Source organism: Girardinichthys multiradiatus, chromosome 15 (genome assembly GCF_021462225.1).
Source record: "Girardinichthys multiradiatus isolate DD_20200921_A chromosome 15, DD_fGirMul_XY1, whole genome shotgun sequence".
Lineage (NCBI taxonomy): Eukaryota > Metazoa > Chordata > Actinopteri > Cyprinodontiformes > Goodeidae > Girardinichthys > Girardinichthys multiradiatus.
In genome coordinates this window covers 17,627,773-17,741,292 of record NC_061808.1, presented here as the reverse complement: position 1 = coordinate 17,741,292, position 113,520 = coordinate 17,627,773, and the positions used below count along the sequence as shown (strand labels likewise).

The 113,520-nt window shown below is 40.1% G+C and overlaps 2 protein-coding genes and 1 long non-coding RNA gene across 7 annotated transcripts; 1 reads left to right on the top strand and 2 right to left on the bottom strand.

Annotated features, from left to right (window-relative positions):
- The first annotated feature begins 32,214 nt into the window (after positions 1 to 32,214).
- On the top strand, positions 32,215 to 50,089 carry LOC124881819 (N-lysine methyltransferase SMYD2-B-like). Of its 5 annotated transcripts, none has more exons than XM_047387632.1 (12): positions 32,215 to 32,442; positions 33,283 to 33,346; positions 39,423 to 39,533; positions 39,635 to 39,695; positions 40,929 to 41,053; positions 41,154 to 41,221; positions 42,122 to 42,224; positions 42,694 to 42,804; positions 46,003 to 46,123; positions 46,348 to 46,522; positions 47,571 to 47,679; positions 48,442 to 50,089. In XM_047387632.1, the coding sequence occupies exons 1-12, from the start codon at positions 32,273 to 32,275 to the stop codon at positions 48,520 to 48,522; spliced, it is 1,299 nt and encodes a 432-aa protein (XP_047243588.1). In that variant the 5' UTR covers positions 32,215 to 32,272; the 3' UTR covers positions 48,523 to 50,089. The 5 variants fall into 5 exon arrangements, with proteins under 5 accessions (XP_047243588.1, XP_047243587.1, XP_047243586.1 ...); XM_047387631.1 differs by having other exon boundaries at positions 32,216 to 32,442; positions 39,632 to 39,695; XM_047387633.1 differs by lacking the exons at positions 32,215 to 32,442; positions 33,283 to 33,346 and adding exons at positions 35,967 to 36,139; positions 39,152 to 39,220 and having other exon boundaries at positions 39,632 to 39,695.
- Positions 50,090 to 50,277: 188 nt separating this feature from the next.
- On the bottom strand, positions 50,278 to 107,487 carry LOC124881817 (tyrosine-protein phosphatase non-receptor type 14-like). Its single transcript, XM_047387628.1, has 20 exons — positions 107,173 to 107,487; positions 90,767 to 91,177; positions 83,694 to 83,869; positions 68,577 to 68,674; positions 65,564 to 65,631; positions 65,128 to 65,198; positions 64,469 to 64,556; positions 64,289 to 64,377; positions 64,046 to 64,133; positions 63,733 to 63,815; positions 62,563 to 62,623; positions 62,152 to 62,218; positions 59,741 to 60,195; positions 58,430 to 59,650; positions 57,226 to 57,366; positions 54,652 to 54,870; positions 53,695 to 53,823; positions 52,282 to 52,516; positions 52,030 to 52,193; positions 50,278 to 51,839 (listed from the first exon to the last, which is right to left on the bottom strand). The coding sequence occupies exons 2-20, from the start codon at positions 90,938 to 90,940 to the stop codon at positions 51,711 to 51,713; spliced, it is 3,756 nt and encodes a 1,251-aa protein (XP_047243584.1). The 5' UTR covers positions 90,941 to 91,177; positions 107,173 to 107,487; the 3' UTR covers positions 50,278 to 51,710.
- LOC124881820 lies at positions 78,764 to 82,266 on the bottom strand. Its single transcript, XR_007041757.1, has 2 exons — positions 79,978 to 82,266; positions 78,764 to 79,494 (listed from the first exon to the last, which is right to left on the bottom strand). It is a non-coding gene; the product is annotated as an uncharacterized LOC124881820 (long non-coding RNA).
- Positions 107,488 to 113,520: the final 6,033 nt, after the last annotated feature.

Sequence of the window (113,520 nt, the reverse complement as noted above, 5' to 3'; positions counted from 1 at the left end):
ACAAACACACACATGGTATTTCCTGCCACAAGTGGAGGAGTTCAAGTATCTCGGGGTCTTGATCACAAGTGAGGGGAGAGTGGAGCGGGAGATAGACGGACGGATCGGTGCGGCTGCCGCAGTAAAGGGGACGCTGTGCCAGTTTGTTGTGATGAAGAGAGAGCTGAGCCGGAAAGTGAAGCTCTCGATTTACCAGTCGATCTACGTTGGGCTCCCCCCGGAGGAGCTGGAGGAGGTGTCTGGGGAGAGGGACGTCTGGGCGTCTCTGCTGAGTCTGCTGCCCCCGTGACCCAGTCCCAGAAAAAGCGGGGGCATATATATATATAACTGGTTTCTCTAAATTGCCCTTAGGTATGAATGAGTGTGTGTTTGGTTGTTTGTACTGTGTGCCTCTGTGTTGCCCTGCGATGGACTGACGATCTGTCCAGGGTGTACCCCGCCTCCTGCCCATAGACTGTCGGAGATATATATATATATATATATATCTCCGACAGTCTATATATATATATATATATATATATATATATATATATATACAGATGAGAACAACAAATGTTATGGCGCTCTGAAAACTCTGTTCTGTAAAGCCAGAGATGCACGTACGCACAGAGACAACATGCTCCGCACGTGCTGATTCTCCAAATTATTTTAGACAGTAAAGGTGAGAGGACAGCAGCTGTGAATCCCCAAAGCAAACCATCTCGTTGACTGCCAAGAAGAGTCAGAGGGGGGAAAAGTGAGACAAGAGGAGGACAACTTAAAAAAGAAACAAAGTGAAGTTTGGGGAATCTGTTCACCTGTGAGAATGACTGCTGAAGGTAGACAATTCAAAAGGTATTTATTCTATATCAGCGCATTTGTTGATGCCTTAAAGGTGAAGTTTGGACTTTGAGGGAAATCTACTTTTTTATGAACTAAACAGACTCTAAAAATACAATTCTACTATCTTTGGACACATTCTCCATGAACACAGAGTATTTATACCACTTCCGCTTTTTCACATTATGTCACAATGCAACTATAAACTACCATGTACTGTATTTTAGAGGGATGGTGTGGTTTCAATTTTTTACACAAAAAAGTCTAAAACCTGTGTTAAATTCAACCACTCTGAGTCAATACTTTCTAAAACCACATTTCACTGCAATGAGAGCTACAATTCTGTCGATTTGCCTTTACAGAATTGTTTCAACTCATTCAGATTAAATGGAGAGAATCTGTGAATGTCGATTATCAGGTCTTGCCACAGATGTATAATTGGATTGATATTCGAACTTTTTTGATTTGATTGATTTCTTTCACTTTTCGATCAATCAATCGATTGATTGATTGGTTGGTCGGTTGATTTTTCTTTTTTCCAGGATTACCCTGTATTTCCATTAGCTCTGATCAGCTTTCCTGTCCCTACTGAAGAAAAGCATCCCCACAGCATGATGCTACCACCACCATATTTCTCCATGGAGAGAGTGTGTTCAGGCTGATATGCAGAGACAGTGTCTGCCTGTCACATGCTTGTCAGGAGGACTAGTGGTATTGGAGGTGGGACCCAATAACGGTTGAAAAAAAGAGCAGGCTCAGAAAGAATTCAGCTGAAACTACTTTAATCTTTTTCATGCAGCAAAGTAACCAATCCACACCAACAACAACAACCCGGACAGTGACAAAACATACTACTTAAATAGAGTTGGAACTAAATTAGAGGAAACCATTACAAGGGACTACTACACTACTGCAAAAGGATAAACAAAACAAGAATATTTACATTAAATGAACAGCTAATAAAGCAATACATTACAGATCAAGACAAAACAGAAAATATTTTAATTTAATCCCAATAAGTACTCCAAACTTGACATAGAAAACATATGTTAAGCCAAACTCCCTTCCCATTCCCTGATAGTGCGTCCCAGAACCAATAAATGTGCACAAGCCCCCGGGGAATGTTTTGTCCGTGCACACCTGTTAGGAAAGGGAAATGGCAGGGGTAAGTACTCAAATTGAACTTTCATGTTTTCCTTTAATGCAATTAAAATTTAACAATCATTTATTATCTTGAAAAGATAATTCAATTTACCGTTACAGAAAAACCAAGATGAGGCCTGCTAAAGAAGCCACACCCCAAACAAATCTTTTGCACCCAAAACAACCGAAATAAACTGAATTGCAAACCAAGATGTTGTTTAACTGTGTTGTCTTTCACTAACAAATATAAATATACATGTAACAGTGGCTCATTGTTACACTGTCACACATTGTTTTGCATGAAGGTCATAACTTCTTAAACCTTCTCTGCTTCTCAGATTAATGCTTTCCTTGCCTAGCCTGTTAGTTTAGGTGGACTTGTAGGTAGGTTTGCAGCTCTCGTACTTTATTTAAATTTTTTGGATGATGGATTGAACAGTGTTGTGTGAAATATCAATAGCTTGGAATATGGTTTTATAACCTAAACCTGTTTCAGCTGGTCCACAACTTTCTCCCTGATCTGTCTGCTGTGTTCCTTGGCCTTCATAATGCTGTCTATTCACTAATGTTTTCTAAACTCTGAGGCCTTCACAGAACAGCTGCGTTTATATTGAGATTATGGAGTCTAGTATTTAGAGGTTATCTGAAGGCAGTTGGTTGTACTGTTTTTATTTAAAGGGGCCTAAAACCAACTGTAAGCCACATTTATTAATGAAAATGATGCATCGTCTTCCCTTCATTTCATAAATATGCCTTAACTTTGTGTTTGTCAATCACATAAAACCATAATAAAATACATTGAAGTTTGTGGTTGTAATGTGATAAATTAGAGGAGTGTGAATACTTCTGGAAGCACTGTAATTTGTTCTCCTAATCAAAAACAAACACTAAAAAAACACAACTTTAAACATAAAATTGAAACACCAAGAACAAACTTTTTTAATATTTCAAGTTTGAATGACACAACTACAGGCTCCTTTTATTCATTTAAATATGTTTTTTTCTTCCCTGCATAAAAGGAAGATTATTCGGAATCTGTGTGTGTTATCCTTTGTGTGTGTGTGCATAACTGTGCATTTGGGTAGAGATAAAAATCTGAACTAGTTTGGCTTCTACCAGTGTAAACTGGGTCTAGTGGGTCCAAGACAGATGGCTGTGAGGGCAGAGCCACTTTGGGCTCCACATCTTTTTTTCTTCTCTCTCTCCCTTTCACAAACACACACACACGCACACACGCACGCACACACACACATCTTTTAGCCATTATTGGCATCCGTTGCCTCTTCCAGATCCCTGTGTCAAAAATCACAGAGGCCCATTATATTTCCTTTTGACCCATTTGGCGAGATGATGGGAGCATTGAGTTCTGGATTAAACGAAAAGCAGTTTATAATCCAGTAATTCTAATGTTTTAATTACTTAGATGAACAGGAGGTGTTTGAGCAAAGGCTAATCTCTGAGACATAAGGGGGGAGAGAGAGAATGGGGAGGGTGAGATTTGTTTTCTTTGCAGCACACACACACACTAACACACACACTAACACAGGCTTGCTCGTGGAATATTAGCTGTGTGTTAAAATTTATCACCTCTTATCAGCACAGATTAAAAGATTCACAAACTATATTAAGGTGAGACACAGACTGGAGGTGCAAAATCATTACCAAGCTGACTGCCACTGTCTATTCATGTAATGAATTGTGCATTCCTACAAGATAGCGCACTCTACTTTAGAAAAACTGCACTTCCACAATAAAGTCAGAACATCTTGTTTTTTAAAATCAAGCTGTATTTGGAGTTGAATCCCAGCAACAGTTGTGGCTGATCCCATGATTGTCTTTAATAGCCACCCTTCCTGTCAATCAGGCAGCAGGACAAAGGTGGCTAAAGCAAGAACGATGACCTAATGCCTGGGGTCGCTTCCCACTGAAGAGGTCTTAACACCGTTTAACTTGCCTTTTGTTGTCTGGTGCCTTGTTTTGTTTTTTTCCATAGTACAGCCAACCTCATCACAGTATTGTTCTGTAGTTTGAGATGCACACACGTACAAACAAACCATGAAACGACACACATCCCCTTGATTCATGGGGCTGGAGTATTTAGCCAGGAGTGAGCCTTAAGACAAGGATTGACAACCGGGACAGCTGCAGGGTTTGGAAGGCTGTCTTAGGAACCTCCCAAACCACCCTTCACCGCACACACACAAAGTGCCTCCACCACATCCTCCAGTCAACCAAACAAGCCATTATCACTGGTTGAGGCCTGTGGTATTTCATTTGTCATGAAATGGAAAACAGCCATGGGTTGACCACGAGGCTTTTTTCTCACCAAAACACACAACTTCTGTAACTACTCTAATTGCAATATCTCTCCATCCTTAACCTACTTATGCAACAATCCGTAAGCTCCTTGTCCTGATTTATAAAATAGATCACCTAAAAAATGTTAGATGTAGCCAACTGCTCCTTGAATAGAGACTTACCTTAATAATTTAGGAAACGGCCCTTTAATTCCCATGCCATTAAAATTCTGAGGTTCTGCCACCAAAAATGTTTCCAATCAGCCAAATTTGTCTTTGTGGAATCCAAGGGAAAATATCAGTGTGTTCTTTTACTCAGCTGACTGGTAGTGCAGAGCAACAGGCTGGGGAGGGGAAGCACCACATTACCGGATGCTTCACAGAGTTGGAAAAAAGCTCTTATCACTCAGCACTTTCGATGACATCTTAAATAGAAAGATTTAAATTCTAGAAATCGTGTGATGGAGAATTTTAACGTATAATTTTAAGACCACGGTATACCTTGATACCTGTAACCGGCTCATACCTAGAGTGGTTATAAATCTTTGCCCACATTGAGCTTGGTTCTCTGTGTATTATAGCTGAGCCTCTAAGTAACTAGACAGCATTTACACAGGTACTTTGCTGCTTGATGATAAGTTTCTCACATGTACTATGTCTTCAAGTAACTAACAAGATGTCGTTCGCAGCCCTGTTTCTTAAGACACTAATAAAAACATTAAAGATGCTGAAATGTTCAAAGGTCCTTTACCAATAAGTCTCCATGTCCAAAAGAGTTCATGGGCATATAAACAATACCCCTCTATCTCCGTCAAGGGCATTCCTTGGCACAACAATAGGACCATATCCCCCCACCCCATCCCCATATTTTCCTTTCCTCCCCTCCCTCCTCATTCTCCAGCCCTTCCATCAAAAAGCATTCCAGCTCCAGAGCCCCCTAAGCCCTTCACTCTAGGCCTGTCCATGTGACTCGGCACGCAGACAGTCATCTTTAAGAATTGATTCACTCTGGTATCCAAAGCCTAGGGAGCCTGGCTGCCAAGATACCCAGCATAGGCGCCACTCATGGGGTCCAGGTATACAACAGCTGCTCCCCAACAATAAAGGCAAAAAATGGAAGGCACTCAGAGGAAGATACAGCCGTAACCTCTCTCTCAAGCTTGAACTGGTCACCTTGAGCCAGTTGTTGCCTTGCTTACTTTCCAAGACGACAAAGGATTGAGTCCAACTTTGAGATGAGAGCACTTAAAGCGGGGTGGGGGGTGGGGGTTGGGAGGGGGTAGCTCTGTTGAAAGACAAAAGGAGAGAGGCATAGGGCAAATAAGGGAAAGAGAAATATTTTTCCTTTCCTTGGAGGAAGCACGTAGTGACAGCTGTGCAACCAAGATTGTACAGTGACACGTTGAAGGCTGTAAATAAGACAATGGCACTTAGATTTTTTTCTGAGGCATATCTGCAAGCCTGGAGGTCAAGTAAAGGAGATGCAAGCTGGTTCTCTTACACACAAAAATGTACATGCAGGAGTAACCAAGGCAATGTGGTGATAGTGCAGATTGAGATCACAAATCACGCAGAAGGAGACAGGAGAGATATTACTTCACCTGAAGTGTTTCCATAAACTCCCCATATACTAAAGCCTTGGGAAGTGCCATCGCTCCTCAAGTAGGTCCTGACCCCCCCCAACATACAGTGATTTATGCTTATACAATCCAGTACATCATACATCATAAATAAAGAACATCAAATTAATGGAGGTGTTGTATACAGCAGCTCAGCCTCGGAGAATTTGCATGATGTTTCTTGGTGGTCTGAAAGCCAAGACACAAATTCCGGGGTCATATGGAACAGAGGAGACATCAGTCCCTCAATATTTCCTGTAAGGTAAGGCATAGAGCGAAGGCAAGGGAAGACAGCAAGGAAGTAAAAGACAACAAAAGGACGAGAGACAGACAAGGGCAGAGGGGAACTTGGCATAATCAGTCTTCCTGTTCGAGCGGAAAGACTAAAGAGGAAGAGCACTGGAGAGCCGCAGAGAGTGGGGAATTTACCAAAGCAGCTCAGGAGGGCCCTCATTACAATATTAAACAAGATTTAATAAGTGAGAGTGATTTGATGAGGTGATTATCCAGGCCCATTAATCAAGCAGGGTTCTAGCCTCTCTGTAATATGGCCCATCTTTCCATCTATACCAAAGCCTCTTTATATGCTGAGCTCCTTATTGCACTAACGCCGCTTCAGAAACAACACCAGCCAGAGAGCAAAAAAAAAGCGGTATATTACGTCTCGTCTCTGAAGCTGGAGGGTATTTCCGAGGCTCACTCATCCCTTTACCTCCCCATCAGCTCTTCTGGTGCATCTGATAAATTGAACTCCTTAACATCTAGGTCAGAAAGTAAAGTCTTATCAGAGGCAGCTAAGAGTGATAACTGGCAATGATAGAAAAAAAGCATGTGTTGGCTTAGGGCTTTTGGTTTGAGAACAGAAAGAAGTTGCTCAGACCGCACTGGATTGTCGGGCTTTGGGAGTTAGGGACTGTTGTGTGTGCATGTATGTGTGTGAGGAAGGGCTGATTCATCCAATGCTTTTGAGGAAAAACATAAAACTGAAACTTGCATTGTTGCATTTGAAAGTGAGTATACTCCACTATTTATTATTTATGCTTAAACAGATTAAAATAACTACTTTTCCACATCTTACCAACAACAACTTATATTTGCAGATCTGTGTTTTAAATTAATAAGCATTATAAATTAGAATATTATTTAAGGGTTAATGTATTTCATTAATTCAATTTAAATAGTGCAGCTCATTTTTTATATACTGTAGATTAATTACACACAACTTGATATATTTGGTGTAAAGCCAATGAAACTAAAAATTTTAGTAAAATATTACATAAGAACAATAAAAAAGTATTTTTAATACAGAAATGTTATGTTACGACCTTGTTAAAGTTTACACTGTAATTGGTAAGACTAATGGGGAAGATACCCTATAAAAGGAGGGTAAACCACAAAAGGTTATTTCTATGGAAGCTGGCTGTTCTGGTTGCTCACAGAGTTGTATCGAAACATGTTAAAGGGTTAGACATTTTAAAGTGCTGTTCTGCAAATTTATTATTATACCATGTTTAAGCCTGTCTCTGCTTTATCGGTCAAATTAGGATTTTCCTTCAATTGGGCAGCAGCATCATAGATGTATGTTTCATTCACCAAATCAGCTGATGAGGCAAATTCATAAGCTGTACATCTGTTTAACTAGTTAGCTTCCACCACCACAAAGATGTACTTAGTTTTCCAACAAGCTCACAGTGATATGACATGTTTGTACTACAGGTAAGGAAAGCATTACCGATTTTGAATTCACAGAACCTGACTTCAAATATCCACAGTAACCCTTGAACGGAAAGTTAAGTGAAAGGAGAAAGTGAGAAAGTGTCAATATCAACAGATATTGACTCAGCCCAGAGAGGACTCTGAAGCAAAGCATATACAGAATAGCACATTGACAGACTTTTGAATAGACTGACATATTTGCATTAAAAACCTTTTTATTTACTTATTTTTCTGAAAAACTGAATTTGGGGTTTTTAATTTTCTAAAAACCATAATCAGAATTAATAGAAATAAAATCTTAAATTGTATCACTTTATGTAATGAATCTTATATCTCTTTTGTTTCAGAGGAAGACACATTGCCATAAGAATATAGCACTCCCACATAGCCTTCCTCAGCATAAATACTGTTGCATACGGAGTTCATTCAACATATTACGAATTCTTCAGCCACATGAGCGTGGCAGCTCTCACACAACATGTTCTCACTACACTATCCTGATTCCTCACTCGCCTCAAGATGCTAGATGCTTGAAACTAAAAGTGCAACGTATGGCATGCTTTATTGTCTGATTATCCGACTACTCAGGGGCACTCGTAGAGCACTAAAATGTAACTTTTAGATGATCGGTTAATCCTTTACCATGAAAAAAATGAGACAAAGAACACTACGTCAGGGAAAAGAAACATACTCAGCCATGACAAAGCGGGACTATGTGAAGACCACACCACTGTCAGTATGCACACACTTTCAGAGACTTTATAGATCATGATGCTCCACAAAATCTCCCTAATTTTCTCATATTTAGACTCATGTTTTTCAATACACCAGCACATATGGCAAAATAGGAAACACTGTAAAAGCAGCTTATTACATGAGATTTGAATTGAATTACTGCAATTAATTACCTTTTCAGTCTGGCTGTTTGAATGTCTGCTTAATTTTTTCTTTGAGTTAGAAGCATGTTTTTCCAGTGCATGCTAGTTTTCACCAGGTTCCCCATTTCAAGGATGTACAGAAGGTAATTGAATGATAAAAATTTTTAAGTAAACGTATTAGGATTGTCAAAATAATCAATACTTTGATATGATCGATACAAACACTGAATTATTCAAAGATTCCTATTTGGATCAAAATCGACATAAACTGACCCCTTCTCATTTGCCTGATATTGATGCACTTCTTCATGCTGCAGCATTGCAATAACAGAGACACTCAGCCCGTTCCCCTCCCCTCCCTGCTGCAGCTCTCCTGATCAAAACAATGAGCTGCTGCTGGAAGTTTTTAACTCTGCTAACATGTCAAGTGCAGCCAGAAAAAAACATGTGCGACCCTCTTTAGTTGACAAGGCAAACACAAAAGCGAACAAAAGGAACTTTACCTATGAGGCAGACAGACAGGACAAAACAAAATGCTGAATAATGCCACATGCTAGCTGCCTAATACTATAAGCTAATTCTGCAATATTGATGGTTAAGGGAAACTTAAAAATCACAGTAATGCTCCTATATCTGCAACAGTGAGGTAATGAACCTCCTGGACAACATGAGCTAACGCTGTCTGTCTAAATATAGGCTTCACAGACAGCCCAATAACGGTGTTCTGTTGGTCTGAGCTCCCTGTTGAGATGTTCAGAAGTTCCAAACCATGCAACGCTTAATCACTTACTGCATATACAAATTAACACTAAATTACTATTAACACTAATTTAACAATAAATGATAATCAGCTGACAGCTCAGTCTTCTACTAAATAGTTAAGTAAAAAAACAAAGAGTGCCCTCTTCCATTACTCCTCCATATAGTTGTAAAAGCCCTGGAGACTAATGTAGCTAATAATAACACAGGTTATGGTGGTGCCAGGCTGAAGCTGACAATTAGAGCAGAAAAAAGTAGGAACCTGTAGAAACCTAACCTGGTGCTGTAATTGATCACTAAAGAAAATATTGTGCAAACTTACTGGGAAGACAGAAATCACACTGGGCTGTTTATTTGTATGAATCAGGTCCTCGTTTACTCTGTAAAAAGTGTTTTGTATGCTCCGGATCCATCTTTATTTTGAAACACAATTTATTTTAGCATAAATTATGTATTTGGGATTTATTTTATTTTTCTCTCAGTCGTAAAATTTATTTGGGAATTTTAGATTAGGTTATGCTACAAAGTAAAGTCCATCCATAAGCACATCTTGGCATCTGACTTCCATCGCTAACGTTTACAGTGAATGATCGTTCAAAATTTCTTCGGGATAAACTGCAATATTTAGGATCTTTTATATAATCTGAACTTGGTGACTGAATTATTGGTTTTGTAAAGCGATTGAAGACTGAAGAGTTCATACCCTTACACATTTCTTTCCAGTCATATTTAATACCAACACATATATAATTACCTTCTACAACTTGAGATCACATTAAAATCGGTGGGTAAAGACTTCTCATATAAATCTAAGACAAACATGGTTTTTAGCCATTCAAAACCAGTATGTACAGTTAAAAACAACAGACCCTTTAGGTTACTTGATCAGGTCTCAAAATTATTGTCACATGTTGAAGCTCTTTAACCTGCAAACAGAACAACGTTGTATGTATGTAACTACTTTCTTTGGTTAAACAAAGTGGTTGTATAAATGTGTTATACAAAGCAGACTCAGCTGTTTAAACATACAAATATTTTCTAGGGTGTCTCTAGGATCCATGTCACATTTCCAACCACCCTGTCTATTTCACATGAAAGTTTGGATTTTAAGCTCTCCCCCAGTTTCTGTTTTATGTTTCTCAACCATTTTAAAATCAGAGATTCAAATGTTTTAAACTCAGATTACTAAAATATTTATCTTAGTGTAACAGTCTAATGGGATAAGATGGACATATCCCTCAGTGGAATCAGGCTGATTCTACTAAGTGAATTTTTTTCTGCCAAGTTGCAGCCAGCACACAGGTGCATTACTGCCACCTACTGGACTGGAGTGTGGAACAGAAGATGAACAGCAGTTAAAACTAAAATGTAAATTGATGCAGTCACTTATTGTCCAATTAATTCAATTAATAATTATCTTATGACTTGAGGCAGTCACAGAGCACATGAAATTTAATGCCAAAATGATCAATTGAACCCTTATCATGAAAAATCTAAATATAACAGAAAGTGACATCAGGGAAACTTAACTTCATTTTGTGATGTTTAGTGCCATGCACATGGTTTTTAATATGCCAGATCGTGTCCCAAGATAAGAAACAGTTGCTTTAGCTTTGACATTGCCTACGTGACTACACCCGAATTAAACATTTTACTAACAATCGTGAAATCACCTTACTAATTTATTAGCGTAAAGGCTAATACCACAAAATTTTGACGTTTGAGATGTTGCTGCTCTTTTTATACATATATTTAGCCAAACAAGACATAAGTCACACAAAGTTTCCATACATACTGTATGTCTAAAGCTTTGGTGTTTTCCCAATAATAAAAGCAAAAGTAACACATGGACTCAATCAACATTTTTATTAAAAAGATATTTAATTTACAGCAAACAATGAGAAAGGACGAATATAACCTTAAGAGTGGAGAGAATAGGTATTACAAAGATACTAACCCTACCAAAACATTTCAAAAGCTCAAGTGGGAGAAGATTACCTTAGAGCAGACGTGGGACGGAGCTTTTTCTGGGAACTGCCTGAGAGTATTAATACAATAAGCACAGAAATATAATACAAGAATGTTTTTATCAACATAATCCAGGGAGATGAGGATGAACCAACCTGGAATATAATCCCAAGGAGAAGGCCCCCTGGTTATCTTTCATCAGGGATACACACCCGTACACATTAATGGAGACTCACTCACACACAGCCTCTTTTCACGTCTCAACATTGCTTCAAATAATCGACAGATAATCTTCAAGAGGATGTTGTCCTTTCAGCCTGATCTTTATTACAATGTCCTCCTCTACAGTAAGGATCAAGAGGCCAGCTACTCAGTTAAACTATGAATATGAATATTTTCATTCAGATAACATTTCAGACATGATACTGTATTATTTGGATACTTTATATGTTATTTGCTGGATTTGCCTATGTATTTAAGATAATTATATAAATCTGAGCTAAATTCATCCATCACCTGCCATTTTAAAGCACAGCATGACCCTCACATTTTTGTAAAAGCTTTGATTCCAGATAAACATTATAAAACCACATCAGAAACATTTGATATTTTGGGCTTTTTTGCTTCAGTTATTCATAAAAAGTTGATGAGTTACTTATTTGACACAGATGCTAGCCTAAAGACAGACGCTTGGTAGTTTTAACCAAATCTGGGGACAAAATTATGACCTAGTTTGTTCTTCTTCATGCAAATAAAAACTTAACTGAGCATCTTTAACAGAATGAAGTAAGAAATTATAAGGTAGTAAAGTTATTCTGATTGTTTAAGTCAGTGGCTTGTGTGATTGACTTCAGTTAGCAATAGAGAATTAATTTGTTAGTTGTTAGCTCAAGCTAATTCTAGCTAGTTTAAACATTCAAACTTTGAACAAAGATTTGGTCACAAGTTCAGATGGACACATTTTACATTGTAGTAAAAATTAATTATGCTTTGTCATGTCATCTAAATTAATTTGTTGAGTTTTTAATAATAATAATAATAATTCATTTTATTTGTCAAAACACCCAAGGACACTTTACAACATCAAAAACACAATTAAAAAACACAAAAACACAACACAATTAAAGCATTGGGGAAAAGAATAAAATAAAAACATAAAACCACAAAATAAAAACCTTTAAAGTGAGAAGGCTAACTTGAACAGATACGTTTTCAATTGTGTTTTGAAGAAGAGAAGAGAATCAATATTACGGATGTCAGGAGGAAGAGCGTTCCAGGGGGGAGCAGAGTGACAGAAGGCTCTTTTCCCCATGGTACTGAGACGGACAAAGGGCACACTGAGTTGGATGGAAGAGGATGAACTAAGGGAACGTGAATAGGTGGTGATGTGTAGAAGATCGGACAGATAAGGAGGGGCGAGGTTATGAGTTACCTTGAATGTGTACTGCAGGATTTTGAATTGAATTCTAAATTAAACAGGAAGCCAGTGAAGTTGGTGTAGAACTGGAATAATGTGATTAAATGAGGCCGTTTTAGTAACAATGCGTGCAGCAGAGTTTTGAACCAGTTGAAGTTTACGGATTGAGTTCAGAGGCAGACCAACGAGAAGAGAATTACAGTCATCAATTCTAGAAATGACCAGACTGTGAACCAGGATGGAAGCAGAGTGCAGGGAAAGAGATGGACGAAGTCGGTTAATGTTACGAAGGTGGAAATATACAGACCGGGTAATATTATTAATATGAGAATTAAAAGACAGAGTGCTGTCCAGAATGACACCCAGACTTTTGACCTGAGGGGTTTGAGAGACCATAGAACTGTCAACACTGAGAGAAATGTTATTGACTTTAGAGATAATTGATTTAGTGCCAATGTGTAGAAACTCAATTTTATCACTGTTTAATTTGAGAAAGTTGGATGTGAACCAGGATTTTATTTCTGCTAAGCAGGAAGTGAGGGAGGAAGGAGGGAGCAAAGAGTCAGATGCAGTGGATACGAAGAGCTGGGTGTCATCAGCAAAACAATGAAAGTGGATGTTAAATTTGCGGAAGAGACTACCAAGGGGGAGAAGGTAGATAATAAAAAGAAGGGGTCCCAGGACAGAACCCTGGGGCACACCAGAGACCATGGAGGATAAATGAGACTTGAGTGATTTAAGCTGGATGAACTGAGTATGGCCAGAAAAATAAGACTGAAACCAAGCGAGGGGTGTGTGTGTGATACCAATGGAAGAAAGTCTATGAAGCAGGAATGAATGAGAAATTGTGTCGAAGGCTGCACTGAGATCGAGGAGAATGAGAAGAGACAGTAAACCTGAGTCTGCTGCCATGAGAAGAGTGTTGGTGATTCTAAGGAGAGCAGATTCTGTGCTGTGACCAGAACGAAAACCAGACTGGAACTGTTCATACAAACTATTCTTGGTTAAATGGAGATGGAGTTGAGATGCCACTGATTTTTCTAGAATTTTGGAAATGAATGGAAGGTTAGAAATCAGGCGGAGATTATTGAAAGTTTGGATCCAGTCCAGGTTTTTTGAGGATAGGAGTAACAACTGCAATTTTGAAGGTAGTGCAGGTCCTTCTCAAAATATTAGCATATTGTGATAAAGTTCATTATTTTCCATAATGTCATGATGAAAATTTAACATTCATATATTTTAGATTCATTGCACACTAACTGAAATATTTTAGGTCTTTTATTGTCTTAATACGGATGATTTTGGCATACAGCTCATGAAAATCCAAAATTCCTATCTCACAAAATTAGCATATCATTAAAAGGGTCTCTAAACGAGCTATGAACCTAATCATCTGAATCAACGAGTTAACTCTAAACACCTGCAAAAGATTCCTGAGGCCTTTAAAACTCCCAGCCTGGTTCATCACTCAAAACCCCAATCATGGGTAAGACTGCCGACCTGACTGCTGTCCAGAAGGCCACTATTGACACCCTCAAGCAAAAGGGTAAGACACAGAAAGAAATTTCTGAACGAATAGGCTGTTCCCAGAGTGCTGTATCAAGGCACCTCAGTGGGAAGTCTGTGGGAAGGAAAAAGTGTGGCAGAAAACGCTGCACAACGAGAAGAGGTGACCGGAACCTGAGGAAGATTGTGGAGAAGGGCCGATTCCAGACCTTGGGGGACCTGCGGAAGCAGTGGACTGAGTCTGGAGTAGAAACATCCAGAGCCACCGTGCACAGGCGTGTGCAGGAAATGGGCTACAGGTGCTGCATTCCCCAGGTCAAGCCACTTTTGAACCAGAAACAGTGGCAGAAGCGCCTGACCTGGGCTACAGAGAAGCAGCACTGGACTGTTGCTCAGTGGTCCAAAGTACTTTTTTCGGATGAAAGCAAATTCTGCATGTCATTCGGAAATCAAGGTGCCAGAGTCTGGAGGAGGACTGGGGAGAAGGAAATGCCAAAATGCCAGAAGTCCAGTGACAAGTACCCACAGTCAGTGATGGTCTGGGGTGCCGTGTCAGCTGCTGGTGTTGGTCCACTGTGTTTTATCAAGGGCAGGGTCAATGCAGCTAGCTATCAGGAGATTTTGGAGCACTTCATGCTTCCATCTGCTGAAAGGCTTTATGGAGATGAAGATATCATTTTTCAGCACGACCTGGCACCTGCTCACAGTGCCAAAACCACTGGTAAATGGTTTACTGACCATGGTATCACTGTGCTCAATTGGCCTGCCAACTCTCCTGACCTGAACCCCATAGAGAATCTGTGGGATATTGTGAAGAGAACGTTGAGAGACTCAAGACCCAACACTCTGGATGAGCTAAAGGCCGCTATTGAAGCATCCTGGGCCTCCATAAGACCTCAGCAGTGCCACAGGCTGATTGCCTCCATGCCACGCCGCATTGAAGCAGTCATTTCTGCAAAAGGATTCCCGACCAAGTATTGAGTGCATAACTGTACATGATTATTTGAAGGTTGACGTTTTTTGTATTAAAAACACTTTTCTTTTATTGGTCGGATGAAATATGCTAATTTTGTGAGATAGGAATTTTGGGTTTTCATGAGCTGTATGCCAAAATCATCCGTATTAAGACAATAAAAGACCTGAAATATTTCAGTTAGTTTGCAAGGAATCTAAAATATATGAATGTTAAATTTTCATCATGACATTATGGAAAATAATGAACTTTATCACAATATGCTAATATTTTGAGAATCATCATAGTTCTTAGCATTTTTAAGGTGCTCATTATTTCTTTCAGTGGTAAACAGCAAACATCTACAACAGGAGTGTCCAATGTGTGGCCCATTTATGACCCTCGGAATGATTTGGTCCACCAGTCCAGGCGGCTGATGCAAATACGTTTTTTAAAAGAAATTGGGTGAGGCCAAACATTTAAAAAAAGATACTGACTAATTTAAATGAAAGTACTCCTGGATCAGTGCTTCTTTGTTCTCTTTGTGTCTCTGCTCTGTTCTCTCAAACCCCCAGTCGGTCGTGGCAGATGGCCGCTCACACTGAGCCTGATTCTGCTGGAGGTTTCTTCCTGTTAAAAGGGAGTTTTTCCTCTCCACTGTCGCTACATGCATGCTCAGTATGAGGGATTGCTGCAAAGTCAATGCCAGTGACTGTCCACTGTCTCTACATGCTCATCCAGAAGGAGTGAATGCTGCAAGTCACTGACTCGATGCAATCTGCTGGGTTTCCTTAGACAGAAAAACTTTTTATCCAATTTGAATAAATAACTAACTCTGACTGCACTGTTCAATGGTTAAGATTAATTGGAATGTATGTACCTGACTTTTGTGAAGTGCCTTGAGACGACGTGTTGTGAATTGGCGCTATATAAATAAAACTGAATTGAATTGAATTGAATATGTGCTCCACATTAATGTCTATCATAACACCAGAGAAAATAGCTAGATTTGTAACTAGGCCTTTTAAAAAAAAAGAATCACTGCTGGGGTGCAAAAACTCACTAAATAGGTAAATGATGCCAACACTTACTTATGCTACATAAACTCTTAATGCTATTACTTAGCTTGAAAAATTTCAACATGAGGACTTTTGCTTTCATGAACAGTTAGTTTCTAGTTATGTTAAACTGAAGGCTGTATATGCTGTAAGTCCAAACCCTCTAATCATGTGCACTTACGTTTACCCAACTTTCCCCTTTATGCCTATATCTATATTACAGAGGGTTATACAGAGGGCTTTGCTCATATTTCATTCACATCATGAGTTATTTAGAAAACATGCAGTCATTTATATAGTATTTTGTAAAAAAAATACATTTCAGAACACTTAAATTGCATAAAGGATTTTTAAAAATGTACTTATCTGTTGACACATATGAAGTATTTTTACTCCCCTTAAGTTGTTTTTTGTTAATTACTAAATTATTACAACAAATGTTGCTGAAACAGCTTTTGGTGACTTGTGTTTATTAAAGCTCTTGAAACTGTATTTGAATGGAATGTGTTTAAGTCAACTGTCTTCATTATACAACAATTAACAAGCAATTAGAGCTCTCTTAAAGGACTGTCTAAGGAGAGGAGTCAGGGGTTGTCCTAAAGGACGGCTGTGAAATGAGTTTTGTAGTAGATATTCTGAGGACTGCAAGACAATGTCGCCTTAGCGAGTAACTTTCTCTCCCTCCTGAATCCCCTCTCTCTCTCTCTCTGTCCTGTATCTAAGCGGTGTAATTTGAGCAAATGACAGGGGAACATCTGCTGTGCATAAGAGAGAGGCCAACACTTTAACATGCAGATGTCTCTCTCCATCTGCATTAATTCAATAATTACCGCAATGGAGGGAGGGTGGGGTAAAAATCTTTTTTTATAGCTTAAGACAATGTTATGTGTGCCAGTTAGTATGGTGAGGGCAAACAGGCAGGAGGAACAGGCAAATTCATATGTGCATGTGTGTGTGCTGGAGGATTGTGAGAGGAGGGGTAGATTATTACACCATTTAGCCAGAGCAAGCTGTCACATTGCAGAGAATCTCACTAATTCCATTGTGTCCTTGGTGAGTCACTGGCCAACTCCAAGTGACTGATGATGCCTCAACGCCACCACTTGGCCACCTGATGACCAGCTCTCCTCACCCAGCATGTCACTTAGTGTGTTTCACATTGAATGTGGCTGTGAATGTGTGTGTTGGATGACCTATCAGAGTATTTCAATGTCTTTATGATTGTGTGCTTGAATATGCATACAGTGCTTGGCAAAAGCATTCATCACGTTTGAGATTTTTCACATTTTGTCACATTACAACAGCAAACCTCAGACAGTTTTATTGGGATAATATGTGGTAAAACAACCGAAGCCAGTGCAAAACTATGAAGTGAAATTTAAAAATATGTGGTTTTCAATTTTTGTGCATTTTCATTTAGCAAGTGCTACTCTGCCACCCATAAATAAAACCGAATGAAAAGCAATTCAAAAGTCAGCCAATTTGTAAATAGATTCCACCTATATAGGTGGTGTATAATTTAATTTCAGTATGAATGCCTGCAAAAATAGCTGTTGTGTAAAGTCCTCAGATGTTTGTTAGAGACATTTGTGAACAAACAGCATCATGAAGACCAAGGAACAGCAGATAGATCAGAGATAATATTGTGGAGCAGATTAAAGCAGGGTTAGGTTATACAGGTCCTTCTCAAAATATTAGCATATTGTGATAAAGTTCATTATTTTCCATAATGTCATGATGAAAATTTAACATTCATATATTTTAGATTCATTGCACACTAACTGAAATATTTTAGGTCTTTTATTGTCTTAATACGGATGATTTTGGCATACAGCACATGAAAACCCAAAATTCCTATCTCACAAAATTAGCATATCATTAAAAGGGTCTCTAAACGAGCTATGAACCTAATCATCTGAATCAACGAGTTAACTCTAAACACCTGCAAAAGATTCCTGAGGCCTTTAAAACTCCCAGCCTGGTTCATCACTCAAAACCCCAATCATGGGTAAGACTGCCGACCTGACTGCTGTCCAGAAGGCCACTATTGACACCCTCAAGCAAGAGGGTAAGACACAGAAAGAAATTTCTGAATGAATAGGCTGTTCCCAGAGTGCTGTATCAAGGCACCTCAGTGGGAAGTCTGTGGGAAGGAAAAAGTGTGGCAGAAAACGCTGCACAACGAGAAGAGGTGACCGGACCCTGAGGAAGATTGTGGAGAAGGGCCGATTCCAGACCTTAATACGGATGATTTTGGCATACAGCTCATGAAAACCCAAAATTCCTATCTCACAAAATTAGCATATTTCATCCGACCAAAAAAAGAAACTGTTTTTAATACAAAAAACGTCAACCTTCAAATAATCATGTACAGTTATGCACTCAATAATACTTGGTCGGGAATCCTTTGGCAGAAATGACTGCTTCAATGCGGCGTGGCATGGAGGCAATCAGCCTGTGGCACTGCTGAGGTCTTATGGAGGCCCAGGATGCTTCGATAGCGGCCTTTAGCTCATCCAGAGTGTTGGGTCTTGAGTCTCTCAACGTTCTCTTCACAATATCCCACAGATTCTCTATGGGGTTCAGGTCAGGAGAGTTGGCAGGCCAATTGAGCACAGTGATACCATGGTCAGTAAACCATTTACCAGTGGTTTTGGCACTGTGAGCAGGTGCCAGGTCGTGCTGAAAAATGATATCTTCATCTCCATAAAGCCTTTCAGCAGATGGAAGCATGAAGTGCTCCAAAATCTCCTGATAGCTAGCTGCATTGACCCTGCCCTTGATAAAACACAGTGGACCAACACCAGCAGCTGACACGGCACCCCAGACCATCACTGACTGTGGGTACTTGACACTGGACTTCTGGCATTTTAGCATTTCCTTCTCCCCAGTCTTCCTCCAGACTCTGGCACCTTGATTTCCGAATGACATGCAGAATTTGTTTTCATCCGAAAAAAGTACTTTGGACCACTGAGCAACAGTCCAGTGCTGCTTCTCTGTAGCCCAGGTCAGGCGCTTCTGCCGCTGTTTCTGGTTCAAAAGTGGCTTGACCTGGGGAATGCGGCACCTGTAGCCCATTTCCTGCACATGCCTGTGCACGGTGGCTCTGGATGTTTCTACTCCCGACTCAGTCCACTGCTTCCGCAGGTCCCCCAAGGTCTGGAATCGGCCCTTCTCCACAATCTTCCTCAGGGTCCGGTCACCTCTTCTCGTTGTGCAGCGTTTTCTGCCACACTTTTTCCTTCCCACAGACTTCCCACTGAGGTGCCTTGATATAGCACTCTGGGAACAGCCTATTCGTTCAGAAATTTCTTTCTGTGTCTTACCCTCTTGCTTGAGGGTGTCAATAGTGGCCTTCTGGACAGCAGTCAGGTCGACAGTCTTACCCTTGATTGGGGTTTTGAGTGATGAACCAGGCTGGGTGTTTTAAAGGCCTCAGGAATCTTTTGCAGGTGTTTAGAGTTAACTTGTTGATTCAGATGATTAGGTTCATAGCTCGTTTAGAGACCCTTTTAATGATATGCTAATTTTGTGAGATAGGAATTTTGGGTTTTCATGAGCTGTATGCCAAAATCATCCATATTAAGACAATAAAAGACCTGAAATATTTCAGTTAGTGTGCAATGAATCTAAAATATATGAATGTTAAATTTTCATCATGATATTATGGAAAATAATGAACTTTATCACAATATGCAAATATTTTGAGAAGAGAAGGACCTGTAAATCAGTATCCCAAGTTTTAAAAATCTCACAGAGGACAACATTTTACAAAACTGACAGGCAGGATGAGGCGGGCATTACTCAGTGAATCAGTCAAGATGCCCACAATAGCTCTCAAAGAGCTGCAGAGATCCTCAGCTTAGTTGGGAGACTGTGAACTGGACAAGCTTTATCCATGCACTCTGCAAATCTGGACTTCACAGAAGAGTGGCAACAAGAAAACCAGAAGAAATCCTGTTGCAGTCTGCCCTAAGCAATGCTGGGCACACAATAAACATGTGAAAGAATTCCTTATTTCAGACGGGAGCAAAACAACATTTTCAGACCTACATGTATAACGTTGAATGTGGTTCAACATTAACACTGCGCATCCCTATAATCATACCATCCTCATGGTGAAACATGGTGATGGCAGCATCATCCTGTGATAATAGTTTTCTTAGGCAGCAAAACTTTAGCTGGATGCAGCTGAATACTGGAAAACCCTCAAAGAAAACAAAAATCACATTTAACATTGGCCTAGACAAAGTCCAGACCTAAATCTAATCAAGCATCTGTGGCCAGACTTGAAATTGATTTTTAAAATGAATATGATCAATGTGCAGAGATACTTTCCATCTAATCCGATGGAGCTAGTGCTATTTTGCAACAAAAAGAATGGTCAAAAGTTTGTATGTTGATGAATAGAGCTTGCAGATACTTACCCCCAAAAAAGTGGTTCTACAAATTATTAACTAGGAGCAGCTGAATACATAAATACATAAACATTCAGACTTTTGTTTGCAAAGGCATTCAATAACCATGTATCTTTTCCTGCCAATTATGCTCTACTTTGTGTTGTTCTGTCATGTAAAACCTTAATATAATACATCAACCTCTGTGACAGTAACATAAGTTCAGAGAGTGTGAATACTTCTGCAGACATTTATTGATATTCATCAGACATAAGGTATGCTGCTTTGCAAAAAGGTTAAACTTAATCTTTTTTGATAATATATATCCAACAACTTACTCCAGCTCTTCAAAGACTCCAAGGATACTTTTAGTACTGATTTTTAAGTTTCTTCCTCATTTGTCACCATGTAAATGTGGTTGTGAACATCTTCCATGTCAGAAGATTTTAATACTCTGAGCTCAATGAGTTTTAGGGTCTTTAACTGGGCAATCAATGAATTTATTGATTTTATCTGTTTGTTTACCCATTTCGTTTAGCTTAACTTTTTTTTCTTAAAGGATACACTTTGAAAATGATGACTGTATTACAGAATAAACACAGTTTACCTAAACTGTATGCAGTCATTCCAGTTTGATACATTTAAAAAGTATTTTTAAAGAGTAACTGAAGCGATAACTGATATTGATTGCTACCAACTCTGAAAAGTGAAGGTATCTAAATGCTTCAGCCCCCTGTCAGTCTCTAGGTTAAGGCTTTGACATATTTACAATCCAAATATTTACAAGCCTGTTATACTTTAAAAAATGGCTTGCGGTCATATTTTGCCAGGACACTCTGAAGAACAGTGAAATGACTCCTTTTTTAAACATTTAACTCACATCAAATGCATTAAGAAAACATTATTATAAATCTATTTGTAATTCGTATATGCAGTATGTGAAAAAAATATTTCAAATCAATATCCCTTACCCTAAAAACACAGATTTAGTGACATATGCAAACAATTCAAGGATGTATCACTGTACATATATGATAACAGGCATAAATAAACAGACATCCTGAGATAATCCCCGCCAGCCAACAGCATGCAAACACTTACTCATAAACCCCCAAAGTACCTTCATCCATGCAGTATCTCTCACACACATATCTGACTCTCACATGCCTGCTAAACATAGGGACAAAGGAAAATAACTGTATACTTGGCAGGCCAACTTCCTTTGATTGGAGGAGTGCTGCTGTAGGAAACAATGCACAGGCGCTATTAATACACCAAGGAGAAAGAGAATTCCTCTTAGAGGAAAGCTCAAAGGAGCCATCGGCTTGGCTATTTACAGACTTACTGACTGATTGGATGACTGACTGCACTTTATTTAACTGTCGTCTTTGCATCTTGTCTTAGTCAACGTATTCTCTGCAAGGGTTCTGCTGCTGATACATTTGTGATGAAGCTGTTGTCTTGCACATGTATGGATATCATAAAGGCCAGCCTTTAGGAAATTTACCAAATTTCTCTGTGCTTCCATTGCTGTGTCGCATCAACACACTTGTGACATTTGACTGGTGGCAAATAACTGCCTGGCCACACTTATGATCACCTCTCTCTTCTAAAAGTGCCCAGTTAAAGAGCATCAAATCCCATCTCGCTAAACCCACACAAGCCCAACCTTCATTAGCATAGCTAACAAACTCCCTGAAACAGCAACAGTGGAGGAAACAATGGCAGCCTATTAAAGGGGGAGGAGGAGAAAGAGGGAGCTATTGTTCTGATCGCATTTAGCCACTGCCATCACCCTGCAACTGTTGTCACTTCTAAGTTTAGCTGGACGCTGAAGAGCATGGGGAAGAGTTTAAAGGAGGAGGGAAACAGCTACAGGCCGAGGAGGAGAAAAAGATGCCAGTACAGCAAGAGGGTTTGAAAGAAAACAATCAAATGGATAAAAGAGGACTAAAACAAAAAGCAGGGAAAAGACCAGTGGAATAAAATAAAAAAACAGAGAAAAAAAATTACATTTTCTTTACAAACAAAAAATGCTATTTCAGTATTCAGTCAGCTTCAAGTCAGTTGACAGATTGTAATAAATATTGCATACTGTACCTTTTCAATCAAAAGGAAGTCTCATTTGTCCCCAAAGTGTACATTTACATTTCAATTCAATTTAGTTTTCTTTATATAGCGCCAATTCACATGTCGTCTCAAGGCACTTCACAAAGGGTTTGGAATGGTATAGGGTTGTCGGGGAGGTTACATTAAACTACTTAGTGTTAGAGTTTGGTCATTTTAGAATGGGCTATGTGTAGGGGTACTAAGTAAAATAATACACTGATAAAGTGTGTCCATGTAGAGCCCACTGGTGGGCATTGTTATACTAAAAACCACAAGGATTGGGGTACCTCTCTTTGTCAGACTGATTATAACCATTGGAAAAAAGAAGGGGTCATACAGGTAGCAGAAATGGAGGGTGTGTTTGCACCTGAACCATAACTGAGCCGGTTTAGGCTAAACCTGCCTCCCCCTTACTCCGTCCTACAGGGAGGGAGGAAGGCAGAGGTAAAAATAATTGGAGAGTGTTGTTTCCTGTTGCATTGTGTTTAAGGGGGGTAACTTTAAAATGGACTAAGTCAATTCAATCGAATTATATAGATTTCAAGTCAGGTACATGTGTTCCAATTAGTAACTAACCATTGAACAGTGCAGTCAGATTCAGTTGTTTATTCAAATTGGATAAAAAGTTTTTCTATCTAAGGAAACCCAGCAGATTGCATCCAGTCAGTGACTTGTAGCATTCCCTCCTCCCGGATGAGCATGTAGAGACAGTGGACAGTCACTGGCGTTGACTTTGCAGCAATCCCTCATACTAAGCATGCATGTAGCGACAGTGGAGAGGAAAAACTCCCTTTTAACAGGAAGGAACCTCTAGCAGAACCAGGCTCAGTGTGAGCGGCCATCTGCCACGACCGACTGGGGCTTTGAGAGAACAGAGCAGAGACACAAAAAGAACAAAGAAGTACTGAACTAGGAGTCCTTTCTATGGGAAGGAAAAGTAAATGTTAATGGATGTAGCTCCTTTAGTCGTTTCACCTAGAAAGAAAGAATGGTAAATGGACTGAATTTATATAGCGCCTTTCCAGTCATACAGACCACTCAAAGCGCTTTACACTAGAGCCACATTCACCCAATCGCACTCACGCTGACACATTCATACACCGATACACAGATCGGTAGGCAACTTGAGGTTAAGTGCTTTGCCCAGGGGCACATCGACATACAGCAGGAGGAAGCTGGAATCAAACCCACAACCTTCCGATTGCAAGACGACTACTCTTCCTACTGAGCCACAGTCAGATAAACTCTGAGCCAGTTTTCAAGGTTAAAGTCTGAAAGAGAGCACAGAGTTAGTCACAGTAGAGGTTCAGTCAGTAGGACGTTGCATATCTCCATTAAACAACTGGACATGACCCAAAGGTTAAATAACAGCTTTAAGCTTTAGGCATTTAGTGACTGCAGCTTTAAATTTCACCTCATCTGCAGATGCTTTTCAAGTTTTCAGAGGATTGTTAACACCAAAGCAATAATAGATGGCGACTAATGTTTAAATTAGGAGAGAACATGCTATAAAGACAAGAAAAGACAAGGTACAACTTGTTGGAAATTTAATAAAGCTGGTCTAAACTCTCTGTATAATGTAATGAAAAAGGTGGATGTTGGGTATTTCGGCCTTTTGCTATTTTCACACTTTTCCAGTTAAGGTCTTTTTTACCTTTTGAGTTTTTCAGAAACTAGTTTTTTACGCAACCTGCCTTGTGACGTTTCATACCGACTATGAGTCATTGTGTATACCTCCTTGCAGTTGTTTCATTCCTGCTTTGACAACAGATGGTTTAAAGTAAGTCTCTATAATCTACTTAAGAATCCACCATATGACTCCATAATAATATGTACCAGAAGGAGGTCACTCAGAGTAATTTTGGTTTGATCAAGGGTTCATTGTCTCTTATTTCATTACACTCAACTAGTCCAAATTCTTATCTTCACACTGTTATAAAATACTCAGCTACCAAGAGAGATAAACTGATATGCAATCTTTGAAGTGCATAGGTAGGAAATGGTTTGTTTAAATGTATGAAATAAAAACAGCTACGGGAACAGCAAAATGTGTAGCGTTTATTTAGAGAATACAAAAAAAAATTTTTATTTTTTTGCAGCAACAGATTAGAGTGTACAATATTCCCTCAATTGTAACGACTTATTATTGTTTCGAAATTAACATTCTGCAGACATGCAAATAATGTATTTAAGTTATGATTCTTGGACTCTAGCTGCAATAAGGTCTTTCAAGATTGTTAAAGGGGTATATAGTAAACATACATTTTTTTATACCTGCTAATCCTTGTAGGGTTGCTATTGCCAATGGGTGACAGGCAGGTCTACAGGTGAGCAGTCCATCAAAGAGCAAAGAACTGTGCATACAAAAACTGAAAGACTATTCAAATTGGACAATTAATGAAACATGCATATTTTAGAATTTCAGAGGAAGCCAGAGTATACTGGGGAGAACCCATGAACACATAGGGATATCTGCAAACTCCATGCAGAAAGGCCCTGGTTAGGATGCAAAACCTTCTTGCTGCAAGGCAACAATGCAAGCAGCTGTTCCATGTATGTAGATTTATTCAAGATTGAAGCAATATCTAAATTCCACAGGACAATTATTTGGAAAACAACATTGACTACATAAAACATCCTGCAATCATATTATCAATGGTCAGTAAACAACAGTTAGATCCGTAATGTGTATACTGTATGAATTGCAAACTCCAAAAAGATTATCTGAATTAGGCATCTATGTTTAAATGTTATTATATGTAGCCGTCTACAGAATGACTGCAAATGAAAACCATTACTAGAACCATTATTAATTATGCAGATTGTTCAAATACATGCTATATCAAAGTAAGACATTGACAAGACGTTACAAAGGACGAACAGACTTATATTTGAATATTTGAGATGCTAAAAGCTACATGAGATAAAGGCTTCAAAATGAAAATGACAGGGTCTATAAAGCAGTAATAAAAAATGAAATCCTTTCTGCTTTATTTCGCTTTTTGGATAATAAATTTTCAAGTTCAAGGTGTTCCAAGCCAAAAAACCAAGATGTTATAACTTGCAGCAAAGATCTCAGTTGAAGCTCTTTGATGTTTTCCCTTTTCACCTTTGGCCTCTCAACCCAGCAGATACACAGAAGACAAAAAAAAGGATACGTAGACATCAGCCTCAGTGTTCCAACGTCATTTTTGCAGGCATCTTAATTTATTCAAGTCATATCCGTGCAGGCATTTTGATTTACTGAAATCTATCAATCAGGGCAAATTATGACTCCATCAGTGCTAAAAAAATATATGAGACTAGACAAGACAAAAACAGAAAGGAGCTAAAAGAAGCAGCAAAGCAATACCCAAGAAAAAAGACAGGGGAAGACAGAAGAGGGAGACAGATTAGCCCAGCTGTCTGCTCATAAAACAGCCGAGGGGTAAGGCGCTAAGCCCTCCAGTGAAAGCAGAGCTTAGGTGGGTGACACAGGGCAAGGACCCCACTCAGTCCATGGTGGCCTACAGCGTAGGGCCAAAGCCAAAGCAAAGACACATGGATAAACAGTGGGTGGGAGATGAGATTCCGTGCCTGCAAAGCCCACGGGGCTGAGACGGCCGCGCGGCATTGCATTCCCCCCCAGCCAGAAGTGGAGACAGTGGGGTTAAGGCTTAAAACTTGGCTCCCTAACCGGCCAACAAGGGGCAAGCAGAAATGCTATACATTATCTCAGTCAAGTCAGTGAGTTCATCAAGAAGAATGTGGAATGTGTGCAATGCTTCGGTTCTTCTAAGGGTAATGTAGAGACTATTACATGCAGTCTTGGCATGTGTCCACTCATAAAAACAGCGCAGGGTTATCAGTTACTCTGTCTCTACTTTCTCCACTTAATGGAAACACACAGTACTGTCCATCTCTGCAGAGCTGGCCTGCTCCTGACCCCTGGTTAGCACTGCAGCCTGAGAACAGCTTGCGATGACAAGGGCAGGAGCATGGAGTGGAGAGGCCTCAGTTCACTGCAACTCCAAGTTCGAAAGCAGAGATCTTTAACCACAATGGACTTCACATACAACCCCGTCCGTGACCTAGTGGCAAAGAGGAATTAGCAGCAGCTGTTTTATGAGGTCCCTAATGTGGCAATGCTCTGCATTTATCCATCAACAGTTAAGTCATGATTTATACATTCATGTAGTGTTTCTTATTGATGTAAAAACTGCTCAGGCAGTAGAGAAAGAACTAAGATATAAAATCATGAGGTTTAAATTTGAGGAATGTCTTTATTTTTAGTTTGGTTTTCACCAAGAGGGGTATCAAGCATATCATCTAGATTTCTTATACAAAAAGATTGTTCCTGGAAATATAGACCAATAAAGTTCTGTCGTGGTTGATTTTCCGCTTTAATGTAGCATGGAGGACTGAGAAACATCAGTAGAGTGGCAGGATGCCTTCTGGTCACATACTTTTAGAGGTTAAGAACCTTGGGGCAGACCCAAAACCAGCTGGAGGCGCTATAAATTCCCCATGGGGACACTTTGGGATCTCCAAGAATAAACTAGAGAACGTTCCTGGGGAGAGGAATGTCTGGGTCTCCCTTCTGCATCAGTTACCCCTGTGACCCTATCTCAGTTATGTGGAAGACAATGGCTGGATGGCTGTTTTTCTACTTTTTTTTATTAAGATTGAAAAGCTCTAAAAGATTGCAGCACCAGTGAAATTATTTATTTCTATGCTATAAATATTGTTTAAAAAAAATCTTAAAAGCAGTACACAAAATAGTTTATTTGATGGACTGATAGTGGGTGAAAAACGGGATAGACTCAAAGCAACTGCTTTTTCATGCAATTATTCATTTGGCAGTATAAGACTTTTCAAATGTCATCAGCTATCAATGGCAGTATTAATAAATAAGATGTAATGATTATCTAATATATAATTACCAAGATATGAAGCTGGAAATATCCAGCACTATAATCAGAATTATATTAGATGGATCAGGTAATGTGTACCTACTAAAGAGGTACTATTTTATTTTTTACTGTCTATGAAGTCTTTTTTTCTTTGGCTGAGAAAAGGCTCAGTTGAAAGTCACCACATACATTTAACTGATCAGCCAAGCTAAGAAAACACATTCTGACCTTAAACTGCAAAAAAGTTTTGGGTTGAGCAGTTTAACAAGCAGAAATCAGCTTTTATATTGTCTCCATTTGAATATATGTTAATTTTAAAAGAACATCATTGCCCCTAATGCAATTATCTTTTCTAAATGTGGTTAGATTACTCTCTGCTGCTATTAGGTTACCAACTGCTTAGGCAAAAGCTGGCATGAAAACCTCACTGTAAGATAACTTGAGTTAAAATTTAATCATTTCACTGTCTCATGGGAATTAGACAAAAAATTCAAACAAAACCTCTTTTTGCTTAAGTTTAAAACTGAAAAGCAAAAAATATGACTACTTCTATTAAAAAATGTAATGTAATGTGTTATCAGTTATAGTTTTCATAATGTCATGTTAGCATTTCTTTATTGTCATTTTGATTTTGACAAACAGGAACAAACAGCTGCAAAATTTAGCAGTTGTTTTCAAGTGCTTATTGAAACAATATGCTTTCTAGTTGTTTTAAATCGGGTTTATAAAAACTTGGTATACCTTGATGCTCTGTGATGTACCGGCGACCTGTAAAGTGGCTGCTGGAGATAGGCACCAACCCCCGAGAACCCTGGATGGATGGATGGATGGATGGATGGATGGATGGATGGATGGATGGATGGATGGATGGATGGATGGATGGATGGATGGATGGATGGATGGATGGATGGATGGATGGATGGATGGATGGATGGATGGATGGAACTGCAATTTAGACCTCACATAAACATGAACATTTCACTCTTATCTTTTAATCACGGCACTGGCTTCAAGTTCAGTTCAGGATACAGTTTAATCTGCTGCTGTTTGTTTTTAAAGCACTGAATGGCCTTGCACTGCCCTAACTAGCTGAACTTTTGAAAATCCACCAGCCCAGCAGAGCCTTATGGTCTGCTGGTCAACATCTGCCGGAGGCGCCTCGCTCTAGGTGTAAGCAATGGGGGGAGCGGTGTTTTACAGTGGCTGGCCCAACATCCTGGAATAGTCCTCCCTATGAGTTGCGCGCCATCTCTGACTTATTTTTATCAAAAGCTAAACTTAAGGCCTATTTATTTAAAAAGGCTTTTGACATTTATTTTTTAGTGTTTATAATTTTAATATGTTTGTATTTCTAGATTTTACTTGACACAATTTTTTGTTTTATTGTGTTCTGTATTTATTAGTTTAATTTTTTAAAGCACCTTAGCCAATGCATGGCGTTGCTGCAAGATGCTAAATACAAATTGATTGATTGATTGATTGATTGGTTGATTGATTGATTGATTGATTGATTGATTGATTGATTGATTGATTGATTGATTGATTGATTGATTGATTGATTGATTGACAGAGAGCATTTGACAGATTTGTTTATTGTCTTCTGCTTATCCGAGATCGGGTCACAGGGGTAGCCGGTCCAGCATTTTCACTTTGACCAGCTGCACTCTTCAGGTCATGAAGTAAGTGAGGCTGCCTCCTCAGCCACATTCTTCAAACCTAACAAATATGGAGTCAAACGTTGGTGTTACATTAGTCCTGGTGTGTGCAGCAACGTTTTTGTTTGTGCTCCCACCTTTTTGAAGATATTGATAAAAGTTTCAAGTTTAAAAATTCAAGCAATACCCCCACATTACCCCAATCCCAAAAATCAATGTATCGAACGTTCTGAAACATCCTCCCAGTGTGATATGCCTGGTGAACCTTCAAGCAGGAGGGCAGCGGCTGTATACCAAGCTCTCCGATGGAGCTTCTAATTCTGTCCGTAAGGCTGAGTTCATCCGCCCTATGGAGGATTTCAGCCGCTTGTACCCAGGATCTCATTCTTTCTGTCATTATTTATTATCTGGCTGGAATGTAGACAGACGAGTAAATCAAGAACTTTGCTTTCAAGCTCAGCTCACCTGCCGATGAGGCCCCACTTTCTCTATCCATCTTGTGCTCCACTCATCATTAAAAAAAAACATCTAGTGAGCTGATATTATATATAATTATATATAATTTTCAAGTAAATTAATAAAATGTTTGAGTGGGAAATGCAGTGTAATTTGGCTTGCAGGACAAAAAGAGGGAGTGATCTTCTCCCAGACTACACTCAGGATCCATTTAATTTCTCTGTCCCTGTCTCTTATTCTTTTGATTTACCCTAACAGGGTTTTCTTGAGAACTAAATCTACTTAGGATTTATTGTTTTCTTATTATTTCTCATCACTGAAAATTATAATCCTTTTGCCTAATCCCTCTCTACCTCCCTCTAGTTCAGATCATATTCATAAAGATCATCCGCCAGTCTGTGAAAAAGCAAGAACCTGGCACAACACGGAGGTCTAAAGAGATCGGGCACTGAAACAAGGCGGTTTCTTCCAAATCAAATCCGGTTCCTCTGATGTAATCAAGACGAGACGCCAGAGACGACAGTATAATCTCCCTGGGACATTGCTTGCACGTTATTAAAAAACAGGGAGGAACAAATCTTTAGATTGAAAGACCAAAAAAATGGAATTATAATAAATCGCAGAAATCTGGGGCAAGGTTGGATAAAGCCTTCAGATACAGACGAGGGACAAATCTTCACTAGGGGCTTGTGTGTGTGAGAGCGAGAGAGTGCACAGGCATGTATTGTAATGTGTTTGCTTTGGTTGATTATAAAATATTTCAATTCACTCAAGATCCAGTCCCTGACCTAAGCCCCCCCTGTCTACATCTGTGAGAGGGTTGGAGGGTGGAACTCACTTTGTGCTGTCTGATAATAAAAGTAAGATCTTTCTGTTTGCTTTTGGACTTTGTGGCCCCATGAACTAAATTTAATTTTATCTGCACTTACAAACAATATCCACAAGATGGCACAATTTAACAAAAGTGGACACCTGCGGGTAACTTTATATATTTGTCTGATTTTCTTGCTTTCCTCTATAGTTAGGAAGAGTTTCAGTATTATGCATATGTGATGAAAACATATATTGTTGCGATATCCACTTAGATATTCTTTTAATTTTATATACGTAATTAGATGACTGCTGCACAAAAACCGCAGGTTTTGCTGTGAAATTGTGATTGCAGTATAGACATTCACCCCCAGATGAAGCTATAGGGTGAATTCAGACATATTTAAAATGTCTTTGCAAAGTTTAAAATCATTATTGTGAATCACACATTTGTGAATTCCTCAAAGTGTCGGCTCACTTTATATGACATATTGTTGTAGTCCATTACTTTTAGCTGTAAATATGAGGTCTGCTTTTTATTTTCTTTAAATTACTCCATAGCTCCCTTCACCCTGCCCACTCTCCACCTGTTCTTCTTCCACTGTAAATTTCCCTTTGAGCTTTCTTCCTCTGTTACGGTGTCTCTGTACATGGTGCCATTATGTTTACATGTAATAAAACATGTTTAAAGAACCAATTCAAAGAATAAAAACATTAGGCAACATTGATTTTTAGGAATGGTATTAATAACGTTCAGTATGACATTTTTTTTTTATTCAATTCAAAATAAAACATTTTTTTAGGCAAGATACTCCTATTTTTATATACATTTTTAGTTTTTGAGAAATGCTGGTCTCCTTCCCCTATTAGAAACCAACTTTTTCATTGAATAAAAATACAAATCAGTATACCTGGATTTACCGTAAGAGCAGCATTTTGGGATCCAAATGCATGTTATTACTAAATGTTATTTAACACATGAAATAGCCTGCTTTCTTCATTTTCAATTCATGAATATTTAATACAGTTCACGTATTTGAAAGAGTGCTGAAAATGCTGCAACCATCTTGAAGTTGCTGATTCAAGTTGCGGACTTATTACATGATCTGTTTTTATCAGTTTATAAGAACAATCTTTAACAAAAACTGGCCTTACCACAGCTCTACCTGTGGTAAGGCCAGTTTTTGCTGATATGTTACAAACCCAGTTTAGCTTTCAGATAAGCTGAACATAAACATGAAGACATGAATCTCAGATCCACTTTGACATCTTTGACAAACATTTGCAGAGTATTCACAGACAAAGGATGGAGAACGATGAGAATCTCATTAACTAAGAAATAAATACAAAATTACTGTTGTATTTTAGAGAGTATCTAAGACATAAAAGTAACCTAAAGTTAAGAACTAATAAAGCACCACCTGGAAAACATAAACGCTGACGATCAGTGGTAAGACCCAAAACAAAAGTCAAACATCTAGAAATCATGACACTTTCTTTGTGATTTACGTATCTTAATGGCATTGTTAAATACGTTTGACTATATTACAAACCCCTTGTATTATTGTTTTATAAAATACCAGCTGAAAAAGGCCCCAAACCATGATAAATTAACTTAGGTGGAATCCTCAAAGTAACTTTGGCTGCATAAACCTGGTCCCACAGAAGGGGCACATTCAGAGCTATTATTGAAGCTTGAAAATGCAACAGTGTAGGGTGACGCCCCAGCACTTAACACCAGACAGTCTGTCACACCCTACTCCTCCTCTACCAGTCCAGGCTCACACTGAGAGTAGTTAAACCCAGCTGGGTTACAGAGCAATGACTGGCCTCATCGAGGGAATTGAGAAGTTTGACAGTCCTAGAAGGGGACGAGGTCTCAGGGTTACCAGGCCCTTCAAAGTCGGAGAACTCCTGTTTTCCAGCCCCGCATACTCATATGTGTTATCGTTCAAAGAGAAAGGCAGCTACTGCGATTTCTGCTTCAGCAGGTAAAAAAAAGTGTAACAGTTAATGCGTTCAACTAATTTATTACCATCAAGGAACAAATATAGTTAGAAATGTCTTTTTGAACCTGATTCAGTAATTGTTTGATCTAATGGAGCCACAGAAAGTGTCACAGCACAAAATCTATTTTAGTTCTGCCTGTGCCTCCTCTTTCTGAGCCATGACTACATAAATTACTTATCTGTCTGATTACCTTCTCTTCAAATAATTTCAAATCCACCACCATTGTGTTATTTTTCACTATTTTAACATGCAGATGTGACCAACTGGTGATGTCAGTCAAAGAAATGATTATTTTCATTGTTTTGCATAAAAACGATGCCCTAGAAAAGTCAAACTGGTAGATTTAATCTATCAAAGCACGTTATACATTATTTGTATATCACCCTGTCCACTAAGCAGCTCATTCAGAATGTGTGAGACAGTTTCTCAGAAATCTGGACTGCTTTGCTGTTTCTGTGTCACAGAGGCAACTGGTCCGTTCTAAGGTCTATTAATACCACAGAATGTTTAAAAGCTCTTCTGCAGGCCAGCAGCAACTGCTCGCTCTTGTCCATGAGGCACAACATTTCAAAGTTTGTAGTACACAGACTTATTGAAGTCAAATACTGTGACACAACAAGATGCATCCAAACATATAACTGAGTAGAGATTCATTGGCTTTATTCAAGTGATTGTTGAACTGAAAACTGTGAACAAACAATATCTGATGTGTGATTTAGTAATAGATCAACAAATCATTTTGTTTGGCTGTATGACAGTGTTTAATCACTCTTTTTAAATGTTATATTGGATGTAAAGTCTGATAAAGCTTTCTGTCATAGGAAAGAAGGCTTGGCAAGATGTGGGAAGTGCAAGAAAGGTTTTTACTGCAATGCAAAGTGCCAGGTAGGAAACACTGGGACACAGTGGGTGATACAACAGATAAAATAAATACTAAATACACATCCAATTTTCTAAGTAAATGTATTTCTAAAAGTGCAACTGACATAAAATTGTCACCAGATGTTGGTAACAACCCACCCAGAATTCTACAAAAGCCTTTGTTTGGGCTTGATGATGCCGTCTGTATGGGATAACAAGTCACATGGATTGCTCAGGTGGGATTTTGGACCATCTTCCACAGAAACAATCATCAAATGGCATCCGTTGGCCTTTTATATGAACTCTCAGCTTCAATTCTTTCTATGATTTTCTATAGCACTTAGTTTATGTGATTGGCTTGGCTGATGTAGCAGCTTCATTTTTATCCTGGTATATGGCATCAGATTTTAATCAAGGATGTGTCGGTACATTGGTCCATTCATCCTTCCTACAATGATTTGAAGTCTGAAAAAGCAGTCCCAGACCATTACAGGTCCTTCTCAAAATATTAGCATATTGTGATAAAGTTCATTATTTTCCATAATGTCATGATGAAAATTTAACATTCATATATTTTAGATTCATTGCACACTAACTGAAATATTTCAGGTCTTTTATTGTCTTAATACGGATGATTTTGGCATACAGCTCATGAAAACCCAAAATTCCTATCTCACAAAATTAGCATATCATTAAAAGGGTCTCTAAACGAGCTATGAACCTAATCATCTGAATCAACGAGTTAACTCTAAACACCTGCAAAAGATTCCTGAGGCCTTTAAAACTCCCAGCCTGGTTCATCACTCAAAACCCCAATCATGGGTAAGACTGCCGACCTGACTGCTGTCCAGAAGGCCACTATTGACACCCTCAAGCAAGAGGGTAAGACACAGAAAGAAATTTCTGAACGAATAGGCTGTTCCCAGAGTTCTGTATCAAGGCACCTCAGTGGGAAGTCTGTTGGAAGGAAAAAGTGTGGCAGAAAACGCTGCACAACGAGAAGAGGTGACCGGACCCTGAGGAAGATTGTGGAGAAGGGCCGATTCCAGACCTTGGGGGACCTGCGGAAGCAGTGGACTGAGTCTGGAGTAGAAACATCCAGAGCCACCGTGCACAGGCGTGTGCAGGAAATGGGCTACAGGTGCCGCATTCCCCAGGTCAAGCCACTTTTGAACCAGAAACAGCAGCAGAAGCGCCTGACCTGGGCTACAGAGAAGCAGCACTGGACTGTTGCTCAGTGGTCCAAAGTACTTTTTTCGGATGAAAGCAAATTCTGCACGTCATTCGGAAATCAAGGTGCCAGAGTCTGGAGGAAGACTGGGGAGAAGGAAATGCCAAAATGCCAGAAGTCCAGTGTCAAGTACCCACAGTCAGTGATGGTCTGGGGTGCCGTGTCAGCTGCTGGTGTTGGTCCACTGTGATTTATCAAGGGCAGGGTCAATGCAGCTAGCTATCAGGAGATTTTGGAGCACTTCATGCTTCCATCTGCTGAAAAGCTTTATGGAGATGAAGATTTCATTTTTCAGCACGACCTGGCACCTGCTCACAGTGCCAAAACCACTGGTAAATGGTTTACTGACCATGGTATCACTGTGCTCAATTGGCCTGCCAACTCTCCTGACCTGAACCCCATAGAGAATCTGTGGGATATTGTGAAGAGAACGTTGAGAGACTCAAGACCCAACACTCTGGATGAGCTAAAGGCCGCTATCGAAACATCCTGGGCCTCCATAAGACCTCAGCAGTGCCACAGGCTGATTGCCTCCATGCCACGCCGCATTGAAGCAGTCATTTCTGCAAAAGGATTCCCGACCAAGTATTGAGTGCATAACTGTACATGATTATTTGAAGGTTGACGTTGTTTGTATTAAAAACACTTTTCTTTTATTGGTCGGATGAAATATGCTAATTTTGTGAGATATGAATTTTGGGTTTTCATGAGCTGTATGCCAAAATCATCCGTATTAAGACAATAAAAGACCTGAAATATTTCAGTTAGTGTGCAATGAATCTAAAATATATGAATGTTAAATTTTCATCATTACATTATAGAAAATAATTAACTTTATCACAATATGCTAATATTTTGAGAAGGACCTGTATGTTCCTAACATTGCTGTGGATATGGTGTTTCCAGTTTTGGTGTCATCTTACTAGACTGTATTCCACCAGTATTTCACTGGCTTCTCTACATGTTGTTCAGCAAACTTTAAACGCTATACAATATAGGAGGCAGTTGAGTCTTTCGTTGAATGTATTACTTCATGTTTTCTTTGAAACCATTGTACCTGCTAATTCCAGGGCTGTCTAGAGCTCCACATGTGGTCCTTGGCTTTCGAGCAACTCTTCCAATAATTCTTTGCACTCCTCTGTCGGAAATCTTGCAGGGAGCACCTGCTTGTGGCCGGATTATGGTGCAATGACTTTGACATCAACAGTGTTCGATTGAATCTTAAGAAATTCTTCTGTAATCAATGCCATCAATATGTTTCGCAACAATAAGGTTGTGAAGGCATTGTGGGAGCTCCTTGGTTTTTGCCCATCATGAGACGTTTCATGTGAGACACCTTGCTAATGAGATACCTTTTTACAGCCCATCATTTGGGACTGGACCAGCTCATATCAGTTTGCACTAAGTGGCAGGATTACTTTCAGCTGGTGTCAGGACTTCTCATAGGTTTTTCCACCTCCCTTTCTTCATGTATTCGATCCTTTTTCCAGGTGTCCTTCCATTTTACTACATGTAACTTAATTTATGGATATCTATGGTTTGATCTCTTTGCATTTCTGGACTGGATGGGCTGTTACCAATATCTGGTAAGAATGTAATTTAATTTCAGTTGCACAGTTGATGTGCTCAATACTATGGGGTGTGCCACTGAAATCTTTTTATTTTCTGGATCTGTGAAATGTCTTTGCAGTATGTTTTCATATGGAGTCATATTAGGACATTTAATTCTAATGATGCACAGAATCACTTTGGACAGTTGTTCAAATAGCATGTTATGTTTTGTATGTTGAGATTAGGACAGAAAACAGGTGATGGAAAACAACTCTTTGTCTGAAGTGAAATATTGTAGCACAGACATGTCCCAAAGCTGCATCAGCTCTCCACTACTTTTTATCCTGTACACTAATAAATGTGGAAGCAGGCAGCCCAATAATCTGTCATAAAATTTTCAGCTAACACTATTATTATAAGCCTGTTGCACATTGATGATTGTCCTTCTGTGTATCTCAGTGAGATTGCAACTTTCAAACCTTGGTGTGATCATCACCAACTTATGCTGAATACCAGTAAAACAAAAAATATGATCTTTGATCCTAGAGCTTTGAGAGCTAATGACCATGTGATAATTAACAAAAAATGTTATTGAACAAGTGCACACCTTTAAATACCTTGGTATCATCATGTGCAACACTTTTTGCTGGACTTAGGCTGTCTGGTTGCTTTAGGGTGTCTTATGTGTAATGTTTTTCTCAGTAAACATATGTCTAATATTTCTGTCGACATGAAATTCTTACCAGCGGTCAGTAACAACCCAAGAAATCAAAGCCAATTAGTCCCCAATATACTTATGAGTAAAACTTGCAATGACGCAGGTAATAATTATTGAAGACACACACATAAATATATTAAATATTCCTGCTCCAGGCTTCACTGTGGGTGTGGCATTTTTGAAGTCATGTGCAGATCCATTCTTCCTTCAATGATTTCCAAAGAGTTCAGCCTTGGTATCATTTGACCAGACTTCTCCCAGTACTTTGCTGCAAGCAGCCACTATCATATGGGTAGTCAGACCTCCAGCATCACCACCAGGAATAAGATGACTAACAAACATTGTCATATTTTGTAGCCTTAAAATTAAAGGTTTTTCTTTCAACTTATTTATTTTTCATTTCCCATTTACTTATATTTGTTAGCCTCTTCGAAAACCAGAATCAAATTTTTTAGAGGGACCTATTTCAGAATCAGAATCACAATCAGAATCAGAAAAGCTTTATTGCCAAGTACGTTTTTGGACATACAAGGAATTTGTTTTGGCGTAGTCGGTGCAATACAGTACAAATTAAACAGTATAAACATATCTACAATATAATATAAATATATGTGCACAGTTTTAAGTGAGTGAGAGTAAATATAGAGCAGTATAAGATGCAAGAGCAATACAACAGTGCAGGTGATCATTGTGCAAGTATGGCAGTGCAAGTAAAGCAGGGGTCCATGCTGAGCGTTAATGTAACGCATAGAGTTACAGGTTACAGGTGTCCTGTCAGCAAAAAAAAGGGGGGGGAAGGGAGAGTGTCAGGGTGGTTTCCGGGCTTTGTTAACCAGGCTGGTGGCAGATGGGAAAAAACTGTTCTTGTGGCGTGAGGTTTTGGTCCGGATGGACCGCAGCCTCCTGCCAGAGGGGAGAGTCTCAAAGAGTCTGTGACCGGGGTGGGAGGGATCAGCCAGAATCTTCCCTGCCCGCTTCAGGGTCCTGGAGGTGTACAGTTCCTGAAGCGACAGTAGACTGCAGCCAATCACCTTCTCAGCAGACCGAATGACACGCTGCAGCCTGCCCTTATTCTTGGCTGTAGCAGCGGCGTACCAGATGGTGATGGAGGAGGTGAGGATGGACTCAATGATGGCTGTGTAGAAGTGCACCATCATAGTCTTTGGCAGGTTGAATTTCTTCAGCTGCCGCTGATGAGGGAGCTGATGTTTGGCTCCCACTTGAGATCCTGGGAGATGATGGTTCCCAGGAAGCGGAAAGATTCCACAGTGTCAATTGTGGAGTCACAGAGGGTGATGGGGGCAGGTGGGGCTGGGTTCTGCCTGAAGTCCACAACCATCTCTACTGTCTTTAGAGCATTGAGCTCAAGGTTGTTCTGGCTGCACCAGTCCAACAGATGGTCCACCTCCCATCTGTACGCAGACTCGTCACCATCAGAGATGAGTCCGATCAGGGTGGTGTCGTCCGCAAACATCAGAAGCTTGACAGACTGGTGACTGGAGGTGCAGCTGTTGGTGTACAGGGAGAAGAGCAGAGGAGAGAGAACACAGCCTTGGGGGGAACCGGTGCTGATGGTCAGGGAGTCAGAGACGTGCTTCCCCAGCCTCACGCGCTGCTTCCTGTCAGACAGGAAGTCAGTGATCCACCTGCAGGTGGAGTCGGGCACACTCAGCTGGGAGAGCTTCTCCTGTAGCGGAACTGGAACGATGGTGTTGAAGGCAGAGCTGAAATCCACAAACAGGATCCTGGCGTAGGTTCCTGTGGAGTCCAGGTGCCGGAGGATGAAGTGAAGGGCTAGGTTGACTGCATCATCTACAGACCTGTTGGCTCTGTAGGCAAACTGCAGGGGGTCCAGGAGGGGGTCGGTGATGTCTTTTAGGTGTGAGAGCACAAGGCGCTCAAAGGACTTCATCACCACAGAGGTCAGGGCGACGGGTCTGAAGTCATTAAGCCCTGTGGTCCTTGGCTTCTTGGGAACAGGGACGATGGTGGAGGACTTGAAGCAGGCTGGCACATGACATGTCTCCAGTGAGGTGTTAAAAATATCTGTGAAGACTGGAGACAGCTGATCAGCAACGGCTTTAAAACACAGTTGAACACCAAGAAACAACTATTCCTCAAATAAACTTCCAAGTGTGTTTGAAAGCTGGAGAGTTTTAGGTGTTGCTGTTGAGGGGTCAGCATAGTAGAGGGACTTTCTACCCAGCTCTGATGGGATAGATGAAGCGTTGAGGGTTGAGACGTCCTGAGACCACAAGTTGTGGCTACACTGTTAACAAGATATAAAAGAAGACTGACAACAATCCAAGTATTAATTTATATTTTATAGTGCTCCAGTGATATATCTGCATTGGATGAGGATGTCCAGTTGCCCAAAGAATACAGTGTGCAGTAATTGGTGAGAGGTTTACTTTTTGTTATGAATATTAAAGCACTGTGAGACACTGTGCCTCAATTTCAGACACCTGGCAGATTAATAAAGTCGAAATTATTATTATTATTTATAATACCAAGACATGCACCAACCCTGGGTAACTAAAACATAGAAACTTCCTGAAACTTTTTCTGTATTGACTGATTTGGTGTGTTTTTATGTGAAGAAAGGAGACTGGTCTATGCACAAGCTGGAGTGTTCAGCTATGAATGCATTTGGAGAGAACTGGTGCCCGTCAGAGACAACCCGCCTGGTGGCTCGAATCCTGGCTAAGAAGGTTGGCCTCTACATAAACAAACATGTATTTCTAAAACCTTAAAAACTGCATACTTTGGTTCCTGAAGTAAATTTATGTTAAATGTGCTGATCCCAAAGCAGAAAATGGTGAAAGAACGATGTGTTTCAGAGAAGATGTTGCTGATTGAAGAGCTGCAGTCACGTGAGTAAATACTCTTTTTATTACATAATGACAAAGGGCTTAATTGTGGTTGATTGTAACAAGATCTTTACTTTTATGTGTGACTTTTATGAAAGACTATGTTCTTTAGATGTGTGCCTATAGTTGAAAAGTTTGCTAAAATAGTATTCTCTGTGTCAAACTGTGATACCTTTTGTATTTTGTATAGAACGCCTTTCTCATTTAATGGTTTTTTTTCATGTTTATGTCTATTTACGTTATACGTAGATTCTCACAGAAAGCATCAAAACTGTCAATGAACACATACGCATTATGTGGCAAACAAAAAATTGTAAAAGAACTTTAACTATGTTATATTTTAGATTCCTTAAAGTAGTCGCCCTTTGCTGTGATGACTGAAATATTAACCTTTGGCCACCTCTCAATCCTCTGGGAAGTTCTTCCAAGACTCTTTGGGAAACTATTTCAGGTGACCACCTCATGAAGCTCATGGAGAGAATACTAAGAGAGCAAAGCAGTAATCAAAGCAAAGGGTGGCTATTTGGAAGACTCTAAAATATAAAAATGTTTGGAGTTATTTCACACTTTTTTGTTTAATACACAATTCCATGTGTGTTCATTAATAGTTTTGTTGCCTTTGGTGAGAATCTATAATTTAAATAGTCATGAATATAAAGAGACCCATTAAGGGAGAAAGTGTATCTAAAACGTTCGACCAGTTTTGTATGTATTAGATAGATATTTTGTATAGCTATAGATTGAACCAAAGAAATATGAAAGATGGTTTTGTACCACATTTTGTCTTGTTACAACCACAAACTTGTGAGTTTCAATGGGATGTTATGCGATAGATGAACATAAGGTAGTTGAGTAGCTGAAAGATCACAAAACATGGCTTTCAAAGGTTTTTAAAATGAAATATCCGATGTGTAGTTGTACTTTTGATCCAGCTCCTTTCATTCACATACCCTAAAATAACCAGAAAATGTAATTGCCTATAGAAGTAACCTAGTTATTTAACAATCTAGCAGAGCCTGTGATATTTTGCAAAGAAGAATAGACAAATATGACAAAATGTGGTAAAGTTCAATGGGCATAAGAACCTTTACTGGGCACGGTACAAGAAAACCAACATTCCTCTGAAAAGCTACAGGTAGTACATGTAAAACAAGTAAATATGTTTTTTAATTAGGCTGAACAGGGCATTTGGTTGTGATGAATGTAAATGTTAAAATATTTCCCTGATTGAAACAGATCTAGAGGATGAAGACAATGAAAAAAGAGAGAGGACCGAGGCTGACATTGCTGGACTCCATCGATTTTACCCCAAACATTTGGAGGTGCCTGACCAAAAAGACTTGTTCACACTCTTTTCCCAGGTACCACAAAGACATATTTATTTCTTCTGTTTCATTGGTTTAGGTGAGTAGCTTGCATCTTTCTTATTTTTCATCTTTTCCAATGGTCTGTGTTTAACAGGTTGCCTGTAATGGTTTTACAATGGAAGATGATGAACTTTCCCACATTGGTACTGCGGTCTATCCAGAGTAAGAAGGAAGACTCATAATATAATAAAAACCCATGAAAAAGAACACAAAGGGAAACATGAAATGGTTTATTACAGAGGCTGTGAATTGGATACATTGGGCCAGATTAAAACCACTGCATGATCTTGAAGAAAAATGTAACATCATTGAATTGAAATTTGTAAAATCTAACATCAGTATAAAAGAAATTATAACTGTACTGCATTCTTAGTACACAGCGCATGTTTTTCCTTTCAGCTTTCTTGGCCATCCAAAAAAATATATATACTCCCACATGTATCACCTCTGCACAAGGATTGTTTTTCACAATCTGCAGAGTTTCACTATAACTTCAGTTTCAGCCTTTTGTGGAGGAGAAAACAATATCTGCTTGTCAGCAGCATGAGGGGATGCAGCACATCACTGGACATGTCATGTTTTGTCACAATTTCAACCTGGTCCTAGGTATGCATGTCTTGATGAGTGCAACTAGAAGTCACCACAACTATTTTCACCACAAAACTGTTTTCTAGAAGCTATGAACCACTGCTTTCACTTTTTCCTCCTACGCCCACCACCACCTCCGCTAAATAAAATGCCTGGGGTTCTTATTGAGTTATAACATTATGCGTTAGAACAGCAGCCGTTTTTTTTTTTTTTTTGGTTTTTGTTTTTGTTTATTTAAAAAAATAAAAAACAAGAACAGGAACAGCAGCCATTTGAACTCACAGCTTCCTTTGGTCTCAGAGTAACTTGTTTATGTGCAATTTGGAGGTGTATGTGCTTCTTCCCAGCCAGGGGCCTCTTTACTAAGTTTAGAAAAATAGATGTTATTACTCAATCATATTTTTGGCAAACATCTTCTATTTTATCAAATTTAAGGAAGCAAAGCATTTATTTACACTCTGTTTCCTCCCACAGTGTGGCACTTATAAACCACAGCTGTCTTCCTACCGTCATAGTCACATATAACGGCACGTCGGCTGAAGTCCGGGCGGTACAGGACATGAAGCTTGGAGATGAAGTGAGGAAAAGACATGCCTGCCATTAGAAGGGGTCGGATCCTGTCCTAGTTTTGGTTTAAGTGTGTGGAAGATGAAGAAGTGCTTGCTCTTATAAAGGCATATAGTTTCTGAACTGCATTGCAGACTTATATTGAAGGAAGCACGTGGATCAATTGAAAAGCTGCCCAATGATCATGATGATTTTACATTTTTACTTGTAAGATTTTACTTGTAATTCTTGTAAGATTTGTCAAACAATGACAATCAGTAAGATCTCTGATTGACTTTTAGCTCAGTAATTTGCTTATCTGTCCATTTTTCAACAAGTAAGGGTAGAAGATGTCTGTGTCTACAATATGTCTACAAACATGGTTCTGCAGAACCTGAATCATGTATTTAAAAAGGCTAAAGATCAGGAGAATATTCAGAGAGTACAATAGTTAGCTGGGATTCCCTCATGAGGGAAATGTGTGTGTGGTACATTTCTAGGTTCTCATCAGCTACATAGACCTCCTTTATCCAACAGATGATCGTAATAACAGGCTGAGGGAGTGCTATTACTTCACCTGTGACTGCTTGGAATGCAAAACCAAGTCCAAAGTAAGACCCAAAGAAAAGTAAATGCAAAATCAAATTTCAGCTTCCTCCACATTTGTTGGCACCCCTGGTAGTGATCTGTTAAAATCCTTAAAATACATTTATAAACCTTTAATGCAATATCATTCTCAGAATCAGAATCAGAATCAGAATCAGAAAAGCTTTATTGCCAAGTACGTTTTTGGACATACAAGGAATTTGTTTTGGCGTAGTCGGTGCAATACAATACAAATTAAACAGTACAAACATATCTACAATATAATATAAATATAAGTGCACAGTTTTAAGTGAGTGAGAGTAAATATAGAGCAGTATAAGATGCAAGAGCAATACAACAGTGCAGGTGATCATTGTGCAAGTAAAGCAGTGCAAGTAAAGCAGTGCAAGTAAAGCAGTGCAAGTAAGCAGGAGTCCAAGCTGAGCGTTAATGTAACGCATAGAGTTACAGGTTACAGGTGTCCTGTCAGCAAAAAAAGGGGGGGGTGTGGGGGAAAGGGGGAATGTCAGGGTGGTTTCCGGGCTTTGTTAACCAGGCTGGTGGCAGATGGGGAAAAAACTGTTCTTGTGGCGTGAGGTTTTGGTCCGGATGGACCGCAGCCTCCTGCCAGAGGGGAGAGTCTCAAAGAGTCTGTGACCGGGGTGGGAGGGATCAGCCAGAATCTTCCCTGCCCGCTTCAGGGTCCTGGAGGTGTACAGTTCCTGGAGCGACAGTAGACTGCAGCCAATCACCTTCTCAGCAGACCGAATGACACGCTGCAGCCTGCCCTTATCCTTGGCTGTAGCAGCGGCGTACCAGATGGTGATGGAGGAGGTGAGGATGGACTCAATGATGGCTGTGTAGAAGTGCACCATCATAGTCTTTGGCAGGTTGAATTTCTTCAGCTGCCGCAGGAAGAACATCCTCTGCTGGGCTTTCTTGATGAGGGAGCTGATGTTTGGCTCCCACTTGAGATCCTGGGAGATGATGGTTCCCAGGAAGCGGAAAGATTCCACAGTGTCAATTGTGGAGTCACAGAGGGTGATGGGGGCAGGTGGGGCTGGGTTCTGCCTGAAGTTCACAACCATCTCCACTGTCTTTAGAGCGTTGAGCTCAAGGCTGTTCTGGCTGCACCAGTCCAACAGATGGTCCACTTCCCATCTGTACGCGGACTCGTCACCATCAGAGATGAGTCCGATCAGGGTGGTGTCGTCCGCAAACTTCAGAAGCTTGACAGACTGGTGACTGGAGGTGCAGCTGTTGGTGTACAGGGAGAAGAGCAGAGGAGAGAGAACACAGCCTTGGGGGGAACCGGTGCTGATGGTCAGGGAGTCAGAGATGTGCTTCCCCAGCCTCACGCGCTGCTTCCTGTCAGACAGGAAGTCAGTGATCCACCTGCAGGTGGAGTCGGGCACACTCAGCTGGGAGAGCTTCTCCTGGAGCAGAGCTGGGACGATGGTGTTGAAGGCAGAGCTGAAATCCACAAACAGGATCCTGGCATAGGTTCCTGTGGAGTCCAGGTGCCGGAGGATGAAGTGAAGGGCTAGGTTGACTGCATCATCTACAGACCTGTTGGCTCTGTAGGCAAACTGCAGGGGGTCCAGGAGGGGGTCGGTGATGTCTTTTAGGTGTGAGAGCACAAGGCGCTCAAAGGACTTCATCACCACAGAGGTCAGGGCGACGGGTCTGAAGTCATTAAGCCCTGTGGTCCTTGGCTTCTTGGGAACAGGGACGATGGTGGAGGACTTGAAGCAGGCTGGCACATGACATGTCTCCAGTGAGGTGTTAAAAATGTCTGTGAAGACTGGAGACAGCTGATCAGCGCAGTGCTTCAGGCTGGCTGGTGAGACAGAATCCGGACCAGCAGCTTTCCGGGGGTTCTGTCTCCTGAAGAGTTTGTTGACGTCCCTCTCCTGGATGGAAAGAGCCGTCCTCGGTGTGGGTAGGGGGCTGGTGGGGGTTGGAGGTGCCAAGGCCCCTCTTGAGGTTGGGGAGGTGGGGGTGGTGGATTGTGGCTGCAGCTGTTGGGGGGCGTCGTGGGAGATGGTTGCAGGACTGTCCCTTTGTCTTTCAAAGCGGCAGTAGAACTCGTTCAGGTCGTTGGCGAGGCGTCGGTCGTTGATGGAGTGGGGGGCTTTCGGCTTGTAGTTGGTGATTTGCTTGAGCCCTTTCCAGACAGACGCAGAGTCGTTGGCTGAGAACTGGATTTGGAGCTTCTCAGAGTACAGTCATTTGGCCTCTTTCACTGCCTTGCCAAACTTGTACTTGGCCTCTCTGTATATGTCTTTGTCCCCACTCCTGAAGGCCTCTTCCTTATCCAGTCTTAACCTTCTGAGTTTAGCTGTGAACCAGGGTTTGTCGTTGTTGTAACTCACCCTGGTGCATGATGGTACACAGCTGTCCTCACAGAAGCTGATGTAGGAAGTCACAGCCTCTGTGTACTCGTCCAGACTGTTGGTAGTAGTCCTGAACACATCCCAGTCTGTACAGCCTAAACACGCCTGGAGATTCTCCACAGCCTCACTGCTCCACTTCCTTGTCGTCCTCACAACAGGTTTGCAGAGCTTTAGTTTCTGCCTGTATGCAGGAATCAGGTGGACCATGATGTGGTCGGATTGGCCCAGTGCAGCACGTGGGACGGCGTGATAAGCGTCTCTGATGGTGGTGTAACAAAAATGTGTTTTTTCTAACTGCTTCTCAACCAGTTCAGCGTCTCCTTCCTTTTTCTGTTTTGCAGAACAGGGCTGTTTAGTTAATCAGATTTTATTTCCATCTTCTTATTTCCATATTCTATCTAACTAACAACTTTGCTGCATACTTTAAAAATGTTACTACTATTACCACCCTTCTTATGGTTCATAGTGTTAAAATAAACATGGACTTGTCACAGTTCCAGCTGATTTAAACCTCTTAATTACTAGGGAAGTACATGTTCTCCTGTCTTACCCATTTTGAAGAGTTAGTAACAAAATTAGGCCTCTGCGCCTTGTGTTGATACCCAGTTAAAACAGGAAGTTAAAGATTGGTAAGCAAAAGCTCCTGGACACGCCAACTAACTTAAAATATATATATTAGAAAAATGTTAAATGTTAATGTTTAATTTATTTTATTAGACTAGTTAGGGGTGCTAACAATGTGGAGGGCACTGTAAAAGGATGTCTTTTGTGCCTTGTTAATTATATAAAGATTTTCTGGCATGTTTCATCTTCTTTCTTTATTCAAAGGATAAGGCAAAGCTGAAACTTCGTAAGCAGAGAGACCCAATCGAGCCACATGTGGTCAACAACATGATCTGCTATGCCAGGAACACTGTCAGGGAATTCCGGGCCTTTAAGCATGTCAAAAATATCTTGAAGTGCTAAATAACAGTATTATCTTTTAAGTTTTAAAAGTTATTTTTAATGTTGTGCATCTTTAGACTTACTGCGTGAGTCATTATCTTATCTCCTTGATGATATTTACAAAGTACTGATTAACATTTGCTTTTGAAATGGCAACGAGACAGAAACTCTTAAAGCCTATGAAGCATCAGCTCAGCTTTTGTAAATGCATCCTTGACTCAGTAGCACCTCCTAGTGAGCTGCTGGAGATGTGTGAGCAGAGCTTGGAGAAAATGGGAGCTGTCTTTGATGACTCCAATGTCTACATGCTCCACATGATGTACCAGGCCATGGGGGTTTGCATTTACATGCAGGATGCAGATGGAGCTATCAGATACGGCGAGAAGATCCTCAAACCCTACAGGTACCAAGGAACAAAAAACACACACTGTGACGCTGATCAGATACTACAGATTGTGGTACGCAGATTAGTACAGTTTTGTTCAACCTATATTGTTGTCTTATTTAAAAATATAAATGATAGTAAATTAATTCTACAAATTAAAAATAAACCATTTACCTCGAGGGGTCCTTTTTTTTCATATTCAACAGCTTACATTGTCTAGGAAAAGCATGCATACCTTTTGAACTTTTTTACATTTTGTTACATTGCAACCTCAAACCTTCGTGTATCTCATTGGGATCCTATGTGATAGAACAACACAAACTGGCTGAAGGAAAATGACGCATAGTTTTAAAACATTTTACAATTTAAAATGCAAAAAGTGTTGCACAGATTTATTTTTAATCCCCATTAAATGTTTGTTGAATAACATTTGGCCTGTACCAGTTTTGCACATCTGTAGGCTGAAATTTTGGAAAATCATGTATATTGTACCATTCACTTCTCAGCTACTTTGTGTTGATCTACTAAATCAAATCCAAATAAAAAAAAACTTGAATTTGTCTTACTCTAATAAATGTGGAAAAATGTAGACGCGTATGATTACTTTTGAAGGGCACTGTAAAGCAGTTAGTTTTCAACTGCTTTTACTCTTTGCTTCACAGTATTGTGTTTATTTGAGCTCTCAAAATGTAAGTAGAATACTATAAGTAGGCTTTTAAGGTGGATGGAGGAGGGGTGTTTGTGATTTGGTTTATTCTTCATTATAAAAATGGTTTAAAAATGATTGTGTACCTTTTTTATTTTGACCTGATTTTATGTATCTGAGAAAATGTGCATACACATATACTTTTAAGTTTAATCAAAATGTTTAGATGAACGTAGAATTTTTAAAACCTAAATTTAGGGATTTTTGTTTTAATGTATATTATTTCCAGTTGTTATCTGGCCCTACCTGTCTTTTGAGTATTTTGTTTTTCATCATATCTGTAAAAATGTTAAAAGGTAATATAATTTAGCTTATTTAATAATTTCTGTAAACTTTCTGTACATGGTCTCTCTAATGCAGTAAGCTGTATCCGCCCTACTCGTTGAATGTGTCCTCCATGTATCTGAAGATGGGAAGAATCTACATGACAATGGAGAGGCACTCAGAGGGCATCAGTGCTCTCAAGAAGGTAGCTTGCTAAGCTTTTATATCAACTGTATACACTGTAATGGTGTGTGTGTGTGTGTGTGTGTGTGTTGTTTTCTCTTAATAGGAGAATGAATTAAATGGTAAATGCAATGTTTGCACAAAGCAATGTTAAGTTTGACAGGGTATTTTCATTTAGATTTAATCATCTGTAGTCTTTTTAGTTTACTCGATTTGAAATTTGTTTGAATTAATGTAGGTTGAACAAAATTTTTGGTTGCAAAGTATTGTACATGAAACACTTTGTAAAATGTCCTAATTTTGTCAGCAAATTCAATTCAATTCAATTCAAAGATACTTTATTGATCCCCGAGGGGAAATTAGAGCTTTTTCCATAAAGGTCTGCATCTAGCTTCAGAAGCTCCACTAGAAACCTCTCTGCCAGGGAAGATTAGGTCTCATTGGCTAGGTTTTTTACTCGCCTCGCCTCCCATGTGACTAAAAGTAGATTTAATTGGATTTTTTTCTACCTTCACTGTTTTTATCCCATTTTTATTTATTGAAGTAAGTTTATACGAGTATTTGAATGGTTTATGCCTAATTGTTTGACTGGAGAAAGAGGGTTGTTCACGAGAACTATGATCATAATGTTTTGTCAAAAGAAAAGGTTTGGGAAATCAACCCAACAGTGGGTGACCCTGCAGAACTTAAATATCACAAGCTTTATATAGGTCAACATCTCTGGGGAAATGATGTGAATTACTTTAAATACATGATAAATTAACTATACTTTTTTATTGAACAGGCAATGGCTGTAATGGAGGTGGCTCATGGAAAGAATCACCCTTTCCTCAGAGAATTGCGTAAAGAGATTGGACAAAAGTGAAGACAACTTTGTGACTGGTTTGGTCCCAGATTTTTCTTTGCTCGTGAAAAAAGCCGAAGAATTTTTTTATTTTCAAAATAAATTTTGTTTCATGCAGCTATTTAAAGTGTAGTAGTAAGCCATTTTAAGGATCTTAAGGAGTGAAATTGTTTTTAACACACTGATTTTAGAGTGAAACTGTTCACAAATGTGCTTAATATTAAAGCCCTTCAACCACAAGGAGGTCTTCCAAGTTGCACTGTCAGTCCAAGTCAGTTGAGACTTTTAATCAGTAGCAGTTTTTCATTTTAGCTACGCTGGCAATTTCCCATGGACACATTAGAAGGGGAGGCACACATGCGGCATGTTTAATTATAATGCGCATTGTTTTAATTGTAAATGGGTTAAGGGTGAATGTTCTGCGGATGCAGGACTTCAGAGATGTGTGTGGGACACAACTGTGGTTAGAATTAGGGGGCAAAAGGGAGCACTCGCCCAGGGTGGCAATCATGCATGAACCACCACAGCTTCTTATGATCAGAACATTTAAGGCAACACATATTGCAAAAACTTTCAACTTTTTCATTTTATGTTAATTTTACTGTTTAAATTGTTTTCTTGTAACTTTCCAAGAAACATTTATTCTCAGTTTCTAATGTATAGTTTTGGGTAATTTGTCTTTGTTTTTAGTTTAACACCACTAGCATGATATATTTATGTTTTACATTTGCAGTTTGACCATTTTAAGCAAAAATCTGTTTATGTAGAATTGATACTATCGGCTCAAAATAAGTGCAGACATTCTGCAGATCTGAGGATGTTTGGCACAACCTGAAATGTGACGTTCAATGTGAGGTTTTGGGTCATCCTGATGTGCTCCACACTTTTTTTTTTTCAGATGAAACACTTTAAAAAAAAATCTTCATTCCTTTAAAACAGAGTATTAATCTGTGATGAAAAATTGTTTAAACATCAATATCAGTAGGTCAAAGTAGTAAATAATAAAGTAATAAGTAACATTTAATAAAGGTGCTTCAATCACATCCATGTCTACAACTGAATAAAATGAAGCACCTAAGCTTCTACAGAAATTTGTGAAATGATGGGTGGCTTCCAGAAGCTTAATGAAATTAAGTGTGGTACCTTGATAAGATGCCACCTCCGCAGTCAATCCATCTGTAAAATTTCCTCACTACCACAGAAATCACCTCTTGTCAGCAGCCAGTTGATACACACCTCCAAACCCTATTCAGATTAGATTATTTTAAGAACAATGTTCACATAGCTTCATGGAATGGGTTTCCATGGCTACGCAGCTGCATCCAAACCCTACATCCCCATGTGCAATACAAAGCATACGATGCAGCGTTGTAAAGGATGCTGCTACTGGAGCACTGGAGACATGTTCTCAAAGAGAAAAATCACCCGTCTGTGATAATCCAGGAGAATGGTATGTGCCTGACTGCTTTTTACTGAATGTAAAGTTATGCTGCAGGGATGTTTTTAAAATAAAATGCCAAACTTTAACATATCCACTAAATATGACATACATGTAATATGCTATTAAAGCAATTGGATTTAATCTACACTTCTTGACAGTTTGAGATGTTTTATTTAACTTTCACCTGTTAATATCAAGCCCTGTACATGGTTAAAAGCCCAAGTTTAAAAGCCTCAGCATTTCTTTCTTCTTAGTAGGAATTAGGTTGTTAATAAATCAGAGAATCTCTAAAACTCACAATCTTACAAAGCAACAGTTTAATTCAACCCTCAGTCTTAAAGAAAATAAGGCTTTTATTGCATAATAAGCAAGTACAACAGTTTCATACATGTCTGGGGGTGGGAAAACAAAACTGAATGCACTCAAAATGCATATACAAAAACATATGTACATATAATTTGAAGCATATTTTGGAGTTTTTTGCCAAAACAAAAGAGAACGGAAGGTGGAGCAAAAATTAAATATAAAAACAAACTGTGGAATGCCGCGTGGAAAATACTGTTGAATAGCAAAGGAGTGCAACAAAAACTCTTGAATGCCATAATTTTATAAAGCTTATACATATCTGAGAACATATACTAAAATATATACACAGAAATGTAAAAATGCATGCATTGTTTATGTTTCTGTATTTTAAGCTTACCAAGTTAATAAAAGGAAACTATATAAAACATTTTGACATGACCGTTATGTAGAGTAATGGTGGACATGGTTGGCTTAGTTACAGTTCAGAAAAACAGAAACATATGGGTTAAAGGTATATTTTAGGGTTTTATTAGTTTTATTTTTTTAGTGCTTTCTTTCTCTTGGCAAGATGTTTTATGCCTCTTATTCTTTTCAGAAGCTACTAATTAAATATCAATTTATATATTTGTTTTTTGAACAAATCAATAAATTCCATTACAGTAAGGCACTGTTGCAAAACCATCAATTATCTTCTATTTAAGCACTATACATTTTTGAAATGTATTAAAAAACATATATATTATTTCTGAAATGTACTTGTGTTTGTATAAGCTTAGTACAAAATGTCTTAACTGGCAAATCTCCACATGAAAACTGAAGAGGTATCAGGAACATTTCACAAAAGGTAGAATAAAAAAAGGTTAAGATGAGTTAGGAACAGTATGCCTGCCTGTGAGTGGCGAAGTGAAGGTGACCACAGTCTTCATAGAAATAAATAAAAACATTTATTACAATGTGGAAGTCAATATTTGCTGCATTAATTAATATTATGTTAAAAACAAATTAACATTGATGCTCAATTTGGCAAACAAGTAAAAAACGTAGTTTAGAGTAGTAACACTGCTGCCACCTACTGTTCATACAGCATATTGCAGGTTCTAACACTGGCTTTTAAAATCATTTTAAAAACTTGTAGCAGGTAGAAAATCTCCCACATTCACACTGGCAGCAACAAGCTGCCGGTTCACCTGACCTGCATGGAGACAATACATTTACATGTATGTTCAAGATGCAACAGAAATGAAGAGCTAAATCTGAAAACAATATGGAGAAGTGGTTAATTTTTTTTACACTTTTTGACAAGAGTTTCCAAAATCCACTCAAATGTACACAAACTGCTAAGCAGAAAGCTGAGTCTGTATCTTCTCCTCAAAATCTTTCTGGATCTAACCTGGAAGTACCGTTCTCATTACCTAGTGGCATCATGCCACTTCCTGTAAGACTGGACATTGTGAGGTCCAGCTCAGATGAGGCGGGAGTTCTTAAGGAACTGGATGAGAACCTGGTAGACAAACTTGTACTGGGAGATGGTCTGCACCATCAGCATCCTCTGCTGCCTCAGCTCTGACAACATGGTGGGAACCTCCACTGGCTAGAAGGAAACAAAGAGGAAGAAGATAGAAAAAAGATACATAAGAGGCACATTCATTCTCCTGATGTTCCTCTTGTATTTTAAACGTTTCTTTGATTCATACACAAGTCCTGAAAACTAGATGATTTCTTGTTATTTCCACCAATCTAGTGCACTGACTCCAACTTAGTTACTTCCATCATCTACACACCTCATTGTGCTCGAGGCAGCTGATCATGAGCTCAGCAAGGATCACCACACCAGTACGACCCACACCTGCACTGCAATGCACCACGACTGGTGGATTAAGGCTCTTTGAGGTATCCAGCATGGAGTTGGTGTGCCTCCTCACAGATTGAATTTGTTCTAGGTAGGCTGAAAAAATAGATAAGAAAGGAGTTCTTCTGGTGGGGGGCTTCTTCAGACATTGATTAGTAAAAGAACTGATTATAAGACTACTCACAGAGAAATCCAGGAACATATTCAGGACAACCCTGCTCAGGCCAGTCTGTGTATTGCAGGTGCCAAACCGTCCTCTCTTGGCCCGACAGCAGGTGTTTGACCTTCAACCCCGTGGTGGCGTAGCAGTTGTACTCTGTGCGAAACTTGGTGGTCACCTTGAACTTGCCATAGGTGGCCGAGTTATGTTTGGAGCCCAGTTTGGGCCAGTAGCGGTGACTCTTGGACCTGCCACCCTCCTGGGTAGAAGATTGATATAGTTATGGGTGAAGAGACAGAGGACAAGACAAGAAGGGGTTGAGGCAAACAGGGGTAACGAATTATTCAACAACAATCAGAAGAGTGTGGTGTGCATATGTTTCCAGCCCACATAGAAAAAACATTAACCATAGAGGCAGCCAAGAGACACATGGTAACTCTGCAGGAACTGCAGAGATTGACAGCTCAGGTGGGAGAATCTGTCAACAAGACAACTATTAGCTGTGGACTTCAAAAATCTGTAATTAATGGGAAAGTGGCAAGAATGAAGCCATTGTTGAAAGAAATCTATAACTAGTGCTGGTTGCTGATTTACCAGCCAAGTAGGACAGTGGTCCCCAGGGTCCACTGTCCTACATGTTTAAGATGTGTCCCAGCTCCAGCACAACTGATTCAAATGATTGTATTACCTCCTTAGCATGCCTCCAAATGCTACAGAAGCCTGTTAATCGCCCATTCATTTAAGCCAGGTGTGCAGCAGCAGGGAGACGTCTAAAGCATACAAGACATTGGGCCCTGAGGACCAGGGTTGGTGACCTCTGATGTAGGGGACACTGCAAATGTGGAAGAAGGTTTTCTAGTAAGATGAGCCCATAATTTAATTATTTTACCTTCATGAAAAATGCTGTGTCTGAGTTAATGGGAAGATGGATGAAACGTAATACAGGTCAATCCGTGAAGGACTTGACTGGGCATGAAGCAACGACTCAATACAACCTCAAGATTTAATATCAAAGCATAGTCATTTGTTAAAATCGTCCAGTCAGTCTGGACTTAAATCTAATCTAGAATCTGTCAAGACTTGAAAATTTATGTTCACAGCTGCTCTCCATTCAACGTGACTGACTATCTTGAGCCATTTTTCAACAAGAAATAGGCAAAACAAGTTAAAAGGTGGGAAAATCAAACATATAGACATTTGAAGTTGTAATTGCCACATGTAATTATACAAACAATTGTCTCAGTTGAGCTAAATAGAAATGCACGCCACACTTTTTAATATGTAAAAATGTTTCTTCTTTTCCTTCTATTTCATAATTGTGAATTATTCTGAGTTGGTCTATCACATAAAACCCAACAGAATATATTGAAGATTGTGGTTATGTGGCAATATGTAAAAAACATCAAGGGAGGTGGATACCCCTTGAAATGCTTTTACCTCCTCTGCAGTAACCATTGCGATGACGTTGACACCCTGTTCCCAAATCATCTGCCAGAAGTCTCCACAGGTGTTGGCCAGTGGACCCTGCGTGGCAATGTAGTGCCACTCCTCCCCTCTAATCATAGCCTGGGCACAACAACAAACACAGCCAATTAGTGGCCATTAGTAGGAATACATTTCAGTGTCTTTACTTAAACTCACTTCTTAAGGTCGGACTTAATTTAGATCAGAATAAATTTTACACCTTAAATTGCCAGATCATGTGAAAAATACTGACAGTTATCTCACCCACCACTAGAGGGCAGTAGAAGGAGATTTAAATTTAAACATTTTTCCTTTATCATATGCTCTTGGTAATCCTTTTAATGATGATAAAAAGGCAAAAAGCAAAAAAGACAAAACTTAATCTTGATAAAATTCCAATGTGTAAAACTGTTGCATAATAAGCACATCTCAGCTGATTCTTCAGGCAACCTCGTAATTATAGCCAGAATAAATAAGGTCTTTAAAGTAGAGCAAGTCATTTTTACTGATAGAGAAGTGAGAGGGTTACAGAGGTGCTTCACTCATAGGTTCACAGCAAACCTCAATTAGGCATATTTGAATAAAAGCTAAACTATTGTGAACTACAACTCGCTGTCCACACTATTTGTAACTTGGACCTCAATGTATGATTAGCAGATATATGTATTATTGGAACCTTTTCCTCAATAAATATTTAACCAAGCACATGTTGTCTGTTTAAGCTGGTTAATTTGTTTCCACATTAAGAATGTAAAAATAACAAAATAGTAAACTTTAGGCTAAATTGTAGAAAAAACTCCTTAATTTTGTGCACACTGACAAAAAGGATTCCTGTCTGATGGGGCCAAATATAGATGTCATATAAAGATAGATGCTGTAATCTTCATTAAAACGTTTTTTCCCCATTTCCCCCTGGTGCTCTGAACGAACCTTGATATGGGAGGCATTTATGTAGCCCGTGTTGTTCTCTTTGTTGGGTACCAGCTCGACCCGATTCTCCTCATACGGGACGACGTCGCGGAAACGATTGCGCTCTGCGTTTTCGGGCAAAGTTGCTGTGGTGAGAAGGGAGTCGACCCTCTTCTTGGGCACCTGCTCGTACTCTGTGAAGACCCGGTCCTCCTCCAGCTTCAGCTCTAAGGTTTCGCACTGAAGGTGAAATGGAAGAGGTTAGGCATTACTCTTCTACATACCATCTATAACAAGATGCTGTTAAGTCCCAGGCATTTCTGAATAAGACCTTTGGTATTGGGAGAACATGAAATATTTAAACTTCATTACCACAACTGAAAGTAATGCAGAAGTCTTTCATTATTAAGGCAGTATGTGTTTATTAGGCTAGTCATGTCTGGGAGAGCAGAATTTCTTTTTTTCTTGCTTGCACCCTCCCAGGTCACATTCTTTACATAGCAGCCAGCCCAGAGACGATAAGCTGCACAGTGCCACGCGTTCCACAGCCCACTTAGGGGGTTGCCCCTGTTAGCCTGGCAACAGCCTGGGATAAAAACTGTGTTTCACTGCCCTCAAAATCAAAAACCGGTCAAACAGACTAATCGGGATTTGAAATTTTAGATTATGGTCAACAGAAAGTTGGCAAAAAAGTGTAAAAAATGCTTGAAATTTTTTACAACCAACCCCCTACCTTCAGATCCTCTGCCTGCATTAAAGATCTCTGAGGAAGATGTAAACAGGCTCTTTCAGCGCATGAAAACAAAGAAAGCTGGAGGACCTGATAACGTCTCCCCATCATGCCTGAAAGCCTGTGCAAATCAACTCGCTCCGATCTTCACTAGGATCTTCAACAAATCACTGGAGAAATGTGAGGTCCCCTCCTGCCTCAAACGATCCACCATCATCCCGGTTCCTAAGAAACCCACCATTTTAGGATTAAATGACTACAGGCCTGTAGCCCTGACGTCTGTGGTCATGAAATCCTTTGAGCGGCTGGTGTTGAAGCACCTGAAAGACATCACAGGCCCCCTGCTGGACCCCCTGCAATTTGCTTACCGAGCAAACAGGTCGGCAGATGATGCTGTAGGTCTACACTTCATCCTGCAACACCTCGACCACCCAGGGACGTACGCCAGGATCCTGTTTGTAGACTTCAGCTCGGCCTTCAACACCATCATACCAGACATCCTCCACCAGAAGCTCACCCAGCTCAACATCCAGCCTCCACCTGTCAGTGGATCAACAGCTTCCTGACGGACCGACAGCAGCAGGTGAGACTGGGGAGCATCTTCTCCCGATCCAGATCAATAAGTACTGGTGCCCCCCATGGGTGTGTTCTATCCCCACTCCTCTTCTCTCTGTACACAAATGACTGCACCTCATCGGACTCGTCTGTGAAACTCCTTAAGTTTGCAGACGACACCACTGTCATTGGACTGATCCAGGACGGTGATGAGTCTGCATACAGACAGCAGGTGGATCGGCTGGTACACTGGTGTAGTCAGAACTACCTTGAACTGAACCCACTCAAGACTGTGGAAATGGTGGTGGACTTTCAGAGAACACCACCCCCATACACCCCCCTCACCATCCTCAACAACACTGTATCGGCCGTGGACCACTTCAGGTTCTTAGGAACCACCATCTCTGAGGACCTGAGATGGTCTTCACACATAGACACTGTTCGAAAGAAGGCCCAGCAGAGACTGTACTTCCTGAGGCAACTCAAGAAGTTCAACCTTCCACAGGAGCTGCTGGTCATCTTCTACACTGCCATCATTCAGTCTGTCCTGTTTTCATCCATCTCAGTGTGGTTTGGCTCATCCACAAAACAGGACAGGTCCAGACTGCAACGAATAATCAGGACTGCAGAGAGAATAATCAGAGCTGACCTTCCCTCCATCCAGGACTTATACAGGTCTAGGGTCAGGAAAAGAGCTCCTAAAATCTCTGCAGACCCCACACACCCTGCACATAAACTGTTCAGAGTTTTACCTTCAGGCCGCCGCTACAGAGCACTGTTCACTAAAACCAGCCGCCACAAAGACAATTTCTTCCCCCAGGCTGTTTCTCTGTTGAACATTCAATAGAGTACAGAACAACAGCATACAGATGTTGTAAATGCACCTTTTTATTATATATGTGTATATTGTGCATTGTAAATTGTAAATATGTATATTCTGTAATACAAAAACAAAACCAAAGAGCAAAGTGTACCGGAGTCAAATTCCTTGTTTGTATGTACGAACTTGGCAATAAAGCTGATTCTGAAATTTAGCTTAAAGTGCTGACTCAGTTTGATGTCAGTCAAGTTATTTTTTTTTCTAAAGCCCATTTTGTGTGATTTGGTTTCAGAAAGAAGATACAAACTTCTTGTTTCACAGCTCTGTAATTGAGCACAGTACATTCTCCTGAGAAATAGCAGGAATAAAACAAGATTATAATTCTCTGACAATGACTGCCAAGAAGTAGAACATTGTGTTGAAGTATAATCAGCATGGAGGACATTATTCTAACTTTTCAACATGCAGAATAGTGTTAAAGAGATTTCACCCTTTCGTCCGATGTCGACTTGGCACCTTCCTCAGCTTGATTCTGGGCGACTGGCATCCTCGCCACGTACAGACCGTTGAGCGCCGCCATCATCAGCGGCCTCCTCATGGAGTCCACGGACATCTTCTGCCTTTCCAGGGTCTTCAAGAGAGAGGAAAATCCTGGTGTCATGGCTGCTGGCAGCAAATGCAAGTGGACTGTGTGTGCACATGCGCACGAACAGAACTGGGCGTGAAAATATTTACGACTGTGAGTGGATCAAATCTTGCTACACCTATCATGTCTCCTGTTTTCTTTTGTCCATATCTTTACCTACCCACTTTTAAATTTCTCTTCTCCTTTTCTTATATACCTACCTCTGCAGCTTCCTGTCCTACAAAGAGCTCATCTACATTTGTCAAACGGACTCTTTTTCTTGCAGCCAAACTCTGCATAACATTGCAAAGTCCCTTCTTCCACTAAGGATTACTTCACCTAATCTGCGACGCTATTAAACCACCAAGACAGCCACGCCTCCTTCATCCTCTGTGGGACAGTCAAAACAACAGCTTGAGGGTTTGAGGGTCGGGGGGTGGTTGCCTCTGCACATCAGATAAGCCCGCACATGGATAAACGGATGAGCAGCTTTGGACAGGAGTAAACCCTTTTCAGAGAAAATTTCAAACAAAACCTGGATCCAGGTCAGCTGTACAGAGAAAGGTTTGTTACTAACAGGCGAAAAAATCCATACCAAGACTGCTGTTTCGACCGCACGAGAACGCCCAACTTGAGGAATAATCTGAGGGATTTGTGCAGGCATTTGGCTGCCGATGGGGATTCAAAGGCCAGTGCTGCCTTGTTATGTGCTGAAACCCAGATTACTGTTGATCAGAAGCTGTGAAACCAGCAAGTAAACAACAGATGATAACATTTAAAACTGTATCAGCATGGCTTCGTATGTCCAATAAAGGATGATTTTCTGCCTGAATAACAAATACTTAATAGCTGTATTGCCCAGGTCAGACTTTTTGTTCAAAGACATTTACAAATTATTTGCATTTTCATGGAGGATTCAGGACATTAAAGCATAGCTCTAAACTAACTGATACCATCAGTTAACCCCTAAAAAGTGCAACTGAGAAAGAAAAAAACATAACTCAATTATGTTTCCTTGGGATCAACCCAGAACTTAATCATTAAAAGCAAAATGTGAAAACATTCTCACCCTTTGAGCAATCTCCCTCTCCACTATACTGTCTTCCAAAGAGAACATCTCAGACACCGGCCTCTCTTTTACTGGCTCCTTCCTCACCCTCTCCTTCACGCTGGTCAGGTCTGGTTCTGAAATGGATGGACCTAACACCGCTCCATTTATCCCATTCTGATCCCCTCTGATCAGTGTCCCACCAGCACCACCCCCAGCCACAGATCCGCCAACACTTTGTGTCTGGGTTAGATCCATAGGTCCTTGATTGCAGTGTGGTGATTGATCATGGTTATGGTGGGGAGTGGCGCTGTGACCGGGAGCACGGATCTGAGCATTGACAGTAGTTCGTGGAGGGCCCGGGTAGTCTGGAGGGGGTTTGTTAGGAAGTTTAGCCAGAGCTGCCTGGAGTTGAGCCCTGATACTGATGTCCTCATTGAGGCCTGGGATCTGAACATCCAGTTCAGGCCTCTCCTCTTCCTCCTCCTCCTCTTCACTCTCACTGCTGTGTATCAGCATGGTGGCATTGGAAAGAGTCTTTTGATGCTGGTAAGCCACTGTTGTAGGTGACGCTACTGAAGCCTCAGGTGCATTCTGGACAGGTTTCTGCATGGTAAGCTCCTTTGACTGCTGGGGTGGTGGCTGTGGTTGTGGCTGAGGGTGGGATGGCATCACATGCTCTCTGAGAGTATTCCTCCGATGAAGGGCAGTGTTCACCCCCTTCATCACTAGGCCTTCCATTCCACCTCCCCTCATGCTGCTGATGAACTCCATGCTATGCCTCTTGTCCAGGGCGGACCGGTGCTTAGCGCCTGCAGTTAAAGGTTCACTAACCTCCTGCAGAGACTGATGTACCACGGCCGAGCTGTCTGGCTGGAAGGTCTTCACCGACAGCTGCACCATGCGGGTGACCAGTTCTGGGCTGCTGCCCCCGATGCAGCGATGCCGGTGGCTGGCAAGATCCGGCGTGCTAGTCGCCGGCCTGAAAGAGCTGGAAGGATAAGGTGGTGGAGGGCGTGACATGTGGTTTCTTAACATATTAGCAGTAGTTGCATAATTTCCCATGTTGGCTCCTTGTTTGGTGTTTGCAAGCTCCGGTGTGCTAACAGTATGGGAGATGGAGCTTCCGACATCTCCACTGCTGTCTCCGACTCCATTAATGCAGGGTGAATGACATGGACCCTGGCTGCTGGCAAGGCCTCCTGAATGGTGCCCATGGGACACTGGCTTACTGTAACTAATCTGTAATAACGTTAAAGAGGAAAAACCAAAAATGTTTATTTTAACCAGAAGGTGAAGAAAAAAAGTTAAAAATCAGGAATTCAGCTCTACCTGTGGAGTGTAAGGTCCAGGGCCAGGGCCCGGGCCATGATAGGGACCCCTCTCTCTCATTTCTGGCTGGCTGTACACCAGAGCCTCTGGCTTGCGATAAGCACAGGCATTACTAATGTTCAAACTGTGAAGTGACTGGCTTTGGAAGTCATGGTGAGCGGGGACCATCCTCCGCTTCTGCCGCATGACTGCATCATATTCAGGTGTGGGCCTGTACGACGGAGCGATGATGGCACTGTGGCGGTGGCTGGGGATGTAGTCAGGGCGCATGAGCTCGCTGCTCGGGATGCTGAGGTTGGACGACATGGGCGAAGCAGGGATGAACGTCTGGGAACGATTTAGGGAGCTCAAACTGGGGCTGCTGTACATGCTTCCATTGGGCACGGTCCCATTTCTGAAAGTAACATCCAGACTGGTCTCCGACTTGTAGTAAGGATCTTCATGGAAGATGCTGTCTGTAAGACAGAAAAGACAATTGTCAGATAATAAGCAAGGAAATCTTCTATATATTTAAAAAATGCTTTTGGGGCAAAAAGATAAAATAAATTTATGGTGCCTTACAAAAATACACATACATCTGTGCAATTAAATGAGATTTATGTGATAGATCAGACGGTTATACATAAATTTAAGTGGAAACAAAATTACACATGAACTTCAACATTTTTTAAATTAAAATCTGTAAAGGCTGGCATGAATTTGTAATCTGCCCCCTTTTCACCTTTTTCGGGAGAACATGCAAGACACTATCTGTCGTGGAAAACTAACACTTCACCCTGACACACAATCCCAACTGTGAAACATGATGGTGGCAGCATCATACTGTGGGAATGTTTTTATTTACTCGATACAGGGAAGATGGTCAGAGCTGGGTGGATACAGCAAAATATAGGGGATGCCTGAGAGGCAGTGCCCCAGTTTCCACAGGGAGGGGATGATGCTCCGCTTCAGTATATCACTGTACATGTTGGCATTCATTCCCTACAGCCAGAAGCACTCATGCAGCCCCAAACCATGAAACTCCCATCACCATGCTTGCTTCTGGGACGACAGCCATGGAGACCAATTTGATGAGGTCTGAACACTGACAGCTGGACCCTTCAACTTCTGCAACAATGCTGGCAGCACTCATGCATCTATTTTCAGAAGAAAGCCTCTGGATATGACACTGAGCACATACATTTAACTTCTTTGGTCCACCATGGGGAGGCCTGTTCTGAGTGGAACCTGCAGTGTTGAACCGCTGTATGGTCTTGGCCACCGTATTGCAGCTCAGTTTCAGGGTGTTGGTAATCTTCTCATTGCCTCGGCGATCTTTATGCAGAGCAACAGTTCTTTTTTTCAGATCCTCAGAGAGTTCTTTGCCATGAGGCGCCATATTGAACATATTGACTTCCAGTATGAGGGAGTGACACCAAATCTAACACACCTGCTCCCTATTCACACCTGAGACCTTGTAAGATGAACGAGTCACATGATAGGGAGGGAAAATGACTGGGCACAATTTGGACGTTTTCACTTAGGGGTGTACTCACTTTTTTTGCCTGCCGTTTAAACATTAAGGGCTTCGTGTGGCGTTATTTTGAGGGGGCAGCAAACTTACACTGTTACACAAGCTGTACACTGACTATTTTATAACACTATTTTACAGGTGTCATATCTTCAGTATTGTCCGATCTAAACATTAGGAAACAAAAAAAAGCATACCCAATAATGTTACATCAAAGTCATACACTTCAAAGGCAATTCTATCAATTACAGAATCACTGTGTATGCAAAGTTCTTGATTTGAAAAAAGCAATAAAAAAAAATGTAAATAAAATATTTTAGTCTGATTTTATGTCAGACAGTGTATATGCAATGTATGTAAACATCTGGCTTCAACTGCATACAACTTAAATGAAACAAGCAGGAGCTAAATGATCTTGTTAATTAAAAAAACATGACGGTATACTTTTGATTGAAAGGAAAGCAAATACACAATTATGGTCCACACAAACAAACTAGAGAGTGATGCTTGAGATCCCGCTGCAGAATGATCCCACACCCACGCACCGCGTTGCACACCCTGAATGTTTTTCCACTTTGTTTTTATTGTCAGCCCAAAGTGAGTAAAGCAATTTGGATTATAAGGCAGTCTGACTGTGTGAACGAGTCAATGAAAGAGCGTAGCGCGTGTGAGGTCACTGCTCTGCCCCCCCTCCCGCCAACAAAAAAAGAGACTGTTAAAATACAGAAAGCAGTCATGAGTCACACGCCTGATGGGAAAGACACAATTAGCTAAACTCAAAATGTTTGAGTTATTGTAGGGGAGGCAAAAAATCGTAAGACGTGCTGTGGTTTAAGTGGTAACACGAAGGGAGTGAAACTTGCTCTAAATATGTTCGTGCGAGTCTGTGTTTTACAATTACCTTGAGAGCTCTGCATGTCCTGATAATGCTCATGCACAGACTGGAAGTTGCAGGACTGGGCCCGTGGCTGAACAGAGAAATACATTTAAATACAAACAATTGATAGCATGATTTTCTCCTCAATATGGAGTTTGAATCAAACTGATGTAATATCATCTTCTGTATTACTTTTAGCCAAGGCATTGTCTGGTCTGCTGGAAAGAGGAAGAAGAAATTACCACCCTCTTTGTCTCACTGGAAGCAACACCCTTAATAACCTTTAACACCAACACACATTCAAACCAAGGCTAGAAGTGGGTGTACCATGGCTGAATGTGCATTCCCTACTAAATGAAGTCCCTTATTTTATCTTCCCACTTATAAACAGTTAGAAATGAGCAATAAATGAAAATTACTGCTTGCAGACTATACCAGAGACAGACGATGGTTCCACGTGGGTCTCCTTCTGATTGGTGCAGGAGAATGAGTGGGCCTAAACATAAAGGATGATTCAGCATGAAAATAGTTCCATGAAATATTAAAATAATAACGCATTTCATTGATGAAAGCATGTTACATTGTAAGGCTTTCTCAAAGTGCTACAGTAAAAATCAGGCCTAAATATTTAAAAACAAACTATTTGTAGAATATAAAGTCCTGGCCATAGTTGTTGGCATGCCTTCTAAGAACGTTTTAAGTTTTAAAAAGCCTTAAAAAATTCAGGTTTTATTGCAGAAGCATAATCTCACACTCAAAATTTTAGAAAACCCCAACATTTTCCACCATTTCTGTGTTGATTTAGATTTTTTTTAATCCTTTGCATCATGCCAAAGCAAACAAAAACCTTTCTTGCTTTCACTTAATCTTCTCACCTGATTAAAGCACAACATTCCAGTTTAAGGCCCGGTGGCTTTTAGGAAATTTTGCATGTTAACGTTTGTGATGGTAGGACAGTAAATATCTTTTTTTTGCTGGCATCACTCCAAAGCAGCCAGTTGGCATGTAAACAGCATGTAATAGTTGTTATGGAGACTCGAACTCGGGATCTCCAACTCTTTTCTGCAGTTCTCTAACAGCGAGATTTGAAGATTTTTTGTACCTCTTTGCTCACCGAGTATGGTGATTAAATACAGGAAATATGGATCTTCGTCAAGCCTAGTGGCCAGACATATGGGGGCATGTGTCACGTTATATTTCTACCCCTAGGAAAAAATGGATTGACAACAAATTAAAAACTTCCTAGATACACTGATTAATGTAACACCTTCATGTGTAAATCATGAAAAGCTTCGGTTACATTGATTTTAAATGGATTTTAGAAGTACCAATAACTGTACCAGAGAATATTTTGTTAAAAACAATTGGTTCTTCACATTGAATTTTCCCTAACTTTACTCAAACTAAAAAGATAATTCTTTCTAAATTTCTCAGTGTGAGATTATGCCACTGCAACAAAAAGTTGACATATTTTAAGGATTTTTAGACATCTTTAACAGCGGCAGCAACAAATGTGGTCGGCACCGTATGTTTAGCCATTACATATCCTTCAAAAGGTTTCTGCACTTAGTTCTACGATGGCCTTTGGCTGACCTCGAGACTTACTCTGTGCAGATTTTGTTTTGTTTGTAGAATTTGTGTCTGGCCGTGAAAAGACGAGCAATGTACTTGGCCATTTCCATATCCTCCTGCAGATGCACACACACACACATACACATACACACACACACACACACACACACACACACACAGAGGGAAAAAACATTTAAAAGAACATCAACCAACACAGCAGTTCCATTTATTGGATAACAACCCGCCCATATCTTTCTTTTGTGGTGGCATCTGCAGATGTAACCTTCCAGCTCCTAGGAAGTGTTTGTGTATGAATACCAAGAGCACTTGCAGACACAACACTCACCATGTGAAAATTGATGGTGTCGTCTCTGCTTGTTATCTCCACTGTGATGGCTGACTTGTTGTGTGCTATGGTACCGATGTCCTTCCACCTGTTGCAAACACATCCAAAAGAAAGAATGGTCAACGACAATTGCATTTTCCCACTTGAATTTCATACATTTATACAAGCTGCATGACTTCTTCTTCAAAGATGGGTTCTGAATCGGTGTAAAATATATATATATAACAAAAGGGGGAAACTAACTTGTGGAGCATGATGGATCTGCCATTTCTGTGTTTGACAAACACGCCGACAAAAGACATGCCGATGAAAATGTCGTTTGTGTAGTTGTCCTGTTGGAAAAAAGGAAATTAAATAATAATACATGCAAATAGTTTTACTAAAAAAAACGTTTTCCCATATTTTTTGTTGTAATATAGCCACCTTTGCAGGAAAACTCTCCTGGCCAAAACCATCCAGTTTTTCCATCTCCTTGATGTACAAAAGTTCAGCTTCAGCCGGCGGCATTCCACTTTATAGAAACATAGCATAAGACACAACCATTTCTATGGTCTGTGTTGTTTTGTGGGGTTGAAATTATCAGACACTAAATAACGTAAATGCATTTTAAGAACATGAATTTGCTGTTGATTTTCTCTAATTCACACAAGGTCAAAACTATACGTACAGCCTCAGATATATAAATACACACCTCTAATATTTGGATGAATGTCCCTTAGATGCATGTATGGGGTCTGAAAATGTATAGATAATACCCCATAACCAGGTCTGTGTCAGGAAACCAGCTATTTCAATTAATTCTACCAATTCAGCTGAGAAAAGAGGTCAATGATCCAGCCAGAAATATACACAAAGCTTTTTTATGGCTACAAAAGCAAACTCCACAACAAACTCAAACTTGTGCACCCAGTACTTGTTTTTAAAAACCTCTGAAGTTTTATATTATATCATTATTCTATCCTTGAAAAAGAAGATTTCATAAGCACAATCAAAAGGTTTAAATTCACATTAATCGTATTGCAGACTGCATGTACACCTCTGACCAGAACATTTCATACAGATTATAATTCAGCAATGAGTACCAGTGACTCTTATGCTCCTCAGCAACTTTCTTGGTCCACTCCTCCAGCACTTCATCCCCATTGGGCCAATTCTGCAAGGACAACACAAAACCAAATGGCAAAAAAGACAATAATAAAGTTACAACCTAAACATCAGGGAAGAAGAGAACCAATGCTGAAGATCAGGAAGACAACAAAACTACTTGGTCTCGAAGAAAATGGACAAGTGCAATCTGCTTGTTAAAATTCAGCCATAATGGTTTTGGTTGTTGAATTAATAAAATCTTTCTAAAATATATCTACATGATTTTAACGTCACCACACACTTCAGTAGTAATCTAGCCTGTAAGCAAAGTGTTCCAGAGGCATGCACAAGAAGGTACGCCTTCAAGCAGTGCATGCATGAAAAGAACAGGCATGCAGTCCTTATTTGAGAAGTAGAAGTTTGAGGACTCACCACTGGGAAGAGCACGTACTCTCTGAGGAAGTCCTGGGATGAAAAGTGGGTGAAGTTTCCAAAGTCAGCTAAAAATCAGAGATAAACATTGAGAATAATTTAGACCAAAGTAGCACATTTAATAAATATAACTTAGTAGTGGCAGATCACTTTTTATGGAAATTGAAATGAAATATAGTTGAGGAAAGCTTAATTTTTCACATCATGTGTGAAAATTAGATGAATATTATAACTTTACTGTAATTTATTTGTTGCCTTTGAAAGTTGTGTTCCATTTAAAATCAATTAAAGTAATAAAGCAGCATCATTTTACTACAGTAAATCTATAGCTTGAAGCTAAATGTCACGTACCTGAAGCGAGGCGAAAGAGTAATAAAACGGGCAATTATCATTAAGGATGACTAATTTTGTCAAATTCTGAAACCAGCCTTTATCAGCCAGTGCTGTAAAATGCCCATAGCATTTAAGAAAAGCTGAATAAATTTCTAAGAAAAGAAAAACTTAACATGCCAACGTGTCAGACGAATTACAGCCATTCCAAATAACAAGAGAGGAAATGTTTTCATGCAGAAATGTTTCAGTATTCCTGATAAAAATAAAAACAAATAAAGGATGTTTTTTCTGTGGATTGACAAAAAATGTGGCTGAAAATGTAGTTTCTTTCTCCATGTAAGCTAATTTTTTATATATTTTTAAAAAGCATTTAGGGTAAACATTAGGTGCAAAACATAGTAATAATTCATAATAATATATTTGTAATAACTTGTTGGGACCACAGCCATGGATGTCAACATTAAACTCCGGTACAGACTTTTCTGGAACTTTCAAAATAAATTGCATTTAACCGACTTCCAGCACAACTTCAGAAGGGGAAAGGGGGGTAACAGCAGACTTCCCATGATGCCACTGCCCGTATAAAACCCCCGCTTTTCCAATGGTTCTTTCTCTTCCACTGCTCCTCTGCGGGACCAGGACAGGGGAGGCACAGCGCGCTAATGTCTCTTTGCTGGCAAACAGACATCACTCTTCAACTGGATCCGAGAGTGTCATACGATCATCGATCATATGCACTGAGTTAAGTAGAATGAATCACTGTTCGTGTGTCCGGTAGATTCATTCATGAATGGAATTAAGGTACAAGCCTGGCTTGACTTTTCTCTGTGAGGTCTACAGAATCAAGCTGTGTTATAGAGAGGTCCCAGCAGAGACGCTGTATCTGCGACTCCGAGTGGTTTCCCGAAGGACAACGGACGCATCACCGTGGTCACCAGTAACTTGCCGTTTGGTCAGCGGACAGAGCGAGCCGCGCCATCAAACAGCTAACCTTTTGTTCACAGAGCTTTCTTCAAACTTCGTCGTCGCCCGGACAACTCCTCTTCAGCACGGTTCACATAGGAGGTTAGGGTTTGGGCAGAGAAAGATTTAGGGTGAAATGATCTAAACGTTTTTCATTTTATGAAATTTGGTTTTGTTTGTGTTGAACTCAGCAACTTGGTGCTAGCAGACTATTTGCAGCATACGTGCTCAGTTTTGTGTTCTGTGTTTGTGTGTTTTTAAAGTTAAAACAAACTTTATTTAAAGGGTGATTTTAAACACAGAAGATTGATCATAACGCTCCGTCCGCCCTTATGCAATTTAACCCTTTTATTAACGGTATTTTAAGGGTGTGTGTTTGATTCAGGTGCTAGGCTAACAGCTTCTTTTGTTAGCTTTAACTGCTAACAGCTAAGAACACGTGCTTGCATACTTAAGTCCATTTCTCCAGAAAGATTTGGTTCTTTTCCAAAATACCTCCCTAAATATTTTACTATTTCCTTAATAATATTTCTTTAAATATTATTTCAATAAATAAAGGCAGCTAATGAGACACTGTTGAGAGTTAGTCATCCAGAAGGTTGGTTTTATTCAGCAGATCGTTCTTTAAAACATTATTTTAATAAAATAATATTTTATATGATCTTGCATTGTGAAGGGTTGTCTAAATGTTTGCTGATTATTGCCTAAGTTAGTTCCAAGACTAACTTAACTTCATTTCCAGATTCCTTCAAGATAATCCTTGGTTCTCAAACATAAATAACATTGCATAGTAATGTTGCATCACTCTTTTGGTCATGATTTTCAACCATCTTTAATCAACTTGTTTATATTGTACATAGCCCATTAGCCTTCGTTATTCTTTAATTCTGCTTGGTAGTTTAGTTGGATTGTTTTAGCATAGTAAAGAGTTTGTTGATTGAAATATGTTTGACTTTGAGTTGACTTATTTTTGTTAATACATTCTTGTATTTTAAGAAATTGTGTGAATTCATTCCATGTGTGTGCAGAGTTTTGCTGTTCAATAATGTCAGAGCTCGTCTCACACCTTTCTATTTTGTCCTAATACCATTGCCTTACTGGGCTGGTATTCACAGGACAATCCTTAACAGACCGGAATATTATTTGATAAAATATTAATATTAAATAATATTCTCAGATTCATAATCACAACAAACTCTTTCTGATTAAATTAATTGCTCAAGTATTTGTATTGTATTTATATTAACTATATGAGAGTACAAAAATATGTGTCCAACACATCATCAAAGCCTCAGGAAATAAACATCTCCATGACCTGCTCATTCTGTAGATAGGGCTAGTACTGAGCACTAACTGCTGTCTGTTGGACAAAAGGAGGCCAAGTGGAGGATCTTGTCTCCCTATTGATAAGGGTCTTCCTGATGCTATGACGCTCACCTTGGAGCTGCTGATAAGCTAACAGTCTGTTTACATTCCCCCTGGGACACAGACTGCACCCAGGAACAAACCAGAGAGCACCAAGAGGGCATATTTGTGTGTATGTGTTAGGATTGATACCATAGGAACTCAAGTGGACTGGATTCTCCTTGTGGTATGAAGCCATATAAGGTATTGGAGTCAAGATGACCCAAGCAACAATGAGTTTGCACCATCTATCTCTCTCTAGGAATTTATTCACATGATTTTTTTTTTTTTACTGTCCATGAGTGTGTCTTACCTTGTACTGCTAGTCCAGCTAGTCTGATCCCCTGCTCTACAGTGCACTGCAGGCGTCCATCCAGCACCTCCTTCTTCACCTGCAGATAATACTGATACCTACAGAGAAAGATAGGTGTAAAGTAAGAAATTATCCAGCAAGACGAGATAAAGAGTGTATGACTGAATCTTCCGTGTGACAGTGGGGTTGCAAATTAATATGGTTAACCTGTGGTAGCTGATGTGATTATCTGTCACACCTCCAAATGTTTTTAGCCACATAACAATAGGAAAATGTATGAGTGGAGGAAGAAAAAAAAGCCTAAAAATGTATCTAGAGCCAATTAACAAATGCCAAAGGTCATGTCTTAAGGACCTGACACAGGAATGACTCTTCGGTCCTGCTGTTTACCAACCTTTTAAGCTACCAGTTTAAAACATTAGATATATTTAAATTATATTATAATTTTCTTAAAATCTTAAATCATAAATTTCTTCACTGATTTTGGATCTGATCCACTTTTGGGCTCTTATGAAATATGAGAGATTACGTCACTTGTTCCAAACAAAACAACTTTAAAAAAACCTCTGGCTAGAAAACATTTCACTACTTAACTTACTGTAAACTATGAGTGAACATAAGAAATTTCTTAAAAACATCAGCTGTTAAAGTGGTTAAGAAAAGGTTTAATTTTTTAACCCTGAAAATTTGGGTTTGAAACAACCTAAACAAGAAAACAGTGAAGGTGCAGAATGACCAGGACACATTAAGTGAAGTAACATCTCTATGATTATGGTCAGATACTGAACTGAATATGAGCAAAAAGAAAGTCCTTCAGCCTAAAGTAATGTTATTGAGGACTAATTAAAATGGTTTCAAGAAAGTTTGGCTTCCGGAACCAAAATATAAAACAATAAGGCCTGATATGGCTCTTTGGACAGCGCTGGGGGCCAGGCAGAGACGGCAAAGTATGCAAGAACCCCCGCAATTTTTCTCCTCAAGCCGGAGTACCCGGAGAGAACCCTTGCATGCACGGGGAGAACATGCAAACTCCATGCAGAAAGACCCCCGGCCAGGAGTCAAACCCAAGACCTTCTTGCTGCAAGGCAACAGTGCTCCAAACTGCACCACCGTGCAGCCCCTCAACATATCAAAATTCTACAATAATACCGATTCTTTAAAACACAGCATGTACATTTTGAAGAATTTTTTACTATTTGTGAAAACAAAAATGCAGATTCCAAGTTTTCCCCAACATATAGCTAAAGTCTAAATTTGTCTAATTCGCGTGAACTCGATGTCATGCAAGACTCGTCACATGAGCTGGATGCATCGTTACGTCCCTCACTAACCACTGTTTTCTACATGCCATTTAATGAGAATTAATCCTACTGCTGCCCCTAGTAACTCTGCACAAAGCCTTTCCTTGCTCAGTGTCCACTGTCAAATTTTGTTTATCTATTGATGATTATCAATTAACACGATAATATAGCCATGTTATATTACTTCCAGCCAGTCGAGCCTTGTTAGTAAATGTTTAGTTTGCCAAAGCAGTTTGTTTAAACCAGAAGTGCTTTAAAGTTAATGAACAGCAACCCTGGAATTGGTAGTAGCTTTAAAAGGAAACCTGTGGCATTAAAATAAATCTGAGTAGGTGAGTGGTGACTTATTAACTTTCAGAAATCCTCCAGAATTTGGTTGGGGGTTAATGTTAGATTTTTTGAGAAGCCACAAAGTCTCTGAACACCATCTTCATGTTGGAAACTATGATGTCTTTAAACTCGTCACATTTATCCAAAGAATGAGAGGGGAGCTTGTGCATTAGCGATGGAAGGATTGCAAACATGCTGACAGCACACAAAAGACGTATTCTTCTGTTTCTGGTCCGTGTGACAGAAAATGTGCGTCAAGACTGTTCTGGCTTCTTTGAACAAAGCCAGAAAGGCCTGCTGCAGAAGTGAGGAATGAGTGAATCACCTCTGAAATACCACTGACTTATAACTGACTTAAAAGGAATGCCAAGTGGAAGCTAAACTAAATGATTTTGTAGGTCTCTAATTGTTCATGGAACAGAGAGCATGTTAAACTGAGTCAAATCTAAAGCACAACATGAGAGAGGAAAGTTGCTCTGCAAACCCGAAGCAACCTGGGACTCGTTTCACTGTGGTTTTGGGCAGCAGTGGTTTCGTCAAGTGTAAACCGATACAATGACAGATCTTCGACTGTTAAAGCCACTCTCTGCCATCACAAAATGTGGTGAAATTCACAACAAAGACCCTAAAGGTTTGACTACACAAAGCCCCTAAAGTTTCCAAGCTTCCTTGCTCCACTTTTAGACTTCATGCTGCTGGATATTTGTTTTTCGAAAATTGAGAGCGGCCACACAGGAGGACCGGGAGAACTGTTAAGGTGACCGGGCTCAGCTGCATAAAAACTCACACTATGTTTTCCATTCTGCTGCCATGGTAAACACAGGCAGCCTGATGTGGGCTGTGAGACACCTTTTCTGACACACGTTCACACACAAGTGAATACACAGACAGCAACCAAAAATCTATTTAGAAACCACACGGTTCATGTTTAGTCACTCCCTTACACCCCCACATGACCAAAAATACACTAAGTCCAGGATTTTTTTGTTTGTAAAACTTCGGTACTTTTCATTTCCCGCCTCACATCGCTCATAATTCATATCCTGTCACATTCTCTCCACTGTTTCTTTGTGTTTCTTTGCTTTTTCAAGCTCCTCAAGGCATAGTCACAGACCTATAATCTGACCCCGCCCTCCTCCCCTCACCCTGTCATTACACCCGTTGGCTAAGATGCCATTCTGTTCCCGTGGCAACCCTCTAATTGAGCCAGCCCCAACCACAGAAGAGGCTCGAGCAAGCTGGGGTGTGGCCTGATGTGGTCAGGAAGAGGGAGGAGCCTTTCAGAACACAAAACCTTTCAAATGATTGTGGACTTTTTTTTTTTTTTTTTCAAAAACTCTCCATGTTTTTCCTGAAATCTCAACACGGGGTCAGGGGAGATGCTGAAGCTGGCAGCAGTTGCTTCTTTTCTGAGGTTGGATGAGAACAACATAATGGTGTTTATACCTAGGAGAGGCCAAATGAAGCAAATGGTAAACTGTTGAAATAATTGTAAAAGTTAAGATGTGATAAAAAGAAAACATAAGCTCCACATGGAAGAGTGCAAAGAAAAAAAAAATCCTATCCACTTTTTACCACAAGGTAAAACCTGAAACTATCTGCTCAATAAGGTCTTTTAGAATCAAAAGAAAATACTATGAGGCACCCAGCACCATTACTGAGGTCCATGACAGTCCAAAAAGCATGATGAAGGTTAGAACTAATCAGAGCCGCCATTCTGATTTATTTTAACAATTTATTGTAACAACATTTTTTGTAAGGTTGATGGATGGATGGATGGATGGATGGATGGATGGATGGATGGATGGATGGATATTTGGTCACAAAAGGGATTCTAGGTTGAGCTGGTAAGGTCTAGGGATGGAGTATATTAATATATCCATGCATTTTAAATGAGACATCAGTGAACTTGCACCATGTAGACTTACAAGTAAATGATTTCAACTTAAGGAGATATCGCATCAGAAATTTCACACTGACGGGTTTGAATCTCATTTTATTATTTTTCTTTGAGCATAGATGCCTATTTATATTTCTAATAGGGTAAACATTACACCATTAGTTTTCAAAAATCATAAGTGAATTGTATATTTTTTTTGCACATTGAATATTTAAATTCTTAAATGTTCATGTGATAAATGAGGCTGAAGGACAAATGGTACAGGATTGAATTCCTAACATACAGTGAGGCAGTGTCATAAGTACACTAGATGGTATGCATTCGGGAAAATGTTGATTTCAGCCATTAGAGTCTTGAGACTTGACTTGGACTTGCCACTCAGAGACTTGAAACTTGAGTTGGGCTTGCCACTCAGAGACTTGAAACTTGAGTTGGGCTTGGGAAGAATTACTACATCTCTGCAGAAGCCCATTTCCCTTAGCCAGTCTTTATAATGGGAATAACGGGACGACATGTCACTCAAGTAATCCTGATGTGTGTTGATCTTCAAGAAATGGGTACAAAAAAATATCAACTCCCTTAAACGTCTACAGCAATAATTTAAAATTTAAACAAATGGAACTGTGATGAGCACCTGAGTTAATCTTAGACTCTTTTTACAGTATGGAGGATGATAAAGGAGGAAAAAAACATTCCAAAGCACTCGGTGTTGTCTTGGGGTGTCAACTGTAAAACGCATCATAACCTTCCAGGAAAAAGCCTTTTCTGTCCTGCCTTCATAAAGATAAATCTCTGGAGTTATCTGGGTTATCTCTGCTGGGCCTTTAAATGGAACTGTGTTTTGGTCAGATGAGAAGATTAAGCTTTTTTTAACACTCCAGGTCAGTCTGTCATAAGAAAAAAAGATGAGTATGTGGAAAAGCACCTCATGCCCATTGTTAAGTATTATTGAGGATCTATAATGCTTTGAGTGAAAACACTTTTAAAATACCAGGACATTTTGATAACAATCTAAAACATTAGGCCAAATCAACACAATGCTTCAATGGACACAACATTCACTTTCTTTTACAGCCATCTCAGTCCCACAACTGTAGATAATCATCAATAGTGATGGAGTATTGGATTCTTGCTGTACGTCAGAATGATTCCTGATGCTGTAACAGCTGGTGAATATACATACTTATGCATGAGGTAGAGTTTTCCTTACTGGGAATTTCCTATGACTTCCTTTAAAGCAGAATATTTTACTGGATGTCCAGGCAATAAAACAGGCACAAAGGGCCTTTTATACACCCACGCATGTGCAAGCCCGACTAGTAAAAGACATGCAGCCAGATGTCCGAGTGGCTTGGACAATAATCCTGCGAGCATGTGTGCATGCATGACTGGATGTCAGTTTGTGTGTGCATATGGCTGAGCCCCCCCTCCTTCACCCCCACCACCTCTGCAGGGGTATCACCCTGACCACCCTCTCAGCCCTATGATGGGTCCAGACGGTTTGTGTGGGAGGAAGGAGAATTTCCCTTTGAAATGTGTTGAATCAGCAAGAGGCACCACAGAGTACAGCTGTGTATGTGTGTGTGTCCAACTATGTGTGTGTGTTGGTGAAAACTGGCAGAACAAAGCTTCGATTTCAAGGCTGCTGCTGATGGTGGCCTCAGGGGCCGCTGAGGCCAGCTGGCCCTGCTCCGGTCAACAACTCTCGTTTACGGTCTTCACTTTCTCTCTCAGACACTTTTCCTCCCCTTCATATCAGGGAACAGAAGGTTTGGACCACACACCGTCTACAACTCACCCTCTGAAAAAGATCTTTTGAGAAAAGACCCTCAACATATCTAATTGCAAACCGTGAATGGTGCTAATATGTGTTTGAGGGTTGAAAAAAAAAAAAAGCTTTTAATCATTCAACAGATGGAAGAAAATGCTTATTGAACTTATTTTCCACCAGAACAAAGTCCTGATATTAGTTTTATTGTACAACTGCAACCAAGAATAAAATAATAAGAGGTACACACAAAATGGGCCTGAAACTGATATACGTCACTTTTCACACAAAGGTTGTGATCTCTAAAAAACAAACTTGACGAGAGAATGTGTGGTTCCTCACGCAAACTATGATTCATGCGTACGCTCGATTTGGAGACACGGGAAACAGGTGATGCAGACGGAGAGGTGAGGAATTGAAGTCCCACTGCATCAAGAGTCTTCTCAGACATTCAATTTCACTCCATATCAAACTTTAATCATAGATTGACTTTATCATAAGCATTCAAAACCACAGTGTTATTTAAGCTTGCGCTGGTGAGCCATAACTATACATAAGGACCTTTAAAATGAAATAAAAAAGGCCTATAAGCCAACTTAAATCCTAAAACAAAGTCCACAAAACATTTCAAAGTTTTCTCACCATCACATTCCTCTCCCTAATGATCACCAGGGTGATGTGTACCACAGATCAACATATAAATTTTGACAAGGTGTGAGGCAATAACATTTGTGTAGGCTGTAAACATTTAAATACCGTGGAGACACTGGTGCGTAACGCTGTGCGATGGATACATCATCACTGCTGGAAGACCTTGTTAATAGGAGAATTAGGAGGGAATGCAACTTCATGGATCACCAAGGTTATATGCCAATTTAGACTCTCTAGACCACTTCTCTTAGATATGTGTGCTGAAATGGGTCCAATATTAGTCGACATGTATGTCTTTAACATAATCAACAATTAATTAACTCTCTGCCTGAAGCCACTTTTTGGAACAACATAACTTTGTGAAATTATCCATAGTTCAGGGATATCGCAGCAAGCGCTAAGTGCAATAATGCCTGCCGTCCTGGATGGCAGTGTTAATATGATCCAGTTTTGTAATCTTAATTTTAGGCCTTAACCACTCTGGATTATACAGGTCCTTCTCAAAATATTAGCATATTGTGATAAAGTTCATTATTTTCCATAATGTCATGATGAAAATTTAACATTCATATATTTTAGATTCATTGCACACTAACTGAAATATTTCAGGTCTTTAATTGTCTTAATACGGATGATTTTGGCATACAGCTCATGAAAACCCAAAATTCCTATCTCACAAAATTAGCATATTTCATCCGACAAATAAAAGAAAAGTGTTTTTAATACAAAAAACATCAACCTTCAAATAATCATGTACAGTTATGCACTCAATACTTGGTCAGGGAATCCTTTTGCAGAAATGACTGCTTCAATGCGGCGTGGCATGGAGGCAATCAGCCTGTGGCACTGCTGAGGTCTTATGGAGGCCCAGGATGCTTCGAATAGCGGCCTTTAGCTCATCCAGAAGTGTTGGGTCTTGAGTCTCTCAATGTTCTCTTCACAATATCCCACAGATTCTCTATGGGGTTCAGGTCAGGAGAGTTGGCAGGCCAATTGAGCACAGTGATACCATGGTCAGTAAACCATTTACCAGTGGTTTTGGCACTGTGAGCAGGTGCCAGGTCGTGCTGAAAAATGAAATCTTCATCTCCATAAAGCTTTTCAGCAGATGGAAGCATGAAGTGCTCCAAAATCTCCTGATAGCTAGCTGCATTGACCCTGCCCTTGATAAATCACAGTGGACCAACACCAGCAGCTGACACGGCACCCCAGACCATCACTGACTGTGGGTACTTGACACTGGACGTCTGGCATTTTGGCATTTCCTTCTCCCCAGTCTTCCTCCAGACTCTGGCACCTTGATTTCCGAATGACATGCAGAATTTGCTTTCATCCGAAAAAAGTACTTTGGACCACTGAGCAACAGTCCAGTGCTGCTTCTCTGTAGCCCAGGTCAGGCGCTTCTGCCGCTGTTTCTGGTTCAAAAGTGGCTTGACCTGGGGAATGCGGCACCTTTAGCCCATTTCCTGCACACGCCTGTGCACGGTGGCTCTGGATGTCTCTACTCCAGACTCAGTCCACTGCTTCCGCAGGTCCCCCAAGGTCTGGAATCGGCCCTTCTCCACAATCTTCCTCAGGGTCCGGTCACCTCTTCTCGTTGTGCAGCGTTTTCTGATACACTTTTTCCTTCCCACAGACTTCCCACTGAGGTGTCTTGATACAGCACTCTGGGAACAGCCTATTCGTTCAGAAATTTCTTTCTGTGTCTTACCCTCTTGCTTGAGGGTGTCAATAGTGGCCTTCTGGACAGCAGTCAGGTCGGCAGTCTTACCCATGATTGGGGTTTTGAGTGATGAACCAGGCTGGGAGTTTTCAAGGCCTCAGGAATCTTTTGCAGGTGTTTAGAGTTAACTCGTTGATTCAGATGATTAGGTTCATAGCTCGTTTAGAGACCCTTTTAATGATATGCTAATTTTGTGAGATAGGAGTTTTGGGTTTTCATGAGCTGTATGCCAAAATCATCCGTATTAAGACAATAAAAGACCTGAAATATTTCAGTTAGTGTGCAATGAATCTAAAATATATGAATGTTAAATTTTCATCATGACATCATGGAAAATAATGAACTTTATCACAATATGCAAATATTTTGAGAAGGACCTGTATATAAAACTGATATTTCAAAGAAGGTTTGTTTACTGTCAAAAAGCATAAAATCTAAACAAACTCCGAAATACCCATGCCGCAGCAGTAGGAGGAACTAATGTCGAATTCAGACATCAGAATATAATCAAGGAAGTTTTTAACTTTAACTGGCTAATTATTCTCACAAAACACCCTTAATATGTTTTTTTAATTGGAGACGTTTACAGTGAAAAATGACATCTGTTAGCACATGATGAAAGTTTAAATCTGGGGTATTTGTTGCCTCATGGTGGAAAAACAATGAAAATACTGTTATAGCTGCTGTAGTCTTTAGTGAACAAGCAATACAAGCTTTCATGTGAGTTACCTTGTTACTTGACTCTTTACACACGTTTGCCAAGACAGCACAGGTACAACAGTCCCTCAAAATGTCTGCTTTGGAAATATTTTTTTTTGAAATCTCAGTTTTTCACGTAACTCTTTAGATCTCTCTATGTTGGCTACATATTTCATTTAATATTTTTGGGATTTCCAGCGCCCAGCACAATTATTAACATTCCTGATAAAATATTTACAAAGACCTAAAAATAAAAGTCTTGCTATAAAGACTTGGTGACCTTAAGTTTCACCATTTGCTGCAGTTTTCTAACAGATGTCCTTATATCCTTTAACCGTGAGTGGTGGTACTTAGCTCACCCTTCAGGTTTGTATTTTACAGTTCTAGTGGTTTTAACTTTTTAATTAATACCAACCATGCATTTTGCAAGTTTTCGATGAGTTGCTATCATCTTGTTGCCATTTCCTGTCGTTGCAAAGATCAACACATCTGCCTAACTTCAATGGCATGTTCTTTTGTCTTACCAATTTTGAAGAGTGTCTTACAAACAATCGGCCTGTGTCTCGTCATATTTATATCCCAGGGAAACAGGAAGTTGTGGCTTATTAATTAAAGGTTAATAGGCACTCTCATCAACTTAAGTGGTAAAATATAAACTGAAAACCTGCTTCAGTTAGACTTACTTTATATGAATTGTTATTGGAATGGATAGTTGTGGGGCAAGTGATTTTCTTAAAACCAAATAAAATACTTTTCCCCAAGGAAATAAATGTACTTAAAATAAAGGTTAGACATTGCCAAATTTAAATGAGATTATACTGTTGCGATGAAAAATAAATGTATTTTAAGGAATTAGAAAATCTATATCAGGTATGACAATAATTGTGAAGCTGGGTGTAAATAATTTATCTCAAAAAACATAGAAATACGCATCCAATCAACTTGCAACGTGGAAATGGACGGACAATGTTTAAAAAACTGAAATGATCATGTTTGCAAAAATCAAAAACAAAAATGGCTGAATTGTTACTATTTCTTTTCAATCAGTTTCATGCGAACATCCATTAATGTCAAAAATATTTTAAGTATTATTTTAAGTATAATTACTTAAGTGAGGCCCCATGAACTACTTAATGTAACTGGTATTAATAAGATAAAGGGTGCATTTTATTGTAAGAGCCTTATTTTTGTTTGTGGGTCTCTGAGGGTATGCACTGATTGATTTATGGCCAGAAAAAAAGACTGTGATGAATTTAACTGCCTTTTATGGTCACTTATGGTTATCATGATAAATATTACAAAATATGATATATTATATGTCCATATTCCCCATCTAGAAAATAAATTCCTCTTAGTCACTGAAGTAAACATTATGTTTCAGTTCGAGTTAATTGATTAGCAATTTCTTTCTGAAAAGCACGAAATGTGCATATTTATAACTTTTATGTTAAAATAGTGACCAGTGCATAAATTAAGACAAAAATGTATCTTTGTTGTTAATGACAACAAACTACCAGGAGCCTAGATTATTTTAGGGCATCCTTACATGAATCCGGTTCGCTGTTTAAAAGTAAGACAGAAAGAAAAACTTGAGATGAACTTGAAGGGATAATATTGTGTTAGTGTTACAGTATAACAACATGTGTGCAGCACACAATTTCAGTTCATGTGAATATTTAAAAAAATATATATATTTAAACATTGCTGTGGTTTCTCTTTGCAGCTCCATGAAGAGAGTGAGATCCAGTTTCAGGTTACATATCAGACCTGACCACATCAAAACAAGTCACAGCACACTCAGTAAATTCACGCAAAGACAGTGACTGCTCTGCTTTTATTTGCAGAAAGATTCAGATTTTATTGTTCACAATTAGTTTAGAGAACTACTTTCTGTTTTGTCAGTAGTCATTCCATAAAATAGACCATAAATCCTGAAAGGTTCAAGTAAAAATACATCATGCTCAAACCACAAAGCCAAAAACGTCAGCCAAACCTTCACTTTCTGTCTCCACGCGTCTTCATTTTTGCCTGTGTCACTCATTCTAAAGCCGATCCTCCCCCTCCCCTGAACCAGCTGTGTTGGAGTGATCAATTTCAATCGATCTGATCCAAATCATCCTTCAAACTGTAAATAATCTGCAAAAATAGCACTTTTAATGACGACTGCATTCAGTCTCATGAATGTTCATTACATTTCATGAAGGAAATCTGCTGATCGCATAAGATAAAAGACAGTTAGATTGATTAAAAACACTTTAAATGTTGCAATGGATCATTAAAAAGTTTCCACTTAAAAAAGATTATAGTGATCGTTCTCAACTTAATTAGTACATTAACAGGACGACCCCGCAGGGAGCATGTATAATCTTCCGCTGTGGTGCACTATAACTCCTCTAAGAGGGCTGCCGCTGGCTTCTTATGGCGGGGTGCGAGGAGTGTGTGTGTGTTTTTTCTGAAGCAGACGTCCCCTCCCCCTTTATCCCCGGCACTTCTGCTGGGAGGAATGTGTTGTCCGCCTCCTACGCTGGACGGCTGTGCCAACATTCCTGACAAACACAAGAAGAAAAAGAGGGGGAGGAACTAGAAGGATGATGAAGGGACACTTAGAAAATGACTGAAAACCATCGGCCCTCAACCTGGGGAGTTCTGCTCTTAAAAAAAGGAGTAAAGGTGACACCGTGTTCAGGGTTTTCAACAAAAAAAGAGGGTGGGCTTTAAAAGAGACAAACCTTTGTTTCCTAAATTGTCCCCAAGGCCTCATCATAACCTCCCCAACCCCTATGACCCCTATACACACACATCATAAAATCCTGCTGAGGATTCCTGGAATACCACCTGTTAATCTGACTAACTCCTGGTTTCTGTATAACACGGGTGTAAACACCCAATCTCCTCCACTATCTTGAGCACAACTTGCTCAAAAACAGCTCATTCTTTCATCGCAACCACACCGATTCATGTCCCGTCCTGCCTTTCTACAAATACTGAGGACATTCAGCACAAGAAATGGTTAATAAACAGGCACACACCTTCAAATTCACTCGTGTCAAGGCGTCAAGTTGCGACCTGCCATCGACCTATCCCACATCCAGCAGGGCAGAGGCCACAAATTCATCGGCTCACTGCGAGGCAGAGCTGCAGAGTGCGAGCCGCAGTGTGTTTTTGTGCGTAAATCAGTCTGAGATGCCAGACTGTCCGCTGCACACTGACCCCTGCATGCACTCTTCACAGCTACATGTTCATTCACAAGCCTGCTAACACTCACAGAATATACACTATGGCAACGGGAAATAAAGGCAGTGATTGACGAGGCTGGAGCTTTATTTGTTCTATACTCTTGTTATCTATACCAAATATGGCAAATTTCAAAGAATACAGTTACTAAGCATAATTGGAACTTCATATGTACTGACACTTTTATTTTTAAATAAAGCATTTAGTAAAATAAATTGGTAATTATTTAGACAACTGAATTAAAATAAAATAAGCTGCGTTTTCACTGCAGGAACCTTTTTGGAACCCAGGTATCATGTTGGGGTGGTAAAGACTCAAATGCAGATCAAAGTCAAAGTGAGAATGAGAGCTTTTAAAAGACAAAACGAAAAGAAAATAGAAAATAAAGGAGGCTAGCAGGTGCAACTTGACCCTTGGAAAAATCAGGCATGGGGCAGAAAAACAGACCCGACAACAGTAAAACAGAAGGAACCAGTGAGGAACAAAGAGAACCGGTAAGTATATATACTGAGGCAGGGGAAGAGAAAGAGCTTATCAGAGGGAATGAATTGCAGCTGAGGCAAAGAGAAAGCAGAGCAATCAGAAGAAAATGCGAAGCAGCTGATATAGAAGAAAAGAGCAGAGCAGAAAAGGAGAAAAAAGACAAATAAACATGAATGGAGCTCAACAAAAAACCCTAGTAAAAATGCTAAACAGATCTAACAAGAAACAATCTAAATGTAAAAGGATTACAAGAAAAACACAAAAGAATGAACTATAGAAGTACACCTAACAATAATGAACACAAGGAAACAAAACTATATGGCAAAACACAATGGCAAAAATAGATCTGTAGAACATAAGGGAAATGCTGAAAAATCATGAACACAAATGAAAACCATAACCTAACACCTCAGGATAGTTTCCTGGGGTGTTTTTTCTCCCCGCTGCATTTCCACTGCAGGAACCAGGGCAAAATCAGTGTACATGGGTAGAAATCGGCCTTGAAAACAGCCCTGGTAGGGAGGTAGAACTTTTTTAAAGGACCCCAAACTAAATACGAAGCAGACAATTTAAAGTCTTGTCTCACTAAACATTTCTTTACAGTTCGGAGCGGCAGTTTGTGGCTTTTAAATAGTAGCCACCACTAACAATCTGAGATGAATTCTGTTTTGGTGTGATTTTACTGTTTTTAATCTCATTCTGAACTCTGCTGCTGTAGTGGGTGGAGACCTGTGTTCCCAGATCAGAGCGGTACTCCCCCTGGGAGAAGGAGCTGCTCAGCATCAAGTGGCCTAATCTAAGTAAGCGGCCCAGCTTAAGTGGAAACACAGACAAGAAAAAGCCTAAGTAGGTAAAAAGGTTACAGGTATTGACATTCCTGGTAAAATGGGTGAAGTAACCCAATGTCGAAAGGCTTCTATGAAGACGAAACATGCTAAAAGAGATTTCAAACTAGCCCAAGTTTAAAAAAAAGAGGAAAGATTGTCTGCAAATTTCCGAAGTAGCAGACCAAGACAAGTTATTTGGTTTGATTGCTCTTTTACTGAGTTTCCTTTGCAAGTTTACCAACTGGCTATCGAATGTTTTACCATCCATCAAAGAAAATAACAGGAGAAACTACCAACCAAACCCATTGATGGTGAAAGTAAATGGTAAATGGTTTGCACTTGTATGGAGCTTTATCAAGTCCCCAGAGACCCCAAAGCATTTTACACTACAATCAGTCATCCAACCATTCATTCTCACATCCAACCCACCCGTTACAGGATGAACACCTACCATTGCCGCCACCACTGCCCCAAGTACACAAACAATTGCTATTTCGCTAATTAAACATTGATATAATGACAGAACAATGATCCTAAACAGCAGTAATAAAACTGTTATCCCCTTAAAAACAACCATTTTAACCCATGGAGTCAATGTGTAGATCTCATTTTGAATGTATATGCCGCCACACTGGAGAGCAGGAAGCTGTCTGCAACAGCAAAAGCAGACATACTTTGTTGTGTTATTTATCTAAAATGAAATCAGGTTAGGGCTGCACGGTGGCACAGTTGGTAGCACTGTTGCCTTGCAGCAAGAAGGTCCTGGGTTTGATTCCCGACCAGGGGTCTTTCTGCATGGAGTTTGCATGTTCTCCCCGTGCATGCGTGGGTTCTCACCGGGTACTCTGGCTTCCTCCCACAGTCCAAAGACATGCCTGTTAGGTTAATTGGTCACTCTAAATTGTCCTTAGGTGTATGAATGAGTGTGTGTGTGTGGTTGTTTGTGTGTTGCCCTGCGATGGACTGGCGACCTGTCCAGGGTGTACCCTGCCTCTCGCCCATAGACTGCTGGAGATAGGCACCAGCTCCCCCGCGACCCACTATGGAATAAGCGGTAGAAAATGACTGACTGACTGACTGAAATCAGGTTAAAGATGTTTCTAAATACATCTGCCATTTAGAAAGTAATATCAGGCATACATATATTGAAAACTATTTAGGGTTTTTGGGGATTTTCTGGTGGGAAAAACAGTCTTCCTTAGAAGTCTTTGAAAGAGATTCAAACAAACACCTAGAAGTCTCTACAGCTGGAGGATTTGCCCGGTCTCACCTACCCAGACTATAACAACTACTTATTTTCATAAATCTCATACTATCCAGGTGAGATACTCAAAATAATATGTCCAGTAAGGTAAAAAATAAGTTGATGGATGGTTAAATGTTGCTGTTTTGAAGGTTCAGGCCAAGACTTTACCCTGAAGGGGGGTTGACTGTGCTTATGTGCCACTCAGAGAAGAAACAAGCTGCACACCAGCGGACTCTTCCACATGCAAACGTATCAGCAAAGACTGCCCGTTTAACAAAATAATGATAAAGATATGCTACTAACCAACCTTTTTAATGATTTTGCAATCATCTTAAAGCAACCTATTTGTTTTTTTTTTATTATGACTCGAGGCCTGTACACTTATACTTCACAAGAACTCTAGAAGCCAAGAACAAGAACCACATGCTTTCTGACCAGGAGAATTCATACTATACTAGAAACCCAAGTGTAGAACACCTTGAAAGTCTGTCAAAAGTCCTCCTACTGCTGCAAATACCTGTGTGGAAACCAGTCCCACTAAAATTTCTGACCAGTCACACAATAGTTGTCAGCATCACACAAGAAAAGAGTTCTGCACAGATGACTGGTCAAGAACAAGCTGCAGGAACAGACTGACATCATCTTGCTTTTGTTGCCCAGACAGAGAGAACACATTTCTCTGTGGACTACAATTCTCAACACAATCTAGCCTTCACTTGTTCCTCACATGTCTTTGAGGCATTTACAGCAGTTGCAAATGTTTTAACCCACACTGAAAGAACAGAACAAAATTACAAAATGTAAATCAGTGCGAAAACCTCAAGTTTTTTTTTCAACAACCTCGAACGTTTTAACCATCTGCATCCATGGTACACAAAACAGCTTCATGTGAAGTCACACTCTATTTGCCCAGAAACCACAGACTATGGGCAAACAGAAGAGAAGACAACTTTACCTGGTGGCTTCTTGTTCCAAATGGGAAACATTAGGAACATAGAACATGACTCCGAAAAACAGCTGAGGCTCATTGCCGAACTTGTCCAACTGTTTCTTGAGGGGTTTCTCGAGTTCTACCCAGCGCTGGGCTGGTGTCTGACTCTTTCCTTGGAACCACAGCCCGAAGTAATGGGTCTACAAACCGGAAAGAGAAAAGAATAGCCATTAGATGCATAAGACAAAAAGAATATACTTTTGTTTTATTCAACCTTAATTTTTCCAGAAAAATCTCTTTTACAAGGATGTCCAAGCCAAGAAAAAAAAAAACGACAAGATGTATATACATTAATATAACTGTATTCAACTAGTATGACAATAAGACTAAAATGATCCCAATCTATCAGTAGTTCAATAATAAATCTTATTTAACTATCTAACAATGTGCAAGACAAAATAAAGTTCATTATATAGGAGGTTTGGGACTCATCTTTTGGATTTCAACAAACTAGACAGTGAATTTATTTTTCAACAAAAATATAGCTTTAATTAAACATTTATATCTGATAAAAACAGTTGTTATACAGGGAGCTCTATAAATATTGGGACATTGACTCAATTCTCATCTTTGTGGCTCTATTAACCACCATAATAGATTTGAAATGAAACAACCAAACTGCTGTTTAAACTGCAGACTTTCAGCTTTTGAGGGTATTTACATCCAAATCAGGTGAATGGTGTAGGAATTACAACCGTTTGAATGTGTGCCTCCCACTTTTCAAGGGACCAAAAGTAATGGGACAAAGTAACAATTATAAAACAAAGTCTCCATTTTCAATAGTTGGTTGCAAATTCTTTCGCAGTCAATCACAGCCTGAAGTCCAGAAGGCATAGATGTCACCAGACGCTGGGTTTCGTCCCTGGTGATGCTCTGCCAGGCCTCTACTGCAAATGTATTTAGTTCCTGCTTGTTCTTGAGGCATTTTCCCTTCAGTTTTGTTTTCATCAAGTGAAATGCATGCTCAGTCAGATTCAGGTCAGGTGATTGACATGGCCATTGAATAACATTACACTTCTTTGCCTTAAAAAGCTCTTTGGTGGCTTTCGCAGTATGCTTCGAGTTGTACTGTGAAGCGGTGTACAATGAGTTCTGAGGCATTTGGCTGAATAAGAGCAGATAATATTGCCTGGAACACATCAGAATTCATCCTGCTGCTTTTGTCAACAGTCACGTCATCAATAAATACAAGGGAACCAGGTCCATTAGCAGCCATACAGGTCCAAGCCATGATGTTACCGTCATGCTTCACTGATGAGGTGGTATGTTTCCACTCATGAGCAGTTCCTTTCTTTCTCCATACTCTTCTCTTCCCATCACTCTGGTACAAGTTGTTCTTTGTCTCATCTGTCCATAGGATGTTGTTCTTTTTGAGGCTCACCAATGGTTTACATCTTGTGGTGAATCCTTTGTATTTTCTCTGGTGAAGTCTTCCCTGATTGTTGACTTTGACACACATACACCTACCTCCTGCTGAGTGTTCTTGATCTGGCCTATTATTGTGAAAGGGTTTTTCTTCACTTGGGAACGTATTCTTCGGTCATCCACCACATTGTCTTCCGTGGTCTTTCGGGTCTTTTGGTGTTGTTGAGCTCACTGGTGTGTTCTTTCTTTTTGATGATGTTCCAAACTGTTATTTTTGCTATCTCTCTGATGGGCTTTGATTTCTCAGCCTAATGATGGCTTGCTTCACTGATGGTGATAGCTCTTTGGATCTCATATTGAGAATTAAGCAACTGTATGCAAAATGCAAATATCGCACTTGAAATGAACACTGGAGGTTTCATCTGCTCCTTATGAAAGGGAGAATGAGGGACGAGCAAACACCTGGCCATGGAACAGCTGAGCAGCTGATTGTCTAGTTTCCTTTGGTCCCTTGAAAAGTGGGAGGCACACATTTAAACGGTTGTACACTGTTCACCTGATTTGGATGTAAATGCCCTCAAATTAAAGCTGAAAGTCTAAAGTCAGTTTAAACACATCTTGCTTGTTTCATTTCAAATCTATTGTGGTGGTTTATAGAGACAAAAAAGATTAGAATTGGGTCGATGTCCCAAAAATTTTGGACCTGACTGTATTTTTATCTTCTGCTGTCTTTAAGTTTCCTATAATTAAAAAAGGTGATAAACATTTTATCAAGAGACTTAAACTATAATTAATAACCTTTTAAAGATAAACATTAATGTCCAAAAATTATTAGTGCCAACCTAGCATACTACTTACAGACCTTTAAATTTGTGAATTTTTTGAGCAAAATCCTGTTTCTTAGCAAATTTTTTTAAATTTGGAAAACTCATGCGTGTTAGAAATTACTGGTCATGTCATTCATAAAACAGAGACATGACCATTATTGCAAATTTTAAACCTCTAATGCTAACCCTAACCTCTAATACAAACAGTCCAAACGCAAAAAAAACGCCATTCTGCCATTTTTGCCTATAAATTAATGTTTTATTTTTCTAGAAAACGCACGCTTTCAAAAGCTGTGTAATTGTGACGTCACAATTACACTGGCACCTAGCATCGTTATCTGAGTCCCGCCCTGACTAGCAACTGAAGTGGAGCTCCACCCACTTGATTTTCAGCAGACGATCACATACAGTGTTGCCAAGTCCACTTATTATAAGCGACTTTGGGCTTATTTTTTTCTAAAGTCGCTTGCAAATCTGGTCAATCGTGGGTTGCGTTTTTTTGGGCTTGTTTTTCTCGCAAAGCACGAGTGGTTTGTCCTTTCCAAGACCCCGTTTCCTGGTTATCGCGCACGCCCAAGTTGACTGCAGACCCCAAAAACACACACGCCAGAGCTTAGAGTGACAGCAGGAGAATGAGTTTCAGTAAGTGGGAAAAATAGCTTGTAGTTGTAGTGTAGTCCTGCTACATGTTGTTTTTTCATCTTTTTCATCTGTGCCAGGCTTTATGCTCATTTTTAGATATGTGATTTCTGACCAGGACAGACGATGTTTTACACTGAGCCTGTTTGAATTGACTCGTGTGGCTTTTCTTTTAAGAGTTTAAGGAAAGTTTTTTTTATTGACTGTGCTTACTGTCATTTTGTTATGTATGACTAATGCACTTTTCATTTCATCAGAGTTAATAAGTACAAGTTATTCAAAGAATTTTAAGTTTTTTAAAATGTTTATGGTTAAAGTGCATAATTTTGCTGTTGCTTATGTATAATGCCATATTAAATGTATACTGTTTTTACAAAAGGCCTCTGTTTTACACAATGTGGTGGGTTGCCCGATGGCAGTGTTGCCAGGTGAGAAATGTAGGATTATCGTACTAGAGACGTAAAATTATCGTATTTTGAGGGAAATTATCGTACACTCGTCATAACCAAAATAACAAGTCTGTTGATGTGTTGAATAGCGTCTAACAGGCACTCGCAACTTTGTGGCGTCAGTACGGAATGGATTTATCAACATCTGCAGCCCCACAGTGCCGGGCTCTGCTTCTTCTTCTTTTCTTTTTTCCTTTTCCTCAATCATGGGTGAGCGCAGTGGACTATTCAGCCAATCATGGCCGTTGTTCTGAGGCCAACGCATTCACGTCACTCGTAGGTCACATTTAGAAAAGCACGATTAGCTGGAATTTCCAGCATCTGTTTCCGAATCCGGACACAGATCAGAATCAGAATCAGAATCAGCTTTATTGCCAAGTTCCTGCATACAAACAAGGAATTTGACTCCGGTACACTTTGCTCTTTTGTTCTGTTTTTGCATTACAGAATATACAAATTTACAATTGACAATGTACACATATCTAATAAAAAAGGTGCAATTGCAACATCTGTATGCTGTTGTTTTGTACTCTATTAAATGTTCATCAGAGAAACAGCCCGGGGGAAGAAACTGTCTTTGTGGCGGCTGGTTTTAGTAAACAGTGCTCTGTAGCGACGGCCTGAAGGTAAAACTATAAACAGTTTATGTGCAGGGTGTGTGGGGTCTGCAGAGATTTTAGCAGCTCTTTTCCTGACCCTAGTCCTGTATAAGTCCTGGATGGAAGGAAGGTCAGCCCTGATTATTCTCTCTGCAGTCCTGATTATTCGTTGCAGTCTGGACCTGTCCTGTTTTGTGGATGAGCCAAACCACACTGAGATGGATGAAGACAGGACAGATTGAATGATGGCAGTGTAGAAGATCACCAGCAGCTCCTGTGGAAGGTTGAACTTCTTGAGTTGTCTCAGGAAGAACAGTCTCTGCTGGGCCTTCTTTCGCACAGTGTCTATGTGTGAAGACCATCTCAGGTCCTCAGAGATGGTGGTTCCTAAGAACCTGAAGTGGTCCACGGCCGATACAGGGTTGTTGAGGATGGTGAGGGGGGTGTATGGGGGTGGTGTTCTCCAAAGGTCCACCACCATTTCCACAGTCTTGAGTGGGTTCAGTTCAAGGTAGTTCTGACTGCACCAGTGTACCAGCCGATCCACCTGCTGTCTGTATGCAGACTCATCACCGTCCTGGATCAGTCCAATGACAGTGGTGTCATCTGCAAACTTAAGGAGTTTCACGGACGAGTCCGATGAGGTGCAGTCATTTGTGTACAGAGAGAAGAGGAGTGGGGATAGAACACACCCCTGGGGGGCACCAGTACTAATTGATCTGGATCGGGAGAAGATGCTCCCCAGTCTCACCTGCTGCTGTCGGTCCGTCAGGAAGCTGTTGATCCACTGACAGGTGGAGGCTGGGACGTTGAGCTGGGTGAGCTTCTGGTGGAGGATGTCTGGTATGATGGTGTTGAAGGCCGAGCTGAAGTCTACAAACAGGATCCTGGCGTACGTCCCTGGGTGGTCGAGGTGTTGCAGGATGAAGTGTAGACCTAAGTTAACAGCATCATCTGCCGACTTGTTTGCTCGGTAAGCAAACTGCAGGGGGTCCAGCAGGGGGCCTGTGATGTCTTTCAGGTGCTTCAACACCAGCCGCTCAAAGGATTTCATGCCTGTAGTCATTTAATCCTACGATGGTGGGTTTCTTGGGCACCGGGATGATGGTGGATCGTTTGAGGCAGGAGGGGACCTCACATTTCTCCAGTGACTTGTTGAAGATCCTTGTGAAGACCGGAGCGAGTTGATTTGCACAGGCTTTCGGGCATGATGGGGAGACTTTATCAGGTCCTCCAGCTTTCTTTGTTTTCATGCACTGAAAGAGCCTGTTTACATCTTCCTCGGAGATCTTTAGTGCAGGCAGAGGATCTGAAGGTAGGGGGTTGGTTGCTTTATGGGAGGAATTTGTTCCTGAATGGGATGTTGAGGGGATGATTTGAGGTGTGAATGGCTTCTTGTCATGTCTGCAGTAGAAGCCCTTCAGACGGTTGGCCAGGAGACGACTCTGTTCAGGATGGGTGGAGGGGCTCTTGTAGGCAGTCAGGTTTCTCAGACCTGTCCATACAGCTGAAGTGTCACCAGTAGATGCCTTCCAGGTTCACATAAAAACTCCGACAGACTTGGCAATAGACTGATGACAACTGATTACAACCACACATGGAATGGTCAAATTATCGTACATTTGGCCTTTTTTAGGAATATTGATCGTACATCGTACAGAGACCAAAATTATCGTACAAATACGATAATTATCGTACACCTGGCAACACTGCCCGTTGGGCTTGTTTTCATAGAGCCGGTTGCCTGTTTCTCTCGCGAGATCTGGCAACACTGATCATGTCTCGCCGGCTGGTTTTACCTTACATGCCCTTTACAATGGCTACCCTCAAAGGCAGATGTTCTTGGCAGCAAAGATCCACGTGTGTCCATGCACATTCTTAACATGTTTTGTATAGCCCATTGACCGATCCTAAATGTTTAACAGGAAGTAAAATTGGTCACCTTTAAGATAACAGTCCTGTGTGTCATTTACATAGAAATGCTGAGAAATGCTGACATTTGTTTGAGTGTGTTGTCATGTGTTAGTCACCAGTACCACAAAGAGATAAGCACACCTGTTTCCTCTGTGTTACTTAACCCTTCCTTTAATAAAAGTGCTCCAGCTGGAGACATCAGCTGCTGCATACAGTACTCACATAACAAAGTCACTCTTATGTATACAGATGGTAAGAGATGAAGCAACAAACCCACACAAAGTCCTGAGATTTTGTGCATACAGGAGGAAGATGGCTGTTACACCCCCTTGTTTATAACATCACTGACACCTGGCAAATACCACAACACTGTGAGTATGCATTACACCACACCTTTTTACCAGATTAGGCCCAAAGACCCACTTTAAAACACAGATCCATCAGTTTCAGTTATGCTTCAGGCAAGTACGCATGCACGCATTCTTCTAGCAGTAATAGTAAAGTTGATAAACAGTCATTCCCATAGCATTATATTGCCAGTTCCGTGTTTCGCTTTACATGTAATCAAGATACTATTGCTGAATATTGCAATAATAATATAAATTACCATTAATCCATAATTTCCTCACTCTTTACTTCATTACATTTTCTGTGAGCTTCAGCAATTTAGCTACTAAAATTAAACATCTAGTGTTGACATCATATTCAGGTAAGTGTTCCTCCAAATGGCCAACTATATAATTGGCATGCATAATGTGTAAAATACAGTATTCAACCAAAAACTGCATCCAAGCCTAACATGACTCTAACCTAACATGACAAAATGTTAAACAGTTTAAAGAATATGAATACTTTTGCGAGGCACAGTTAAGACAAAGAAAATATAAAACTCAGGACAGGAACCATGAAGGCATAAAACTGAGAACTGCAAAGGAGGAAAAAGAGAGGAGCACACAAAGAGAAGGGAAAGGGGAGGTTGATTGAGATGAGGTGATGAGTAGTATCTCTTTCTTCTGTTCTGACAAGACGACGGAGGTAGCCACTCTTCGTTAGAGACAAACAACAGGGAGAGACAGAAGAGGGCAAGGAGACACACACTGGGTGTCAAGAGCAAAGCAAAGACAATTATACAAATAAGAACAATAAAGCAAATACCACCTCTAACCAATACCACATTATTTAGATCATATTATCAGATTTATTATCTTGTGTTTTCATGCAGTGTCAGAAAGTAAACCACTGACCTCCCGTAGTTCCAACCTCTGGGCCACCGCCTCCAAACATTCCTGTCCCGTACTTTCCACTGACAGGGTGCATTCAATCACATTGTTGTCCAGCAGCCGGATTCGTGTTACAAAGTAGTTCTTGCTCAGGACATTGTATCGCCGCGTGCGCCGCAGCTTCAACCCGAAGGGCATGGCTGGTCGAGGCGGGGTCGCGGCTCAGTCAAAGGCCAAAAGTCACCCGTGGGCAAAGCGAGTGACGAAGAGGGGTTGGGAGGCTCTATGACCTGCCCGCTGCCCTCCTCACTCTCGCACGACGCCAGCCACACCACTGAGCAGAGAGATACACCCAGGCAAGGCGCTGGCCCATTCCCAAAGTTGTCCAGAGAGGAGGAGAACAGGGAGGATGACGATGAGAAGGATGAGCAGATGCTATAAAGATAATTACAACACAGAAAAAAGTCAGTAATGACAAGAAAAAAATAGCTCACATTTTACCAGACTTTCTTAATCCTTTTTTTTACTCTCTGAGCCCAAAGAAAGAAGCAATTACTTTGTGCTCTTATCAGTAAACAAGCTTCCTATCAAATCCTCCCACATCATGTTTCCAGGTGTTATATTTCTTTCTTCCCTCATCTCATAAAGAGACAGTAGCACAAAAATAGACAGAACTAGCAGAATTACCAGTGATACCAGCACAGGTACTACTACACTAAACATAAAAGCTGCACACAGATGTATCTGAACGTTTGAGACAGCTTTGTTCTCATCAGGCCAAGATCAGACAGAGCTGGGAGACAGAGGCAGAGCTGTAAATCTATGGCTAACAGCTGCAGACATCCATCTGGACCCAGCAGTTCACTCAAATGGGGCTAAAAGCACCTCTTAAGCCCAATGTCTGCCTCTGTGGGTAGCCTCAGTTTTTGTCTTCCCCCTTTTTTGAGCAGTGCCAAACATTATAACGTATTATTAAACTAGAGATGCCCCTAGAATTTGGTTGGGGAAAAAAGGCCTCTGGTCCTGATATAAATCATTATTTAATTATTAATCACAACAACAAGTGTACTAAAGGCTCCTGCATAGTCTCAGTAGATGAATGAATGATTTAATAATTTAACACACAACAGTGGATCAGATATTTTTTCTATGGATGCAGCTGCTATTTATTTTAAAATGATCTTGTGGAAAAAACATTTATATCTCACGAAACTAAAAACCTTAAAATTTCAAATGTACAAAATAAAAAGAAAAAAGATAATGAGCTATATTTTGTCCAGTAAAATCTTAAGTGGGGTATGATGTAATTCTTTTCAGTTGGCTATTATTTCCCACTGTCTCGTAACCTGAAGGATTATTTGGGTTATTTTTGAGAAATCGTTTTATTCTACTATAGACATTTAATTTTTTTACTTATCCAGAAAGATAAAAAATAAATAAATAATTGGAGGACATATCATGCAAAATCCACTTTTGTAGCCCTTAAATACATTTTGTTGTATACTTGGAGTCTCCAGGAGTGCCGAAAAGTTGAATTTAGTTTCTCCAGGTGCTGCATAAATATCTTTACATTCTGTTTGGGTAGTTTTTTTAAAACCATTGAGTTTTCTGTAACCTCTATTGCATTTTTTTTAACTGTTATGTCATATTATTCACTGCGGAACAACTAAACAAGGTCATGGACTTCCGGCTGATCAATTTCGCGTATCTGGCATTTTTATTTTTGGCTGTGATTTGTCCAAGCTTAAGTATGCCAACGCTGCAAGTAGATAAGTCTAAATGTTTGGTTCTTAGGTGTAATAACACACACATTTCATTACACCATCCCCAAGCATCATAACCTCTTCAAAGTGTCACGTTACATTTTATTCTTCATGGAAATCTACCCAGATCAATGGGGAAATTCCTATTTTCCCCACTTCAAGGACGAGTTCTTCAGCAACCTCCACCAGTATCAAGAAAGATTTGCTGAAAGACTTCATCTGATTAAAGGGTCAGTTCCTTCTGTCTATGGAAAGGAGTAAGCTGCAAATAACACGAAATTGACAACAAACCTTATTTTGGACATGAATTTATTGTGTTGATATGATGTCCTGGCCATTGTTTTGATAGCAGTAGCATCGTTCCTTCTGCTTATGTTAGCGCTGTGCTGCTTTTAGCTCCTTGAGGACAGAACCATACTGCGTGTTTTGAAAAGTATTATTACATAAACAGTTTTGCATTGTTTTTGTCTTGTTTCTGTGGCGCTAGATGATTGAGGTTTTGTTATCAAACTATAAAAATGGCCAAACATGGAACACTCTTTGACTTCGAGGGAGGCAGGTGTGAAGTGCCTCAATAGCATTTAAAAAGACAGTACCAAAATGAGTTGCTCTCAGATGCATCTCAGAACAGGGGTTAGCGAGGAGCCTGTGGAGCTACAATAACAAGGAGTTCAGACCAAAGCATTGGAGTTCCACTTTCTATAGACCACAACTGAATGATTTAAGTGTGAAAAGTAAGAATGTATAAGCATGATATGTCTTGTTTAAAGAGAAGTAGGAAAAGACTAAAAGCAGTATTAGAAACTGGCCACAAATTTTCTGATCACACACTTGCTAAATGACACAAAATAGAAGACAACAACTAACAAGCCATAAAAGGCAAGTGCTACCATGAGATCGAGATGAAAATAGTTCAAGCACACACTGTAGCTTAAGAGATGAGATAAAGTTAGGGAATCCTACAGAAGAAAATCGTACATATTCCATACATTAAATACATTAAATTTAATGAGAATCTGGAGTGGCATAGAAGAAACAGAAAACTCGGTCAGATAAGTTATGTTTCTTTATCTGGTTCTGATGTGACATCCCCTCCCCATTCTAATTCTGCCCTGGGTAACTGCCCAGAGGGCTCATATCAAAAACTGCCATTTCTCAGGGAACTAACAACCACGCATTGATGAGTGTGGAATACATTCACTAAATACATAGAAATCACCATGTGACAAACTTCAAAAGATGGAGATTTCTGCAAGCTCAGTTCTGAAAAATTAAGTCTAATTAGCTAAACGTACTTAGAGATAACCCCAGCTTTAAAGAAAGGCTCCAACCCTGAGCATCAAAAAACTGGCAGCTAAAATAAACATTTACCACATGAAGAAAGAACTGTTTTAAAGAAGCTAAGCAGGAGATGTTAAAATTCAACACAAAAAGCCCCTGCAAGAATGAGATGAGCAGCCAAAAGGGAGAAAGAGGAGTGAATGTGTTGCTTCTTGTCTCTGGCTGTGGCTTACGCTCCTAATAGTCAGCTTGGAACTCGGCCCAGATTCCTTTCTGCCCTGACGAGGGAAAACAGAGCGCACCTGACACAAGCATGCACCACAAGGAGGAGCATTGTTTGTGCGTGATGTGACTGAGTGAGCAGGGGACAAACTTAAAAACAAAAAACACGCACCGCAGAGGCAGCTTGAATGAAAGCTGTCAAGAACCTGAACGCATCCATGTTGATTGCTTGAATTTGAGCCATGCTTGCTTCATACTCACCTGTTGCGACAGCCATAACCCTGTGGGAGCCACAGCACATTCTTGACCTCTGAATCCAACTGCAGAATATGCACAACAACATATTGTTTTGTTTGTGTTTTTTTGAGAAAAGCTCATATGCAAACACGGCGAGAAATCCACCACTGGGTTATATTCGGTGGGTAAATCAGCTTAGCTTTGGCATATGTGGCCATTGTGACCTCAGTGGTCACCTGCCCTTAACCTTCCCCCATCCAGTTGTGGCTTAAGGGAAAGTGACATCATTACACTGACAGTAAAACCTACCCAGATCGTCTCGAAAAAGGTTCCCAAGCACACACATCTGCAAAATCACTGTCAACAACTATACAGGCGTAGATAAACACGCAGAGACATACTTTCTATGCAGTGTACAAACGTAGACGTGCATGAACAGGGCACACCACAAACACATACAAATGATCTCTCACATACACACCAAGTTCCTCAGAGGTTAGCCAAAGGACTAGACAGCACTTGGTGCTACTCTAAACCAATAATCAGCGGCGTGGTTTGGGGGTGTGTGGTAAGGTAACGCAGACAGAGGGACGGACAATAGCTTGGGATCAAACCAACTCCTTGATGCAAAAAATAAATAAATGAAAAGAAAGAACATTCTGCAGCAAAATCCCTGCAATCGTGTTTATTTTCAGTGCGCAAAAACGGCCCTGTATGCTTAGAAATTTGCATGTTGTAATTTTGTGGTATGGCAAAACCAAGAGAGAAAACGGAGTGAACAGGGCTTGCTTTTATTTTTAAGGGGGTGTGAGCTTTGTCTAAATATACGTGAAACCATTCCCATGTTTTGTTGGGTTTTTCTTTTCTTTGTCTCCTCCAAAGAAATATGGCAAAGGGCAAACCATTTCTTTTCTCTCTGTGTGCTTAAACCACTGAGACCATCCACAATTATACTGGATTTTCTCTTTCATAACAGTTTACAGATGCTTTATGGGGAGTTTTTGACCGTCATCATGACGGATAATTCCACATTATCAATGAAATTGATCTTTTCAATGGAAAGCTTTATTTTTAAACTACATTAATTGCACAGAAACTGTGTTGCAACCTTGCAACAGATTCATGTCTTCAACTTATCTTCTATCAGGTTCCTGTGTGATTAAGAGACATACGTTGCAGTGTGTTTTCCCAGTTTTTCCAGAATCAAACTGTCAGAGTTCTATTAATTTTTGGGTATTTCTTTTTACTATCATCCGAAAGATAAAGTACAAAACATGAACACTTACCATAAATGCACAAGATGTCCTTGTAAACTAGGTAATGTACCATTCTGGAAGCGACAGTCTGACAGGTGTGCAGGAGAAGGGGGGTGGTAGCATTCATGTGTCAGCAGCTGACAAAAGAAGGTTCAAAAATGAGCTAATAACAATGTTGACACGTTTGTACCCTCAGGGCGCAAGCTTTTGCTGCCATCCATCTCTCTACAAACTCAGGTATGGGTTTATTGTTTTTTCTAGCACCCACTCGATAATAACACAAACCCAAACTTGCAAAGATAAGCGCCACAACTGGCCAGGTGGCATTATGTGATCAAATCAAATAGTGCATGAAGTCTAATTGCATACCTGTAGGCAAGACTAAATTATTTACCTCAAAAATAACTGATCTGAAAAAGTCCTCCTTTGGCAGCCTTTAACCAGAAAAGCATTTAATTACAAACCCAAAGCGATTTATTAACCGCTCGGCTAAAAGCCAGAGCTGGTGATTTGTCTCTGCTCTTGAGGCAGGGCAGCTCCTTTCAGTTCTGCACAATAGTGGGAACAAAACAGCACTTTGTCACCTACAGCTAAAAGCATTAGACGAAGGCCGCCAAGAGCTGAAGAGGCAAGTGTAGCGTGCGTAACTCAATCAATCTGATCTTTGTCGCTTGTCTATGTCTCAAATACCAACACGTCCGATCCCGCTCCCCTCCTCCTGTCACACATGAGCGCTGTAGCAAAACAAATGGCCAGAGTGCTTCACAGCTTATAACTACGCTTCCTTTAGCACACTCATTTTACAGTGTGAACCCAAATTTGACCTGGATCAAATGTCAGGACTGCACATCAGGCTGCATTTAGAGGATGCAGCTTGAAAAAGGTCTAACAAAACATGCAAACTGATTTTCTCTTTAATAAATCAAAAGAAGCTGCAGAAAATCTGACACTTGACAGACCGGAGACAAAAAAGCTCTAATTTCCAGACGTTTATATTTGTAGCAAATTTAAATTTTAACATCTTTTTTTTTTTTTTCTGCTATCTAGTAAATGAAAAATCCGTTACTCCAAAGAAAGCTGAAACAATGGAATTAGGTATAACCTTTGGTCTGATGTTCTCAAAATATTCTAGGGATTTTGAGAACATTGTTAAGGCTCTGTGTGGGAAAAAGAGCTCCTGTGTAAACCAAAACTCGCTGCACAGTTTGCTGAAGAATAGCGATGCACCGAGAAATCAGTTAGCTAGAATCAGACAATTTCCAGTTTGACTGGCCATAATTGATCAGTCAGAAACTGAAAAATCTATCTTCTTCTTTTTAATGAACACACCGTATATCAGTGTGCGCTGGCAACAGTATTTACAGAGAGAAGACAATATTTTCAGAATCATTGAGGTGTTTGGATAATAAATCAGAGGAAGCACATAAGACGTACGGTAACAAGCAATTTAAAAGAAAAGTGTATTTTCTACAACATATCAAAACATGGCTTTGGTTTATCCAGTACTAAAGAGAGCAAGTCATTCAGCACACAACAGGAAGGGTAAACAGAGTACAGCACAGCTGCTCTGTTTACAGTTTTATCCTTGTAAGCTTTCAACCTTTGTATTTTATGGAACAAGCTGGATTTGGAAATGTTTGCAGCCTTTTATTAATCTTAACATTCGTAATATAACATGTTAGCTCCATCATAATTTTGTCTTTGTTTTATTATAGTAAAAACAGCAATTCCTCTTACTTACACTGTTTCATTTGATCTCTGCTCCTAATATAAACGATTAATGACCGCTCACAGCAACAAAGCTAGAAAAAACATGTTTAATGATGTTCTTTGAACTTATTTTATTGTAGTCCCTAAAGAGACATTTAAATAAGCCAAAATCAGTATCAGCAAGAAAAAGCTTAGCAAAAATCAGAGATGGACACAAAATTTACATCGGTGTGAAGCTACTAAAGAACAAAAATGTGAAAATTATTTAGATGCATGAGAGTGTGTACGCACAGATACAAACACAAAACAGGAGTATGTACTCTACAACACGTGTTGTCCACAGACACACATATCCCTACTGTCTGGCACACGCAAGCATGAGCAGCTGCAAACAGATGGTGGAGCCGAGTGGCCAGACAGTGTTTCTAACAAGCGCATCTGCTTTCCCACTTTGCTGCCCTCTTCTTCCCACTCCGACTCGGAGACAAAGACACACAGAGCATGAGAACACAGGGACAGTGACGAACACACCGAGTACAGCGTTCACACAGAGGTGACGTCCAGACAGTTGGGGAAGCCGTGTCTGCAGCTTTACGCAAAACACAGTCCCAGACCAGATTCCCACCAATATGAGCTCATTTTGCAAAACATCTTTAAAATATAAGTTTGTTCAGAGAGAAAACCTCATACCTCTACGCACAACTTCTATAAAATCCTGTTTTGAAATTGTTTTTACTGAGATTAACTGTAAAATGAAACTCTATACAATCCACAAATATACACAATCTGTCTTGAAATCCTTACTGTGAGACTTGAACTGTATGTAATACTATATGTCTTAGAAATTAAAGGTACAAGGTACAATTTCAAATATTTAGATGTATGTTTATTGTGTTTATCTGGTCTCTAAGCACAACACAGCAAAGATCAACATGCTCAAGCTGGCAATACTGAACTAGCTCCCCACTGCCCCTTTTACTTAATAATATGTTTTACTCATCTAGAAGAATCTATTCATGGGACAAAAAAGAAAAAATCAGCTCTGCTTTAATTTCTACAAGGGCAATCAACAACAAGGACAACAAAAATAATGTTTCTGGTTCAGCAGCACTTGCAATTTCTCACAACGAGAAGATATTTTTTGTCTTCATGTTGAAGTCTCACCAGCAGCGAGCTTCCTGCGTGTGTGGGCTTGGTGTGTTTACAATGCTAAAGCATTGCTGCGTTCCAGTTGTCTTAGACGTCTCTGATCTGAGGATGTCGTCACACCAAAGGTCAGAAAACCAAGGGAATTTGCTAATTGTTCTGTTGCTAACTGCTATTAGCCCCATAAAACACATTTCTTTCCACTCTATGGATTTGTACACTACACAAACATGCTCACAAATAGAGATTATACAGTATTGTATAACAGTTTGTCCCTGCAACTTTGACTATGTTCTATACACATGACCCCAAGCTACTACAAACTGGCTATTATAGTTGCAGTTTTAATGGTGATTATTACTCATTTGTTATCATTTTTACCATCTTTATGTGCCCACTTTTATTGTAAGTTGTGTCTTTTAAAATGGGTTTCATTAACCACTTCCTGGAAGGTTATGTGTAAAAAAACACCTTGTGCCACATGTTAGGAGTTATTCATTGAAACAAAACAATATACAGTATCTCTCTGTAATTCCCCCCATAGATTTGCACTCCACACATGACAAACTGTTTCTTATCACAAAGGAACTTTACAACATATGAATGGAATAAGCACATAGAAGATTACACTCTTAAAAAGGAAATCTTGGGAAATGCTTTTTTGCAAATAATGCACCAGCCATTTCAAGATAAGCCCAAATTTATTCATACGCCTGGAATATTTAGATTCAAAATTATTACCAAATTACTTTGGATAAATAAACAAATAATTAAAATATGGTAATGTCTTTCTGCTTTAGGTTCCTAACCTAAATCCCAGTTGCCTATGGCCGACATCTGCTGTGTTTTGCAAAGAAACTCGTTAGTTGTAGAGTCCTAATGACTTTACCGCTTTAGCATCTGTTCATCTTCCAAAACGTCTGAGTCTGTATTAAACAAGTGTCATCAAATGTATTACAGGTACAGACAGCCTGAATGCATGGGGCTTGAATTCTGAACTAGTACTTATTGCAGTCCAGGCAGTTGTGTATTGCTTACAGCGATATTCCAGTCATGTCAGTCAGTCATTTTCTACCGCTTATTCCATAGTGGGTCGCGGGGAAGCTGGTGCCTATCTCCAGCAGTCTATGGGCGAGAGGCGGGGTACACCCTGGACAGGTCGCCAGTCCATCGCAGGGCAACACACAAACAACCACGCACACACTCATTCATACACCTAAGGGCAATTTAGAGACACCAATTAACCTAACAGGCATGCCTTTGGACTGTGGGAGGAAGCCGGAGTACCCGGAGAGAACCCATGCATGCACGGGGAGAACATGCAAACTCCATGCAGAAAGACCCCTGGCTGGGAATCGAACCCAGGACCTTCTTGCTGCAAGGCAAAACAGAACAAGGAGAAGCATCAGAGCACTGTTACTAGAACGTAACAAAGGAGAATTAAACCCGGATAAACGCCAGAGACGGATTTTCCGAACTGAGATTCATGTAGCTTTTACATCATTCATCCTACAAAGATGGAATAAAGGCAAGAGATAAAACAAGAGGTGAATGCGTTGGTTTTGGTGGGAGGCGTGTAAATGAAAAGAATCAGTGATTCCCAGCCCCTCAATGAGAAAATAAAGCATTTAGATAGGGAGGAAGCAGAAAGGATGTGACAATGGCCTTATCATGTTTGTACAGTTGGTGAGGAGCGGATGGAGGAGAGCAGAGAGTAAACACGAACGCTCACACTGATAGGAGCAGAAACCTAGGACCATCAGTATGGCAGTCATCAAGCCTGCCGCTGCAAAACCACAGTTCTCCTCACATTTTCCATCCCCACCACCCTGTTCCCCCTCCTGGGAACCACATCACACTCACCCAACATTACTCCCAACACACAGTATGTTCTTATAGCCGAGCCCTCAGGCACCAACTCTGCAGCTCTGATTTTAAAGGTCTATGAAAGCAGGAGCTCATTTAGTTTTGCTACTGTTTACATCCGGCTGCACTACACTGACTACAAAGCCAAGAAAAAGTTACACTTTTTCCTAAACAGGAGATCAAATGGAAAATGTCTCTTGCTTGATGCTGTAATGTTCATAAAATACCATGTGTTTGCCACATCGTAGTAGTTAAATGCACATTGAGAGAGAGGTGGAGATCTGCGTATTCACAAGGATTCTCAGTCCTCTCAGAGAGCTCCTATCCTAGCCTAAAAAGTTCTGCAAAGACTCCTAGCTTAAGAGTGGTTCTGTTCGCTGCTGAGAGCAGCTCCGAATGAGGAGACAACCAAAATTCCTACCTTAGTGAGGAGGTGTGGTTGACCCCATTGCTAGGTGTGACGCTGTGGTTGGTTGTTGCAATTTAGACTGGATTCAGAAATGTGTAAATCATGGTGATAAAACTTAGCAAGATTAAATTAATTGTCACACAGCATTAAAACGTAGCCTATTTACATGCACTTTATTAATTTGATTTGCTTATAATTATTATGTTTACTCACCATGCTGGTCGTTTTCATATTGCAACTGTTTCATATTAATTAATTTAATATTAATATTAAATATATATATATTTAATATTAAGATAAAAATTCAGCATTTTACTGTGATTGCCTTCTTGTATACATATCTTGTACGATACAGCATATACCTATTCACCTTATTTACATCTTCCTTCTATTTATATAGTGTTTAGATTATTGTACTGTATCTTGTCTAGAGTTTGTATTTATGTATATATATCTTTCTCAGATTTTCCAAGTTTTTCCAAATGTATTTTTTTAAAGTATTTTACAGTCTTTAAATATTTAAATAATTCTGTATATGGTTTGTAATTTTGTTCACTTTTTATTCATGGTTATTCATTAATGTTTCTATTATTTATATATCTTTCCTAATATTACCTTACTAGAGGTAAACATTTAATCTGTCCCGCCACTGAAACTATTTAATTTCCCCCTAGGGGGATGATAAAGTTAATCTCATCCCTATATTAATAATTGTAAGATTGCTATAGACGTTTATGTGCAAATTTACTCGACTATTAGGGGGTGGATCCCTGCGTGATTGAGTCGGTAGCGTTTTCTTAATTGGCTGTTATTCATTGTTAGGAGAATATCTCTCCTTTCTATCGGTTTTTCAGCCATTTTCTGAGCTTAAGACACTCTTAAGCTCATTAAAAGTCCTCCTCGCTACTCTTAAAATTTCCTCTTGTTAGGAACTCTCTAAGGCCTAAGATGCTTTGTGAAAAACGTTAATCTTAACAAGGAAAAATTCTAAGAAAAATCTTAAAATTCAAGGAAAGATTTTTCTTAGAATGACGTCATTAGGAGCTACTTTTAGTCTTAGGATTCTTTGTGAATACGGGCACAGATCTGCTGAGGGAGAATAGCCCTGCAGCTGTGACTGACAACTCACACGAAACACCTGGCACAGTGTGGGAGATTTGGGCAGGTCGCTGCACGCTTTTGGTCATGTTGTTGTTCGCCAGGGTGCATGACAGCACACAGCTTACAGATCGTGCAATAAAAGCATCCTTGTGACACACCACTCCAAGCAGAAGATACAACTTCTAATTAAATACAGCTTACATTCTGCCACCTTGCATTATTACACAGAGAGCCAGTCAGAGGTTTACACACATGGCATTAATCATGGGCATGAATGTAATCATTTTGGGGCTTTAAAATGATGCAAATCCAATGCATTTTAAAAATGAGTTTAAATTAAATTGAGAGATTTTCTGTAATCCACATTTATAACTAAACACAAAGGCTCAAAAGAAATGGAAAAAGAAAAATGCATGCCCTCTTTATAACTATCAACAAGGTCCTAGGCATAATTCTGGCTGGATATTTGACCACTCTTGTTGCAAGAGAATCACTCAACCAGCTTTTAAATCCATTAATTTTCAATAACGTTGAAGTTGGGGATAATCCATAAACTTAATGTTAGCAGACTTGAAAAACCAGTGTGTTTGGGAATCCCTGGTACCCTCAAATGTGTCCAAATTTAAACTAAATACCGAGGATGTTTTTGAACAACCTATGACCCACCAAGGCTCAAGCCTATTAAAACATGGAAAATGATGTTACACCAGTGGCATTGTCGAAATTAAAGTGATTTAACATTAAAGAGGACTAAGGCTGACCAAGAAGGAAGCTCCTACTTCTAAACGGGAAACCTTCAAGCATGACTAAAACATGCAGGTGTACCACAAACACCAGCCAAATGCCTCATAGAGGAAGGTTCCATGGTCAGACAAGCCAAAAAATGTGTTAACTGGGCCGTTATGACAAGAAAAATGTTTGGAAGAATCAGGAAAGAGTGTTGAAAAATGTCCTGCACTCGTAAAGCACTTTATCTAGTCCGAGGACCCAAAGCACTTTACGCTACAATCAATCATCCACCCATTCATTCACACATTCACACGCTGACAATGGTAAGCAACATTGCAGCCACAGCTGCCCTTGGGGCAGAAAGACAGAATTAAGGCTTTTAAACCTTAGTACACGTGACTAACCATCAAGCATGGAGGTGGTAGCATCATGCTGAGGGTTTATTTCTGAACAGCAGAGGACTACCCCAAAATTCTTCACCTTCAACACAGATCAGCTAGATGTTTAAAACTTGGACACGGTGACACAAAAGCAGTTGGAATGATCCTAGTTATCAAACAATTCAACTTCAGTTTACTATTTAAAATTTTATTTCTTTTTCAAAACGTGTTCTATCTAAGGAAACCCAGCTGATTGCATTGAGTCACTGACTTGCAGCATTTAGATGCCAGAGGCTTGTTGATGGGCTAAAGGGTTTCGCTTCTTTGCAATTTGCTGACAGACATCAGGAGAGCACTGGGGCTGTATGTATAAATTTGATTCTGATTCTGGGTACATTCTGTATGGAGTCTCCATGTTCTTCCAGTGCATGCGCATGTTCTCTCTGGGTACTCCAGCTTCCTTCCACAGACCACTAGGTAATTGGTCTCTTTAAATTGTGTGTGTGTGTGTGTGTGTGTGTGTGTGTGTGTGTGTGTGTGTGTGTGTGTGTGTGTGTGTGTGTGTGTGTGTGTGTGTGTGTGTGTGTGTGTGTGTGTCTGTGTGCAAGCTTGTTTGTCATGTGTGTCTCTGTGTATCCGTGTGATGGACTGGCAACCCTTCCAGGTTGTACCCCTCTCTCGCCCAACGACTGCTTGGGATAGGCAACAGACCACCTCCCCCCGAAACCCCGCAAGGATGAGCGGGTATAGACAATGGCAATGGATGGATGGATGTTTTCAAACTTGTTCTTTTTTAAAACATCAAAACTTGTGGCTTTTTATACTAAGAATATTTTCTTAAAAGCCGACCGTGAAAAAAATACCAGAAACATGCAGTTTAACAGGTTTAAATGCCTGTGACACGTTTTTCCTACAAATGCATAAATTGAAAGAAAACATCTTAATATTGAAGGAATTAGGCAGTAATTGACATGATATTAGGATTAAAGAATAGAAAAAAGACATATGTGACTCAAAATAAGCATATTTAGATGTTAAATTTTGCAAGTCCAAAGTTGCACAGAAATAATGTCTATGGGGAAGTCTCTGATCATTCGATGTGTGAGCGTCAATGATAAACAATTCAGGTAGAAGCCAAGTTGCGTTAAAGACAGCATTAACATGGTGAAACGGTGCATTGCTGGTGGTGGCAGCCATTCTATGACAGCACCCGTTACTCTGCACTATTTTACTGAAGCAAAGAGGATCAGAGCTGGAAAACTGACGAGGGACAGATGGGCTGGTCCGACCAAGCACAGCCAGTTGTGATCGGAGGACTTTTCAGCAAACTGCTTCAAAAAAGAAACGTCTGAATTCATTAGAGAAATTAAGTCAGAGGTCGGGATATCTGACAGACGCAGGATAATGTTAAAGCAGATCCTAGAGCCAAGCAGTGCATCTAATGGGAAAAGATCACCAAAGAAAAGGTTGTTTCTTAATGCTGCTAAATGGATCAAGGCTCAGCAGGTAAGAACACTTCCTTGTTGCAAAAGTACATTTAAATATCTGCAGTTATTGTTGATAATTAAAAATCCAAAATTATTATTTTATTATTAATAATAATAATCTGAAATTAATATTATTGTTAAAATAAGATAAATTACACCAAGTCAGAGGCCATGGTTCTCGACCGGAAAAGGGTGGCTTGTCCTCTTCAGGTTGGAAAGGAGTTCCTGCCTCAAGTGGAGGAGTTTAAGTATCTCGGGGTCTTGTTCACGAGTGAGGGAAGAATGGAGCGGGAGATCGACAGACGGATCGGTGCGGCTGCCGCAGTAATGGGGACCCTGTGCCGGTCCGTTGTGGTGAAGAGAGAGCTGAGCTGAAAAGCGAAGCTCTCGATTTACCGGTCGGTCTACGTTCCTACCCTCACCTATGGCCATGAACTTTGGGTCATGACCGAAAGAACGAGATCCCGGATACAAGCGGCTGAAAAGAGCTTCCTCTGTAGGGTGACCGGGCACTCCCTTAGAGATAGAGTGAGGAACTCGGCCATCCAGGAGGAGCTCGGAGTAGAGCCGCTGCTCCTCTACATCGAGAGGAGCCAGTTGAGGTGGCTCCGGCATCTATACCGGATGCCTCCTGGACGCCTTCCTCGGGAGGTGTTCCAGGCACGTCCCACCAGGAGGAGCCCCAGTGGACGGCCCAGGACACGTTGGAGGGACCATGTCTCTCGGCTGACCTGGGAACGCCTTAGGCTCCACCCGGAGGAGCTGGAGGAGGTGTCTGGGGAGAGGGACGTCTGGGTGTCTCTGCTGAGTCTGCTGCCCCCGCGACCCGGTCCCGGATAAAGCGGAAGACGACAAGTATGAGTACATTACACATGCCTACAATATATTTAAATAATTGTTTCTCTAAAGATTCTGGTATAAAATTTAAAAAAATGACACACCAGGTAGTGTCTTCAGATCTTGAATCATCCCTTGTATCTGCTGCTACTGCTCCATGCTGCTCAGATTCACCTCTGGTTCATCTCTGGTTATTTCCCTCAGTGTCGTATATATTCTGTAACCCTGGATTTATACTGTATCTGTTCCGGTTCGGTCCGGTCCGCTGCGAAGCTCGGGGGAACTCCAAGAACCATACGCAGATCACGCAATAAAAGCAAGTGATAAATGCGGTAGCAAGTCCAAAACAACTCATTCTATGGAAGTTAATCCAGTTAAACTGCTTTAATTTTTTCATTTGGTGCATTTAATGTTTAATTGCTAGGTTTATAATGCCTTAGTTAACCCAGTAACGGACCTAATTGATCTAATGTAAACAACTGCTAATATATACATATAAATGTATGTGTGTATGTATTAATATAGTCAGATCTAGTCTGTCTTTAGTGAATTATTTTAAAAATCCGGATGTTGTGCTTGCTCTGTTTCCTGGTGGTACGTTATGATTCATGCAGACTGACTCTGGCCGTGCCCTGGTTGAATTAGATGGCCGCCCGCACGCCACAGCACTAGTGCTCTGATACCTGATGAAAGGTGACTTTCTTCTCCTGACTCTGCTGCGTCTCTCTTTGATAGTGACTGAAATATATCTAAAGAAATATCAGATTCTTCGCTGCTGTCAGTGTTGTCAGCCATTGTAGTAGCAGTCAGTTTACATGCGGGGGTTCTCCTTTGATGTCATAAAAAACCGAGAGAAAATCACAAAGGAGTAGTCTGGAAATGCCTTTTTAGTGAAATTTATGACCACATATCTCAACAACTGTTCACTTCAGTGGCATGAATTTGCTTTTTAAAATATTTTATCAATGTTTGCTCTCTTTTCCTTTGGTGGGCTACAGCACGCAGCACTTGACCAAAATTACAGGTGTGCTTTCCCCTGTATAGTAATCAAATGGCCTTTAGACTTAAATGACCACTGGGAGTGCAAACAATAGCCATTTTTTCTGTCTAAAAGCAGGCACACATTATGTGGTAAACACCTATTATAGTCTTACCAAGCTGACCTTCAACAAAAACATGCCTCTGGGACTACACAAATATCTCCAACTTTCTTTTCTTACAACCTGACAAAAATACCTCTAAAACAGGAAGCATGGGTGAAGTCTGCAGCTCTAATAAGTCCTGGTGCTTTAAATTCCCAACCAGGGTGTACTCCCAAGTCACTGGCACCATGTAATTTACACAGCAGGCCCCTGAGCTTTTAAAGATAGCCAGATGTGTGTGTGTGTGTGTGTGTGTGTGTGTGTGTGTGTGTGTGTGTGTGTGTGTGTGTGTGTGTGTGTGTGCAGCCGACGCCTGCAGCAGCTATGTTCTCCGTTACAGAGCTCTCTGCGGTGTTGCGTGTCCAAACACATCCTTCACGCAAACTCTGCTTGCACATTGTATGGGTGTTTGCATCAACGTGGACAACCCACAGCCAAGTTCACGTGAATGGTTCCACGCATTGTTGATCTCATGCGTGGACTGAAAGAATTAATCCAGGTTGACAGGATCCAAATGCGCACAAAGAATCTGTTAATAGGCTCAGTGAAAATCTTAAAGTTCTCCCAAATGTAATTCCATCATCACATTTTTCACTCGGGCTGTCCTGATTGTAAAAACCGCTGATTTCTAGAGTTAAAGAAAACAGGAAATTTATTTCCTTTTCAAGATCCGAGTTTTGTGCGGTATTTATTGGGCGTTAATCTGGTGCAAGAGGAGGCTTGGCATTAAAATCTTTGAGATCTGCACCGTGCCAAAGCCATTTGGCCTACATGAAGTAGACTCCAGACAAGTTTACGTTTTCCCAAACAATTGCTTTTAACTTTTTAGGAGCAGAGAAGCAGTTTACCAAGTGAAAAACTCACCCTTTATCCTGCGCTACATCCCGTTTTCTGCTTCCAGTGGTACAACCTCCTCTTCGCTCCAGATAATCGGCATACAGTCAACTGAGCGACTTTAACAATCCTGAAAACTTCAAAGCTTTCATCACATCATATGAGCGCAAAATTAGGATCAAAAACACGTCGGAAATGCAATCGAGAGTCCCGGAGCTGCTGCACACCGTTTGTTAATGATTATTATTGAGGAAAAACTGAATAGCCAGAAAGCATCTGCAAAACTTCTGCCACTTGCGTAAAAGCGACGTGGTCTGTCGTAGTCGTCGCTCGGTGGGATTCTCGAAATGTTTATAGCACTGGCCCCTCTATTCCAACGGAGGCGTTCAGGACAGGCGGAGAGAGGAGTACTTGCTGCGTTCAACAGCTGCGCAAAACGTCGGAATAATAAGATGTACGCCCTAGACGTGAAAAGCAGTGTGTCAAAAATGCATGGCAATTCCATATGGAGTATAAACTTACATAAATGTTATACAATAGCAATTTTATTGTATACAATAACGTAGATCAAATATACAATTCTTAATATACAAAAATGTTTTAGATAGATAGATAGATAGATAGATAGATAGATAGATAGATAGATAGATAGATAGATAGATAGATAGATAGATAGATAGATAGATAGATAGATAGATAGATAGATAGATAGATAGATAGATAGATAGATAGATAGATAGATAGATAGATAGATAGATAGATAGATAGATAGATAGATAGATAGATAGATAGATAGATAGATAGATAGATAGATAGATAGATAGATAGATAGATAGATAGATAGATAGATAGATAGATAGGTAAAAAAAAAGGAAAATATTTGTAAATAAATGCAATATTTGTAATTATTAATATAAAGCTTTTTGCACATTTTTACTTCTTCTTCTTGTAAATCACAAGGAAATGTGAATTCTTGAGAGGTCCCGCATGGAAACAAACTTGAGTGCGTTTGAAAGGATGTCTTTCTCCCAGGTTGCCGCGAATCTCAGAGGTCGCGGCCTTGGCGCGGTCCGTGAACGCCCCAGCGGGTCCTGACGCCTCCGGGGCCACGTCCCCTCTCCTCTGACATCAGACCTGAGGAATCCGAGGAATGCTGGGCTCCTGGGAGAAGTCCTCCTCGTTTAATGGTTTTCCAGGGGCCACGGAGGAGACTAAACGCAGAACAAAGGAGACCCCTCACATGTTTATGTCCCCTCTGTCTGTCTTTAGGCGGGGAAATGAGTCACACTGTCAATGGGGAGACCTATCTGCATATAACCTACATTTTTAGCATGTAGGCCTACTTATATGCAAATGTCCAACAAAAAAGTATATGGTTATTTTAATTCAATTTCAATTCAATTCAATTCAGTTTATTTATATAGCCCCAATTCACAGCACATGTTGTCTCAAGGCACTTCACAATAGTCAGGTACATACATTCCAATTAATCCTAATCATTGAATATTGCAATCAGAGTTAGTTATTTATTCAAATTGGATAAAAAGTTTTTCTGTCTAAGGAAACCCAGCAGATTGCATCCAGTCAGTGACTTAACTACAGAGATAGCTCAGGATAACCTAAGCCACTCTAACTATAAGCTTTATCAAAAAGGAAAGTTTTAAGCCTAGCCTTAAAAGTAGACAGTTTGTCCATCTAGAGCCCACTGATGGCCATTGTTACACTAAAAACCACAACGATTGGGATACCTCTCTCTGTCAGATTGACCATAACCATTGGAAAAGAGAGGGGGTTATACAGGTAGCAGAAATGGAGGGTGTATTTGCACCTCAACCATAACTGAGCCGGTTTAGGCTAAACCTGACTCCCCCTTACTCCATCCAACAGGGAGGGAAGAACAACGGAGGTAAAAATAAGGAAGATAGCTCAGGATAACCTAAGCCACTCTAACTATAAGCTTTATCAAAAAGGAAAGGTTTAAGCCTAGTCTTAAAAGTAGACAGGGTGTCTGCCTCACAGACTAAAACTGGGAGCTGGTTCCACAGGAGAGGAGCCTGATAACTAAAGGATCTGCCTCCCTTTCTACTTCTAGAGACTCTAGGAACCACCAGTAAAACCTGCAGTCTGAGAACGAAGTGCTCTGTTAGGAACGTATGGAACAATCAGATCTCTGATGTACAGTACAGACCAAATGTTTGGACATACCTTCTCATTCAAAGAGTTTGCTTTATTTTCATGACTATGAATATTGTAGCTTCATACTGAGGGCATCAAAACTATGAATTAACACATGTGGAATTATACAGGTCCTTCTCAAAATATTAGCATATTGTGATAAAGTTCATTATTTTCCATAATGTCATTATGAAAATTTAACATTCATATATTTTAGATTCATTGCACACTAACTGAAATATTTCAGGTCTTTTATTGTCTTAATATGGATGATTTTGGCGTACAGCTCATGAAAACCCAAAATTCCTATCTCACAAATTTAGCATATCATTAAAAGGGTCTCTAAACGAGCTATGAACCTAATCATCTGAATCAACGAGTTAACTCTAAACACCTGCAAAACATTCCTGAGGCCTTTAAAACTCCCAGCCTGGTTCATCACTCAAAACCCCAATCATGGGTAAGACTACTGACCTGACTGCTGTCCAGAAGGCCACTATTGACACCCTCAAGCAAGAGGGTAAGACACAGAAAGAAATTTCTGAATGAATAGGCTGTTCCCAGAGTGCTGTATCAAGGCACCTCAGTGGGAAGTCTGTGGGAAGGAAAAAGTGTGGCAGAAAACGCTGCACAACGAGAAGATGTGACCGGACCCTGAGGAAGATTGTGGAGAAGGGCCGATTCCAGACCTTGGGGGACCTGCAGAAGCAGTGGACTGAGTCTGGAGTAGAAACATCCAGAGCCACCGTGCACAGGCGTGTGCAGGAAATGGGCTACAGGTGCCGCATTCCCCAGGTCAAGCCACTTTTGAACCAGAAACAGTTGCAGAAGCGCCTGACCTGGGCTACAGAGAAGCAGCACTGGACTGTTGCTCAGTGGTCCAAAGTACTTTTTTCGGATGAAAGCAAATTCTGCATGTCATTCGAAAATCAATGTGCCAGAGTCTGGAGGAAGACTGGGGAGAAGGAAATGCCAAAATGCCAGAAGTCCAGTGTCAAGTACCCACAGTCAGTGATGGTCTGGGGTGCCGTGTCAGCTGCTGGTGTTGGTCCACTGTGTTTTATCAAGGGCAGGGTCAATGCAGCTAGCTATCAGAAGATTTTGGACCACTTCATGCTTCCATCTGCTGAAAAGCTTTATGGAGATGAAGATTTCATTTTTCAGCACGACCTGGCACCTGCTCACAGTGCCAAAACCACTGGTAAATGGTTTACTGACCATGGTATCACTGTGCTCAATTGGCCTGCCAACTCTCCTGACCTGAACCCCATAGAGAATCTGTGGGATATTGTGAAGAGAACGTTGAGAGACTCAAGACCCAACACTCTGGATGAGCTAAAGGCCGCTATCGAAGCATCCTGGGCCTCCATAAGACCTCAGCAGTGCCACAGGCTGATTGCCTCCATGCCACGCCGCATTGAAGCAGTCATTTCTGCAAAAGGATTCCCGACCAAGTATTGAGTGCATAACTGTACATGATTATTTGAAGGTTGACGTTTTTTGTATTAAAAACACTTTTCTTTTATTGGTCGGATGAAATATGCTAATTTTGTGAGATAGGAATTTTGGGTTTTCATGAGCTGTATGCCAAAATCATCCATATTAAGACAATAAAAGACCTGAAATATTTCAGTTAGTGTGCAATGAATCTAAAATATATGAATGTTAAATTTTCATCATTACATTATGCAAAATAATGAACTTTATCACAATATGGTAATATTTTGAGAAGGACCTGTAGTTTATTTTAACAATGTATGTTTTTTAAAAGCCTATTTGTTGTAATATTTATTATTTGTTGTCAAAGTAGCCAATTAATTGTCTTATAATTGGAAATGTGCAAGCTTTGTATGTCACAGTTATTGACAAATCATTGAACACAAGAACCTTCCATCAATTTACTATCAAGAAGAGTTAGAAAAATGTGTTTATTAAAAGATATTTCTGTTCAGAAGCAGTGTGAGGTTTATTTGTCAGTGATAGTTGTCCACATTCTCCAAACACGTATTTTACACACTGGAGCTACACTTACTCAGACTCGTTTGTCAATGATTTTGATGATGACTCCCTTGCAGAATATCCTGTTAAATGAACAGCTTCACTCAGAGGAGGCAGAAGAAGTCCACTGCTGTCTGATTCGTGAACAAATTGCAACCTCTTGTGGCTCTCATGTAAGTCACAGCAGCAGGAAAATGCCTGGCGAGAATCCTTACAGTAACAATCATGTTCCTTTACTCCACTGGTTTATGACTTAATTACTACAATGTAACATAAATATTTGCTTTACTATTGAACATTGTGTTTAAACCTTTTGTATTTTACATTCCTTTTTCTCACGTTTACATCCTTGCTCCTAATAGAGATGCAAGCTTTTCCTGATTTGTGAAGCATTGAGGCATTATCAGCATTGCATTAATTGCATCGGGAACATCTAAACAGACACAAGGGCATCTATAAATGCCTTTTCACGGATCTTAGACCATGTAGATTTAAGATTAAGATTTGTTTTAGTGAGGTTCTGTGAAGACATTTTGAGCAGTCAATTTTTTACCTACAGTGGTTAACTTCAACTGTCTTCATTTCAATGCAACGTGACTACAAATCTGCCAATAATGATTTAATTTAAGAGCGTGAAAATGGTGTGGTGACTTATGTCATATGAAAAATATGACAACATAATAATTATAATGATTTCTGTAATCATTTATGACATATGCAACATGTCGTAAGTCATGTTCTGGTGTTAATGTTGAGTTGGACCCGAACAACGGGAAGAGGATGGCAGAATCCTAATTGAAGAACGTTTAACTCTTAAGAGGTCCTTCAGAATCCTAATGCATATGTCCCTCAAGACAAAATGTGCCCCCTTACCGCTGTAAAAATATTATCTATTGATATTTCTTTCCTGCTATGGACTGGCGACCTGTCCAGGATGTAGCCCGCCCCTCGCCCATAGACTGCTGGAGCTCTCTCACGCCCCTAAATGGAAGAAGCGGGTATAGAAAATGGATGGATAGATGATATTTCTTTCCCATTTGAAAAAACATCATTCTTTTTAAACTACTTTAGCTTTAAAGGTTAATCATATTTTGGGGGTCTTTAACCCTTTAAAGGCCAGTATATTTATTTAACCCACAGGTTTTTTTTTGTGGTTTTTTTTTAAATATTCATCAAAAAAATATTCATAAAAGACATTTCAAGGAGTATTTGATTTTTTTATTACTAGGTCATAAGTCAGGTCAATAATTGGCAGCAACATTAATTTCAGTGCAGAATTTGTTTTTTCATTTTGTACTTTATTATTTATTTATTTGCTGTTTCAGGTTGAAGACAAAATATAAACTTCCAAAAAAGTCCTGTGAAAATGTTGGTAGTTTCTTTGTCACACTTTAAACTACTTAATCTTTTAAAACTAGTGTAGTCTAACAAATAATATTAATAAAAAATAAAAACTATTGTTATTTTTTAATTTTATTTTTTTAGTAGTATTATTGAGACTTATAGAATGTACGTATATAATGGAGTGGAAGATCGACAGACGGATCGGTAATGGGGTCACTGTACCGGTCCGTTGTGGTGAAGAGATAGCTGAGCCAAAAAGCGAAGCTCTCGATTTACCGGTCGGTTACTTTCCTACCCTCACCTATGGCCATGAACTTTGGGTCATGACCGAAAGAACGAGATCTCAGATACAAGCGGCTGAAATGAGCTTCCTCCGTAGGGTGGCCGGGCACTCCCTTAGAGATAGAGTGAGGAGCTCGGCCATCTGGGAGGAGCTCGGAGTAGAGCCGCTGCTCCTCCACATCAAGAGGAGCCAGTTGAGGTGTCTCGGGCATCTACAGGTCCTTCTCAAAATATTAGCTTATTGTGATAAAGTTCATTATTTTCCATAATGTCATGATGAAAATTTAACATTCATATATTTTAGATTCATTGCACAGTAACTGAAATATTTCAGGTCTTTTATTGTCTTAATACGGATGATTTTGGCATACAGCTCATGAAAACCCAAAATTCCTATCTCACAAATTTAGCATATCATTAAAAGGGTCTCTAAACGAGCTATGAACCTAATCGTCTGAATCAACGAGTTAACTCTAAACACCTGCAGAAGATTCCTGAGGCCTTTAAAACTCCCAGCCTGATTCATCACTCAAAACCCCAATCATGGGTAAGACTGCAGACCTGACTGCTGTCCAGAAG

Bases quoted from the DNA above. Each gene is read 5' to 3' on its own strand.
- LOC124881819 (XM_047387631.1), top strand. From the start codon at position 32,273: ATGACTGGCCTCATCGAGGGAATTGAGAAGTTTGACAGTCCTAGAAGG. The intron at 33,347-39,422 runs GTAGGAAACACT...TTTTATGTGAAG, and splicing joins ACTGCAATGCAAAGTGCCAG to AAAGGAGACTGGTCTATGCA. The intron at 39,696-40,928 runs GTGAGTAAATAC...TGATTGAAACAG, and splicing joins GATTGAAGAGCTGCAGTCAC to ATCTAGAGGATGAAGACAAT.
- LOC124881817 (XM_047387628.1), bottom strand. From the start codon at position 90,940: ATGCCCTTCGGGTTGAAGCTGCGGCGCACGCGGCGATACAATGTCCTG. The intron at 59,651-59,740 runs GTAGAGCTGAAT...ACGTTATTACAG, and splicing joins CTGGACCTTACACTCCACAG to ATTAGTTACAGTAAGCCAGT. The intron at 52,194-52,281 runs GTGAGTAGTCTT...CTATTTTTTCAG, and splicing joins ATATGTTCCTGGATTTCTCT to CCTACCTAGAACAAATTCAA.